Source organism: Pan paniscus, chromosome 20 (assembly GCF_029289425.2).
Source record: "Pan paniscus chromosome 20, NHGRI_mPanPan1-v2.0_pri, whole genome shotgun sequence".
In the NCBI taxonomy this organism is placed as follows: domain Eukaryota; kingdom Metazoa; phylum Chordata; class Mammalia; order Primates; family Hominidae; genus Pan; species Pan paniscus.
In genome coordinates, this window is record NC_073269.2 from 15,872,989 (window position 1) to 16,005,438 (window position 132,450).

A 132,450-nucleotide genomic window follows, 5' to 3' on the forward strand; every position below is an offset into this window, starting at 1 on the left:
GCTGGTCTCACACTCCTGATCTTGTGATCTGTGTGCCTTGGCCTCCCAAAGTGCTGGGACTAGAGGCGTGAGCCACTGCACCCGGCCTACACTTACGATTTTTAAGAGGCTGTTGCTGTCTTCTGTTTTCAGAGAAGTGCATTTCAAGTTTACAAAATTGCCTAGCATGGTGGCTCATACCTTTAATCCCAGCACTTTGGGAGGCTGAGGTGGGAGGATTGCTTGAGCTCAGGAGATCAAGACCAGCCTGGGCAACATGGTGAAACTTCATCTCTACAAAAAATAAAAAAAATTAACCAGGTGTGGAGGTGCGCACCAGTAGCCCCAGCTACTCAGGAGGCTGAGGCGAGAGGATGGCTTGAGCTCTGGAGGTTGATGCTGCAGTGAACCATGATTGTGCTACTGCACTCCAGCCTGGGTGTGACTAAGTGAGACCTTGCCTCAAAAAGTAACTAACTACCTAATTAAATGTTTACAAAGTCATTAGAAGAATTTGTGTGCAGCCCCAGGGAAAAGTAATAGCTGGATAAGCCCAGAACAGCAAAATGCTTTTTCTGAGAGAAGCAGACCTGCTGAGGCCCAGACTCACTCTTCTCAGACTGAGAGCACATCTGCAGGTGATGTTTGGGAAACCCCGGCTTGGCTTGCCTTGGGACACTTCCAGTAGCTCCAGTTCAGGGTTGGAAAACCTGTTCTGCCACTGTCTTGTGGATGCCACTCCCAGGTTTATATATTTATTTATTTTTTGATGGACTTTCACTCAGTCACCCAGGCAGGAGCGCAGTGGCATAATCTCAGTCACTGCAACCTCCGCCTCCCAGGTTGGAGAGATTCTCCTGTCTCAGCCTCCCGAGTAAAACTGGGACCACAGGTGCCTGCCGCCAAGACTTGCTAATTTCTGTGTTTTTAGTAGAGACAGGGTTTTCCCATGTTGGCCAGCCTGGTTTCAAACTCCTGGCCTCAAGTGATCTGCCCTCTTCAGCCTCCCAAAGTGCTAGGATTACAGGAATGAGCCACCACGCCCAGCGCAATCTTAGGTGGATTTTCTCCATTTTACTTGTACTCATTTGTGTGTGTGTGTGTGTGCGTGTGTGCGCGCGCGCGCATGTGTAGTAAATTGTATACAATTTGCTTCCTATGTAGGTTTGCATATTCACGCCCACATTCAAAATACTGATCATGGCTGAGGCGAGTGGGTCACTTGAGGTCAGGAGTTTGAGATCCACCAGGCCAACATGGTAAAACTCAATCCCTACTAGAAATACAAAAATTAGCCGGGCGTGGTGGTGGGCTCCTGCAATCTCGGCTATTTGGGAGGCTGAGGCAGGAGAATTGCTTGAACCCAGGAGGTGGAGGTTGCAGTGAGCCAAGATTGCACCACTATACTCCAGCCTGGGAGACACAGCGAGACTCCATCTCAAAACAAATCAAATCAAAACAAAACAAAAAAATTTAATCAGATAGTATGTAACATTTTTGAGATTGGCTTCCCCCCCCGGCTCCCGCCCAAAGCATAATTCCCTAGAGATTCATTCATCTCGGCTGGGCACGGTGGTTCACGCCTGTAATCCCAGCACTTTGGGAGGCCAAGGCGGGCAGATCACGAGGTCAGGAGATCGAGACCATCCTGGCTAACACAGTGAAACCCCGTCTCTACTAAAAATACAAAAAATTAGCCAGGCGTGGTGGCGGGTGCCTGTAGTCCCAGCTACTCAGGAGGCTGAGGCAGGAGAATGGCGTGAACACAGGAGACAGAGCTTGCAGTGAGCCGAGATCCCGCCACTGCACTCCAGCCTGGGCGACAGAGCAAGACTCCGTCTCAAATAAATAAAAATAAAAAAGAGATTCATTCATCTCATCTGTTGTGCATCTCAATAGTTTATTCCTTTTTATTTATTTTTTTGAGACTGGGTCTTGCTCTGTGGCCCTGGCTGGAGTGCAGTGATGAAATCATGACTCACACAGCCTTGATCTCCTGGCCTCAAGTGATTCTCTCTCCTCAGCCTTCCGAGTAGCTGGGACTATAGGCATGTGCTGCCATGCCTCGCTTATTTTTAAAAGTTTCCTAGAGATACTGTCTCCCTGTGTTGGCCAGGCTGGTCTAAAACTCTTGGGCTCAGGGGATCTTCCTACCTTGGCCTCCCAAAATGCTGGGATTACAGGCATGAGCCACCGCACCCAGTTTGGTGATTACTCTTGGTGGAGATCCAAAGTGCCATAATTCAGAGGCAGAATCTTAGAAGAGCTTAATAAATTCAACTTAAGATAAAACAATATAGCTAAAATAAAACACCTACAAAATTTCTGACAAGTGTGGGCAGTCAGGTTTCCATATGTAGTTGGTAGAAGTGGTATGCTTAGTATAAACATAATGTGAAATGCTCGGTATTTCCTGAATTGTGTTAAAACCACAGCTACTGGCTAAAATAAAGCTATTGCCCTGAGTTTCTGTCTTGGAAGAATTGTTTTCTGCATCATACATCTCACTGCTAGGTTTAGGGAAATCACCTTTTTTTTTTTTTTGAGACAGAGTCTCTCTCTGTCACCAGGCTGTAGTGCAGTGGCATGATCTTGGCTCACTGCAACCTTCGCCTCCTGGGTTCAAGTGATTCTCCTGCCTCAGCCTCCCAAGTAGCTGGGACTACAGGTGCCCACCACCATGCCCAGCTAATTGGAAAATCACCTTCTTTTGAGGCCCAGATTTGAGGGCAATAGGTCATTTTCCCTCCCTCCCTCTCTCCCTCCCCTTCTCTCTCTCTCTCTTTCTGTCTTCGGTTTTTTTTTTTTTTTTTTGAGACAGAGTCTCCCTCTGTCACCAGGCTGGAGTGCAGCGGGGCGATCTTGGCTCACTGCAACCTCACTTCTGCCTCCTGGGTTCAAGCGATTCTCCTGCCTCAGCCTCCCGAGTAGCTGGGATTACAGATGCCCCCCACCACGCCCAGCTAATTTTTCTACTTTTAGTAGAGACGGGGTTTCACCATGGTGGCCAGGATGGTCTCGATCTCTTGACCTCGTGATCTGCCCGCCCCGGCCTCCCAAAGTGCTGGGATTACAGGCCTGAGCCCTGCCAATTCCTTATTTTTTGGAGATACAGTCTTGCTCTGTCGCCCTAGCTGGAGCGCAATGGTGCGATCTCGGCTCACTGCAACCTCTGCCTCTGGGGTTTAAGCGATTCTCCTGCTTCAGCGTTCTGAGAAGCTGGGATTACAGGCATGCGCCACCAAGCCGGCCAATTTTTGTATTTTTTGTAGAGACAGGGTTTCACCATGTTGGTCAGGCTGGCCTTGAACTCCTGACCGTGTGATCTGCCCGCCTTGGCCTCCCAAAGTGCTGAGATTACAAGTGTGAGCCACCGCGCCTGACCTCTTTTTTTTCTCTTTGAGACAGGGTCTCCTCTATCACCAGGTTAGAGAGCCTTCTGGGCTCAGGTGATTCTCCTGCCCCAGCCTCCGGAGTAGCTCTGATTACAGGTGCTCACCACCATGCCATGCTAATTTTTGTATTTTTAGTAGAGATGGGGTCTTGCCATGTTGCCCAGGTTGGTCTTGAACTCCTGGGCTCAAGCAATCTGCCTGTCTCAGACTCCCAAAATACCAGGATTACAGGTGTGAGCCACTGTGCCCAGGCACAAGAGGTCATTTTTGATGAATAAATGCACATTTCGTTAATTAATGAGTGATTTCATATTCCAAGGAAGATCTGGAGATATTACTGAAAAAGTGTTTAACTTGCAGTGGCAACTGAAGTCAATGTATTTTACATTTTCATGTTCTGGACTTGGGTGAGTTGTTATTTCAAGCCCTCATCTTTGAGTAAAAGAGAAGAATCCACCTGTAATCCCAGCCACTCAGGAGGCTGAGGTAGGAGAATCTCTTGAACCTGGGAGGTGGGAGGTGGAGGTTGCAGTGAGCCAAGATTGAGCCACTGCACTCCAGCCTGGGTGACAGGGCAAGACTCCGTCTCAAAAAAAAAAAAAAAAAAGAAGGCCGGGCGCAGTGGCTCATGTCTGTAATCCCAGCACTTTGGGAGGCCAAGGTGGGCGGATCACGAGGTCAGCAGATAGAGACCATCCTGGCTAACACGGTGAAACCCCGTCTCTACTAAAAATACAAAAAATTAGCTTGGCGTGGTGGCGGGCACCTGTAGTCCCAGCTACTCAGGAGGCTGAGGCAGGAGAATGGCGTGAACCTGGGAGGTGGAGCTTGCAGTTAGCCGAGATCGCGCCAAAAAAAAAAAAAAGAAAAAAAAATCCATTCTCCTCTGGGATGATTCCCCTCCCCCACTTCCTGTTCCCTCCTCTCCCCTCCCCTCCCCTGCCCTGCCCTCTCCTCCCCTTCCTTTTTTTTTTTTTTTTTTTGAGATGGAGTCTCTCTCTGTCGCCCAGGCTAGAGTGCAGTGGTGTGATCTTGGCTCACTGCAACCTTCGCCTCCTGGGTTCAAGCAATTCTCCTACCTCAGCCTCCCGAGTAGCTGGGACTACAGGTGCTTGACACCATACCTGGCTAATTTTTGTATTTTAATAGAGACGGGGTCTCTCTCTTTTTTTTTTTTTTTTTTAGAGACAGAGTCTCGCTCTGTCGCCCAGGCTGGAGTGCAGTGGCGGGATCTCAGCTCACTGCAAGCTGTGCCTCCCGGGTTCACGCCATTCTCCTGCCTCAGCCTCCTGAGTAGCTGGGACTACAGGTGCCCGCCACCACGCCCGGCTAATTTTTTTGTATTTTTAGTAGAGACAGGGTTTCACTGTGTTAGCCAGGATGGTCTCGATCTCCTGACCTCATGATCTGCCCGCCTCGGCCTCCCAAAGTGCTGGGATTACAGGTGTGAGCCACTGCGCCCAGCTGAGACGGGGTTTCACCATATTGACCAGGTCTCGAACTCCATATTGACCTTGCGATCCCAGAGAAAGTGCTGGGATTACAGGCGTGAGCCACTGTGCCTGGTTGAGACAGGGTTTCACCATATTGACCTGGTCTCGAACTCCTGACCTTGTGATTTGCCTGCCTCGGCCTCCTAAAGTGCTGGAATTACAGGCGTGAGCCACTGCGCCCAGCCTGTAGATGTTTTTTTTTTAAAGTCTGGAAGCCAAGGGTGTCAATGCAGACATGGGGCCAAGGTCCCGGGGGCAGTTCATTATTAAGAACTGTGCTCTTAATTGAGACACCTGGCAAATTTTGTATTGCTTTGTAGAGATGGGGTTTCACAATGTTACCCAAGCTGGTCTTGAACGCCTGTCCTCAAGTGATCTGCCAGCCTGGGCCTCCCAAAGTACTGCCATTATAGGCATGCATGAGCTACCACAACCGGCCTGTTTTTCTTTTTTGAGACGGAGTTTCGCTCTTGTTGCCCAGGCTGGAGTGCAACGGCATGATCTCAGCTCACCGCAACCTCCGCCCCCTGGGTTCAAGCGATTCTCTTGCCTCAGCCTCCCAAGTAGCTGGGATTACAGGAATGCACCACCACACCCGGCTAATTTTGTATTTTTTTAGTAGAGACAGGGTTTCTCCATGTCGGTCAGGCTAGTCCTGAACTCCTGACCTCAGGTGATCCGCCTGCCTTGGCCTCCCAAGTGCTGGGATTACAGGCGTGAGGCACCGCGCCTGGCCCGGCCTGTTTTTCTTTACACTATTGCATATTAGTGTGATTAGCATAAAAGACAATTAGAGAACAGTCATACCGTCCACTCCATGGGCAGCAACCCTGCCTCCTCCATGCATTGCTGCAGGGTATTCCTAGCTCAATGCTTAGCATTTGGAGAGAGCATAAGAAATACTATTTGGCCGGGCGCCTTGGCTCACGCCTGTAATCCCAGCACTTTGGGAGGCTGAGGTGGGAGGATCACCTGAGCCCAGGAGTTTGAAACCAGCCTGGATGACATAGTGTGACTGTCTCTACAAAAAATTTTAAGAAAATTAGCTGAGTGTGGTGTCCCACACTTGTAGTCCAAGCTACTCGGGAGGCTGAGGCAGGAGGATCGCTTGAGCCCAGGAGGTCGAGGCTACAGTGAGTACTCATCGTGCCACCGCAGTCCAGGCTGGATGACCCAGCCAGCCTGTGTCTCAAAAACAAAAACAAAAAAATAACTACTTGAATGAATGAGGAATCGAGTTCAGATCCCACTTCTACTTGCTCACTTACTGTGCACTATTCAATAACACTAGCTGAGGATCAGAGAGCTAGCAGGTGGGCTACCTGCTGTCATGATTCCTCATAACCAAACAGTGGAAGTGGGAGCCATTATTGTTTCTGGTGGGTTTTTTTTATTTTGTCTTGTTTTGTTTTTGAGACGGAGTCTCCCTCTGTCACCAGGCTGGAGTATAGTGGCACGCTCGACTCACTGCAACCTCCGCCTCCTGGGTTCATGCAATTCTGCCTCAGCCTCCTGAGTAGCTGGCACTACAGGCACGCGCCACCACAGCCAGCTAATTTTTGTATTTTTAGTAGAGATGGTGTTTCACCACATTGGCCAGGATGGTCTCAATCTCTGACCTCATGATCCACCTGCCTCGGCCTCCCAAAGTGTTGGGATTACAGACGTGAGCCACTGGGCCCAGCATTTTTTTTTTTTTGAGATGGAGTTTTACTCTTGTCACCCAGGCTGGAGCGCAATGACATGATCTTGGCTCACTGTAACCTCCACCTCCTGGGTTCAAGAAATTCTCCTGCCTCAGCCTGCCGAGTAGCTGTGATTACAGGCACCTGCCACTATGCCTGGCTAATTAATTTTTTTGTATTTTTAGTAGAAATGGGGTTTCACCATGTTGGCCAGGCTGGTCTCGAACTACTTACCTCAGGTCATCTGCCCACCTTGGCTTCCGAAAGTGCTGGGATTACATATGTCAGCCACCGCACCCAGCCTTATTGTTTGTTTCACAGGTGAAGAAAGTGAGGTGTAGATGGTCTGGTAAACCTGCCTGGTATTACCCATGCATCACCCAGGTAGTAGAAATGGAGTCGTGTTTTAAACCCAGGTCCTTCTGGGGCCTGGCTTGGTGGCTCATGCCTGTAATCCCAGTGCATTGGGAGGCTGAGCCAGGAGGACTGCTTGAGCCCAGTAGTTTGAGACCAGCTTGGGTAACACAGCAGACCTCAGCTCTACAGAACATAACAGACAAAAAAAAAAAAAAAAAAAAAAAAAAAAAAAAGCTGGTGGTGGTGGCATGTACCTGTAGTCACAGCTATTTGGGAGGCTGAGGTGGATCCCTTGAGTCCAGGAGTTTGAGGCTGCACTGAGCTGTGGTTACACCATCGCACTCCAGCGTGGGTTACAGAGCAAGACCCTGTCTCTAATAAAACAAACAATTAAACAAAAACCCACCCAGGTGAGGTGGCTCACGCCTGTAATCCCAACACTTTGGGAGGCTGAGGTGGGCGGATCACTTGAGGTCAGGAGTTAAAAACCAGCCTGGCCAACATGGTGAAACTCTGTCTCAACTAAAAATACAAAAATTAGCCGGGCGTGGTGGCGGACGCCTGTAGTCCCAGTTACTCGGGAGGCTGAGGCAGGAGAATCGCTTGAATCTGGGAGGCAGAAGTTGCAGTGAGCTGAGATCGTGCCACCTCACTCCAGCCTGGGCAACGGAGTAAGACTCCGTCTCAAAACAAACAAACAAACAAACACACAAAAAAGAAAATACACAGAAGAGGCCAAGAGGCTCAGGGCCTTCACTCTCGGAGGAAGGTTTCTCTTTCACCACCAGCCTGTCTGCATTCAAACGTGTTCTTTGCAACGACGACTTCCCTGGCTGCCCTATTTAAAATGTCCATGATCCTCCCAGTGTTCACCTCACACTGTACTATTTATTTTTTTTGAGACGGAATTTCACTCTTGTTGCCCAGGCTGGAGTGCAACAGTACGATCTCGGCTCACTACAATCTCCACCTCCTGGGTTCAAGCGATTCTCCTGCCTCAGCCTCCCGAGTAGCTGTGACTACAGGCGCGTGCCACCACGCCCGGCTAATTTTTTGTATTTTTAGTAAAGACGGGGTTTCACCGTGTTAGCCAGGATAGTCTCATCTCCTGACCTCATGATCCACCAGCCTAGGCCTCCCTAAGTGCTGGGATTACAGGCATGAGCTACCGCGCCCGCCTAATTTTTGTATTTTTAATAGAGACGGGTTTCACCATGTTGGTCAGGCTCGTTTCTAACTCCCGACCTCAGGTGATCCGGCCGCCTCGGCCTCCCAAAGTGCTGGATTACAGGCGTGAGCCACCAAGTCCGGCCTCTCATACTGCACTATTTTGCTTATTAATCTTGCTTCTTGTCCTCCTTCCCCACTAGACCGTGGGCTCCACGGCGGCTGGGACACAGTAGCAGATCAATAAATATTTGCTAAGCTAATTAATGGCACTTGGGAAGTTGTGCAGAGAAGGCGGCCACGGTCGGGCCCCGCCTTGCCTCCCCAAATAGGCCTCGCCGCCCCAGGTCAGGGATCAAGGCGGTTCCCAGGCGCGCCCTTGGCCCGCGGGAAACCACTGCCCGGTCTTGGCCCAGGCGGCCCGTCCTACGGTCCAGGGTTCCTATTTCCGAGCCTCAGGGACCTCCTTTCCCCACGGACCCCACGGCCACCGGGATCCCATTCTCCAGTTGCCCCATCGTCACCGCGGCCGCCGCCACCGCCGCCGCAGTGGCGTCCGCTCTGCGCATGCTCTGGGGCGTCAGGACGCGAGGCGTGCAGAAGGCGAAGCGTGCGCAGGCGCGGGGCCATCGCGGCCCGAGTGGGGCGGTGCATCGGACGCGCGTGCTTCCTCCGGGCCACGCCCACCCCCGTCCGCCCAGGGACGGGCGCGCACGCGCGCCGGGAGCGGAAGGGCGGGCTGGCGCGCGCACGAGGCCGGGCAGGCGGCGGAAGCTGGAGAGGCCGCCGCGGTGCTGAGGGGGAGGGGAGCCGGCGAGCGCGCGCGCAGCGGGGGCGCGGGTGGCGCGCGTGTGTGTGAAGGGGGGGCGGTGGCCGAGGCGGGCGGTCGCGCGCGCGAGGCTTCCCCTCGTTTGGCGGCGGCGGCGGCTTCTTTGTTTCGTGAAGAGAAGCGAGACGCCCATTCTGCCCCCGGCCCCGCGCGGAGGGGCGGGGGAGGCGCCGGGAAGTCGACGGCGCCGGCGGCTCCTGGTAAGGAACGCGGGCCGCGGGGGTAGCGCGGCGCGGGGCCGGGGAGGGCGGTTTGAATGGAGCCGGGGCGCCGAGGGGGGAGGGGGCTGCTGGCGCGCCCTGTGCGGGGCCGGGGTACGGCGGCGCCCGAGGGTCAAGAAGCCCAGCCGGCAGCCGCGCGCGTGGGGAAGGCCACAGTGTCGCGAGGCCGTGGCAGCGGCGGCCCCCGCGGAGCGGCGGGGTGGGTGGGGGGCCCGGGCCGCGTGGAGGCCGCGCGATCCTCTCCGCGCGCGCTCTCGCCGGGGTCGCCGGACAAAGCTCGCCCCCCTCGCCCGGCACCCCTACAGTCGCCCTCCCAGTTACAGCGGCTGCAACAATAGGCAGGCGTTGGGGCTTTTCTGGCTGCGTGGTAACGGGTCCGACCTGAATGTTGCGTTTTTGGCGAAGCTGCGATCGGGGCTCAGCCAAACCTCCAGATATGTCCGGCGTCGGCCGGACACGGGCATTAGCGGTCCCCTTGGGCTAGCCGACCTCAAATTGTCTTAAAAACGCGTCATTCCAGATTTTCAAGGAAAGGTAAAGGACTCCCCCGATGCCTTGCAGTTAGTGACTTCAAAATGTTTGCCCGAATTGGGGTTGGGGATGGGGTCGGCGGCAAGTAGGGGAGCACGGAGGAAATCCTTTGCTGTGTAAAAGCATTGCTTTTCTTTTGCATCCTTTTTTCTCCTTCCCAATTGGTTTTTCAGATTAAGGCTTTTATTTTCAACGTGGACCTTTTGGGCGAGTGTTTTGTCCCGATCTTGAAGATACCAGTCTTGATTTTTTTTTTTTTTTTTTTTTTTTTTTGGTCAGTGACTCCTTGGGGAAAGTAGCAAGGGAATAAGCGGAAAAGCCGCTTCGCAGGAATTTGAAGCAAGTTTTCAGTTTGGATTGATAGGCTGCATTCAAGCTTGATTCCTGGTGCTGTCAGTCACTTAGCACACTGTCACTTTAGGGAAGTGGCTTAACCTCTCTGAACCTCTTAGTTTTCCTCCTTTGTGAAAGCTCCTTTGTGAAAGGGGGTAATCTCCCAAATGGAATTGGTGAAAGCCTGTAAAATGGTTCCTCGCAAGCGGGAAGCACTATTGTAATTGTCTGGTCCAATCTCCCTCATTGTTCAGCAGATAACTTCTTGAGGTCCTACTAAGTGTTGGATGGTCGGGGGTTGGATCCTGGAGCCTCTGCAGTCTTGGAGGGGAGCGGGTGGTAAATGTGGGAACAAACTCTCTTGGCCTATCGTTTATTGCTCTTAACCTGCACTGTGAGAGGGACACAGCGGACAGGCAGGGGATCGGTGGTAGCCAGAGATCACGGGGGCTGCTTGGAAGAGGGGGCCTCAAAATCAGGGAGGGTGTGTAGGATTGTATTTTGTTTTTGAGGCAGAGTCTTGCCTGTCGTCTAGGCTGGAGTTCAGAGTCCCAATCTCCGCTCACTGTAACCTCCGCCTCCTGGGTTCAAGCGATTCTCCTGCCTCAGCCTCCCGAGTAGCTGGGACTACAGGCGCCCGCCACCACGCCTGGCTAATTTTTGTATTTTTAGTAGATATGGGGTTTTACCATGTTGGCCAGGCTGGTCTCAAACTCCTGACTTAAGGTGATCCACCCACCTCGGCCTCCCAAAGTGCTAGGACTACATGTGTGAGCTACCGCGCCAGGATTGTATTTTGACTTTCCCTGGCCACCTCAGACTAGCCATTGTTCCCCTCAGCTACATTCATACATCAACTTGGTCCTTTCCGGTGTAGCTGTCACCCCCAGCACCGTGAGAGCTGGGGTTGTGTCTGCCTGGCTGGCCCCACAGTACCCTGGGCCTGACACATAGTAGGTCTTTAGCGAACTTATGTGGATTGAATGAGGGGGTCCTGTGGAAGATCGCGTGACCATCTGTGTAAAAGGCTTGGTGCAGGGCCAGGTGCAGTGGCTCATACCTGAAATCCCAGCACTTGGGGAGGCTGAGGCGGGAAAATTGCTTGAACCCGGGAGTTTGAGACTAACCTGGGCAACATAGTGAGACCTCATCTCTACAAAAAATACAAAAATTAGCCGAGTGTGGTGGCATGCACCGGTGGTCCCAACTACTCAGGAGGCTGAGGTAGGAGGACTGCTTGAGCCAGAGAGGTGGAGGCTGCAGTGAGCCATTCTTGTGGCCCTGCATTCCAGCCTGTGCACCAGAGTAAGACTGTCTCAAAAAAAAAAAAAAAAAGAAAAGAAAAGAAAAAGAAAGCTTGGTGCAGGACTGGGGATGGATTGTAAGGGATACAGGTTAGTTGTTTGAACAGTTTTTGCACTTTCCAAGCCATTGTTTCCTGAACCTCAGTTGTCCTCCTCTCCCCTACAAAGTGTGGGGTGGTGGTTAGCGTGGGGTGGTGGTAAGGAGTACTCATTCTGGAATCAGACCTCCTGAATTCACACCCAGCTCTCTAAATCGTAGCTTAACCTCAAGCGAGGCACTTAGCAGTAGGGCCCCCCACTTGTGAAACAGGTAGGACAAGGATGCCCGAAACTTCACAGGCTTCTTGTGAGGGTTGAATGAGGTCACATGGGAAGCCGCTAACACACTGCTGCACCTGATGCATAGTGAACACTTGATTTTTTTTTTTTTTTTTTTGAGACGGCGTCTTGCTCTGTCATCCGGGCTGGAGTGCAATGCCCCTGTAGTCCCAAGCTCCTTGAGAGGCTGGGGCAGGAGGTACAGGCTGCAGTGGACCATGATTGAGCCACTGCACTCCAGCCTGGGTGACGAAGCGAGACCCTGTCTAAAAAAAGGAATAAAAATTAATTCATGCATAGTTAGGAAAGTAATAAATGGTTTTGCATGGGCCACCTAAAATCATTTTGTGTCCAGCCCTTTAGGAGACGTAAGTTGATCGTGCAGGCTTTTGAGCAGGGGAGGCGATGTCATCAGAATTGTGATATAGGGCAGTGCAGTGGTCTCTAAACTTCTTGTCAGTGAGGAGCATCCCAACATATGTATATTTATTTACAATTTATTTGTGTACCTTTGCTTCTCCTTGGGAACCCTCAAAACACCAGGAGATAACCTTAGACCATTCCATGTTTTGGCTGTTTGTGGGAGGTGGGAGCATGGGAGGGACTAGGGTTTTGGGCAGATGTCTGGTGGAACTTTCTTTCTTTCTTTCTTTCTTTTTTTTTTGAGACGGAGTCTTACTCTTGTTGCCCAGGCTGGAGTGCAATGGCGCGATCTCGTCTCACTGCAACCTCTGCCTCCCGGGTTCAAGCGATTCTTCTGACTCAGCCTCCTGAGTAGCTGGGATCACAGGCGTGCACCACCACACCTGGCTAAGTTTTGTATTTTTAGTAGAGATGGGATTTCATCATGTTGGCCAAGCTGGTCTTGAACTCCTGACCTCAACTGATCCACCCACCTTGGCCCTTGGCCTCCCAAAGTACTGGGATTACAAGTATGAGCCACCACGCCCGGCCTCTTTTTTTTTTTTTCTTTTGAGACAGAGTCATTCTGTCGCCCAGGCTGGAGTGCAGTGGCTCGATCTTGACTCACTGCAACCTCCGCCTCCTGGTCTCAAGCGATTCTCATGCCTCAGCCTCTGGAGTGGCTGGGACTACAGATGTGCACCACCATGCCCAGCTAATTTTTGTATTTTAGTAGAGACAGGGTTTCACCATGTTGGCCAGAACTCCTGGTCTCGAACTCCTGGCCTCCTGTAATCTGCCCACCTCGGCCTCCCAAAGTGCTGGGATTACAGGCGTGAGCCACCGTGCCCGGCCAGTCTGGTGGAACTTTCTATCAGTAAGGAAACAGGCCTAGGGTTATTTTCTTTCCACAAGGGTTGTCAAGTCAACCACCTGGGTTTGACTCCTGGTTTTGTCTTTCCGTCCCTCGGTCATCAAGGCTGCCATGGCACAGAAGGACCCATTCATGGTGCCTGTAGACAGAACACAATGTGAATGGTGCCCCCTGGAGTTGTGCAAGAAATAACCCAGCCACTCTTCCCCATTTATGTGGCGAACAAGCATGCATTGAGCGCCTGCCATGTGCCAGGCACTGCTGGGGAGCTGGGGATTCCATGGGGAACAGGCAGACAAGGGTCCTGTTCTTAGTAGCTCACACCCCACTCTTGACTTGCAAAGGGGGACAGTACTAGTACCCAGCTTGTAGTATTGCTGCAAGAGCTGAACAACCAGTGACAAATGCGAAGTGCTTAGAATGGTGCCTGGCACATAGTGCTAAACAGTTGTTAGTGCTCATCATTTATTAGGATTCCTGCAACAGCCTGGTGGGATGACACAGATAATATACTTTTTCCTCTAGTCATAAGTTCTGTATGTTTCAAAGTGGTAGCAAAGGAGTCAGCTCCTCCATTTTGTCCTTAATGGCTGCACATTGTTTAACAGCAGGGATGCATTCTGAGGAATGCGTTGTGAGATGATTTTGTGGTTGCGTGAAGATGATAGAGTGTGCTTACACACATCTAGATGGTGGAGCCTAGTCCACATGTAGGCTCTGTGGTATATAGCCTATTGTTCCCAGGCTATACACCTGTACAGCATGTCACTGTACCGATTATTGTAGGCAGTTGTGACCCGATAGTATTTGTGTATCTAAATATATCTAAACAGAAAACGTATGGGAAAAATACAGTATTATGATCTTTAAAAAATTTTTCTAATTAGACAATTCAAGGAGGAAAGTATAATCTTATGGGACTATTGTATATTTGGTCCATCATTGACCAAAATGTTATGTGGTGAAGAAAACCATGCTTTGAAATTTCACCATAAGGCATTGGAAAAGGGAGAGTGTGTTTAGTGGCATGGGTTTTTTTTTTTTTTTTTTTTTGAGGTGAAGTTTCACTCTTGTTGCCCAGGCTGGAGCGCAATGATGCGGTCCTGGCTCACTGCAACATCCGACTGCAGAGTTCAAGCAATTCTCCTGCCTCAGCCTCCCGAGTAGCTGGGATTACAGGTGCCCGCCACCATGCCTGGCTAATTTTTTGTATATTTAGTAGAAACGGGGTTTCACCATGTTAACCAGGCTGGTCTTGAACTTCTGACCTCAGGTGACCCACTTGCCTCAGCCTCCCAAAGTGCTGGGATTACAGACGTGAGCTACCGCGCCCGGCCAGGTTTTTAAAAATATCAAATGTTCAGCCGAGTGTGGTGGCTCATGCCTGTAATTCCCACACTTTGGGAGGCCCAGCAGGGCAAATCACTTGATCCCAGGAATCCAAGACCAGCCTGGGCAGCATGGCAAAACCCCGTCTCTACAGAAAAGTTAAAAAATTAGCCAGGCATGGTGTTGCACACCTGTAGTCCCAGCTACTTGGGAGGTTGAGGTGGGAGGATCAAGCCGAGGAGGTGGAGGCTGCAGTAAGCTGTGATCGCACCACTGCACTCCAACCTGGGTGACACAACAAGACCCTATCTTAAAAAAGCCGGGGGTTGGGCTGGGCGCGGTGGCTCATGCCTGTATTCCTAGCACTTTGGGAGCCGAGGCGGGCGGATCGCCTGAGCTCAGGAGTTCAAGACCAGCCTGGGCAACATTGTGAAACCCCGTCTCTACGAAAATACAAAAGAAATTAGCTGGGCATGGTGGTGTGCGCCTGTAGTCCTAGCTACTTGTGAGACTGAGGCAGGAGAATTGCTTGAACCCGGGAGGCCAAGGTTGCAGGGAGCCGAGATCGTGCCACTGCACTCCAGCCTGGGCGACAGAGCTAGACTCCGTCTCTACAAAAGAAAAAAAAAAAAGCCGGGGGGTGGGAAGGATAACAGCTGCTGGAATACTGGGGGAAGGTATGAGAGGGAACAGGTCAGAATGAAGCCTGAGGCTGAATGGAGCTTCAGGTGCTGCCACCCTCATAGGTGTCAACCCTAAGGAGACACAGCGGACTCATTAGTATGCCCAGTGATTTCTTGATTGAAGTTTTCTGTTAACTGCATCCTAAGGACATTAATCATTAATTTTTCAGGGTGTGGGATTGATGGGCATGTGAATTGTGGCCTCAACTCTTCTTCATATATGGGAAAGGGCCTGGATGGAAGTGCCAGGTGTAGCTGGGTTTGTTGTTACAGGGCAGAGAGAAGGGACACATTGATTTCCCTCCAATTCCCTCAGGGAAGGGGGCTTTCTTGTTTTTATTTTATTTTATTTTATTTTTTGAAATGGAGTCTTGCTCTCTCTCTGTCGCCCAGGCTGGAGTGCAGTGGCACGATCTCGGCTCACTGCAAGCTCCCCCTTCCGGGTTCACGCCATTCTCCTGCCTCAGCCTCCTGAGTAGCTGGGACTACAGGCGCCCACCACCACGCCCAGCTAGTTTTTTTTTTTTTTTTTTTTTTTGTATTTTTAGTAGAGACGGGGTTTCACCATGTTAGCCAGGATGGTCTTGATCTCCTGACCTCGTTATCCGTCTGCCTCAGCCTCCCAAACTGCTGGGATTACAGGCGTGAGCCACTGCGCCCGACTGGAAGGGGGCTTTCTTTAGAAAATAGGTAAATGTTAGTAGGGTGGAAACCAACCCTGGCCCCTTTCAAATGTGTGTTTTTTTTTTTCTTTGGAGACAGAGTTGTACTCTTTTCTCCCAGGCTGGAGTGCAGCGGTGTGATCTCGGCTCACCGCAACCTCTGCCTTCCAGGTTCAAGCAATTCTTCTACCTCAGCCTCCTGAGTAGCTGGGATTACAGGCGTGCGCCACCATGCCTGGCTAATTTTGTATTTTTTTAAAATTTTTATTTATTTATTTATTTTTTTGAGACGGAGTCTTGCTTAGTTGCCCAGGCTGGAGTGCAGTGGCACGATCTTGGCTCACTGCAATCTCCGCCTCCCGGGTTCATGCCATTCTCCTGCCTCAGCCTCCCGAGTAGCTGAGACTACAGGCGCCCGCCACCACGCCCTGCGGGGGTTTCACCATGTTAGCCAGGATGGTCTTGATCTCCTGACCTCATGATCCGCCCGCCTCGGCCTCCCAAAGTGCTGGGATTACAGGCGTGAGCCACTGCGCCTGGCCAGTAATTTTGTATTTTTAGTAGAGACGGGGTTTCTCCGTGTTGGTCAGGCTGGTCTCAAACTTCTGACCTCAGGTGATCCGCCTGCCTTGGCCTTCCAAAGTGCTGAGATTACAGGCATGAGCCACCACTCCTGGCCTCAAATGTTTTTTTAAGTCCCAGACTGGTTTCCAGAGCTTTGCTTTTGGGGACTCTGTTACCTCCCTAAAGGGGCATAGCTTCATTTATGTATGTGGACACTTGTCACTGTGAACCGTTTTGCTCTGTGTGCAGCCAGCTGTGAGTGTGATAGAGTAGCACGGGCCCCGTTTTTAATAGTGATCGACTTTAAAATGGTTCTTTGAGGAGGTGTTTTTTTTTTTTTTTTTTTTTTTCCACTTTTTATTTTTTTAGAGACGGAGACTCGCTGTGTTACTCAGGCTGGTCTTTAACTCCTGGACTCAAGTGATCCTCCAGCCTCCACCTCCTGACTAGCTGTGATTACAGGCGTGATCCACTGTGCTAGCTCTTGGGAGTTTTTTAAGTTTTCTCTTTGCCACTGGCAAGTCACGCCCCAGTGGCTCAGGAAGCAGGTGGCTGATGTGACAGTTGCTGCTCACCTGTTCAGTGGGAGACTTGAGGGGGAGGGTCTGCTGTATGCGACCCAGCTTGCTCCGAAAGTCCCAGTAAAGGGGCATAGTGGATGTCTCATTGTGCCCAGGGAGCTGAAACTGCCCCTGTGATGATCAAATGTGATTCTGGCACAGCCTGGACTGGCTGGGCACCTGAAGGCCTTGCCTGCCTCCTGGAGGCATCTCCTGAGTGCCTGTGGGAGTGACTCTTTACTTGCCCTTCCTCTTGACTCTGCCCTTCCTCGACCTTCAAGGTTCTCATCCTATTTATTCCTTTTGATCCTCGGCCTGAATCAGTTACTCAGGCCCTGGAGTCAAAGAGACTTGAGGCGGGATTCTGTTCCGCATGACTTAACCTCTTTGAACTCAGAATTCCGTTTTCCTCTCAGAATCTCCCTGGCCTCCACCCTCTACCTCAAGAACCAGGGGCTGAACCCCAGCCCTGCCTGTCTTTGCCAAGCCTTGCTCTAGGGCTTGGCCAGCCTCGAGGAAGGGGGGCCTTGTTATGTTTATTTAAAAATTTATGTTTTAGGTTTTACTTTCTTAGAAGTGGAGGTCTTGATGTTATCTCCCAGGCTGGTCTTGAACCCCTTGGCTCAAAGGATCTGCCTACTTCAGCCTCCCAAAGTGCTGGGATTATGGGCGTGAGCCACTACGCCCGGCACCTTTTTATATTTCTTTCTTTTTTTTTTCTTTTTTTGAGACAGAGTTTGTCTCTTGTTGCCCAGGCTGGAGTGCAATGGCGGGGTCTCGGCTCACTGAAACCTCCGCCTCCTGGGTTCAAGTGATTCTCCTGTCTCAGCCTCCCGAGTGGCTGGGATTACAGGCATGCACCACCACACCTGGCTAATTTTGTATTTTTAGTAGAGACGGGGTTTCTCCATGTTGGTCAGGCTGGTCTCAAACTCCTGACCTCAGGTGATCCACCTGCCTCAGCCTCCCGAAGTGCTGGGATTACAGGCGTGAGCCACTGCACCCGGCCCCCTTTTTATGTTTCTAACAGCACGTCCCAGCCGAGGCCCTGGTGTTCACCCTTGCCTCATCTCTTGCCCTCACTTGCACATCCATTCCATCAGCATGTCCAGAGAAATTAAAGTCATTATCAGACTGTGCCACTCCCGTGCCTGGAACATTCTAGCAGCTCCCCACTGCACTGGATGCTCCTGGAGCCCCTTTACTGTGGCCCTCAAGGCCTGTGACTTCTCCCCTATGCCCCACCTGTGGCCACACCCAGTTGCCCTCTGAGGTATGATATGGAATATATTTGGTCTTTGTGCCACATGTCATAGGAGTGATAGGTGTGTCTTTTAAAATTCATAATGAGCCCCTTTTGATCACAGCTGAGTTTATGCTTATGAGGTGATTTAGGATGGGGCTCCTAGATAGCCCAGGATGGGGCTGGTTACCAGAAAGACCAAGTGCTTAGAGGGTGGCATGCACGGAGGGGCCATTGAAGCTGTCTGTATTGCTTCCATCTGGTTGACCCCGAGTCGTATCCGTTATAATAAACCATTAATGGGAAGTGAAATGCCTGCCTTAGTTCTGGGCGCTGCTTTAGCAAATCAATCAAACTGAGGAGGGGGTTGTGGGAATTCCCAATTTATAGGTGGCTGGGCAGAAGTACTGGACCCTGGGATGTGCAAATGGCATTTGTAGTGGGAGCAGTCTTATGGGACAGCTCTTTTTCTTTTAGAGACAGAGTGTCACTCTCACCCAGGCTGGAGTGCAGTGATACAGTCATAGCTCATTGCAGTGTCCAGCTCCTGGGCTCATGTCATGCTCCCGAGTAGCTGGGACTACAGGTGTGCACCACTGCCAGGCTTAGCTAATTTTTAAATTTTTTGTAGAGACAGGGTGCTATACTTCCTAGGCTGGTTTCAAACTCTTGGCCTCAAGCAGTCCTCCCACTTTGGCCTCCCAAAGCGCTGTGCTTAGGTGAGCCCACTGCATCTGGCCGATAAAGTCCTTAACTTGTGGGAGATAGAGTCTGAATTGAGTTAAATTGTAGGACACCCAGCTGGTGTTTGGAGACTTGGAGAATTACTTGGAAAAGACCCACGCATCTGGTCACAGAATTGTTCTCGGTTATGAGAGTATAGTAGAAGCAAACTGGTTTTCTCTGAGTTGGTGTCAAAAGTGCTGTGTGAGAGTGTAGAGAAACGGAGTGTGGGCCAGGCACGGTGGCTCACGCCTGTAATCCCAGCATTTTGGGAGGCTGAGGCGGGTGGATCACCTGAGGTCGGGAGTTCGAGACCAGCCTGACCAACATGGAGAAACCTAGTCTACTAAAAATACAAAATTAGCTGGGCGTGGTGGCGCGTGCCTGTAATCCCAGCTACTTGAGAGGCTGAGGCAGGAGAATCACTTGAACCCAGGAGGCAGAGGTTGCAGTGAGCTGAGATCGCACCATTGCACTCCAGCCTGGGCAACAAGAGTGAAACTTCATCTCAAAGAAAAAAAAAAAAAAGAAATAGAGTGTGTTTTCCCACCTTCCCTGCTCCAGCCACACTGGCTGACTTGCTGTGCCTTGGAATATGCCAAGCACAGTCCAGGGCCTTTGTACTTGCTGTTCCTCTGTGGTAGATAAATAACCACATGGTGCCCATGTCACTACAGATCTCTGCTCAGACATCTTCATCACTGAGGTGTCCCAGGCCACCATAGAAGGAGTGCTTCTCATCTGTTAACCCTGCGAACCCTGCTTGATTAGATTTATAGCACTTCCACCCCCTATGTGACATTGTGTCTTTTTTTTTTTTTTTCTCTTTGAGACAAGGTCTTGGTCTGTCACCCAGCGGGGAGTACAGTGGTGCAATCATAGCTCATGGCAGTCTGGACCCTCCCACCTTGGCCTCCCAAGTAGCTGGGACTACAGCCGCATGCCAGCTAATTTTTGTATTTTTCGTAGAGACGAGGTTTCACCGTGTTGCCCAGGCTGGCCTCAAATTCCTGGACTCAAGTGATCGACCTGCCTCAACCTCCCAAAGTGCTGGAATTACAGGCGTGAGCCACCATGCCCACCCTGAATACTTTTTTTTTTTTTTTTTGGAGGGGGGAGATGGAGTTTTGTTCTTGTCGCCCAGGCTGGAGTGCAATGGTGCGATCTTGGCTCACTCCAACCTCTGCCTCCCGGGTTCAAGCGATTTCAATTTTCCTGCCTCAGCCTCCTGAGTAGCTGGGATTACAGGCGTGCACCACCACGCTCGGCTAATTTTTTTTTTTTTTTTGAGACGGAGTCTCGCTCTGTCACCCAGGCTTGAGTGCAGTGGCGCAGTCTCAGCTCACTGCAACCTCCGCCTCCTGGGTTCAAGCGATTCTCCTGTCCCAGCCCCCACACCGAGTAGCTGGGATTACGGGCGCCTGCCACCATGCCGGCTAATTTTTGTATTTTTAGTAGAGATGAGTTTTAACCATGTTGGCCAGGCTGGTCTCAAACTCCTGACCTCAAGTTATCCACTCGTCTCGGCCTCCCAAAGTGTTGGAATTACAGGCATGAGCCACCAAGCCTGGTCCTGATTTTTTTATTATTAGTAGAGATGGGGTTTCACCATGTTGGTCAGGCTGGTCTCGAACCCCTGACCTCAGGTGATCCACCTGCCTCGGCCTCCCAAAGTGTTGGGATTACAGGCATGAGCCACCACGTCCGGCCCTGAATACTTTTTTTTTTTTTTTTTTTTTTATATAACACTTCCACTTTCTATGTGACATTGTGTCATGTTTGGCTGTTTCTGTCACTCTGCTGTCCACTCCTCCAGGTAGGAATTATGTTGTTCTCTGCCAGATGCCTGGTGTTTGGAACCAGCTTGGTGCATTCAGCGCTGTTAGTATTTGGGGGTAGTCATCAGTAAGTCCTCTGCTGTGGCGGTGGAGAAGGCCTGTCACGAGTGACACTGGGCAGGTATGGATTCTGCATCTCCCTGCCCACTCTTGGCCTTTGCATGCCTCTGTTGTGGGGACTCCTCTTGCCATCTCCACACAGTGTCACTCCTCACGCTCAGTGTTGCGTATATAGCTGATAACACAGCAGACCCGGTGGTGGCGCAGGACATCCATCCAGTGGGCCTCGGCCAGCCGAAAAGAAAGAATAGGGGCCGGGCACAGTGGCTCACGCCTGTAATCCCAGCACTTTGGGAGGCCAAAGTGGACGGATCATCGGCTCAGGAGTTTGAGACTAGCCTGGCCAACATAGTGAAACCCCATCTCTACAAAAAATACGAAAATTAGCTGGGCATGGCGGTGTGCGCCTGTAGTTCCAGCTACTCGGGAGGCTGAGGCAGGAGAATTGCTTGAACCCGGGAGGCCGAGGTTGCGGTGAGCTGAGATTGTGCCACTGCACTCCAGCCTGGGTGACAGAGCCAGACTCCATCTACAAAAAAAAAAAAAAGAATGGGGTTATTGATGTTCCACAGGGAGCGTGGGTCAGGATGGATTTTTAACACTTGATGCAGTTACTCTACGTGTTATGTTTCTGCTGGGTCACATTGTCACATGGAGACATGATCAGAAGAGCTTGAAAAACATCCATCTAATTGATAGCTAGGATAGCATTTGCAGGCTTGCAGTGTAGACACCACACGTCCCTGTGGGGTTAGAGGACACTCCCCTAAGGCAGAGAACTGTCCTGGATGCTTTTAGGTCCTTTGGGTAGGTGCTTTTAAGCGGTTTTCTTTTTTTTTTTTGAGACGGAGTCTCGGTGTCACCCAGGCTAGAGTGCAATGATGCAATCTTGGCTCACTGCAAGCTCCGCCTGCCAGGTTTACACCATTCTCCTGCCTTAGCCTCCCGAGTAGCTGGGACTACAGGCCCCCGCCACCACGCCCAGCTAATTTTTTTTTTGAGACAGAGTCTTGCTCTGTCACCCAGGCTGGAGTGCAGTGGCATGATCTCGGCTCACTGCAAGCTCCGCCTCCCGGGTTCACGCCATTCTCCTGCCTCAGCCTCCCGAGTAGCTGGGACTACAGGCACCTGCCACCACGCCCGGCTAATTTTTTGTATTTTTAGTAGAGACGGGGTTTCACCGTGTTAGCCAGGATGGTCTCGATCTCCTGACCCTCGTGATCCACCCGCCTTGGCCTCCCAAAGTGCTGGGATTACAGGCGTGAGCCACCGCACCCGGCCTGGAGGTTTTCTTATAGACCACCGAGGGGAACATTTTGTTTTGTAGTTCACGCATAGTAAACGGGGCTGGCTCTGCGGAAGCCATCCTGCCCATTGCTGTTGTTCCGCCCAAGCCTCTGCCATAACCTGACTCCCACGTTGGTCTGCTGCTGAAATGTGTCCGTGAACAAATTTCCCCAAGCCCCAAAAAACACAATAGCAGATATCCTGGGGCCAAACTTAAATATAATGCTAGTTTCTCATGCAAGGTGAAAACAACCACCATAATTCCAACAAACAGATTTCCAAGGGATCCGATTGCTGGTTAGCAACCTGCCCTGCCTGGGGCTGGTCACCGCAGTGCTTTAAGACAAAAGCTAGGGGTGGCGTGAAAGAAGAGACCAGACCTCTTCTCTTCCTCAAGCAGTCTCCTTCCACATTTGAACGTCAACAGATGTTTCTATTTTAGATGATAATTTTGATGAAGTTGAAAATAATGAGAACACGGTGGTTCTCACATCCTTTGATCTTTCTCTTTTATTTCCACAAAGACACTTCCTGGGCATTTCTTGTGGGTATTTATTTCATGGGTATTCTGATTTAGGCTTTTTTTTTTTTTCTTGGAAGTTTTTCTTTAAAAATCTGAATATAAAAAGTAATAGATGGCTATTGTAAAAAATAAATAAAAAGCGCCAGACACCTGTGATATGGAAAGGGTAAGTTCCTCATCACATGCCATCAGAGAGAGCTACTGGCTGTGCTGACAGCCGTTTGTGCATGTTTTCTTTGGGGTAATCTCTATGCATGGATTAACATGCATATATATATATATATATATTTTTTTTTTTTTTTTTTTTGAGACAGAGTCTTGCTCTATTGCCCGGGCTAGAGAGCTGTGGTGCGATCTTGGCTCACTGCAACCTCTGGCTGCTGGGTTCAAGTGATTCTCCTGCCTCTGCCTCCCAAGTAGCTGTGATTACAGGTGCCCACCACCACGCCCAGCTAACTTTTGTGTTTTTGTAGAGATGGGGTTTCACCACGTTTGCCAGGCTGGTCTCGATCTCAGGTGATCCGCTCGCCTCAGCTTCCGACAGTGCTGGGATTACAGCTGTGAGACACCATGCCCAGCCATATGCATATATAGTTATTCTTTTTTTTTTTTTTTTTTTGAGACAGAGTCTCTGTCGCTCAGGATGGAGTGCAGTGGCGTGATCTTGGCTCACTGCAACCTCCGTTTCCTGGTTCAACTGATTATCGTGTCTCAGCCTCCTGAGTAGCTGGGACTACAGGCATGCACCATTACGCCTGGCTGACTTTTGTATTTTTACTAGAGATGGGATTCTGCTGTGTTGGCCAGGCTGGTCCCGAACTCTTGGCCTCAGGTGATCTGCCTTCCTCAGCCTCCAAAGTGCTGGGATTATAGGCATTAACACCACACCCAACCTTACTTTTTTTTTTTTTTTGAGTGTTTCTCTGTTGCCAGGCTGGAGTGCAGTGGCGCGATCTTGGCTCACTGCAACCTCCACCTCCCGGGTTCAAGCGATTCTCTTGCCTCAGCTTCCCAAATAGCTGGGACTACAGGCCAGCTCCACCACGCCCAGCTAATTTTTGTATTTTAGTAGAGATGGGGTTTCACCATGTTGGCCAGGGTGGTCTCAAACTCCTGACCTTGTGATCCGCCCACTTGGCCTCGCAAAGTGCTGGAATTATAGGCGTGAGCCACCACGCCCAGCCTCTCAATTCTTTTTTGATGTGCCAAGACTTCTGCAGCGTGGGTTTTGTGGGGGTTCTGATTGCTGGGCAATTGAGGAGCTTCTCAAGAAATTGAGGCAATATGGCCACACCACTTCTAGACCCTTTGGCCCAGGGAACCTCAGAGCTTATTTTCATCTCCTGTCCTCCTGGACTTTTAACTGAGTGTTTTACATTTTAGCGTTTAGATTCTCGTGCCAGAGTAGTTTCACTTCCGGTCATTCCTTCTGGCTGCTGGCCTGGATTCCCAGGCTCTGTTTTCTCCTTGTGGAGGCCCCGGCAGCACCCGATCCAAGGGCCGCACACATCTGGATTTGGCTTCCACACGCTGTACTAACTATTCTTGCCCTTTTGGCCCCTGAATCCCCTTATCCTTTGCTTTTTCCACCTGAGTAGGTGTGGCCTCCTGGTCTGCAATGGATTTCATTGCTGCGTGAATTTCCCCTGCTAGTGACTTATCATTGAGGGCCCCATTGCAGGACTCTAAGCGGCACCGTGTAAGACACCTTAGGGACGACCTTTGGCCACCCCAGGACTTTGCTGAAAATGCCAAATCCTTCATTTCCTGTATAGAAGGGCAGGGATGATTGGTGATGGGGTAAGAAGGGGTAGAGAGAGAGGTGTTCCTTGTCCTTAGACACCTTTCCTGGCCATGCTCGTTTGGCCTTCCCGTGTAGACATCTCGCCGGAGCAAGGTGCACCCAGCCCCACACCCCATCCAGCTTCTACAGGGCTGGCCTCACCCCAGCCCTTCAGGGAGGGTGAGCTGGCCAGGAGGAGGTTGAGGGCTGAGAACAACACCATGCTTATGGCTGTGGGAGCAAGGAGGGATAAGAGATGTTTGTGGGTCAGGCACTGTGGCTTGGGCTAGGTGTGGTGGCTCATGCCTGTAGTCCCAGCACTTTTGGAGGTTGAGGTGGGCGGATCACTTGAGCCCAGGTGTTTGAGACCAGCCTGGGCAACACGGCGAGACCTCATTTCTATAAAGAAATACAAAAATTACCTGGGCATAGTGGCATGAGCCTGTAGTCCCAGCTACTTGGGAAGTTGAGATGGGAGGATCCCTTGAGCCCAGGAGTTCAAGGCTGTGAGCTGTGATGGCGCCACTGCACTCCAGCCTGGGAGACAGAGTGAGACCGTGTCTCAAAAAAAAAAAAAAAAAAGTAGGCCGGGCGTGGTGCCTCTCATCTGTAATCCTAGCACTTTGGGAGGCCGAGGCAGGCGGATTGCCTGAGCTCAGGAGTTCGAGACCAGCCTGGGCAACATGGCAAAAACCCTGTCTCTACTAAAATACAAAAAAATTAGCCAGGTTCGGCAGTGTGCGCCTGTAGTCCCAGCTACTCGGGAGGCTGAGGCAGGAGAATCGCTTGAACCTAGGAGGCGGAGGTTGCAGTGAGCCAAGGTCGCACCACTGTGCTAAGCCTGGGTGACAGAGCGAGACTCTGTCTCCAAAACAAATAAACAAACAAACAACAACAACAAAATTCTTGGCAGCCGCCCAAATCTGTGTGCATTGATTGCCAGGGTGGGCGTGTCGTGGCTGACAGCAGGTCCTGGGTTGCACCTAGGGGTTTGCTGCTCTCCAGCCAGCTGCTTCTACCTGATGCGCGCCCAAGAGGGGAAGCCAGTCTGTTGTTCCTGAGCATTGCGGGGCAGGAGTGTTACCTGCGGTTTGTGCTGGGGGGAGGCTGCATTACGGACTTGAGTTTTTTTTTGTTTTGTTTTTGTTTTTTTTTTGAGACGAACTCTTGCTCTGTCGCCCAGGCTGGTGTGCAGTGGTGTGATCTCGGCTCACTGCAGCCTCTGCCTCTCGGGTTCAATCAATTCTCCTGCCCCAGCCTCCCGAGTAGCTGGCATTACAGGCATGCACCACCATACCCAGCTACTTTTTGTTTTTTTAAGTAGATACGGGGTTTCACCAAGTCAGCCAGGCTGGTGTCGAACTTCTCACCTCAAGTGACCCGCCCGCCTCGGCCTCCCAAAGTGCTGGGATTACAGGCATCGGCCACCATGCCCAGCCCATGACTCAGTTTTCTCATTTCTGTTCAGGGAAAGGAGCCTCTGCTTCACATTTTGATGGGAGCATCTGAGGACCTCATCTGTGTGATGCTCCTAGTGCGATCCCTTTCACGTGCTAAGCAGCTGCTCAGTAAACCTGGGGAGAGATGGGGCACCTTGGTTTCACCAGCTGAGCGGCCGGCACTTCCTGCCTGTGAGTGATGGTTCGATGTTCCAGCCTGTGGAGGAGGAGGTGGAGCCACAGGGAGGTTACCCGTGAGGCAGGTGGCACCGTGGCTTCACAGTCCATGTTCAGAGTGTGGGATGCATGGCAGTGAGTTCCACTGTGGCCTTGGCCTTGTGACCTGAACTCTTCCACTTCCCTGTCTGAGCCTCAGGGAGTCATCTGTCAGCAGGACCACTGTAGTCCCTGTGTGGTGGTGAGGGCCCAGGGTGGTGAGTCTCAGTTGTTACCATCAAGTAGGCTGAGGCCCCTACCTCCTGGCTAGATCTTCCTTCCTTGCCATTTCTTTGTGACTGAGACATCCTCAGCAGTTGTAAATCACAGGGAGGTGAAGGCAAGCCACAGTCCCCCCTGGATTTGCAAATATCCCTTCCCTTCCTCTGTCAGCATGGCCTTACGGTAGACGAGGATTTCTTAAATAGGACCCCAGAAATGTTAAACCTCAAAGACCAAACTTGATGAACTGGCCTTCATTAGAATTAAGAGCTTCTCTCTCTTTTTTTCTGTTTGTTGAGATGGAGGTTTACTCTTGTTGCCCAGGCTGGAGTGCAATGATGTAATCTCGGCTCACTGCAACTTCCACCTACTGGGTTCAAGTGATTCTCCTGCCTCAGCCTCCTAAGTAGCTGGGATTATAGGCATGCACCCACCACACCTGGCTAATTTTTGTATTTTTAGTAGAGATGGGTTTCACCATTTTGGTCAGGCTGGTCTCGAACTCCTGACCTCATGATCTGCTTGCCTCGGCCTCCCAAAGTGCTGGGATTACAGGTATGAGCCATCACGCCTGGCCGATACTTTCTACTTTTTAAAAGTGGATACCGGCCACATATGTGGTGGCTCGCGCCTGTAATCCCAGCACTTCTGGAGACTGATGCAGGTGGATCAGGAGTTCAAGACCAGCCTGGCCAACATGGCGAAACCCCGTCTCTACTAAAAATACAAAATATATATATATATATATATTTTTTTTTAGCCAGGTATAGTGGTGCGTGCCTGTAATCCCAGCTACTCGGGAAGCTGAGGCACGATAATCACTTGAACCTAGGAGGTGGAGGTTGCAGTGAGCCGAGATCATGCCACTGCACTCCAGCTTGGGTGATGGAGCAAGACTCTGTCTCTAAATAAATAGATAGATAGATAGATAGATAGATAGATATCTCAATAGCCAGTAAGCATACGGAAAGGTGCTCCGTGCCATCAGTTGTGAGGGACATGCAAATGAAGACCATAAGAAGATGCGATTGGACATTGGCAAGATTGTTAAAAGTTGTAAGGACTGACAGCAGCAAGTGTTGGGGTTGATGAAGAGCACCTGGAATGCTGTCCCTGTGTGGGAGGTGGGACCGTGTGTGTAGATGATACAACTATTTTGGAAAACTAGCAAAGCTAAGTTTATGCCTCCCTTTATAACCACCAGTTTCATTCTTGGACACCCAAGAAGAACCAATGCATGTGTTCACCAAATGACTCTCATAGCAGCTTGATTTGTGCTGGCCAGAACCTGGTAGAGTACAATGTCTATGAAAATGAGAATGCTCACATAAAAAGAACGGATGACTCTCCCAGACATGGTGACCCTGTGTGATTGTCTTTTTTTTTTTTTTTGAGACAGGGTCTTTCTCTGTTGCCCACGATCATGGCTCACTGCAGCCTTGACCTCCTGGGCTCAAACAGTTCTCCCTACTCAGCCTCCTGAGTATAAGCTAATTTAAAAAAAAAAACTTGTAGAGACAGGGTCTTGCTATGTTGCCTAGGCTGGTCTTGAATTCCTGGACTCAAGCGATCCTTCTGCCTTGGCCTCCCAAAGTGCTGGGATTATAGGTATGACCCACTGCCCCCAACATTATATTATTTATATGTTACATATATTATATGTTATAAGTATATATTATATATGTATTATAGACGTGACCCACCACACCCGTCATTTTATTGGAAGTTCAATAACAGGTGAAAGGAAGCCACAGTGATAGTCAAAATAGTGGTTTCCCTGGGAGAGTGGTATTGACTAGGGGGGGCCCAAGAATGCCTTCTGGAACGTCAGGAGGGATGTCTGACGCAGTGTTCTTCAAGCTGTTCACCTATGATCCTGCGATCAGGGCATGTACAAGTCAGTGAGAGTAAGCAGAATCACACGCTGCTCCCCTCAGTACTGAGCTGAGGACGTGGAGTCGCTCCACGGCTCTCTACTTTGTGCTGCAGGTCGGCCAGTGCTTGTTCAAGTGCAGGCACCAGCAACCTCATCACAGGCTTTGGCATTGGGCGATACTGCTGGGGTTGGCTTTGCATCACTCCCGGGCTGTTTGGATCCCCTTTACTGTCACTCTGCACGTGTCTGAGCTTTCAATCCGGAAATGAATTTGCGGATGCTGGTGGCACCCGCGTTCCTGTTTCACTGCAGCCTGACTCTAGAGGCAGCATTTTCAGGAGGAGAGGCCATTCTAACAAGCCTCTGTGAAACCCCGTGCTTCTAAAAAGCAGACTTGCCTTATTCGGGCACAAAATGGTTTTTTGGGGCAGCATCTTCAGTGTACTCTGTTTTTCCGTTGACAAAGTTAGCGCTGCTTTGAGTTGGAGCCGTTCCTGGAGGCTGTGACGGCATCGCGTGATTTGATGGATGGGAGAGGGGAGAAGTTCTAATGCTCAGTGTAAAGTACGATTAGGTGGGACTACGTCTGTAGTCCCAGCTACTCGGGAGGCTGAGGCATGAGAATCGCTTGAACCCCGGGGACGGAGGTTGCAGTGAGCAGAGATCATGTCACTGCACTCCAGCCTGGGCGACAGAGTGAGACTCTGTCTCAAAAAAAAAAAAAATGTACAATGAGGAGAGCTATAATTTCAGTCACTTCCCAGTGTATGCTCGTTGGCTTGTCCACCTTCAGAGAGGGAAAAGATGGTTTGCCCTCAATGACCTGGATCTTTTTCTCTTTTTCCTCTGAGACAGCGTCTCGCCCTTTTGCCCAGGCTAGAGTGCAGTGGTGCGGTCATGGTTCACTGCAGCCTCAACCTCCTGGACTCAGGTAACCCTCCCACCTCAGCCTCCCGCGTAGCTGGGGCTACAGGCATGTGTCACCAAGCATGGCTAATTTTTGTATTTTTTGTAGAGATGAGGTTTTGCCATGTTGCCCAGGCTGATCTTGAATTTCTGGGTTCAGGCCATCCCCCTGCCTTGGCCTCCCAAAGTGCTGGGATTACAGGCGTGCTGGATTGTATTTTGCTGTCAGTTTCAGTTTATTTGACTTAGAATAAAGACCTTCAAGTGAGGAAGAAGCTATAGGTCCCTGAATATCACAGGATCTATGAAGTATGTGGCAGTCCTGCTGTCCCTTTTCCTACCTCATTGCAACACTCTGTGGACCTGAGAAGACTGTGGGGACAGAAGGCCCAGAGGGGAGCGCCAAGGAGCCAGTGCCTCCCCCCTGCCCTGGCCGTGCCCACATTGCTGGGCTTCCCACCTATGGAGGTAGCTGCAGGCGCATCCTCCCTGCAGACATACCCGTGGACCAGAGGCTTCAGGCTCCAAAATCAGCATCTTAGTAACATAAACGCAAGGTTCAGACTGTTGTCACATGGCAGAGGCGAGGGCGGCATCTCATAATCAGACAGATCCTGTTTCTGTAGCAGAATGTGCGAATATCCACACGGAACAGAATCAGGTCAGATTTTGCCTCCAGATGAATTTCCTTGCAGTAACACATTTAGGTTTGTTTATGTCAGGGGCCATCTTTTCAGGATTGGCTGGAGTGCCAGCCACTGGTTCCTCCCCTGCTGAGTTTCCTGGTCCTCTCTCCTGCTGTTAGCCATGAAAGTGGAATGAGGTCATTTTGAGCCTTTCATCTCTTGTCTAAGAATATATCCCTATGGCTGGGTGCAGTGTCTCACACCTGTAATTCCAGCACTTTGGGAAGTCCAGGCTGGAGGATCCCTTGAGCCAGGATCAACAAGTGTTTGAGACCAGCCTGGGCAACGTAGAGAGACCCCTGTCTCTACAAAAAAATTAAGAAAAATTAGCCAGGCATGGTGATGCACTCCTATGGTCCCAGCTACTCGGGAGGCTGAGGCAGGAGGATGGCTTGAGCCCCCGAGGTCAAGGCTGCAGTGGGCTATGATGGCTCCACTGCACTCCAGCTTGGGTGATAGAGTAAGACTCTGTATACAAAACAAAAACCCCTCCCTTTCAAATTAAAACTTTTTCCGCTAGATCACCTAATACAATGTAATTTTTGGCCAGAAACGGTGGCTCACACCTGTAATCCCAGCACTTCGGGAGGCCAAGGCGGGTGGATCACCTGAAGGTCAGACGTTCGAGACCAGCCTGGCCAATGTGGTGAAACCCCGTCTCTACTAAAAATAAAAAAATTGGCCTGGCGTGGTGGTTCACGCCTGTAATCCCAGCACTTTGGGAGGTCAAGGCGGTTGGGATCACGAGGTCAGGAGTTCAAGACCAGCCTGAATAACATGGTGAAAGCCTGTCTCTATTAAAAATACAAAAATTAGCCGGGCATGGTGGTGTGTGCTTGTAATCCCAACTACTCAGGAGGCTAAGGCAGGAGAATTGCTTGAACCTGGGAGGCGGAGGTTGCCGTGAGCCAAGATCATGCCATTGCACTCCAGCCTGGGCAACAAGAGTGAAACTTCGTCTCAAAAACATAAATAAAACAAAAATAGAACTTTTTTTTTTTTTTGAGACGGAGTCTTGCTCTGTCGCCCAGGCTGGAGTGCGGTGGCACGATCTCGGCTCACTGCAAGCGCCGCCTCCTGGGTTCACGCCATTCTCCTGGCTCAGCCTCCCCAGTAGCTGGGACTACAGGTGCCTGCCACCATGCCCGGCTAAGCTTTTTTTTTGTATTTTTAGTAGAGACAGGGTTTCACCATGTTAGCCAGGATGGTCTCGATCTCCTGACCTTGTGATCTGCCCGCCTTGGCCTCCCAAAGTGCTGGGATTACAGGCGTGAGCCACCGCGCCTGGCCAAAAAATGGAACTTTTTAAATCAATAGAATTAAAAATGTTTCTACACTTCTTACAGAATTTATCCTTAGAACCAGAAATATGCCGGAGAGTTCAGGGGCAAAGAGATTCATTCCAAAAGGCAGCAGAAACAAAAGACAGATTTGCGACATGCTTAACCAGAGAGGGGCTATCAAAAAACCCAGGGTGTCAGAGCCAGGAAGTGCAGTGTAGCTGTTAGAATTTGTGTTTTAAAGACTATTAAATGATAAGAATTGCCATGGGTAAGATTATATGAAAGCCTAGAATGTATTGAGAAATTTTCACTGAGTGTGGGTGCGTCTTCAGCCAGCGAGGGCCTTCAGCCAGCGAGGCGGAGAAGCCTCTTTACAGACACAAGTATCTTTCCTTTCCCATTTGTCCCTGGGTGGTTGGAGGACATCCCCTTATGCATATAAGCATCTAAAGGAAAAGGTGACGTTTCCAAGTGTCAGGGACCAAAAAGTGCAATTATTTGTGTAATACTTTATCCTTTTTAAACTTAAGTTCATTTATTTTAAGGGAAACTTGGTCTTACTACTTTCAATGGAAAACCAGCAGTATTTGCCATAAATATTTGTTTTGGCTGAATTGATGGAATTTCAGTTAGAGGCTTGTTTTTTTTTTTTTTTTTTCTGAGACAGAGTGTCGCTCTATTGCCCAGGCAGGAGTGCAGTGGTGCGATCCGGGCTCACCGCGATCTCCGTCTCCCAAGTTCAAGCGATTCTCCTGCCTCAGCCTCCGGAGTAGCTGGGACCACAGGCGTGTGCCACCATGTCCAGCTGATTTTCGTATTTTTAGTAGAGATGGGGTTCGCCTTGTTGGCCAGACTGGTCTCGAACTCCTGACCTCAAATGATCTGCCCGCATTGGCCTCCCAAAGTTCTGGGATTACAGGTGTGAGCCACTGCACCCGGCCAGTCAGAGGCTATTTGAGCCATAGTCCTGTTCTTTCTGTTAGGAAGATAAGCAAGTGGAGAGCAGTGTGAAGGGTAGACCAGCACCCCCTGAGACACCCTCTGCTGTGATCAGGAATATGGCAGGAGCCCCTGAAGGCCCCTGTGGGGCAGTGCTTGTCTGTGAGTGTGGCCCACCCCTTCCTGGGTAGACTGACTGATCTTGTGTGCCTGAGATGTAGGACTTCCTCTGAGAGCGATCATGGAGAAACGGTTTGGGTGGCTGGTGGGAAAGGTACTGGCTTCCTGTGGGATGTAGATTCTGATGTGACCGTATGATTGTCCCTTGCTATCCCTGTCCTGCCTCGCCCTTGGTCATGAACCCCAGACTGACCGGGACTGTCTTCCAGCAGGAGGCCACTGTCTGCAGCTCCCGTGAAGATGTCCACTCCAGACCCACCCCTGGGCGGAACTCCTCGGCCGGGTCCTTCCCCGGGCCCTGGCCCTTCCCCTGGAGCCATGCTGGGCCCTAGCCCGGGTCCCTCGCCGGGCTCCGCCCACAGCATGATGGGGCCCAGCCCAGGGCCGCCCTCAGCAGGACACCCCATCCCCACCCAGGGGCCTGGAGGGTACCCTCAGGACAACATGCACCAGATGCACAAGGTAGGGATCCCTGCGCCCGCCTCGCACCTGCGGCCTCTGCCCACTAGGGCTGCAGGCAGCCTCTGGACCGAGGGCCTTACTTGGAGGATCGGGGGAAGCCTTCTTGTTGGAGGTGTCCTGCCTTGGCTCAGCCCCCTACACCAGGGCCCACAGCCATGAACAGAAGGTTCAGCTCGTCGGACCCCAGCCTGTGCTGGCGCATGATCTGGGCCCCGCGGGCACCTGCCCCACCGTTTCCCGCTCCCTTGCTTTCTGCATGTGAAATTTGGGAATATCACTGCAGAGTTTTCTTTTGGTAATGAAGAAAAACATCCAAATTCCTAAAAAGGCTTTTAGCCACGTGGTTTCCCCCGTTCTGGCTGTCAGGCTCACCTGTGCAGCTCGCAGAGCCGAGCAGCAGGTTCCCTTTCCTCCAAGGCGTGCCCCTCAGCCACTGTCTTTACCTCACCTGCGCTGAGCAGGGCCTTCAGTCAGCAAGGTGGAGAAGGCTCTTTATGGTCACAAGTCTCTTTTGCATGTCCCTGGATGTGGTTAGAGGACATATTCCCTTATACATACAGCATCTGAAAGGAAAGGTCATATTAGCATCCATGAGAAAAGGTGACATTTCTAAGTGTCACGGGCCACAGGAGGTCCCGGGTGGTTCCACAAGATGAGGATTGCCTGACCACAATCTCCCATATGCTCGTGCTCCACTGGGCGACATTTATTTTGTGTACCTGTCTTGAGGCCTAAGTAGGTGTCAGAACCTTGCCTTGGAGTCATGCTGGGGACTGGGGAGATGCGCGTCATCTTCGGGTGGCTGTTCTCGGTGCCCTCGAGCTTCTCTCGGGCAGCGCATAGCCGCGCCGCCACCTCATGTTCCACATGCTGACCCTGCCTTGCCATGGTCCCTCTCGCAGCCCATGGAGTCCATGCACGAGAAGGGCATGTCGGACGACCCGCGCTACAACCAGATGAAAGGAATGGGGATGCGGTCAGGGGGCCATGCTGGGATGGGGCCCCCGCCCAGCCCCATGGACCAGCACTCCCAAGGTACAGAACTGCGTTCCTTCCTGCCTTGTGTTTGTCATACTCCAGAGTCCTCAGATCATTTTCCTCCCCTGGGTTCCCACAGGATGGATTCAGGGAGTACCTAGGATGATGTAGCCGGGTGGGTGGCCCGCCACAGAGAGCTGTGTGGCATGGCGTGGCTGGTGCTCTGTTCTGGCCACCTCGTCTCGGAGCAGCCCTGGAAGGGGAAACGCTGGTTGGGGGGCAGACCATGTTCAGCATGGGTGATAGAGGAGGGCTGTGCAGGGCAGCAGCCCCGTGCCACCCAGGAACTTACTGGAAATACAGATTCCTGGGGCCTGCGACTCTGCTTTAATGAGCCCAGCAGGTGCCTTTTCTGTACGAGGACAATTGAGAAGTGATATGGTGGGTGACTTTCCAAGGCCTTGCTGTCATCAGGGGTGGGAAGCTCAGGGGCTGCACTGGGAATGGAAGTGTTGGGGGTGGGCCTGGCGAGCCCGAGGATGTGGACCCCGCCTGTGGACAGGCAGGCGGAAGCCTGGAGAGAGCCGTGATTTCATGCACAGGTTCTCAGCATTAACCAGAAGCACCTTACTGAGACGTGGGCCAAACCAAATCCACCAGGTCGGCTGCTGGGCTGAGGTGCCTTCAGCATGTGCCCTCCAGGTGCCCCTGGTTGACTCAAGAGAAGGATGCCATTTGGCTGTGCCCTGTCTCAGAGTAGGAGCTGGTGTAGGGGGAATAGGCTGTAAAAATCACAGACATATGCTGCCGCGTGACCAGTGGGCTGGCCTTTCTCTGCAGGTTACCCCTCGCCCCTGGGTGGCTCTGAGCATGCCTCTAGTCCAGTTCCAGCCAGTGGCCCGTCTTCGGGGCCCCAGATGTCTTCCGGACCAGGAGGTGCCCCGCTGGATGGTGCTGACCCCCAGGCCTTGGGGCAGCAGAACCGGGGCCCAACCCCATTTAACCAGAACCAGCTGCACCAGCTCAGAGCTCAGATCATGGCCTACAAGATGCTGGCCAGGGGGCAGCCCCTCCCCGACCACCTGCAGATGGCGGTGCAGGGCAAGCGGCCAATGCCCGGGATGCAGCAGCAGATGCCAACGCTACCTCCACCCTCGGTGTCCGCAACAGGACCCGGCCCTGGCCCTGGCCCTGGCCCCGGCCCGGGTCCCGGCCCGGCACCTCCAAATTACAGCAGGCCTCATGGTAAGACTGGCTGCCCTGGCCCTCAGGTGTCTCAGAGCGAATGGCTGGGGCGTGAGTGGCGGGGTGGACAGACCGTGCTCTGTTGCCGACTGGGTTCCCCGGTTTGGGATTGCACAGGCCCATACTGCACTTCTGGGTGCTCGGGTGGTGGGGGCAGCTAAATGCTGCTTCCCCAGCTCCCCGCTTCCCCTGGGGCCGCTGGTTAATAGGTATATCTGCTGTGTCCCCTGGAGCCAGGGCTGCCCACGGGGCTGGGCGCAGGCATAAACCTGGGACGCGCTGTTTTCTCTTTTGTTTCTCCCTACATGTAGGTATGGGAGGGCCCAACATGCCTCCCCCAGGACCCTCAGGCGTGCCCCCCGGGATGCCAGGCCAGCCTCCTGGAGGGCCTCCCAAGCCCTGGCCTGAAGGTGAGCTCCCTCTTCTATGGTGGTGCACCCGTGCCCTTACTCCCCGTCTCAAGCTTGGGTCCTTGAGATGAGCTTTGTCAGGGAGAAAGGGCCGAGGGTGGTCAGGCTGAACTGCAGCCTGTACTTTTCTTGTGGTGGTCCCCGGGTCTCCCCTGTAGCCAGTCAGTTCCCAAAGGCTGTCGTTCATCCCTCCTCTGACAGCTTGTGGCCTTCGCCCAGTCCCTGAGCCCTGTATATGTAATTGCTCAGTAAGTGCTGCAGGCTCCCATCTGTTGGGCTCAAAGAGGCAGTGGGACTCATTACCCATCCTCTTGGAGCCTGAGGTTTAGCGATGGGCATTGAGGGGCAAATTGCTTCCACTGGATTTAGTTGGCACTAGGAGGAGATGACAGGAAATGCTGCCATAGAGCCACAGACAGAACAAAAAGGCCTTGGGAGCCTGGGGCTGGCCCCAGTGGAGGGTGTGAAGGACGAGGGTGAGGCTGAGATCTGGAGGAGGTTGGAGCCCAAGGCAGGTGTGAAGGACACCCCTGGGTGAAAGGTGGGAGATGGGCGGGGTCTGCCTGTCCCCAATGCCTCAAGCAGCTCAGCAGCTTTCCATTTCCAGCCTGGGATGGGCCCCAGAGCTCAACATGACGCCCTGGCCCCTTGCCTTCTCCCAGGACCCATGGCGAATGCTGCTGCCCCCACGAGCACCCCTCAGAAGCTGATTCCCCCGCAGCCAACGGGCCGCCCTTCCCCCGCGCCCCCTGCTGTCCCACCCGCCGCCTCGCCCGTGATGCCACCGCAGACCCAGTCCCCCGGGCAGCCGGCCCAGCCCGCGCCCATGGTGCCACTGCACCAGAAGCAGAGCCGCATCACCCCCATCCAGAAGCCGCGGGGCCTCGACCCTGTGGAGATCCTGCAGGAGCGCGAGTACAGGTGAGGGCGGGGCCCAGTTGCCAAGGTCACTGCCCTGTGTCCCCCATGTCCCCCTGGGGAAGCCACTCAACTTTCTCCCCCACTCTAGCAAACAGTGCCCTGTGCCCACCACTGCCACTTGGCCTACACCTCCTTCCTCACCTCCCTGCTCCCACCCTGGCTGCGGTCTGTTTCCCACACAGCAGTTTGAGTTCTCTCTCTTTTTTTTTTTTTGAGACGGAGTTTCACTCTTGTTGCCCACGCTGGAGTGCAATGGCGCAATCTCGGCTCACTGCAACCTCCATCTCCTGGCTTCAAGCGATTCTTCTGCCTCAGCCTCCTGAGTAGCTGGGATTATAGGCATGCGCCACCACACCTGGCTAATTTTGTATTTATTTTAGTAGAGACAGGGTTTCTCCATGTTGGTCAGGCTGGTCTCGAGCTCCTGACCTCAGATGCTCCCAAAGTGCTGGGATTACAGGCATGAGCCACCGCACCTGGCATGAATTCTCTTTTTATGATTGATTGACATCAGATCTACTCCGTGGATTAAAACCTGTCTGTAGCTTCAATTATCTGCCCAATAAGCTTTGCCTTATGTCCACTCCTGCCCAGCATCCTTCCTCACCCATCCCAGTCTCTCTGTTCCTCTTTTCATTTATTTAACAAGTTAGGCTTGTTCCTGCCCCAGGACCTTTGCACAGGCTGTGCATGGCTCCTTCTACTCATTCAGGCCTGATTGCTGGGGTTCCCTCCTCATGGAGGCCCTTCCTGTCACTTCCAGCCACTCTCTGGAATTGCAGTGGATATTTTATTTGTTTTAAATCTCCTTTATGGCCTGTGTTTTCTAATGAGACTGAGAGTTCCTTGCTTTGTTGTTCTTGTTTAGTGCTAAGGCCCTGCACTTAAAATGGTCCCTGGCATACAGTTGGTGCTCAATGAGTATGTGCAGAAAGACTGATTAAGAGAATTAGCCCACATAACCTTCGCATGTAACCTTCGTAACCTTCAGACCAAGCCTCTAGGGTCACTCCGAGGGGTTGCCTCAGTTTTGAGGTGAGAATACTGAGGTGTGCAGTTGAAATAGATTCCCACCGCCCTGCGCCTCATCCATGCCAGAGCTGCATGAAAACCTTGGCCCGCCTGACGCCAGAACCTGGCTCACACCACTGAAAAGGCATGACCTGGGCGCGTCTATCAGGAATCTTGTTTGCTGTCCCCTGAGGCCCGGTCCTGAGGAGTGCCCCGGGCTATCTCCCTCTCTGCTGTGCCCTGCGGCCAGCATCCTCTTCTGAGGCATCTCTTGCCTCATGACTAGTGCCTGCCTCTCTCGAGGGATGGGTCCCCTGCAGCTCCAGCTGTAACTGGGTGCCCTGGCAACCCTCTCACCGCCTTTGCTCCTTGTCTCTGCTCCCAGGCTGCAGGCTCGCATCGCACACCGAATTCAGGAACTTGAAAACCTTCCCGGGTCCCTGGCCGGGGATTTGCGAACCAAAGCGACCATTGAGCTCAAGGCCCTCAGGCTGCTGAACTTCCAGAGGCAGGTGGGTGCTGGCATGGCCGCAGCTTTCTGAAAAGGGCCTTTGTCACCAACACTGCTGCTAAGGCTCCAAGTACGGCTTGCCTGGCTAGTATTACACCTGCCTGGGCTGTGAAAAGCAGCCGTGGCCACCCATGGGCACTCAATGACTGCAGAGCCTTCCTCTTACGGCCTGCGCAGTGCTGGGGACGTGGACCTCACTACCCTAAAGCACTTGCCGCCTCAAAGCAGACTTGTATGGGCTTCTTTCTTCCTTTCCCTTTCCCTTTTTTTTTTTTGGAAACAGTCTTGCTCTATCACCTAGGCTGGAGTGCAGTGGCATAAACTCTGCTCACTGCAACTGACGCCTCCTGGGATCAAGTAATTCTTCTGCTTCAGCCTCCCAAGTAGCTGGGATTACAAGCGTGTGCCACCATGCCTAATTTTTATATTTTTAGTAGAGACAGGTTTCACCATATTGGCCAGGCTGGTCTCAAACTCTTGACCTCAAATGATCGGCCTGCCTTGGCCTCCCAAAGTGCTGGGATTACAGGCATGAGCCACCACGTGCCGTCCTGCATGGGTCTATTTCTGAGGGTACTGTGCTTAGACCCTGGAGTGCAGTGGAGAGATCACTGCTCACTGCAAACTTGGTCTCCCAGGCTCATGTCCTCCTCCCGCTTCAGCCTCCAGAGTAGCTGGGACTATAGGCGTGCACCATTACACCTGGCTATATTTTTCTTTTTTTTGAAACAGGGTCTCACTCTGTCACCCAGGCTGGAGTGCAGTGGTGCCATCTCACCCCACTGCGGCCTCTGCCTCTGTGGTTCAAGTGATTTTCCTGTCTCAGCCACTGAGTAGCTGGGATTACAGGTGTGCACCACCATGCCGGGCTGATTTTTTTTGAAGTGCAGTGGCACAATCTTGGCTCACTGCAACCTCTGCCTTCCAGGTTCAAGTGATTCTCCCACCTCAGCCTCCTGAGTAGCTGGGATTACAGGCATGTGCCCCACGCCTGGCTAATTTTTGTATTTTTAGTAGAGACAGTGTTTCACCATGTTGGCCAGGCTGGTCTTGAACTCCTGACCTCAGGTGATCCTCCTGCCTCGGCCTCCCAAAGTGCTGGGATTACAGGCATGAGCCACCACGCAGGCCTGGTTTTTGTATTTTTAATAGACACAGGGTTTCGCCATGTCGCCCAGGCTAGTCTCGAACTCCTGAGCTCAAGCCATCAACCTGTCTCAGCCTCCCAAAGTGCTGGGATTACAGGCATGAGCCACTGCTCCTGGCCGCCTAGTTAATTTTTCTTTTAGTTTTTGTAGAAGTGAGGTCTCTCCATGTTGCCCAGGTTGGTCTCAAACTCCTGGGCTTGAGCAATCCTCCCACCTTGGCCTCCCAAAGTGTTGGGATTACTGGTGTTAAGCCACCACACCCAGCCAAGAGTGTTATACTTCTGAATGACTCCTAAGACGTGTGTGTGGTAGAGGGGAGGCAAGCTGGAAGTCCGAGAGGACCCCCTGGATAGATGTCCAGAAGTGATCACCTTCTATCCTGTGCTCGCCCTGCCCGGGGGCACCTGCTAGACGTCCCCTGCACACACGGACTGGGTGTGTAAGGCACTTACAATGCTCCTTTAGCGGTGAAGCATGTGACATCACCATACGTGTTTGTCATTGTGGATGCCACAGAGCTGTGCAGTGCGCGGGCTTGTCCTCTTCCCTCCTACAGCTGCGCCAGGAGGTGGTGGTGTGCATGCGGAGGGACACAGCGCTGGAGACAGCCCTCAATGCTAAGGCCTACAAGCGCAGCAAGCGCCAGTCCCTGCGCGAGGCCCGCATCACTGAGAAGCTGGAGAAGCAGCAGAAGATCGAGCAGGAGCGCAAGCGCCGGCAGAAGCACCAGGTACGCCCCGGCGGCCCCAAGGCCCTGCAGCCCGCCCACCTGGCTGCCTGGCTTGTCCAGCGGTTGCCACAGGGCTGTGTTTGCTTTGTTCCTAAACATGCTGCTTGTCTCTCTCTTTTGCTCATTGTAACAGTATTCTAGGCACTGAGAGTGTATTGGTGTAACAACCCAATGGTAGGGAGAAGATAGTGATGAAATCCACGCGTAGCACGTCTGGAAGGTGATAGGGCACAAAGAAAAATCAAGCCAGGATAGAGAGGAAGGAACGGGCTGTTGTAGAACTGATGTTGGGGGAGTTCTTTCTTTTGGAGGTGACATCTGGGCAGACTCCCAAGGAAGGGAGGCACACAGATCTGTGGGAAAGAGCTTTCTGGGAAAAGGAGAAGGTGCAAGGGCCCTGGGGCTGGAATGTGCCTGTGTTTTCTCTGGAAAGCAAGGACCTGCATGAGCCAGAGTAGAGTGAGTGGCGGGGAGAGCTGGAGGAAGGGAGCGCAGGGAGGTGACGAGCAGGTGATGCAGGGCCTTGTGAGCTGCATGGAGGATTTGGGCTTTTGCTCTGAGTAAAGTGGGAGCCATAGAGGGTTCTGGGCAGTGCAGGGACTGATCTGACTCAGGGTTTCCCAAGATGAATCAGTAAGACGGAAATCTTCAAATCTAAAATCAAGTAAGGATTTGGGGATGATTGTGCTGATTTGGTCATTTATAGATTTTCTAGAGATTTTCTATAATATCTTATTGGTGTAGTGTAAAATAATCTAGACAGTCAACACAGCAATCTGTTAACTTTTTTTTTTTTTTGAGATGGAGTCTCGCTGTGTCACTGAGGCTGGAGTGCAGTGGTGCAATCTCGGCTCACTGCAACCTCCATCTCCTGGGTTCAAGCAGTTTTCCTGCCTCAGCCTACCTAGTAGCTGGGATTACAGGCACCTGCCACCATGCCTGGCTAACTTTTTTTTTGTATTTTTAGTAGAGATGGGGTTTCACCATGTTGGTCAGGCTGGTTTCAAATTCCTGACCTCAAGTGATCTGTCCGCCTTGGCCTCTCAAAGTGCTAAGATTGCAGGCGTAATCCCCCGTGCCTGGCCAACATTTTTTTTTTTTTTTGAGATGGAGTTTCACTCTTGTCACCCGGACTGGAGTGCAATGGCACGATCTTGGCTCACTGCAACCTCTGCCTCCTGGGTTCAAGGGATTCTCCTGCCTCAGCCTCCCGAGTAGTTGGGATTACAGATGTGCGCCGCCACACCTGTTTGTTTTTTTCTTTTTTTGAGACAGAGTTTCATTCTTGTTGCCCAGGCCGGAGTGCAGTGGTGCGATCTTGGCTCGACACAACCTCTGCCTCCTGGGTTCAAGCGATTTTCCTGCCTCAGCCTCCCAAGTAGCTGGGACTACAGGCACCTGCCACCATGCCTGGCTAATTTTTTATATTTTTAGTAGAGATGAGGTTTCACTATGTTGGCCAGGCTGCTGGTCTCAAACTGTTGACCTCGTGATCCGCCTGCCTCGGCTTCCCAAAGTGCTGGGATTACAGACGTGAGCCACTGCTCCTGACCACCAACATTTTTATATATATATTATTTCAGCCTTTTTTCTCGTATATTAATACAAGGTTAAATAGCCCTTTTTAAATTTTTTCTAAAACTTTGCTTTTTTTTTTTTTTTTTTTTTTGAGTCAGAATCTCACTCTGTTGCCCAGGCTGGAGTGCAGTGGCACGATCTCCACTCACTGCAGCCTCTGTCTTCTGGGTTCAAGCGATTCTCCTGCCTCAGCCACCTGAGCAGCTGGAATTACAGGTGTGCACCACCACACCTGGCTAATTTTTGTACTTTTAGTAGAGATGGGGATTCACCCTGTTGGCCAGGCTGGTCTTGAACTCCTGACCTCAAGTGATCCGCCTGCCTTGGCCTTCCAAAGTGCTGGAATTACAGGCGTGAGCCGCTGCTCCTGGCCACATCGCTTTGTTTTTAAGTATCACGGAAACATGACTTTTGATGTCTACACTGTATTCCATTTCTATGTGTCCAGGATCTAATCATTTATGTCACCTTTTTCCTGTTTGAGGACATGCAGCATGTTTCAGCTTTTGAAAATGAAAAATCATGCTAGGACCGGAATTCTTGGCTTGAACATTTTGGAGCTGGTCTCTGATATTTCCTTAAAATAAATTTGTAGTGATGGAATAAGTTGGGTGAAGGGTTGGAAGCATTTTTGAGACATTTCACATCCGTGCCACGCTGCCCTGCCAGTCGACTGCACTGTGTGCCTACCTGCTGTGTTCGAGGGCCTTTCCCACCCACAGTTGCCGGTGCTTAGTTTTTTTTTTTTTTGAGACGGAGTCTCGCTCTGTCGCCCAGGCTGGAGTGCAGTGGCGCGATCTCGGCTCACTGCAAGCTCTGTCTCCTGGATTCAAGCGATTCTCCTGCCTTGGCCTCCTGAGTAGCTGGGATTACAGGCATGTGCCACCACACCTGGCTAATATTTTTTGTATTTGTAGTAGAGATGGGGTTTCACTATGTTGGCTGGGCTGGTCTCGAACTCCTGACCTCAGGCATTTTGTCCTCCTCAGCCTCCCAAAGCGATATTCTAGGGTTTTTTTTTTTTTTTTTTTTTTTTTTTTTTTTTGAGACAGAGTCTCACTCTGTTGCCCAGGCTGGAGCACAGTGGCACGATCTCGGCTCACTGCAAGCTCCGCCTCCCGGGTTCATGCCATTCTCCTGCCTCAGCCTCCCGAGTAGCTGGGACTACAGGCGCCCCCTCACCACGCCCGGCTGATTTTTTGAATTTTTTTTTGTTAGTAGAGATGGGGTTTTACCATGGTCTCGATCTCCTGACCTCATGATCCGCCCGCCTCAGCCTCCCAAAGTGCTGGGATTACAGGCATGAAGCCACTGTGCCCAGCCCTAATTTTTTTATTTTTATTTTTAGTAGAGACGGGGTTTCACCGTGTTAGCCAGGATGATCTCGATCTCCTGACCTCGTGATCTGCCCTCCTCTGCCTCCCAAAGTGCTGGGATTACAGGCCAATGTTCTAGGTTTTAAACAAGCCTTGCGGGGAGATGTGTCCACCATGCTGCTGAAGGGTCAGCCTTCTCTTTTGTGCGTTCCTGCAGGAATACCTCAATAGCATTCTCCAGCATGCCAAGGATTTCAAGGAATATCACAGATCCGTCACAGGCAAAATCCAGAAGCTGACCAAGGCAGTGGCCACGTACCACGCCAACACGGAGCGGGAGCAGAAGAAAGAGAACGAGCGGATCGAGAAGGAGCGCATGCGGAGGCTCATGGTATGGTCCTGCCTTCTTGACGTGCGCTCTTCTACACATGTAGCTGGTACTGCGGGCTCCAGGGGTCACTCCCCAGGGTTACGCCAAGGCATTTCACAGCTCAGAGTTCGAGGTGGGACAGAGGGAAAAGAGCAGGCGCGGGCTTGGGAGTCAGTCCTGGGCTTGGATATTTGCTGATCTCTCTGATCATCAGAATGACTGTGTGACCTCAGGCCACTTAGCCGGCTCCTCTGCCTTCTCTGGAAAATGGAGGTGGTGCCCCCTTCCCTCGTTCTGTGAGAGCCAGGTGGTGTGATCCAGACCCCCGACCCCTAGCATAAACATCTCTGACCATTTATTTGTGACTGAGTCGCTGGTTGGGCAGATATTGGCAGCGTGTTCTGGGCCAGGTGCTGCTCTGTGTACGGGGACATGGCCCCTGCCCTTGTGGGGGCTCCTGGTTGTGCTTGAGGGGCAGATACGCAAATGAAGCAAACAGAGTAGTGGATGGTGACCGCTACAGTGAGGAGGGGGAAGTGGAGTGGAAGGGGAGGGACAGGGTAGTAAGTAAAAGCCTTGAAACAGAGGCCCAAAGGGTGGCCCTGATGCACAAACGCAGAGACCCAGGGAAGGAGCCCCAGGCAGTGCGGACAAAGGTTGAGGTGGCAGGCAGCCATGTGCCAGGGCAGCCGGTAGCCCTGGGCTCCCAGAACAGCGTCGTGTGGGGCAGGAGGTGAGGTCAGAGCTTACAGGGGCAGGTGGGAGGTGGGACCTTTCAGACCATTGGGAGGACTCTGGGTTGAGTTCTGATCATGAAGGGGAGCCTCACCCGGGAGGGTTTTGGCAGTGGGGTGATGTGATCTGATGTATTCTTAGAAAGGTGGGGGGCTGCTGTAGGAGGTGGTGGGAGGGATGCACCTTGGACTTGGTGGAGAGAAGGCTTTGGGTTTGGGGTGTATTTCGTGGACAGAGTGGGTAGGACAGGACTGGCTCATGGCCTCTGTAAATGGCTCCTGGCGGGACTGTCTGCCTAGCAGGTGCCCTTGGAACCTAGCCCTTGGTAGGTTTTGAGGAAATGATTCCTGAATGAGGAGTCGATTGCCGTGTGAAGGGCTGGTGGCACGGCACCCGCGTGAGCCACGCGCGCCCTCAGTGCGCTTCTGGATTGACTGGCCGTGGGTGCTCACAGACATGCACATTGTGCCACCACATTGCAGTAACCCCCATGCTTTTGTAGGCTGAAGATGAGGAGGGGTACCGCAAGCTCATCGACCAGAAGAAGGACAAGCGCCTGGCCTACCTCTTGCAGCAGACAGACGAGTACGTGGCTAACCTCACGGAGCTGGTGCGGCAGCACAAGGCTGCCCAGGTCGCCAAGGAGAAAAAGAAGAAAAAGAAAAAGAAGGTGTGCTGGGCCTGGCATGGTGCCCGCCGCGGGTGGGATGGGAGCAGCCGTCTTCACGTGTGTGGCCTCAGCCTTGCGGGTCAGGGCCTGATGGTGTCTCTCTCTATTTCCAGAAGGCAGAAAATGCAGAAGGACAGACGCCTGCCATCGGACCGGATGGCGAGGTGAGGAAGCAGGGTTTCTTGTGGAAGTATCAAGCTAGCCCTAAGGCGTTGGTCTGTTTCAGACTTTAAAACCTGTGTTCTTTTAAAATTACGAACAATGACATATGATGATGGTGAGAACCCCAGGGTGTCCTCTGACGCCCATCCCACCCGACCCCACATCCCACATGTTGTGTTTTCTTCCAGACCTTTTTCTATGCATGTGCCACAGGATTCATCTTTCAGGTTTTACTTTGTTGTAACGTCCGACTTACAGGAGAGGTGCAAGAACCGTCCAGAGATGTCCTGTGTGTTCTTCACCCAGAGTCTCCATTTTCACGTTTTGTGTTTTGTTTTGTTTCTTTGAGACAGGGTCTCTCTGTCACCCAGGCTGGATTGCAGTGGCGGATGGCTCACTGCAGCCTTGACCTCCTGGGCTCAAGTGATCCTACCCTTCGAGTAGCTGGGATTACGGTTATGCCCCACCACACCCAGCTAAGTTGTTTTTTTTTTTTGAGATGGAGTTTTGCTCTTTTGCCCAGGCTAGAGTAAAGTGGTGCAGTCTTGGCTCATTGCAGCCTCCGCCCCGCGAGTTCAATCAATTCTCCTGCCTCAGCCTCCTGAGTAGCTGGGATTATAGGCATCCACCACCACGCCCAATTAATTTTATTTTTATTTATTTATTTATTTATTTTAGACGGAGTCTCGTTCTGTCACACAGGCTGGAGTGCAATGGCACAATCTCGGCTCACTGCAAGCTCCGCCTCCTGGGTTCACGCCATTCTCCTGCCTCAGCCTCCCGAGTAGCTGGGACTACAGGCACCTGCTACCACGCCCGGCTAATTTTTTGTGTTTTTAGTAGAGATGGGATTTCACCGTGTTAGCTAGGATGGTTTCAATCTCCTGACCTCGTGAACATTGGCCTCCCAAAATGCTGGGATTACAGGCTTGATCCACTATGGCCAGCCAGTTTTTGTATTTTTAGTAGAGACGGGGTTTCACCATGTTGGCCAGGCTGGTCTTGAACTCCTGATCTCAAGTGATCCACCCGCCTTGGCCTCCCAAAGTGCCAGGATTACAGGCATAAGCCACCACGCCTGGCCTAATTTTTTAAAATTTATTTTCTATAGAGACGGGGGTTCCATATGTTTTTCAGGCTGGTCTCCAATTCCTGGGCTCAGGCATCCTCCTGCCTCAGCCTCCCAAAGTGTTAGGATTATAGGCATGAGCCCCCGCACCTGGCCTTCACCTGTGTTTTTTCCTAAACTCTTTGAGAGTCAAATGCAGACGTGACAGCGCCTTACCTCCATGTAATTCATTATCTACTTCATAAAGACAAGGTTGTTTCTGCACACTGTACCGAGGTGACGGACACAGGAGGTGAACATTGGTACAGCACTGTTATCCAATCTATAGGCCTTCGTATGAGGTTTGGCCAGTTTTTCCAGTTATCTTCACAGCAGCAGAGAATCCCGGGTCACATTTAGTGGAGGTCCCTTTAGTCAGCTTCAGTCTTAAAGAGCTCCGTGTGTGTGTGTGTGTGTGTGTGTGTGTGTGTGTGTTTTTGCAGAGATGGGGTCTCATGTTGCCCAGGCTGGTCTTGAACTCCTGGACTCAAGTGATCCTCCCACCTCGGCCTTCCAAAGGCTGTGATTATAGGCGTGAGCCACCACGCTTGGCTTCAGGCCAGCTATGTCATCCAGTGGCCCCGGACTTTGGTTTGTCTGATGTTCCTTGTGGTTGGAGTTGGGTTATGTGTCTCTGGCAGGCAGACCCAACATGGCCCTGGGTCCCTCTCAGGGTGTCATATCGAGAGTGCATGGCGGAGGTTAGCAAATAAGGTCACTGGTGATGCTGACTTGGAACCCCTGCCAAGGGATCTCCACTGTCCAGTTACTGTTTTTTTCTTTTGTAATCAGTAAGTACCCTGTAGGGAGATACTTGAGACTCTGTAACTATGTTGTAACTCCTCAGAATTCCAGCTACTCCTTTTAGTATCTTTTTTTTTTTTTTTTTTTTTTTGCCTGTATCAGTTTTTGCTGTGATGGCTACAGGATGGTGACTTTTATTTCCATCGTTCTTTCTGCATTGATTTGTTTGTTTTTCTATAGTAGGAAAAGCTTTCTCTTCGGTCCTGTTAGTCCTGTGGCCGTGGTCTGCCAACCCCTGGTGTAGACTTATGGATTCTTGTTTAGTTGAATGAATGGATTCCGATCCTTTAAAATGATTTCTTTTGGTCATTTAGCTTTAGCCAGCAGGAGCCCCTTGCCATTGGCTCCTGTTTGCTTTTGGTACGTGCCCACCATTCCTGGAGCACTTCCCTCCTCATCAGACTTTTCTTCTGCTTTCCCTGCCTGAGCTCTCTGGAGCCAGCTCTTTCTCCAGGGAGTCCTGGTTCCTTTTTTTTTTTTTTTTTTTTTTTTGTCTGTCAAGACGGGGTCTCCCTGTGTCACCCAGGCCGGAGTGTGTGGTGGTGCAATCATGGCTCCCTGTAGTCTCAACCTCCTGGACTGAAGCGATCCTCCCACCTCAGCCTCCTGAGTACCTGGGGCTACAGGCACACGCCACCATGCTTGGTTAAGTGTTCTGTATTTTTTTGTAGAGACAGGGTTTCACCATGTTGCCCAGGCTGGTCTCGAACTCCTGAGCTCAAGCAATCTACCTGCCTTGGCCTCCCAAAGTGCTAGGATTACAGACATGAGCCACTATGCCTGGCTATATTTTGTATTATTACAGAAGAATATTTACATGCCAAGATCTGACTTTGGGGGTGCTTCCTGCTAGTGGGCCATCACTGCTTCTAGGCCCTCTGAGCAGCCGGATCTGGGAAATAGATGTATGTACACATACTCATCTGCATTGCTGTTTGTATATATTAAAACTTGTGGCTGGGCATGGTGGCTCATGCCTGTATTCCCAGTACTTTGGGAGGCCAATATGGGAGGACTACTTGAGCCCAGGAGTTCGAGACCAGTGTGGGCAATATGGCAAAACCTTGTCTTTATAAAAAATTTTAAAAATTAGTTGGGTGTAGTGGCATGCACCTGTGGTCCCAGCTACTTGAGAGGCTGAGGTGGGAGGATCACTTGAGTCCAAGAGTTTGAGGCTGTAGTGAGCTGTAATCTCACCATTGCACTCCAGCCTGGTCAAGACAGTGAGACCCTATCTCACACGCAAAAAGAATCTTGAGGTTATACTGACACCTCCAATTCTAATCCAACAGCACAGGGTTAATTTTTATCCTTTCCGCCTTTCCATAATTCTAAAATCAGCAACCTGATTTCCCTTAGCAATAATAGGCTTACTTACCTGCTCCATTTTAGAATACATAGAAAGTACGTTCCAAAGTGCTAATGGACACCTCTATGCAGAAGTCTCCTAGTTAGAGTTCAGTATTTATAGAGTTCCTCTACCTCAGGATATGTGTTCCAAATACTGTGTCCAGAAGTTACTGGGGCCAGGTGCGGTGGCTCATGCCTGTAATCCCAGCACTTTGGGAGGCCAAGGTGGGCGGATCACCTAAGGTCAAGAGTTCAAGACCAGCCTGACCAACATAGTGAAACCTCGTCTCTGCTAAAAATACAAAAAATTAGCCAGGTGTGGGGGCACACGCCTGTAGTCCCAGCTACTTGGGAGGCTGAGGCAAGAGAATCGGTTGAACCTGAGAGGTGGAGGTTGCAGTGAGCCAGGTTCATGGCCATTCCACTCCAGCCTGGGTGACAGAGTGAGATTCTGTCTCAAAAAAAAAAAAAAAAGAAGTTACTTTGGACCAGGTGTGGTGGCTCATGCCTATAACCCCAGCAGTTTGGGATGCTAAGGTGGGTGGATCGCTTGAGCCCAGGAGTTCGAAACCAGCCTGAGCAACATGGTGAAACCTCATCTCTACAAAAAATTAACCAGGCTTGGTGCGCACGCCTGTAGTCCCACCTACTCGAGAGGCTGAGGTGGGGGGATAACTTAGCCCAGGAGGTCCAGGCTGCAGTGCACTGTGTTTGTACCACTGCATTCCAGCCTGGGGAGCTTTTTATTACTTGAGACAGGGTCTCTCTCTGTCAGCCAGTTCTGGCTCACAGTTCTGAAGCCATCTGGAGGACTCAAGAAAAAAGTAATGGGCCAGGTGCGGTGGCTCAAATCTGTAATCCCAGCACTTTGGGAGGCCGAGGCAGGCAGATCATGAGGTCAGGAGTTCGAGACCAGTCTGGCCAGTATGGTGAAACCCAGTCTCTACTAAAAATACAAACATTAGCCAGGCGTGGTGGCTTCTGTAGTCCCAGCTACTAGGAGGCTGAGGCAGGAGAATCGCTTAAACCCGGGAGGCGGATCACACCACTGCACTCCAGCCTGGGCGACAGAGTGAGACTCTGTCTCAAAAAAAAAAAAAAAAAAAAAGTCATGAAGTGGGAAAGTGCATGAAGTGGGAGCTTGTGCTCAGTCCTGCTGTGGCTGCCTGTCCTGTGGAGTGTTGAGAACAGGCACCGGCACTTGCTGCTGCTTGTGGGTTTTCCTTGTTCTCGGACAGTGGTACTCAGCCTCTGTTGTGTGTTCTAGTCACCTGGGGAGCTCTCTATTATTATTACTACTATTATTTGAGACAAGGTCTCTCTATTGTCCAGGCTGGAGTCCAGTGATGAGATCATGGCTCACCGCAGCCTTGACGTCCTGGGCTCAAGTGATCCTCCGGGGACCTTTTTCTAAGTAGTAGCTGAGCATGAAGGCATGTGCCTGTCGTTGCAGCTGCTCAGGAGGCTGAGGTGGGAGGATTGCTTTAGTCCAGGAGTTCAAGACCAACCTGGGCAACATAGGGAGACTCTGTCTCTCCAAAAAATAAAATAATTACCTGGGCATGGTGGTGTGCACTTGTGGTCCCAGCTGCTTGGGAGCCAGAGGTAGGCGGATCACTTGAGCCCAGGGCTTTGAGGCTGTGATCACACCTGTGAATAACCATGGTACTGAGCCCGTCTCCAAAAAATAAAAAGTAAATTAAAAATTTAAAAAAGCGAGGATGCCCAAGCCTCACTCCAGAGGAGTTCAATCAGAATTTTGGGTGTAGGGGAGGCATGCAGCAATCGGCATCTTTGACTGCTCCTCCCAGTGATCCCAGAGAGGATGTGGAGTTGAAAGTCCCTGACTGAGGCAGCCTGCAGAGCCCATTGTTGGGGTAAGAGGTTGCTGTGACTCTCTATGGTGGCCGCTCTGTGGGTGAGCTTTTAGCGCGTAGAGACTGATATCCCTCCGCTGTGTGGACGGTATTGACACTGTGAGCGCAGCAGTTTTGCAGGTAGTTATAAATTCCTGGAAGATGAAAACCAAAATTTAAACCAAGAACTTTTTCTCCATCCTGGAAGTTTTTTCTAGGAAATATACAAGAATTGATGAGGGAGAAAATGTTTATCCATTGAATCTCAACAGGAGGAGTTTCATATTTGTTGCTAAGAGGAATTATTTTTGAAATATTTCAATTAGCTTTTTAACAAAAAAGAATGAGGACCCTTGATGAAATCTACAAATAGAGTATAAGTGGGGGAAAAAATCAAGGTCCAAAGAATGTAAATTATATAACCATTAGTGTAAAAAAGAGGGAGAAAGTGGAAACGTCTAAGTCCTTGTTTCTTATCCATGGAATTGATCTGGAAGGATGGACAGGAAACTGATACCAGTGGAAAACTGTGAAGAGAAAAACTTAGGCTGGAGCACAGAAGAATGGGGAGAGCCCACATGATGCTCTTCAGTTTTCGTTAAAAAAAAAAAAAATGGGCCTTGGGAGGCCGAGGTGGGCAGATCATGAGGTCAGGAGATCGAGACCGTCCTGGCTAACACAGTGAAACCCCGTCTCCACTAAAAATACTAAAAATTAGCTGGGCATGGTGATGGGCACCTGTAGTCCCAGCTACTCTGGAGGCTGAGGCAGGAGAATGGCATGAACCTGGGAGGTGGAGCTTGCAGTGAGCCGATACCGCACCACTGCACTCCAGCCTGGGCGACAGAGTGAGACTCCGTCTCAAAAAAATAAATAAATAAAAATAAAAAATAAATAAAAATGGGCCGAGCATAGTGGGTCACGCCTGGAATCCCAGCACTTTGGGAGGCCAAGGCGGGTGGATCACATGAGGCCAGGAGTTTGAGACCAGCCCGGCCTGAATTTTCAGCTATGAGTGTCTGGACTATTTGAAAATTACAATGTATATGCCAGTTACCTTAAAGAAACAGGTGTTGGGAGACTGAGGCAGAGAATTGCTTGAACCCAGGAGGCAGAGGTTGTAGTGAGCCGAGAGCCGAGATCACGCCACTGCACTCTAGCCTGGGTGACAGAGCGAGACTCCGTCTCAAAAAAAAAAAAAAAAAGAAGAAACAAGTGTCAGCCAAGATTGATGGGTTATATATTTTTACTGGATTACTGAGTATACAGTTTACGCATTTTCCCACCACTGGCCATGTTTGCCTGCCATTTTCTGTGCAGACAGTTGAGTGGGTGCTTCCCACCTTGGCCTCTGTAAGCCTTTGTTCTGGAGGCCCTGCAACCTCAGTGTCACACGAATGACTCTTTTTCAGCCTCTGGACGAGACCAGCCAGATGAGCGACCTCCCGGTGAAGGTGATCCACGTGGAGAGTGGGAAGATCCTCACAGGCACAGATGCCCCCAAAGCCGGGCAGCTGGAGGCCTGGCTCGAGATGAACCCGGGGTGAGTTGGGCCTTGCATTCCAGATGCAGTGGGGATCCAAGTCCTCGGTGGGCCTTGTTCCAGGGAGGTGGCAGCCAGGAGCAATTTTACTTCTGTTTGAATTCCCGGCAGGTTTGGTAGGGAAAGTGAATTCTGCTGGCTCTGAGCAGATTTGTATGAAAGCCCTTATATTTTTTCTAGGTATGAAGTAGCTCCGAGGTCTGATAGTGAAGAAAGTGGCTCAGAAGAAGAGGAAGAGGTAAGAGTGCATTTCCTGGCTTTCAAGGCTCTCAGTGCCCACTGGCAGTGACTTCCACCCTGTGTGTTGTGACCGTCTCCTGCCCTGGCTGGGCATCTTGTGGGGCAGGGAACAGCAGGGCCCAGGCCTGCCTGAAGTCGGTGCTTTAGAGCTGTCCTATCCAATAGGGCAGCTTCTGGCGACATGTGACCATTTCCATTTTAAATTAAATCAGTCACATTACATAAAATTTAAGACTCATTTTCTTTTTCACACTGGCTGCATTTCAGGTGCTTGGCATCCCTTATCTGGGAATGGTCTGCCTCATTTGCCCATTTTTTTTTTTTTTTTTGAAACGGAGTCTCACTCTGTCACCCAGGCTGGAGTGCACTGGTGCAATCTCAGCTCATTGCAACCTCCACCTCCCGGGTTCAAGCAATTCTCCTGCCTCAGCCTCCCAAGTAGCTGGGACTACAGGCGCCTGCCACCACGTCCAGCTAATTTTTTTATGTTTAGTAGAGATGGAGTTTCATCATATTGGCCAGGCTGGTCTCAAACTCCCGACCTGAAGTGATCCACCTGCCTCAGCCTCCCAAAGTGCTGGGATTACAGACATGAACCTCCACGTCTGACTTATGATTTTTTTGTTGTTGTTTTGAAATGGAGACTTGTTGTGTTGCCCAGGCTGGAGTGCAGTGGCGCGATGTTGGCTCACTGCAGCCTCCACCTCCCGTGTTCAAGCGATTCTCCTGCCTCAGCCTCCCTAGTAGCTGGGACTTCAGGCACCTGCCACCATGCCTGGCTAATTTTTGTATTTTTAGTAGAGACAGGGTTACACCATGTTGGCCAGTCTGGTCTTGAACTCTTGACCGGTGATTTTTTTTTTTTTTTGAGACAGAGTCTCACTCTATAGCCCAGGATGGAGTGCAGTGGCGCGATCTCGCTCACTGCAACCTCCGCCTCCCGGGTTCAAGTGATTCTCCTGCCTCAGCCTCCTGAGTAGCTGGGATTACAGGCGCCCGCCACCATGCCAGCTAATTTTTAAAATATTTTTAGTAGAGATGGGGTTCCACCATGTTGGCCAGGCTGGTCTCGAACTGCTGACCTTAAGCGATCCACCCACCTGGGCCTCCCAAAGTATTGGGATTACAGGCACGAACCAGTGCGTCAAAGTCTGTTCTGTGTTAGTCACTCTAACCCTCTTATGATTATTGTTCACATGGTACATCTTTTTCCCTTCCTTTACTTTCAACCTGAATCTACAACAGCATATGGGTTTTGCATTTTCAGCTAGTATGACAGTGACTGCTTTTTGACTGAGTTTTTAAGACCATTTATATTTACTGTAATTTCTGATATGATTGGGCTTACATTTGCTATTTCTTTTCTATGCCTCCTGTTTTTGTTCCTCCTTTACTGCCTTTTGTGTTTAATGTTTTTTTTTCCCTAGATTTTTATTTTTATAGTGCCTTTTTTTTTTTGAGACAGAGTCTCGCTCTGTCACCCAGGCTGGAGTGCAGTGGAGCAATCTCGGCTCACTGCAATCTCTGCCTCCCAGGTTCAAGTGATTCTCCTGCCTCAGCCTCCCGGGACTACAGGTGCATGCCACCAAACCCGGCTAATTTTTTTTTGTATTTTTAGTAGAGACAGGGTTTCGCCATGTTGGTCAGGCTGGTCTCGAACTCCTGACCTCAGGTGATCCGCCTGCCTTGGCCTCCCAAAGTGTTGGGATTACAGGCGTGAGCCACCACGCCTGGCCTCTCCTATTTTTTTGCTTACCTCTTCATGTTTAGTTGAAGCGTACTTTAGCTACCCTGGAGTCTGACTTTTAAAACTCTGGGAGGTTGTGGTGGCATCTAGTCTATTTAGTAATTTCCTGGGGCTAAGTCTGTGAAATCTGGTTCCTGCATAGTGTGTATAGCCTCTGCTGTATTTCCTCAATTCTTTTAAACATTTTTTGGTTTTATCTTATTCGTGATTTTTTTCCTGGTTCATTAGGGGCAGGCAGTGTTTCTTTGTCAGTTAGTGGTCATCCAAAGATTGGCCACAGTTTGTGCTCAGACACACGCCTTCTTTCTCCTGCTGATGGTTCAGTTGTATGAGGAGATGCATTCCACATTTGGGCCATTGTCGGGTTCTCCCTGACACTTATGCTTTGCTGAGTCCTTTGGTGTCTCTTTGCATATGCACAGACTCAGCCTCAGCCAGTGATACGGTTTTCCCTACCGTGGCTGATCTCACTTCCATTAGCAGTGCCACTGGCTGTGGGCATTGCTTCCTTCTACAAGTGACTGAGCCCCTTCCACCTCCCTGCCAAGCCTCATGGCCTGCAGCTCTCCAGCTGTAAGACGTTCATGTGTCCAGAGCTGAGGCAGAAGAAGTGAAAGTGGCCCACAGTAAAAGTGCTACAAACTCCCACTCTTCCCACCTGAAGTTCAGTTTTTTAAGGTTCAGTGATTCTAGTAGACCTTTGGTCAACTCGCTGAGCTCTGAAATGCTCACTCTGTCAATTTGTCCGGCTTTATAGTTGCTTTTGGGGAGGAAATTTGCCCACCTCCTCATTTGGGTTTAGCCAGAAGTCTCACTCCTATTTTAATTCCAGCATGTCTGTACCAGCTCTGATTTTGTTGCCTAAAATGTCGGTGTTATTACCACCTGTTTATTCCAAGTGATCTGTAAAATCATTTTTTGTGACCTAAGGGAAATCCTACTGGCTTTTCACTGGAATTACTTAACAGATTAATTGCAGATCATATTTTTAAAGCCTTGTAGCAGTTCCATTATAGATGAGGGAACAATCAACTGTGTTGTATTTGTAGGATTTAAATGGCAATACAAGAATAGTTTAAGATAAGGAAATGCATTCTTGTCTATGTTATCAATATGTGTTATGCAAAATCGCAGTAAAGGCTGGAAAGCCATTAAATGATGCAACATGAATGATTAAACAAGTTCGTAGATAACTTGCAGTAAACTGAGATGCCTCTTGTCGCCAGTGTTATCAGACATATTGTAGATGGTTGAGACTTGTCAGTAAAGCTGGAAGTAAATTACAAGCAATAAATATTGAAAGTTGGTTCTAAGATATTTAAAGCCAGGCACGGTGTCTCACGCCTGTAATCCCAGCATTTTGGGAGGGCAAGTTGGGTGGATGATCCAAGGTCAGGAGTTCGAGACCAGCCTGGCCAACATGATGAAACCCCGTCTCTACTAAAAAATACAAAAATTAGCCGGGGTGATGGTGGGCTCTAAGATATTTAATACCTAGGAAATCCAAAAGAATCAACTGATAAACTGCTTTAGTAGGTCAGCAGAGAATAGACGTGTAATGTTCATTGTATAACAGGGGTAGGAGAGATATGGAGTCTACTTCTAATTAGTAACGAAAGTCCACAATACCCTGAGATAGCCTTAAAAGAAGTGTCGGGGCCGTGTGCAGTGGCTCATACCTGTAATCCCAGCACTTTGGGAGGCTGAGGCAGGCAGATTCTTGAGCTCAGGAGTTTGATACCAGCCTGGGCAACATAGCGAGTCCCTGTCTCTACCAAAAATGCAAAACAATTAGCCAAGTGTCGTAGTGCACGCCTGTGGTCCCAGCTACTCGAGAGGCTGAGGTGGGAGGATCGCTTAAGTCCAGTGGGTGAAGGTAGCAGCGAGCTGAGATAGCACCACTGCCCTCCAGCCAGAGTGACAGAGCAAGACCCCATCTCAACAATAACAAAAAAAAGGAAGTGTCGGGAATCTGTGGTGGGGAAACCAAAAACGGTTTACTGGGCTGGGTGCAGTGGTTCACGCCTGTAATCCCAGCACTTTGGGAAGCCAAGGCAGGCGGATCACGAGGTCAGGAGTTCAAGACCAGCCTGGCCAACATAGTGAAACCCCGTCTCTACTAAAAATACAAAAATTAGCCAGGCATGGTGGCACATGCCTGTAATCCCAGCTACTTGGGAGGTTGAGGCAGGAGAATCGCTTGAACCTGGGAGCTGGAGGTTGCACTGCGCCGAGATCACGCCATTGCACTCCAGCTTGGGCAACAGAGTGACACTTCGTCTCAAAAAAAAAAAAAAAAAAAGATGTAGCCAGTTTGGTGGCATTTGCCTGTAGTCCCAGCTACTTGGGAGGCTGAGGCGAGAGGATTGCTTGAGCCCAGGAGTTTGAGACCAGCCCGGGGAATGTCACGAGACTACATATCTACAAAAATTCAAAACATTTGAGCTGGGTGTGGTGGTGCATAGCTGTAGTTCTAGCTGCTGGGGAGGCTGAGGCAGGATGATCGCTTGAGCTGAGGAGTTCAAAGCCATCTGGGCAACATCTTGAGACTCCCATATATTAAAAAAAATAATAATAAATACATAATTTTAAAACAAAGATGTAAATAATAAACATCACACATTCCAGGATAGGTAGAGGGGGTGAGGGCTGTAAGAAGATCACTTGCTTCTAAAACTGTGTTCTCCCCATGGGAGTCCCGTCCCCCCTCTCTGGGGGATGAACTGAGGTGACATGGGCTTGTCTCTTGGTAGGAGGAGGAGGAAGAGCAGCCGCAGGCAGCGCAGCCTCCCACCCTGCCCGTGGAGGAGAAGAAGAAGATTCCAGATCCAGACAGCGATGACGTCTCTGAGGTGGACGCGCGGCACATCATTGAGTAAGGGGTCCCGACACACATTGTTCTGTGCCAGCTTCCTGTGAGGTGGCGCTGGTGGGAGTGGCTAGAATCCCAGCCATCCCTAGCTGACATTCAGCACTGTCCAGCCAGCTGCTACTGTGGAACCACAGAGACCAAATTTATTTACTTCACATTTCATGTATTTTATAGGGATTTAATAGAGCAAATGCATTCGCATGGTTCACCATATGCTTACGAGGTACAGTCAGGTGTGCGGGAGAAGCCCTCCTCACCCTGTTCTCTGCTCCCCGGCTCCCTCCCTTTCCACTACCCTCCCTGGGGAAACTTTCCAGCCTCGTGTGTCATCTTCCAGAGATGCTGTCTGCATTAGCAAGCAAAATGTGCATATTTTTGTCTTCATTTGCATACATATCTCCAGTGTACATTGGTGTGCACCTTGTTATTTTCACTGAACCTTCCCTCTTGGAGGTCATCCTGTGTCCGTGCAGAGTGCTTCCAGTCTGGTCCTCAGCGTGCAGTGTCATACTGCGTCACGTTATATTCTCATTTTCGTAGCCTGTCCTTTGGTGACAAGCATTTAGGTTATATTTCTCATCTTTTGCTCCTGTAACACATCACAGTTAACACACTAATCTCTTCATTGCTTATGGTAAGGAATTAATAGATCCTGTTAAAAAGCAAGTGAGGGCTGGGCGTGGTGGCTCAGGCCTGTAATCCCAGCACTTTGGGAGGCCAAGGCAGGTGGATCACTTGAGGTCAGGAGTTCAAGACCAGCCTGGCCAACTTGGTGAAACCGCATCTCTACTAAAAATACAAAAATTAGCTGGGCGTGGTGGCGTGCACCTGGAGTCCCAGCTACTTGGGAGGCTGAGACAGGAGAATCACTTGAAATGGGGAGGAGGAGGCTGCAGTGGGCTGAGATAGCGCCACTGCACTCCAGCCTGGGCAACAGAGGGAGACTCCATCTCAAAAAAAAAAAAATGTAGGTGGATAAAAGTCACTTTTTTTTTTTTTTTTTTGAGATAGAGTCTCGCTCTTCACCAGGCTGGAGTACAGTGGTGCGATCTCGGCTCACTGCAACCTCCACCTCCTGGGTTCGAGTGATTCTCTTGCCTCAGCCTCCTGAGTAGCTGGCACAACAGGCGCGGGCCACCACGTCCAGCTAATTTTTGTGTTTTTAGTAGAGATGGGGTTTCACCATGTTGGCCAGGATGGTCTTGATCTCTTGACCTCATGATCTACCCACTTTGAGCTCCCAAAGTGCTGGGATTACAGGCGTGAGCCACCGCACCTGGCCAGAGTTACTTTTTAAAAGAAAAACATTCAGATTAGATTACAAATTGCCTAAGTTTTAACAGTTCTGGTTTTGTATGAACCTGTTCAGTCTGTGTTTCTTTTCACCTTTAGGCTCATGAATTGTTCTTAGAAAGGGTGGGTTCTATGATGATCAGCGTCTGGCTAGGTGCAGAGTGTCTTTCTGTGCTGTGGCAAGTGACAGCATTCTATTTGTTGTTTTGAGACAGTCTTGCTCAGTCGCCCAGGCTGGAGTGCAGTGGCTCGATCTCTTGACTCACTGCAGCCTCTGCCTCCGGGCTTAAGTGTTTCTTTTACCTCAGCCTCCTGAGTAGCTGGGGTTACAGGCATGCACCACCACGCCCGGCTAACTTTTTTTTTTTTTTTTTTTTGAGACAGAGTCTGGCTCTGTCGCCCAGGCTAGAGTGCAGTGGCACGATCTCGGCTCTCTGCAAGCTCCACCTCCCAGGTTCATGCCATTCTCCTGCCTCAGCCTCCCAAGTAGCTGGGACTACAGGCGCCTGCCACCACGCCCGGCTAATTTTTGTATTTTTAGTAGAGACGGGGTTTCACCATGTTGGCCAGGCTGGTCTAGAACTCCTGACCTCAGGTGATCCACATGCCTTGGCCTCCCAAAGTGCTGGGATTACAGGTGTAAGCCACTGTGCCCAGCCTAATTTTTGTTTTTTGTAGTAGAGATGGGGTTTCACCATGTTGGCCAGGCTGGTCTTGATCTCCTGGCCTCAAGTGATCCACCTGCTTCAGCCTCCCAAAGTGTTGAAATTACAGGCGTGAGCCACCACGCCCATCAGAGTGACAGAATTCTTGTACTGTGGTGGTGCAATCAGGACCCAGAGCTCCCAGGAGTCCAGTCTGGACCCCTCAGGCTTAGTGCGGGCTGCCCTGCCTGGCCTCACACTGTCCGGCTGCACCTCTGTGTGTCTTACAGTGCTGGCCACAGGTCATTCAGCAGAAAGGGCCACTCCGCAGAGCTTGTGTCAGGAGCCAGTACATTGTCACAGATACGAATGTGTGTCCTTACCCGGCACCTCCATCTCACTCCCAGGAATGCCAAGCAAGATGTCGATGATGAATATGGCGTGTCCCAGGCCCTTGCACGTGGCCTGCAGTCCTACTATGCCGTGGCCCATGCTGTCACTGAGAGAGTGGACAAGCAGTCAGCGCTTATGGTCAATGGTGTCCTCAAACAGTACCAGGTGAGGTAGGGGGTGGGGAGGCCACCGCCACGTAGCTGCCTCGGTCCAGGTGTTCCCAGGTGGTGCGGGCTTCAGACCTCAGGCAGACCTGAGTTCACCTTTTGCTCTTTGTGGGCAATGCACTCTTCCCCTCTGAGCCTCGGTTTCCCCATGTGTAAAGCAGAGATGTGGTCTGGTAGGTTAGCTGCCAGGAGGACGTGCAACAGCAGAAAGTCAGTGTCTACTGGGTGCCTGATGTGCCAGGCAGAGTGGGAGCGATTTGCACTCCAGTGGCCTCACAGAGGAGACGGGGCCACCTGAGGAGCAGAGAGGTGCAGCACCTCCTCAGCATTGCACCATGTGTAGGACTGAACCAGGGCCGGAGCTCAGATCTGGGCATCTGCATGCTCAGGACAGGTTACCTGAGCTCTGTGTGGTGTGAAACGGCGAGCGTCAGGAGCTTAGATCTAGGAGCCGGCCACCCTGGACTCCGCTCTTTCTTCTGGGGATGAGGTAGCAGGTCCTGTGTGAGGGTGAAAACTTGGTGGCTCTGAAGCTCTTCACCTGGGCCTGACTTGGGACAGTCATGAAACAGAGCTGCTCATGCTCTTAATGCGGCCTGCCATCCCGAGCTCATTACAAGGCCCCGCAAGACAACCAGTACAACTCCAACCAAAGAACAGCTCTCTCTGGTTTTCAATTTGGTTGTTTCTTTTCTTTTCTTTTTTTTTGAAACGGAGCCTCTCTGTTGCCCAGGCTGGAGTGCAATGGCACGATCTCAGCTCACTGCAACCTCTGCCTCCCGGGTTCAAGTGATTCTCCTGCCTCAGACTCCTGAGTAGCTGGGACTACAAGTGCGTGCCATCACGCCCGGCTAGTTTTTGTATTTTTAGTAGAGACAGAGTTTCACCATGTCGGCCAAGCTGGTCTCAAACTCCTGACCTCAGGTGATCCGCCCACCTTGGCCTCCCAAAGTGCTGGGATTACAGATGTAAGCCAGTGCACCCAGCCCCAACTTTCTTTAAGACAACTCTTAAACCTTTTGTGCTAGTATCAACATTCAAAGCTGCACATGCACCTATAGTCCCAGCTACTTAAGAGGCTGAGATGGGAGGATCGCATGAGCCCAGCAGTTGAAAGTGGGCCTGGGCAACATAGTGAGACACTGCCTCTACAAAAATATTTTAAAAATTAGCTGGGGGTGGTAGCACACATCTGTAGTCCCAGATAGTTGGGCGGCTTAGGTGGGAGGAGAGCCCGAGCCCAGGACTTCTGAGCTGTAGCGCCCTATGTCAATCAGGTGTCTGTACTAAGTTCAGCATGAATATGATGACCTTCCAGGAGTGGGGCACCACCAGGTGGCCTAAGGAGGAGCGAATCTGCCCAGGTCAGAAATGGAGCAGGTCAAAACTGATGTGCTGATCCGTAGTGAGATAGTCCCTGTGAAGAGCCACTGCACTCCAGCCTGGGTAGCATAGCGAGACCCCATCTCTATAAAACAATAATGAAACAAAGGCAAAGCTCATGGTTAGTGGAATTTTCCAAGAGTCCCATGCAATTAAAATAATTAGAACTTGGCTAGGCGCAGTGGCTCATGGTTGTGATTCCAGCACTTTGGGAGACCAAGGCGGGTGGATCACCTGAGGTCAGGAGTTTGAGACCAGGCTGGCCAACATGATGAGACCCTGTCTGTACCGAAAATACAAAAAATTAGCTGGGCATGGTGTTGCATGCCTGTAATCCCAGCTACTTGGGAGGCTGAGGCAGGAGAATTGCTTGAACCTGGGAGGCAGAGGTTGCAGTGAGCCAAGATCGGGCCACTGCACTCCAGCTTGGGTGAGAGTGAGACTCGGTCTCAAAAAAAAAAAAAAAAAAAGAATTAGAACTTGGCCAGAACTTACTTCCTCAATCCATTATGAAAATTTCCAAATTTTCCTTCATAACGTTATCTTCAGTTTGCAAATAGTCTTCTGTTTAAGGCCTGTATTTCAGAAAGCTCCCAGGCTTTGGAAATCCCTCTCTTTATCTTGAAATGATGTTCAGGCAGTGAATTCCTCACGAAGTCGCCCTGAAGCCCTCGTGGTTTCCTGAGTGCAAGTGTCCCGTGGTGTGGGCAGGTTTTTCCTGTGTGCTGTGTGGGGCATGGACAGGCAGACAGTGTAACAGTTGGGAATGAGCTGTTGAGATGTGTATTAGAAGTGTTACACGTGTCCATCGTTAGCACAGTCATCCTGCAGCTTCACAGACGTTATTGCTAAGGATGAGGCTAAGCGATAAAGAATCAGTTTGGTTCAGAGGAAAAATCCGTGGTAAAGGCGGTGGGATGTGGCTTAGGCAGAACTCGTGGCTGGCGGTGTCTGACTCTCTGAAGTGGGAGGACCCTCTGGTGTCCGACCCGGCCTTCAGTCCTGGCGTGGCCGCGTCTGTCCTTGCAGATCAAAGGTTTGGAGTGGCTGGTGTCCCTGTACAACAACAACCTGAACGGCATCCTGGCCGACGAGATGGGCCTGGGGAAGACCATCCAGACCATTGCTCTCATCACGTACCTCATGGAGCACAAACGCATCAATGGGCCCTTCCTCATCATCGTGCCTCTCTCGTGAGTACCTGCTGCCAGAAACATCCCGCACGCCGCTCACATGCTCCTGTGTTTGTTTCCTAAGTTTGCCGCAGTAGAATACCACAAACGAGGTGGCTTAATGACAGAAATTTGTTTTCCTGGAGGCCAGAAGTCCAAGGTCAAGGTGTAGCAGGTTGCTTCCTCCTGAGGCCTCTCTTCCTGCTTGCAGGGATACGTGCTTACATGTATCTCACTGTGTCTTCACATGGTCCTTCCTCCATGCGTGTCTGTGTCCTCATCTCTTCTTCTTAGAAGGACATGGGTCAGGTTGGATGAGGGTGCATCCTAATGGCCTGCTTTAACTTCATTGCCTCTGTATTGGCCCTGTCTCCAGGTACAGTCGCATCCTGAGCTGCTGGGGGTCAGGACTGCTCCACCAGCCTCGGGGCTGTGCACAGCTCCACCCGTCACAGCCTCTGCCTCTGGGTCCCGGATCAAGTAGGGGCATGACTGCGCATCCCCTCCACCCCTGGGGAGGCCTGGGGTCCCTCTCCCGGGATGTCCTTGGTGTCCTTTTCAAGTCCCACAACCAGCAAAGTCCATGCAGGGGAGTCGCAGGAGACAAGAACCTCCCACTAGAAAAGTAGGGTGAGGCCATTGAGGCTCCATTGAACAGTCTCTACTTCCTCACTGTGCAGTGCCCTGCAAGGGCCACCAGAGCCCTCAGGCACATCCCAGCATGGCCCAGGTCCTTGGGCATGGTGGGATCCGGACACCCTGAGAGGCTCTGACTTGCCACTGCCTGGCTCCACCGGCCTTTTTCTCCTTGCAAACAGAGTCCGCCCCCCTGCCCACCTCTCTCGACATCTCTCTACCCAGCTCAGCCCCTGCACTAAAGGGGGACCTGCCTAGGGTTTTCCCAGAAAGCCCCAGGGCCGGCTCTTACTGGTCCAGTTCAAGTCACATGTCCAGCATGCAGACAGTCACCAGCCTGGGGGTTAGTCTGGTCTGATTGGGCAAACTTCAGCATAGCATTTGGTCTGGCCCTAGAGCACAACCCCTAACTCCAACCAGCCACTCACTGGGACCACTACAGCCACGAGTCAGCAGCGGACCCCCAACTCCTGGCAGGCTGGGGAGCGGCATGCCCATGCTCCAACCCCATGGGAAAATGCCCTTCTGCCTATAAGACAGCCAGGCCCCATGGGTCACACACCCATAGGGTGGGCCTGACGTCCTGACTTGCAGGGAGGACTGGAGGAAAGGTGAGGACCCCAGAACCCTCCCAGGTTTACTGTGGAACTGTTTCTTTCTTCTGTCTCCCTGCTTCCTACGTGGCGGGTAGAACAGACTGCTCTGAAGGAGCAGGGCGTCCTTGTGCACAGCGCTGCAGGTAGCTGCGCCTCCCCTCGTGGTCAGACCCAGATTGCTACAGCGATCCTGCTGCACCTGCCTGAGCTCTGTCCCCCGTCTGTGTCTGGAGGCTGTTCCTTCCGGCTCTGCCCACCTCCTGGCTCCCCTCTGCCCTTCTTCCCCTGGAGGCTGATGGGTGCGGTGGCAGTCGCCCTCTGCAGTTCCCGATTTTCCCTCCTTTCACTTACAGACTTCTCAGATCACCATCTCTGCTGGAACGCCGCTCTCCGGGGTGCTGTTGTTTTGCAGCCTTGGTTCTTAGTTGTTAATTTTTTGCTTTAAAAAATTTTTTTAAACTTTTCATTTTGAAATGATCTCATTTATTTTTATTTATTTTTATTTTTTGAGGAGTCTCGCACTGTTGACCAGCCTGGAGTGCAGTGGTGCCATCTTGGTTCACTGCAACCTCTGCCTCCTGGGTTCAAGCGATTCTCCTGCCTCAGCCTCCCGAGTAGCTGGGATGAGAGGCACGCGCCACCATGTCCGGCTAACTTTTTTGCATTTTTAGTAGAGACAGGGTTTCTCCATGTTGGCCAGGCTGGTCTTGAACTCCTGACCCCATGATCTGCCCGCCTTGGCCTCCCAAAGTGCTGGGATTACAGGAGTGAGCCACTGTGCCTGGCGACCTCATTCTTAGAAAACATTGTAGAGTTAGTGTAAAGAATTGCTATGCACCCTTCACCCATCTTCCCCATTCTTTCATAACCCCAAGACAATTATGAAAACCAGGAAGATAACATGGACATAGGACTAATAGCAAACCAGAGGCCTTATTTACCAATCTTGTCAGTTTTCCCACAAGTGGCCTTGTTCTGGTCCAGGATCCCACACTGTCACGTCTGTGTGGCATGCCTGTGGCAGTTCCTCATTTCGTCTTTGTCCTTGTCGAGCTTGACGCTGTTGAATCCTGATCGGACCTTTGGTAGACTCTCCTTCAATTTGGGTTTGTCCGATGTGATCGCGTGGAGCAACGCCACGCCCTGCTTGATGTGCCTTAGCGGGGAAGGCATGAGATGTTGAGGCCTTGGTGTCTCGGGCAAGGTGCCTGCTGGGTTTCCCACTGTAAACCTAGGAGTTACACTTTCCGTTAATAACTGTCTCGTGGGAACGTACTTCGACACTTGTGAATATCTCATTTCTCTTCCTACTTTCCTCAATAATTTCAGCATCTCTTCTACTCCATTTCATGTTGCCATAAAGGGATACCTGAGACTAGGTGATAAAGAAAAGAGGTTTAGCTGGGCGCGGTGGCTCACTCCTGTAATCCCAGCACTTTGGGAGGCCGAGGCAGGCGGATCACCTGAGGTCAGGAGTTCCAGACCAGCCTGACCAACATGGTGAAACCCTGTCTCTACCAAAAATACAAAAAAAAATTAGCCAGGCATGGTGGCACATGCCTGTAATCCCAGCCACTCAGGAGGCTGAGACAGGAGAATCACTTGAACCTGGGAGACGGGGGTTGCAGTGAGCCAATATCGCGCCATTGCATTCCAGCCTGGGCAACAAGAATGAAACGCCTTCTCAAAAAAAAAAAGAGGTTTATTCGGCTCATGATTCTGCTGGCTGGAAGACTGGGCACCTGGTGAGGGCTTCAGGCGGATTCCACTCCTGGCGGAAGGCAAAGGGGAGCCAGTGTGTAGAGATCCCATGGGGAGGGAGGAGGCGAGGGAGGCGGGGGTGCCGGGCTCCTTTTAACAATAGCTCCCATGAGAGTTCAGAGAGCAGGAACTCACTCATCCCCCATCCCCAGTACAGTACAGGCCGTTCACGAGGGTTCACGAGGCCGTTCACGAGGGAGGCCCCCATGACACAGATGCCTCCCACCAGGCCCCACCTCCAACATTGGAAATCAGACTTCAGCATGAGGTTTGGAGGTGCCAGATACCCAAACTATAGCAGCAAACGTCAGATAAGTCTTGCCTGAAAAAATAATTACACGAGAGTTGCCAAATACATGGTTACCTGTTTCTGTCCGCTCTTCTCTACAAATTAATTGGAATTCCACCGTTAGGAAGAGCTTTCCCTTCTCCCCCGTGTGCTTGTTTGGGTAATTATTATATCAGTGTGGGCTCATGTGAACAAATATTATTTATTTTGTTGCTTCAGTTTTTTTCAGATTTGGCCTGGGAGAATTCTCCCTGGAAGAATTGTGTCTTCTCTATGTATTCAGTCATTTGTTAATATGAGTATGGACCCACGGATATTTATTTAGTACTCCAGGCTACGCACCAGTGGCTGGGTTTTTTTTGTTTCGTGGCTCAAATCCATCCAGCTTTGGCCACTGGGAGTGCTTTCAGTTGGCTCTTCTGTCCTTTGACACGCCCCCAGCATCAGGTGAATTTTGAGGACTTTCTTGCTTTTTGGCACCAAGAGATGCTGCAGGCTCATGTAGTCTATTTCCCGCCCACTCCCTCGAATCAGCCATTTCTCCAAGGAGCCCTGGTTTCCCTTCTTACAGAATGGTTTTGGGAACCAAGACCTGGGTCCTGGATGGGCCTGTTGCTTCTGAGGTGTCATTGCTCCTGGGGCCCTCTCAGTGGTCAGTGCTAGGAGATTCATGTGCGCGTGCTGATGCTTTGTGCACGTATCGTCTAAAAGGCCTTCTCTGCCTCGGCATCTGTTTCTGTGTTAAGCTGAACGTGAGTTCATACCACTGTCTACGGCTCTGAGTGAGGACCACAGGTTCCTTCTCACACTTCCACCCTGTGTGTGCGCCCATTCTCAGCTTCCGTGGACAACAGTTTCAGAGTAGTGAGCCGGTACCTCCGGGAAGCATCTTGAGCCACTAGAGCACAGGCCTTGGGGCCAGTTCCTTGTGTGTTCAGGCCTCCAGATTACAGTCAGATTCCATTTCCAGGGTGATAGAGGTCACCTCCTTCCCCTACTTCATTGAGGTTGTGAGGTGGGTGCTCCTGCAGTCTTTCCCACTGCGCCCCACCTGGGCAAGTGTCCATGCTCCTGCAGGCCAGAAGAGGGCCCGCGCGCTAGGGAATGTTTACGGCGTATGGGCATCCGGCTGTGCCGGCCCTCTCACTGGGAATTGCTGCCTCCTGCCATGAGCTGCTTGTCCTGCCTCCGTTTGGACCTCTGTCTCTGGGACCTGTCCCCTCAGTCCCCTCCTGACCCTTGCTCCTGGCTCTTCTCCCTCCCAGTGCAGATGCTCCCCACACCTCCAGCTTCTCCCTTGGTGCGCTGACTGTCCCCATCACTCCAGGGAGGTTTCACTGTTCCTGAGTCAGCGGAAGCACAGGGTCAGGCCCTACGGGCCAGGTCCAGTGGCTCCAAGATGCCATCAGGGACCCAGCCTCCCCCAGGTTTCTGCCCAGTCATTCTTGGGTGACTCCAACCCTCAGGCTCCTTACCTCATGGTTGCAGGACGGCTGCACTGCCTCCCTCGCCTCATCCAGGAGAGTGGGCAAGAGAGAGGTTCCAGGAGAGTGGGCAGGGCAAAAGGCAGCAGAAGCGCAAGGCTGCTGAGCCCCTGCTCCCCACGCTTCTTCAGGAACTCTCCCCAGCCTTCACCACAGCCATGCGTCCTTCTGTCTATTGGCTGTGCCACCTGGTTGGCTGTGGCTTCCAGGGGGGCTGGAGATGGGTTCATGGTGGACACAGCACCTCCCTCGTGGAGCTGCTTGGGGGTAAACCACGAGCAGTCCCTGGGACTCCAGCTTCGAGCCCTGTCTTTACGGACCACCCCGTCTAGACTTTCTGAGTGGCTTCCCTCCCCCACTGAAAACTCCCTGCCCCAGACTTCCTCCCAGAGCCCACCCCCTCTGGGACTCAGCTTTATTACCGCCTCCACCCTCTCCTCAGTCTCTAGGCTGTCGGTCTCAGGTGACTCACCCCTCCCTACTGCATTCTGCCTGCCCCTACGTCCTCCCTCATTCCAGCCCTGGTCATCCCACAGGGGAGCAGCCGCGAGTTGCCGCTCCCTCCCATCCCTGTCCTCCCGCCTGCCACCTGAGCCAGGCCCCGCCTCGCCCCTCACTGTCCTCGTTCTCTCTCACAGTCAGGAACCTTCCATGGCTGGAGGGTGGCAGAAAGACTGTTTGGTGTCTCCCATATCCTCAGGTCTCCACAGCACTGTTGCTAGCCTGGCTCTGGGCGTGAAGCCTGTGCTCTGAAGCTGCATTTTCCCGTCAGCAGGTCCAGGCTTCCCCAGCCCTGGCAGCATTGTTTCTGTCCCCCATCACATCTCTGTGTCCCTACTTCTCACTCTAAAGGGCCTTGCCCTCTTTTCCCAGTGGCCTCCCTTGTGTCCTCTGAGGCAGAGCCCTTTACGTCCTCGCCAGTCTCTCTTCCTCCCTCCCTCCCTCAGCTGCCCTAAACACAGTTTCTCTGCCCACTCCGAGGGCTGTGGCCATGTTGGCCTCGCCCCTGGCAGCCGGTGGCTGTGGGTTTGCACAGTGAGCCATTGATGAGAGACCGGCACTTGACTCTCATTTCCTTGTTCCATCAGAACGCTGTCCAACTGGGCGTACGAGTTTGACAAGTGGGCCCCCTCCGTGGTGAAGGTGTCTTACAAGGTAGGTCACAGCCATTGAGGTTTTCTTTCTTGCTACGGAGGTGCAGGCGGTGGCGGGCAGGACGTCCACACATACCTCTGGACAGTGAACCTGAGAATGCTGGGTCTCCAGTCGCATGGAGTCTCCAGGACAGCCTGGAACTCCAGTCACATGGGTCCGGGAGTTTGGACTGGGCAGGGACAGGGCAGATTAGCTCACTGGGGAGGAGACAGGAGTGAGCATGGTGGCCAGCACTCAGAGGCCAGCTCAGGCGCCTGAGATGGGGACCCAGGAAGAGAGGAGCCTGTCAGCCACCAGGAATGTGCAGATGGCGGTGCAGGCTGTGTGGTTCCCTCAGGCCCCGGCCGCCGCTGGCCCGCACTGCTTCCTCTTCCCCCTGCAGCGCGTGTTCTGCATGGTGAGGTCTGGGGACACGCCAGCGGCCCTGCCAGCCCCTTTCCCCACTACCCCTGTGAGGACGAGCCCTCCCGCCGTGTCACTGGGCAGCTGCAGGGGGTGCCTGTGCCCCTCCTGCCACCTGGCCACCCAGCTCCAAAAGCCGAGCTGTGCATCCTGCTTCCCTTGCAGGGATCCCCAGCAGCAAGACGGGCCTTTGTCCCCCAGCTCCGGAGTGGGAAGTTCAACGTCTTGCTGACGACGTACGAGTACATCATCAAAGACAAGCACATCCTCGCCAAGGTAACGTGTCCCTGTGGGAAATGCCAGGCCATGGGCCGAGTGCTCACACGTGGGTCACGCTGCCCGTCTCCTCCAAAGCCCCTACAAGTTTCTTCCCGGAGTCCCACCTGCATGTGCGTGAAGACAGCTGCCCTGTGTAGGCGAAAGGCCTAGGTGGGGGCGACCTCAGGTTTACCTCCCTAACTGTCTCCAGGCAGGCCCTGAGTCAGGCCCAGAAGCTGGGGCCATCTACACAGCATGCGCTCTGCCTCCTCTCGGGCCTTCTGCCCAGAGAGCCTCAGCACCAAGGCGTCTCCTGACCCGCCTACAGGGTCCCCATGGGGCCTTGGCCAGACCAGTCTTGTCCTCCTGTCTCATTGCCTTGGCCGTCCCTCCCTGGGGCCCTGGCTTCTCACCACAGGCCATGGGCTGAGATTCAGCATGTGGGGGAGAGCTCGAGGGCCAAATACCATGACTGCCTGCTGGCCTTGGGCAGCTGGTTCGGGCTGTTCTGTGAGGGTCCTACTGTCCTGGAAGCCTCTTCTGGGACGAAACTGTGAAGGGAGTCCCAGCGTGGCCATCGGTCATGACTGAGAATACGGCCCAGATAGAAAACAGACATAGCCCTCTGCCTCCAAAAACTCATGTTCCTCATTTGAGGAGGGGTCGCAGGTAAAGATGTACCTGGTCTCACCCCTAAACATCCAGCTGAGTGCGTGTTGAACAGTAGAGAGTTTTTTGCGTTTTGGTTTTTTTTTTTTTTTGAGACCGAGTCTCGCTCTGTTGCCCATGCTGGAGTGCAGTGATGTGATCACAGCTCACTGCAGGCCTGACCTCCTGGCCTCAAGCGATCCTCCCACCTCACCCTCCTGAGTAGCTGGGACTACAGGTGTGCGCCACCACTCCCAGCTAACTTTTTTAAATTTATTTTTTATGGAGATGGGGTCTTGCTGTACTGCCCAGGCTGGTCTCAAACTCCTGGCCTCAAGGAATCCTCTCGCCTTGGCCTCACAAAGCACTGGGCAACTGTGTCTGGCCTAACAGTAGAGTTCTTGACCCAGGTATGGGGGGATGGAGGAGCTGTTTATGGGTGGCCCCGCCTCTCAGTGCATGGCTGGAGTGACAGTACTGGAATACTGGGGCTGTGAACTGGGTGTTTTCTTTTCTTTTTTTCTTCTTTTTTTTTTTTTATTGAGACAGAGTCTCACAGCTGTCACCCAGGCTGGAGTGCAGTGGAGCGATCTCAGCTCACTGCAACAACCTCTGCCTCCTGGGTTCAAGTGATTTTCCTGCCTCAGCCTTCTGAGGACTGGGTGCTTTATCCCAGAGCCAACAAGGGAGGAAACTGAGGCCCAGGGAGCTGGGTATCCCACGTGCAGGCTCTTACCTCAGGTCCATGCTTCAGGTGCCTCCTTTGTGGCTCACCCCTGCTGACTCCTTACAAAGCCAGGCCGTTGGCAGGCACAGGAACCAGGCTTTGAAACCCCGTGCTCCCCTGCCAGTGGCTCAGTTGATGTAATCACCCTGCAGTGGGAGTGCTCTTTGAGTGCGGCCACTGCGCCCCCTCCTGACCCGCATGGCCCTGTATGTAATGCCGCCGGCCCCTACCCCATGGGGCACACATTCTGAATCACAGGCTGCTCATTAGAAATGTACCGTCACCAACCCAGTTCCCCTGAGACCCTCCACACCAGCAGGACAAATCCCCCAGTCAGCAAGATGTGTCTTCTGCCAGAATGTGCTCGGCATTTTTCTGTGCTGTAGATTCATATGTGTGATTTTGCAGGGAAGCCAGATTACTTTTTTGCAATTTGCTTTGTTCACCTGCCAATAGTCATGGGGTCACGGGCCTGTCTCTGCCCAAGGCTTGCAAGAGGCTACGTTGTGTGGCTCCAACTCGGTGACTCAGCCCCGGGGCAGGACGTCAGGCCTGTGCTCTCCACCCAGCTGCGCTCTTCCACCTGGAGCCTTCCTGGCTGCTGGGCGCAGAGTGGGAGATTCTCCCCATGTGCCGGGCCACCTGCTGCCCCCTGCCCTGATTGCCCATTCTGGGGCCCGCAGATCCGTTGGAAGTACATGATTGTGGACGAAGGTCACCGCATGAAGAACCACCACTGCAAGCTGACGCAGGTGCTCAACACGCACTATGTGGCACCCCGCCGCCTGCTGCTGACGGGCACACCGCTGCAGAACAAGCTTCCCGAGCTCTGGGCGCTGCTCAACTTCCTGCTGCCCACCATCTTCAAGAGCTGCAGCACCTTCGAGCAGTGGTTTAATGCACCCTTTGCCATGACCGGGGAAAAGGTGGGTTTGCCCAGCTGTGCCCATGCTGACGGTTCCAGGTGCGGCTGGCTTTGCTGGTTGGAGCGTGTTGAGCACCAGCTACAGCTGGCTGGGCCTGTGCTGGGTGCCTGGTGAGAGTCTGCATCTGCATGGAGCAGGGGAGCCCTGGAACCCAAGGCTGGGGCAGCCACAAGGGCCCCAGGGGAGCAGGGCAGAGGTCATGGTGGTGAATCTCGGAATGCTCGGGGCGTCTCTGACCCTATGCTCCAGGTGCAGAGTGGATGGTGAGGAAGATGGCCCTGAGGCAGCTGTGGGACCGCAAGCGTGTGGAGAGCACAGCTAGAGGCTGTAGCGTGCTGTAGGCCCCTTTAGGTGCCCTCAGAACTCACCCTCAGGGCAGTGGGAAGGAAACTTGGAAGATTCCAGTTAGCGGGGCCACATGGTCAGGTTCTGTCTTACGTTGTTTTCGAAAAGCGCAGTGGCCAGTGTGTCTCAATGTCTGGGTGGCACCATCAGCCAGACTGTGGCATGGCAGCAGCATCATTGATGAGTGGTCCCACACCAGCACTGATCCCTGAGCCTAGAGCTCCTTGCTGTTGGAGGTTGAAACTGTGGGACAGACTGCGTTTCCTGCTGAGGGGTTTAAGTAGCCAGATGCTGAAGTGTGGGCAGAACTACAGAGGTTACCTCGAAGTGCCCTGCCCAGCACGGCTGGGCCCACCCCCTTCTTCTCACCTTAGACAGATCCAGGGCAGCTGGGGCCTTCCTGGCCTCATGCGTGAGTTCCCTGCCCTCTCGGCTGCCGGTCAAGGCAGAGACTCTTCTGACGGCGAAACCGAGGCATTCCCCAAAGCCTCGTGATAAAGGAGTCCCCAATTTTTAGACTCCCGGGACCCCCACACTAAGGGCCAGGATCTGATGCTATAGTTTTGTCACTTTCTGAGCCGAGCAAAAGCTCTGCCAAAGGATTGCCAGGGAAGCAATAGAAGAAAAGTTTTGGCGTTGTCTCATTTTCCTTTAACTTTTTAAATTAAAACATATTAAAAGTTAATTATTAGTAGAGGAGTAGGCGCCGTGGGACGTCAGGGTTTCTTTCACCCGGTTCCACCCAGGCTGAATGAGAGTCCCTTGGGGCTCCCGGTGGCAGAGCCCTCCCTGAGAATCACCCGCTATAAGCCCCATGTGGTCAGCCTGGCCCCTGCAGCGCTCCTGGCATGAGCTTGGCATGGGGTGGGTCTGTGGACACTCCAGTTTGTGTTACTCGTGGAGAAGCAGCATGCCCGCTGCCGGGGGTCTTTCTGGTGAGGCACAGGGAGCAGAGTGCTCTGGGTACTGCGGTTCCATGTCCCAGGAATTACATGGAGGGAACCAGATCCTCACAGTTTCCTAAGGAAGAGGGTGCCCTGCCTGGCTCCCAGAAAGCATAAAGCAGGCTGAAAAGCCACGTGCCAAGGGCAAGATCACCCCAGGGGACCCCGTCCGCCCTGTCCCCACATCCGCACCTTCTAGTGAGACCTCCGTCGCCCTCCTTTGGAGGTAACGCTTGCTTCTCCTGTCTTGGGGGCTTCCAGGTGGACCTGAATGAGGAGGAAACCATTCTCATCATCCGGCGTCTCCACAAAGTGCTGCGGCCCTTCTTGCTCCGACGACTCAAGAAGGAAGTCGAGGCCCAGTTGCCCGAAAAGGTGACGGAGTTTTGAGGGGAGCCACTGGTGAAGCAGCCTCACGTGGGGGCTTTCTCCAGGGCTGGGGGTGCTCAGGGCCTCTCCCCACAGTCCCAGGCCTGCCCTGGTCAATCCAGCCTGGGGGTGGCGATGACGCCACTGGGTCTGTGAAGCCCTGCGCTGCTGTTGTAGGGATTGAAAAGCACTCACAGGCTCACATAGCTCACAATAGGTTAGAGCACAAAATCCCACTTCCTGTCAGGGGCCCAGGTGCCTGTGCGGGCTCTCCTGGCCACATCAGGAGGGGCCGTGGGCTTGGGGTTGCCCCCCGGCCCCCCATCATGGCTCTGGGTTTTCAAGGCCTGCTGCAGCCACACCCCTGGGCCCAGTTCCCACAGCAAGACCCATGGACTCGGGGTCCCCAGCTGCAGTTGTCCCTCTTGGCTCTTTGTTTCCTGGCTGGCTGTAGAGAGGCCCCCAGAAGATGGCTGGGGGGCCCTTTCTGGCCCAGTAACCCTCTGGTATCTCTGCCTGGTGCTTCCTCTCATTGCCCAGGTCTCCCCTCTTCTCCCCAGCTGTGAGGGTCTCCTCACCCACACGCCAGTGTGCCCTGGTCAAGAGCTCGTATGACAGGGCCGAGGGGGTCAGAGCTGGGTTCGGATGGGGGGAGTCAGGCCTCAAGCCACCTTGGGCCCTCGTGAGCATTATGTGTCTCCTGCAGGTGGAGTACGTCATCAAGTGCGACATGTCTGCGCTGCAGCGAGTGCTCTACCGCCACATGCAGGCCAAGGGCGTGCTGCTGACTGATGGCTCCGAGAAGGACAAGAAGGTGGGCCCCAGAGTCCCCCAACTGCTTTCCCCACTGGGTGTCCAAGGCCGGCAGCGTGGCAGGCAGAGCAGAGCGTGCTCTGACCATCGGGTCATGATCTGGTCATGATCCCCAGGGCATCTGGCCAGCCCTGGTTATGATGGCTGGTGGCTTGTGTCAGGACACACTGACTCAGCTGCCAGTGGCTTCTCCTTTGCCTATGAAACACTGGCTCCTTCTGCAATTGGCAGCCTGGGCCCAGCACTAACCCCAGCAGGGTTAGAGTGTTCTAGAATGCCCCCCTTCTGTGTTATTAAGTGAAAGGAAGGGAGCGGGCTGTCTCCTTCAGGGGCTGCTCTGAGAATCCCAGGCCCCAGGCCCCACCTGTCTGGCTCTGCTCACCAGCAGTGAAATTATCCTCCCAGGAAATGCACCAGACCCCTTGATTCTGCCCCCAAGGCCTTGACCTCGGCCTGGCTTCCCCGAGACGTTGTGTCTGTGCCCCTTCTCCCCTGAGCTGAGCAGCAGTGTGTTCCTAGTCCATTCCCAGCCCAGAGCACGCACCCCCCGCCCCCGCCCCCACCTCCTTCCTCATCCTGGAGCCCAGGGAGCCCTGAGTCATGGCTCACCCGGCTGAGGCCCTCTTGCCCGGCTGAGACCCTCTAGGGACCCCCACAGTAACAGTGCCCAGAACAAAGCTGGCATCACAAAGCATCGGGGACTCTGCCTCAGCCCTTTGCCAGTCTTGTTTCCGTCCCGTCCTGCTGGCCCTGTCCCTGCCATCTGCCCTCTGCTGTGCCAGGCAGTCATGTGTTTCCCAGGGCTTGTTGGGGGCCTCCAGGCCTCCAGCCTGCCATCTCCTCACTCCCAATTGCTGTGCCAAAAGCCACTCTTCCCCACTAGAGCGTCCCCATGGCCCTTCTCCCAACACCCACCCATCCACCAAGCCCACCCCACCCCAGGAGGGCAAGACCCCATTTGGGTTCCTCTCATCTGCCCTCCAGGGCAAAGGCGGCACCAAGACCCTGATGAACACCATCATGCAGCTGCGGAAGATCTGCAACCACCCCTACATGTTCCAGCACATCGAGGTGAGCCCGCCGCGGCTGGGACGGCTCAGGGCCTGCTGTCCGCTGAGCTCCTAGGCAGAGCTGGCTTGCTTCTCCTCGACAGCTCTTTAAAAACAGACTCGAATATTTTCATTAGGTAATGCCTGTACATCTGTTTCTCGTTTGGTCTTCGCTTCACCAGTGCTTACGGGAAGAATCCCAGCAGTTAGGGCGCAACGTGCGATAGGAATATAGGGCCCTGAAAGCTTGCCCTCAGAGAGCAGGAGCGTTTGGAGACTTCTCTGGGGATGTGTCCCCCCACAGTGGGGTCCTGCTGCGTCTCTTTGGCTCACTGGCTTTTCTCACGTTGCGGGGCGTCAAGAGTCACCACCGTCTTCAGTGAAGTGTCGGGGAGTCAGAACCCTTTTTGGTCATGGTGGCTTTGAGAATCTGGGTTCTTAGAAGCATGCATATGTTCGTGTTTCTTGGTGTAAAGTGTCAGGGTCGTTGGAGACCCCCTGCTGCCCCGAGAGCCCCTGGGGCTGTCTCAGCACCCTGAGCGTGGCTGTGGCCCCATGACGTCCTCGTGCACTCAGGGTGTGAAGAGTGCTGTATGGGATGTCCTTTCCTTCGTTGGAGGAGTGTGAGGGAAAGGATGTCAGTGGACTAAGAAAGATGGTTTTGGCATCTGTGTCTGGTCTCAGAGCCGCCGTGGGCCCGTGCCGAGCACACAGTGTGGGGGCTTTGTCCTCTGAGCACGAGCGGTGTGTGCGGACCGCAGCGGGGCCCGGTGGCCTGCTCCTGCCTGTCACTGACCCCTCTCTCCTTGCCTTGCAGGAGTCCTTTTCTGAGCACTTGGGGTTCACTGGCGGCATTGTCCAAGGGTGAGAAGCTTCCCAACTGGATGGGGTGGGCAGGTGGTCCACCCAGAGGTTTTCTGTCGTTTTGTTGGCTTTATTGCTGCTGTTATGTTGTCCAATTTCAAAGGCAGAAAATTAGAAAATACAGAAGAATCCAAAGCAAATAATACAAATCTTTTTTTTTTTTTTTTTTTTGAGGTGGAGTTTTGCTCTTGTTGCCCAGGCTGGAGTGCAGTGACGCAATCTCGGCTCACTGCAACCTCTGCCTCCTGGGTTCAAATGATTCTCCTGCCTCAGCCTCCGGAGTAGCTGGGATTACCGGCACCTGCCACCACCCAGCTAATTTTTTGTATTTTTAGTAGAGATGGGGTTTAACCATGTTGACCAGGCTGATCTTGAACTCCTGACCTCAAGTGATCCACCCGCCTTGGCCTCCCAAAGTGCTGGAATTACAGGTGTGAGCCACCGCGCCCGGCCCCATTATACAAATCTTTAGTGCTTGGAGAGCTGACCACTATTAACCCCAAGAGACAGGATTCCTGAGGCAGACCTGGCTTACAGATCCCACTCTGCCGCCTCCAAGCTCTGTGACTCTAGACAGCTTTCTTAACCTCTCTGAGCCTAAACTCTGCTCACTAGTATAGAGGCACTCTTTACATCATGTGGGTGTTTTCTATAGCACCCTTTGTAAGGGGCAGCCCAGACTCCTTTAAGCCCCTAATGGATGTGGATGCTGTGTCTAGATTTTCACCATTGCAAAGAACCTTGCTAAAAGCATTCTTCCAGCTAAAGCCTCCATTCAATTCCCCTGGGGTAGTAAGCCATTTGCAAGAAGAGAGGCGCCTAATGAAAACATCACAAATTCTTTTTGATGTGTTTTTTTATACTGAGTTGTGGAACAGGGTCCTATACACCTGGCTCAAGGCCGGGAGGCCTGGCTTGGACATGTGGTCAGCCATATCACGTCGTCCCCCTGCCAGCCTCAGTGTCCACATCTACAACACTTGGGGTTTGGCTGGAGAGAACATGAGAAGCCGAGGTGGCCCTTCCTTCTGGGTCTAGCAGAGCATGGGTGTCTCCAATGTGGCACTTGCTCCTGGGGCTTCTTTATCGGGCAAGGGGACAAGGTCTGGCTTCCCGGAGCATCCCTGTTCCAGCCCCGTGTTTTCCCGGCCATGTGACTCACAGCTCCTCTCATTCTCATGAGTGTCTGGGTTTGACGAGAAATACACGTGCCACCCTGGTGATAACGCCTCCCCAACGAGGGTGTCCGGGCTTATTTCAGTTGGGGGAAATGGCTTTGCTAAAGCTTTGGGTGGGTGACGTCTGCTTAGGACGCATGTCTGTGCCCTTGAACCCGGCGCCTGGCCTGGAGGTGGGCGATGCACCTCCTGCCTTACCTGCCTGCAGGGTTCCAGGTTTAACATCCTTTGCCTTCTCTCCTGCCTCCTCCACACTCCAGGCTGGACCTGTACCGAGCCTCGGGTAAATTTGAGCTTCTTGATAGAATTCTTCCCAAACTCCGAGCAACCAACCACAAAGTGCTGCTGTTCTGCCAAATGACCTCCCTCATGACCATCATGGAAGATTACTTTGCGTATCGCGGCTTTAAATACCTCAGGCTTGATGGTGAGTATGAGCCAGTGAGGCGTTTCTTACAGGGTTTTGTCGTTGTGGCTGCCACAGAAGCTCCTCACTGGCATTCCCTCCTGTGAGGCAGGGTGAGGCCCAGGCGCTCTGGGTCCAGTGGCCAGAGTGGGCCTAGCCACAGGCTGAGCATCTTGGGCACTCGGCACTGGGACAGGCCGTGGATTGGACGCCGGGTGTCCTGACTCCTAGGCTGACAGTCTTTCCACGACAATGCTGGGCGCACTGGGGAAGGGGTGCCCTGTGCACTTTTAGCTGGAAGTGACAGAATTCCATACCATGTGGACACAGGAAAGAAAGCACCAATAGGCTTACATAGCTCTAACCCCAGGAGGTTAAACATGCTTCAGGCACAGCTGGATCCAGGCATGCAGGTGATATTGGAGAGACTTTTCTCCAGCTCTTTGCTCTGCCTTCTTCCATCTTGGCTTCCTTTCCACCTGCTCAGTGTCCCCAACAAAGGCAGGTCCCAGGCTGGCTCTCATTTAGCTGCTGTGAGCCGCATGCCCATCCCTGGGCCATTCGTAGCAGCCCAGTGACTGCCACCTTGCCACAGGTCAGGCCTGGACCTGGAATCAGACTCTGTGGTGAGCGCGGAGGGAGGGAAGCAAGCACTGCCAGGCAGGAGCAGCAGCTGCCGTAGAGAGGCTCTCAGCCCAACCCCCTGCCCTGTGGTCCCTGATGGGAAAGGTCACCGCCTGTGTTTCTGCGCCTGCCTGCCCCAGCACACGGGAGCTGAGGGAGGAGAGACTGTGAGATGCCGACAGGGCACGTGAGACATGTCTGTCAGTCCCAGTGGGTCAGGGAGCCCTGGAGTGAGTTCTTCGTGGGAGTTACTAGAACGGGGCTTACGAGAAACACGAGCATGAGCTGCTGAGACAGACACGGCTCAGCCAGTTCGTTGTTCCCTACACGACCTCCCAGAGCCTTTGTTGAAGCTCCCGTGCAAGGTCTGTCTCACGGCAGGACACCCCAGACCTCCATACCCCTTTTCCCGTTGATCACTTGGACCTGCGTTTGCTGGGCCAACCTGCCCAGGTGCCACCCGGAGTGTGCCCTGTGTGTCCCTCCAACCCACAGGTCCTCCCCGGGGTTCTGTCCAGGACCACTCTACAGACACGAGTCTGTTGCAGGGGTCTCCCCGGCTTGCCTTCTTCCTTGGGGGCTTCCCACTGCTTTGAGGCTGAAAACCAAAATCCTTCAGGGTCCTCATGGCCGGGCCACCCCCCACCCTTTCCTCTCCTACGGTCTCTCCAGCGGCTTCTCCCGTCCTCGAGAGGGCCAAGGCTTCCTGAGGGCCATCCCGTCTGTGTCGTGTCCCTGACTCCCCCAGGAGAGAGCCCGGTTCCCACCCATCCCAGTGCCCTTCTGGCTACTCCATAAGGACAAGGACTTTGGTCAGTTGAACTACAGATGTGTCCTCTGCATGTGATGTGGTCATGGCCACAGGGCCAGAGAATCCATTGCGAGTAGAGGAAGGGCAGGAGCTCAGTGAAGTCTCCTGAGACTGCATCTCCCATGGGTGGGCTGGCATCTGGGAGCCGGGTGGCCCCTCACCTCAGCCCCTCCTCCGAGCTGGAGTAGCAGGGGCACATCTGGTGCCTGAGAGAGGGTGGGACGGCAGGTGGATGGCCAGGCTACTGTGGGCTTCTGCACCGTGCCTGGGCATGTGTAGGCTGGTGGCAGGAAATGGCCAGTTTTTATTTCTTTTTCTTTTTTTTTTGAGACGGAGTTTCACCCTTGTTGCCCAGGCTGGAGTGCAGTGGCATGATCTCAGCTCACTGCAACCTCCGCCGCCTGGGTTCAAGTGATTCTCCTGCCTCATCCTCCCTGGTATCTGGGATTACAGGCGCCCGCCACTATGCCCAGCTAATTTTCTTGTATTTTTAGTAGAGACGGGGTTTCACCATGTTGGCCAGGCTGGTCTCGAACTCCTGTCCTCAGGCGATCCATCCACCTCAGCCTCCCAAAGTGTTGGGATTACAGGCATGAGCCACCGCGCCCGGCCTGCCAGTTTTTATTTCATCACCAAAATGACTTCAGTGTTCAGGGGCACCTCCGTCCGAACTCCCAGCAGCGCAGGGAGTGTTGACATTGCCTTAATGCCCACAACGCTGAGGGCATCGTGGGTTGTCACCCAGGAGACCTGCTCTGGCTCCTTGACTTGGGTTTTCTGGGGCATGGGGACACTGATCCTGCCAGAAAGGACACGAGCCCCCTTTATAAGGTCCCCATGCTCTTACCGTAGAAGATTCTCTTTGTGAACCACAAAACTTTTTGAGACAGGGCTGAAGGCAGGTGAACCCACAGTCACTGTCCACCCACCCCCAGGTCCCTTGTGTTGCGAGCGGCGGTGTTGCCGGCATTGGCCGCTGTGTCTTCCGCTCCCCATGGAATGGCACAGGGTAGAGTAGGGGAGAGAGTCCAGGGCTGTGGTGGTGGTGGCTGTGCTGACGCTGTGGCCTAGCTGTGGGCTGAGTGCTGGACTCTGTGCTCCAGGCCCGCCTCCTCTAGTTCTCCCAACGGGGCCTGTTTTCATCTCTGGGATGTGTGGAGAGACGTTTTGTGGTGAAACACTGGAAATCCGGTTACTCGCCAGTGGCCCACAGGCCCGTGTGGAGAGTGCGGAGCCAGGGATCTGGGGATGCTGGCAGGTGCTGATCCTGCTCCTGCTCTCAGAAGCAGGTGTTCCCTGGTGTCCCCACTCTACCCCTGAGGTCACCCCGCTGACCCTGTTCTCCTCTGTGCCCGTCAGGAACCACGAAGGCGGAGGACCGGGGCATGCTGCTGAAAACCTTCAACGAGCCCGGCTCCGAGTACTTCATCTTCCTGCTCAGCACCCGGGCTGGGGGGCTCGGCCTGAACCTCCAGTCTGCAGACACTGTGATCATTTTCGACAGCGACTGGAATCCTCACCAGGTAAAAGCGGGCTGCGCCCCAGGTCGAGGAGAAGGAAGGGGGTGCCTGCAAAACCTCGAGGAGACACTGGCCCTGGCTTGAGGGTCCTCCAGCCTCCTCCACATTGTCCTGGACCCCAGGAGCCGGGAGGAGCTGCACCCATATCTCCGTAGGTCATCAGGGAGAAAAGAGGCGGGGTCCTCCAGTTTCCCAAAATACGAACAGCCTTTCCCTCTGATTGGGAAAGCAGTGTATAAGCCATCCGTCGGTTTGGTTTTTCTTAAATCTTGGAATGGCACCCATGAGGAGGTGGAAAGTATCCTGATCAATCTGTGCCGTCACTGTGGGGCGGCCCCTGCAGCGTGCCCTGTGAGCACACACACTGGCGCTTGTTCAGACACAACTGGGGGTAAACTCCATGCCACTTTGTTTACTTCCTCCTCTTGTTCCATAACCATGTACCCCTCAGGGGCCTCGGCATCGGTGGATACCAGGTCATGCTGTTACATTGCTACAAGAATTTGAAAATGAGTTAAACTTTTCTCTGTGTTTCATTATAAGACTGATAAGTTCTTATTGTTTTTAACATGTAAACACCAGTGACAGTCAGGAGTCCCTTTTCCCTTCCTCTCCAACCGTGCTCTGTTCTGAGCCTCTGCCAGCCCATCTGCCTTCGCACATGTGTGTACTGAGATTAACACAGATGCTGCGTGGCCTAGCATGTGCCTCTTCCACCAAGCAGTGGGTGTCAACCGCCGAGTGCACATCGGAAGCTACCCAGCCATCTAATCGGCCACCAGGCGTCCCGGCAGATGGCCACCCCTGGACGTCTGCTCTCAAACTCTGGTTGGCAGGCATCCGGCTTTTCTGTTGATCAGCCTGGTCACCAACCCAGCAGGGTCCCTCTTTCTCTCAGCGTGCTTGTGCAGACACCCTAGGTCTGCTCAGCCCTCAGACATGGGGTCGCTCCACCCCAGACATTGTCCTCTTCATGTTCTGGTTGCTTCTGCCAAAGTGGTTTCGCTCCTACCGCTGGGGTGTGAATGTGCCCTGCTCTTCCCTGCAGCGTGAGGGCAGCAGTGTTCTCAGTGTGTAAATTGTCGCCCGTCTGATGGGTGAATGCCGTGGTGGTCACTGGTGGCCCCTTTTACGATCAGGCTGGGGTGTAGCTTCTGCCCAGACCCTGGTGACCAGCCAGTTTCTTAGGAGGTGGTTGAGTTGTGTGTCCCCGTTGGCAGGCCAGCAGCAGGCGGAAGCTGCACCTCAGGGCTGGGGGCGCGTTGGGGAGGGCTGGCCCTGCCAGGAAGTGTGCTGACAGGGCAGGAGGGCTGAGCGGCAGACACAAGGCACTCCTGGTCCCCACCAGGTGTGGCCTCTGCCACCCCATGGGTGCCAGTCTTAAGTTTCAGAGCATCACTGGTACTCACCCTGGTCCTGCAGCTCCTGGGCCGAGACAGGATTTCGTGTTAGCCTCCTCGTACTGTGCTGGGGTGATGATAAAACTAACAACCCAGGCTGGGCGCGGTGGCTCACACCCATAATCCCAACATTTTGGGAGGCCGAGGTGGGTGGATCAACTGAGGTCAGGAGTTCGAGACCAGCCTGGCCAACATGGTGAAACCCTGTCTCTACTAAAAATACAAAAATTAGCCAGGCATGGTGGTGCATGCCTGTAGCCCCAGCTACTCAGGAAGCTGAGGCAGAAAAATCGCTTGAACTTCGGGAGGCAGCGGTTGCAGTGAGCTGAGATCACACCACTGCACTCCAGCCTGGGCGACAGAGCGAGACTTTGTCTCAAAAAAAAAAAAAAGAAAAAAAGCCCATCCACGGCACCTGCATTGTTGGGAGCTGACTGCACCAGTCACTGGGCCACACTCCTGGTGCTTATTCACTCATTCGAGGTATGCAGTAGCCACAGGTTGGGCCCCATGTAGGCTGAGGGAGTTTTGAGGCTCACAGAGGTGAGACCTGGTTCCAGTTCTGTGTGCATTGTGAGAGTGGCAGGGCCCACAGCCAAACCAAGCACTGCCACAACACGGCCGAGCTTCGGCCCCCTGTTGTAATTGGTGCTCGACTGTGCAGGTCCACACTGTGGGGAGCTGTGCCGCTGCCACGGGAGCTGCTTGAGAATATAATCCCCTGGGGGGTTGGTACTTTCTTCCCAAATATCTGTGGGGTCCCAGTAAGGTAGAAGGTGGCACTTCTGGAGGAACGTGATGAGAGTGCCCTTCCCCCCAGGGACACATGGCGGCCCAGGCTCCACCAGCTCTGTTTTCGTGCGGCGGCAGGTCAGGCTGGGCAGAATTGTCAGGCCGAGGGTGGCACGCACACCACACCTCTCCAGCTAGTGTCAGAGGCCACCTTCCCTTTTATGACCTCCTGGGCTCCTTTGGGACTGACTGGCACCTCTTCCCCCAGGACCTGCAAGCGCAGGACCGAGCCCACCGCATCGGGCAGCAGAACGAGGTGCGTGTGCTCCGCCTCTGCACCGTCAACAGCGTGGAGGAGAAGATCCTAGCTGCAGCCAAGTACAAGCTCAACGTGGACCAGAAGGTGATCCAGGCCGGCATGTTCGACCAGAAGTCCTCCAGCCACGAGCGGCGCGCCTTCCTGCAGGCCATCCTGGAGCACGAGGAGCAGGACGAGGTGAGCCCAGCACCGGCCCCGACCCCTCCCCAGCGTGAATGGTGGACGCATGAGCGGCTTTCATTTTTGTTTTTTTACCTTTTTTGCACTCTTATTTTTTTTGCATCCCTTTGGAGTAAAGGGAGTGTGGGCTGAACGGAAAGAGGATGAGTACTTGCTTTTTCTTTGAAGTGGTTTTTTTTTCTAAACTGCTGGTGAAAGACGCCGGATTGACAGCCCTGGAGACTGAAGTCCTCTATTTATCCACAGAGCAGACACTGCAGCACGGGCAGCGGCAGTGCCAGCTTCGCCCACACTGCCCCTCCGCCAGCGGGCGTCAACCCCGACTTGGAGGAGCCACCTCTAAAGGTGAGAGGGGTAGTTCAGTCTCCATGCCCATTCAATCCTCGGCTTCTCGGCTGAGACGGCCAGCAAGGGCCCTGGTCCCACGGAGCGTGCGTGTGCGTGTGCGTGTGTGTGCCTTTCGCTGCCGTGTGGGTCCCCATCCACCGCAGCCGTGCCGGGACCACCAGCTCATTCCCACGGACGCCGCCGCTCGCCTCTGAGCTCGGCCGCCACCCACCCCGGCCCCTGCGCAGCGGCACTGACAGTTTGCAATCTTATAGGAGGAAGACGAGGTGCCCGACGACGAGACCGTCAACCAGATGATCGCCCGGCACGAGGAGGAGTTTGATCTGTTCATGGTAAGCGCTGCAGACTGGATGGGGCAGTTCAGGCATCCCACTCTGCTGCCACCAGGAGCAAAGCAGACGTCCTAGTGCCCATGGTGGTGTCCCTAGCAGGTCAGGGAGCCAGGGACAGCTCACAGTGCAGCCCACTCCCGCCTCCGTACTGACCCGTCTTCCACCCCCAGTCTCCTGAGGATGTCATCGGAGGGCGAGATGCACACCCAGCCATTCTGCATGTGACCCGAGACCTGCCCCACCAGCTCTGTTTTCTAACGGGCTCTCCAGGGCTTCATGCACTCCCTTTCAGAGGGAGTTCGCCCTATCCAAGGCCAAGGGACTGACCAGGCCTTCAGTCGCAGAGCCCCATTGCCCCTGGGTGGGAAACAGGAAATAAGCCACCCAAGCAGGGGCCCCTTGGCCCGCAGGCCTCATGCCTCCACCAATGCTGGGCCACGCAGCTGCTGCCCCCCTGCTGGGGTCTGCAGCCCTCCTGTGCAACCTTCCATCTTTTCAAGTTTCCTCTGCCTCCCGAGGCAGAGCCTCTAGTCAGGGTCTGACGTAGCCAGGCCAGGTCAGCCACCGAAAAATCGAGAGCTACTGTTTAACTCTCGCAGCAGCGTGGGGCCTCACGGGCAGAGAAAGGCCCTTCTGAACCCTCGGTGTTCTGGCTCTAGCGTTCCCCTGGTGCCTGCATGCTGATGCCTCTCCCTTTGCCTCCCCGCCCACCAGCGCATGGACCTGGACCGCAGGCGCGAGGAGGCCCGCAACCCCAAGCGCAAGCCGCGCCTCATGGAGGAGGACGAGCTCCCCTCGTGGATCATCAAGGACGACGCGGAGGTGGAGCGGCTGACCTGTGAGGAGGAGGAGGAGAAGATGTTCGGCCGTGGCTCCCGCCACCGCAAGGAGGTGGACTACAGCGACTCACTGACGGAGAAGCAGTGGCTCAAGGTACATGCCGGAGAGGCCCGGCAGCTGCCGCAGGCCGGCGCCAGGCAGGGCTGGGGAGACAGAGGGCCCACCGCCAGGACTCAGGCCTGGGTCCAAAATGCTTCCCTTGGGCCACTCCTGGCCAGGCTCCGCAGGCAGCCGAGAGCCTTCCGATGTGGGCCAGGGATGGTCAGGTCCTTCTGGCTCTGCCTTGGAATGCAAGAAGGACCCACGGTTCCTGAGCAGCTCAAAACCTGCTGCTCGTTATGGTTGGTCTTTCAAGTAAAAGGGTTTACCTCTTCCCGAGGTTAAAAATCATGTTGCTGATCTCAGTGGACTGCTGGCTTTCCCAGTACCTGCCAGGAGGGAGGCACAAGGGTGAATCATGGACTATTGAGGCGCCCTGCAAAGCGTTGCACTGCTGGCTGCAGGCAGCCTCACTTTGGGCAAGTCCCCCCCCCATGAGCTGGGGAGACTCAGTCATGGGGAGGGAGGAGAGGGCAAGCCCCCAAGGGCCTCTGAACCTGGCAGGTGCTGCACGGGGCTGGCAGCTGCTTGTGGAGCTGACATGAGGGCCCGTTCTCAGCAGATGGCACCTGGCCCTGCAACAGCAGCTGCAGATGTCTTTGAGTCAGTCGTGCGGTGCTCCTGGGGCTTCACCCGACCCAACTTTCCCAGCCCAAGGCACACTGTGACAGATGCCTGGCACTGACGTCCTTACTGGGGTTACGGTGACAGATCAGACCCCTTGCCAGCTCAGGGGCTCTGAGTTATAGAGACGATGATTCAGAATCCATCCCTGAAGTTGTGTCATAAAAATGTCCTGAAGCAATAATTCCGAGAAGGCAGGTGGCAGCTTTTGGCTATGCCATGCAAAGTGCCACACCCAGGAAAGAGCCATGTGGCCTAGCCCATGTGGCCAAACAGCCCCGGTTCCCTCCTGGGACCTCAGCAGCCCAGACTCATGAGCTTGCCTGCCAAGCTGTGCACCAGAGGGCGCTGTTGAAACACACCAGGAGCCCAGGTGACAGACAGGCCATCCTGTTCCCCAGCCAGCCTCCCAAGCAGAGCGCTCCAGGACCCAGAAGAGAAACCCTGAAAAGACAGTGTGAGCCCTGTCACAGACCTGTGTGACAGCAGAGCTGTTTGGCTGCTGTATGAGTGTCACCGGCCCTGCATTTTTTTCTTTTTTAATAAAGACAAAGTCTTGCTGTGTTACCCAGGCTGGCCTCCAGTTCCTGGGGGGCTCAAGTGATCCTCACACCTCAGCCTCCTGAGTAGCTGGGACTACAGGTACACACCAACACGCCTGGCTAATTTTAAATTTTTTGTAAAGTGGGGGTCTCACTGTGTCACTCAGGCTGGTCTCAAACTCCTGGGCTCAAACAATCCACCCGCCTCGGCCTCCAGCGTAGCTGGGATTACGGGCATGAGCCATGGTGCCCAGCTCAGCCCTGCATATTTGAGGCAGTGAGTACCTTTTAAATTTAAGATCAGTTCATACGTGGCTGCTCTATGTACATTTTTTTCTAGGTGTAATTTACATACCATACAGTTCACCCTTTTGGGGTATATGATACAGTCATCTTCAGTGTATCCAAGAGTTGTGCATCTCTCACCACAGTCCATTTTAGAACATTCTCATCGCCCCCAAAAGAAGCCCTGCCCCGATTTGCCGTTCCTGTTAATTCATGGATTCTCCCCAGCCCCAGGCAACCACTGATGTACTTTCTGTCCATATAGTTTTACCTGTTCTGGGCGTTTCCTGTCAGTGGAGTCCTACAGCGTGGGATGCTTTGGTGTCAGGCTTTTTTCACGCAATGTAACATACCCATGATGCAGCAGGTGTGTTGCATTCTTTGATGGTGAAATAATCCTGCCTCGTACAGATTTGTCACATTTGGGTTTTCTGTCCATTCTTGATGGACACTTGGGTTGTATCCACTTACGGGCTATTACAAACAATACTACCGTGAACATTCACATACACGTTTTTGTGTGCACGCGTTTCTCTTTAATATGCGATTTCTCTTTAATATCTGATTTCTCTTTAATATGTGCCTAGGCGTAGAGTTGCCGGAACAATGTTAGTTCTCTATTTAACCTTTTGAGGAACCCCAGCCTGGTTTCCTTGGTGGCTACGCCAGTTCACAGTTCCACCAGCTGTGTATGAGAATTCCTCTTTCTCTATATCCTCAGCAACCCTTGCTGTTCCCTCGCCCGCTGATTCTAGCCATCCCAGCAGGTATGAAGTGCCATCTGAGTGTGGTTTGGATTTGCATTTCCCTGATGGCTAATGGTGTGGAGTATCTGTTCATGTGCTTGTTGGCCCTTTGTGTATCCTCTAGAAAGAGATGTCTAGTCACATCATCCTTTACCCAAATTTAAAATATATTTATCTTAATATTGAATTGTAAGTTATTTACAAGTGCCTTATCAGATATCATTTGTAAATATTTTGTTCCATTCTGCACATTCTCTTTTCACTTCCGTGATATCCGTTGAAGCACAGAAGTGTTTCATTGTACTTACAGTGGATTTTTCTTTTTCACCTGTGCCTTGGTGTTGTATCTGAGAAACCATCGCCTATCCAAGGTCATGAAGACTTGCCCCTGTCTTTTCTCCTAGGAGGGTTATAGTTTGATCTCTTCCATGTAGATCCATGTAAGATCCATTTTGAGTTAAATTTTATACATGATGTGAGGTAGGGGTCCATCTTCATCCATCCAACTGGAAATCCAGTTGTCCCAGCAGCATTTGTTGAAGAGACTATTTTTTCCCATTGAGCCCATCTTATTACACAGTATATTCAAATTCACAGTTGTGAAAAATATTATACAAAACACTGTCTCCCCACTACTGGTGGCTGTGGAATTGGCACCACTTTTCTGGCAGCCATCTGTTGCCAAGTGAACTCAAAGCCTTCAAAATGCTCCTATGGCCACCATCGGACATGGCCATGACTGTGGCAGCCTAAAGCAACAGAACTATTTTCTCTGCATTCTGGGCCAGAAGTCTGAATCCACGGTGTGGACAGGGCTGTGTTCCCTTCGAGGCCCCAGGAGAGGACCCTTCCTTGGCTTTTCCAGCTTCTGATAGTTCCAGAAGCCTCCTGGCTTGGGGCAGCGTCACCCCATCTCTGCCTCTGTCTTCATGGGGACTTCTCCTCTGTGTCCCCTTCTGTGTCTTTTAAGAACAATTTTTAAAACTTAATCCCAAAAGTAAAGACCTCATTTGCAAAGAAGGTCCCATTCCGAGGTTCCAGGTAGACATGAGTCTGGGGGGCACCCGCTGCTCCGCCCCGGGTCTGCAGGGGGCCTTCTCCTGGTGCCTCCTGCCTGCTGTGCCCTCCATGCTGCTTCTTTGACCCGGTTGCCTTCCATCCTCCTGGGCCCCTCAGGCTCTCAGCTTCCCATCTTCTCTAAGACATGTCTGCTCCATCATTCTGGTGTCTCTCTCTTCCCTCCTTCCTGGCACCTGACACGTTTGTTACCCCACTTGTGGGGTGTTGCTGTCTGATCACCATCTTCCTTCCAAGGGTAGGGGAAAGGGCCCTGGCTGGTTCAAGTCACAGCTCTGTCCTCAGCGCCAGGCACAGTGCGCGACTCACTGGCACAGCCTCAGATTCCCTGGACACCTGGCTCCCCGGCTGCATTTTTTACCATTGGGATAAGTTATTAGTACCATTGAAAATTAATACCTGGGGATTCTCTTAATATTGTTCATATTCATGTTCTTCTCAGCAGTTTTACCATGAGGAATCTGTCTTAAACAATGTCAGTTGTCAATAGCATTATTTAAAATAGCAACAACAATAAAAAAAGGTGGTCAGAACAAGCACAGAACAAGGCACAGTGCTTGTGCCTGTAATCCCAGCACTTGGAGAAGCCAAAGTGGGAGGATCATTTCAGCTCAGGAGTTTGAGACCAGTCTGGCCAAAATAGCAAGACCTTTGTCTCTATTTAAAAAAAAAATGCCAGGCACAGTGACACATGCCTGTAATCCCAAGCACTTTGGGAGGCCGAGGTGGGCAGATCACCTGAGGTCAGGAGCTCAAGACCAGCCTGGCCAACATGGCAAAAACCCGTTTCTACTAAAAATACAAAAATTAGCCGGGCATGGTGGTGGGCACCTGTCATCCCAGCTACTCGGGAGGCTGAGTCAGGAGAATCACTGGAACCTAGGAGTTAGAGTTTGTAGTGAGCCAAGATCACGCCACTGCACTCCAGCCTGGGCTACAGAATGAGACCCTGTCTCTGAAAAAAAGGAAAATGACCTAAATGCCCAAGAACAAGGGGAGGCTAAATTAGGGCACGTTGTGCACTGAAACACTAAACAGACATTAAAACATTTTGTTGTAGAAAATTACAGGAAAAGATATCCATGACACAGCCAGCAGTGTGGCACGTGGGCTACAATTCCAGCGTGGCCTTCAGTTCTGCACACGTGCGTCAAAGGTGGGGAGAGTTCTGGAGGTGGGTGGCGCTGAGGGCTGCACAACACTGGGGACGTGCCTAATGCCCCTGAACTGTGTACTAAAACATGGCTGCTTTGGTAAATTTTATGTTATATATGATTTATAATATATTTTTTTAAATGCCCAGCTACTCAGGAGGCTAAGATGGGAAGATCACTTGAGCCCAGGAGTTCAAGTCCAACCAGGGCAATGTAGCAAGACCACATGTCTAAGAAAATTTAAAAATCGGCTGGGCGCGGTGGCTCACGCCTGTAATCCCAGCACTTTGAGAGGCCGAGGTGGGTGGATCACGAGGTTAAGAGATTAAGACCATCCTGGCCAACATGGTAAAACCCTGTCTCTACTAAAAATACCAAAATTAGCTGGACGTGGTGGTGGGCGCCTGTAGTCCCAGCTACTCAGGAGGGTGAGGGAGGAGAATCGCTTGAGCCAGGAAAGCGGAGGTTGCAGTGAGCTGAGATTGCACCACTGCACTCCAGCCTGGTGACAGAGCGAGACTGCGTCTCAACAACAACAAAAAAGAAAATTTAAAAATAATTTTTCATACAAAAATTAGCCAGGTGTGGTGGCACGTACCTGTAATCCCAGGTACTTGGGAGGCTGAAGCAGGAGAATCGCTTGAACCCAGGAGGCGGAGGTTGCAGTGAGCCGAGATTGCACCACTGCACTCCAACCTTGGTGACAAGAGCGAAACTCCGTCTCAAAAATATAAAAATAATTTTTAAAATGTCTTAAAAAGGCCGGGTGTGGTGGCTCACACCTGTAATCCCAGCACTTTGGGAGGCCGAGGCGGGCAGATCACAAGGTCAAGAGTTTGAGACCATCCTGACCAACATGGTGAAACCCTGTCTCTACTAAAAATACAAAAATTAGCTAGGCGTGGTAGTTTGCGCCTGTAATCCCAGCTACTCAGGAGGCTGAGGCAGGAGAGTTGCTTGAACCCAGGAGGCGGAGGTTGCAGTGAGCCAAGATCATGCCACTGCACTCCAGCCTGGTGACAGAGTGAGACTCCGTCTCCAAAAAAAAAAAAAATCTTAAAAAGAAGAAATAGATGGAGGCCAGGCCCAGTGGCTTACATCTGTAATCCTAGCACTTTGGGAGGCTAAGATGGGAGCACTGCTTGAGACCAGGAGTTCAAGACCAGCCTGGGCAATATTATGAGACCCCGTATCTACAAAAAATTTTTTTAATTAGCTGAGTGTGGTGACATGTGCCTGTAGTCCCAGCTACTTAGGAGGCTGAGGTGGGAGGATCTCTTGAGCCCTGGGAGTTCAAGACTGCAGTGAGCTATGATGGTGCCACTGCACTCCAGCCTGGGCAACAGATCGAGACCCTGTCTCTAAAAATAAATAAGTAAATAAAAGAAATAGATGGGGAGAGTGTGGAACAGAGGTGTCAACATCACCTCCGGGTGAAGGGATTTCAGGAGCACGTTCTTTTCTGTACAGAGAAGATAGTTCTTTTTTTTCGGTCAAGAAATTCAACCATTAGTTTTTTAAAGACAAGCTTGGGTGGGGTGCCTGCTGGGGGCAGTGCTGGTCTTTCACTGCAGCCCAGGCACCCCTTGAGAGTCCCAGTGTGTGTTATGCCCCGAGCCAGTCAAGCTGAAGGGAGAGCGGGTGCGGGGGCCCTCCTCCGTGTCCCAGCCCGGCCCCTGGGATTGCGTCGCGGCCTCTGCTTGTCGACCTGGGTGCTGGCTGTCCTATTTTACTACTATTGACCCTGAAGGCCATCGAGGAGGGCACGCTGGAGGAGATCGAAGAGGAGGTCCGGCAGAAGAAATCATCACGGAAGCGCAAGCGAGACAGCGACGCCGGCTCCTCCACCCCGACCACCAGCACCCGCAGCCGCGACAAGGATGACGAGAGCAAGAAGCAGAAGAAGCGCGGGCGGCCGCCTGCCGAGAAACTCTCCCCTAACCCACCCAACCTCACCAAGAAGATGAAGAAGATTGTGGATGCCGTGATCAAGTACAAGGACAGGTAAGCGAGGAGGCGGGGAGGGCGGGGGCTGCAGGGGTCCCCGTGGGAGCAGGCCTGGCATCTGCACTCTGACTCTGCACACTTTGGCTTGGGCCGCTCACTCTTTCACTCATCCACAAACACTGACTGAATCTCTGTGTCTTTGAGCCTGGCCCTGAGGAACATGCTTTCTGGAACAGGGAAGCACATATGTATCTGCGGTGATGAGAGGGAATGTCACATGTGGTCGAGAGGAGAGGCAGGGGTGCGGGTCTCGGGGAAGGGGACATTGCAGCAGAGCCTTGAGAGAGGGGAGGTTGGGGAGAGTGCACCAGCAGAGGCCACAGCAGGCGGAGAGGCTCTGCCAAAGTTGTGGCCTGGTGGCCTCAAGGGATGAGGTGGGATGAGGGGTTATATGGCAGTAATGGGTGCTGCCCGTGTGGCCAGGAGGACGGGAACAAGAGGCTGGCATGTCTGGAGCAGAGAAAGTGGCAGCCCTCTCCTGTCCTTTCACCCTCTCAGGCTACCTGTGCCATCTCTGTGTTGGTGAGATGGTGGCCACACTCCTGCTCTCTGCCAGGCCCTGCTCCAAGCCTGGAGATCGCTGTCCTCACAGACATGTCCTATATACGAGGCAGCATGCAGTTCCAGCTGTGGCCACGGCCCAGCGGTGGATCATAACGTGTTGGTGGATCATGAGTGCCATTTATATGTTTTTCATTTACTAATATCCTTTTCCGTGAGCGACTCTGTATGGGTACCATTTAAATAAGAAGAAAGGAATGTTCTCAGCAACTCCCCAGGGAGGCATGTGCACCTTCTGCCAGCCCAGGGCAGGTCACAGAGCTGGGCAGGAGCCAGCAAAGGTGTAAGGCCCATGCCTGGCCCAGGACTCACCCAGTCTTCCACTCTCCAAGGTCTTATTTCACTTCCTGGTACACACTGGCCAGTACGGCTGTCCCCGTAATGGGAGGGTTGTACTGTTTGATTTTAAATAACAGTTTGCTGTTAGTCATGAAGCAGAGCGTGGGGGAATTGTATCTGTTGGAGGGGAAAGTGAAGGGAGCCCACATGCATGGTTTGGAGAGAATCTTACCAAGTGTGAAGTTTTAGAGGATGGTAACAATTGGAGTGCCTAAATTAATGGGTCAAAATTACCACGCAAGGCCAGCTGTGGTGGTCCACACCTGTCAACCCAGCACTTTGAGAGGCTGAGGTGGGAGGATCACTTGAGGTCAGGAGTTTGAGACCAGCATGGACAACATGGTGAAAACCCATCTTTACTGAAAATACGAAAACAATTACCTGGGCTTGGTGGCACGCTTTTTGGGAGGCTGAGACAGGAGAATCACTTGAACCCAGGAAGTGGAGGTTGCTGTGGACCAAGATTGCACCACTGCACTCCAGCCTTGGGTGACAGAGCAAGACGCCCACTCCAAAAACAAAATACTGCTTAAAAAGTTTCTTTTAGCCGGGCGCGGTGGCTCATGCCTGTAATCCCAGCACTTTAGGAGGCTAAGGCGGGCGGATCACTTGAGGTCAGGAGTTTGAAACCAGCATGGCCAATATGGCGAAAACCCCTCTCTACTAAAACTACAAAAATTAGCCAAGCGTAGTGGTGCATGCCTGTAATCCCAGCTACTCAGGAGGCTGAGGTAGGAGAATCTCGAAGCTGGGAGGCGGAGGTTGCAGTGACCCAAGATCACATCAGTGCACTCCAGCCTGGGGGACAGAGCGAGACTCCGTCTCAAAAAAAGAAAAAAGAAAGGTTCTTTTATTATTGGAAGAGAAACAGATGATGAAGGAAAGGAGACATATTCAAGTTCAATGCCAGATCTGAAAATGTCATGTGTTGTCAGTATTGAGAAAAAAATATATAGACTCTAATTCACAAACCTAACTCCAAGGCTAAGTCCTCAAAGAGGAAAGCAAGTGGAGGACTTAAGTTACTTAAAGTGCGGGATACAGCTGCGGGCAGTAGCACATGCCTGGGGTCCCCGCTACTTGGGAGGCTGAGGTGGGAGGATCACTTGAGCACAGCAGGTCCAGGCTACAGTGAGCCATGATCACACAGCTGCACTCCATCCTGGGTGATGGAATGAGACCCTGTATCTTAAAAAAATGAAATAAATACAGAATACTTATTTAAAATATGGGCCAGGTATGGTGGCTCGTGTAATCCCAGCACTTTGGGAGGCTGAGGTGGGCGGATCACTTGAAGTTAGGAGTTTGAGACCAGTCTGGCCAACATGGCAAAACCCCATCTCTACAAAAAATACAAAAATAGAAATTAAACTGGCATGGTGATGCGTGCTTGAGCTCCCAGCTCGGGAGGCTGGGCACGAGAATCGCTTGAACCCAGAAGGCAGAGGGTGCAGTGAGCCAAGATTGCACCACTGCACTCCAGCCTGGGTGACAGAGTGAGACAATACCTGAAAAACAAAAACAAAAAAAGGGAATTTGCAGAAATCTAATGACAATGACAGACCCTCCCCATGTTTTATTTCTAATGATATTCTTGTGAGGGAAACTTAACATTACCAACCTAAAGAAGACCCTTGAAGCGCAGTGGGGAAAGCACGGGTGTCTCCATCACACTGGTCTCCTGGGTATCCACGTAGAGAGGATGAGCCCCGACCACCCCCACACACGCGCACACCATGCACTTGGATCCACGTGACATGGACTGTGGATGTAAGAACGTGAAAGGTAAAACAAAGTTCTAGAAGAAAGCACGGGAGAAAATCTTCATGAGTAGGCATCGATTTCTTCCACGGGAGCCAAAAGCCACTAATCACAAACAATTGAGAAATTAGACCTCACTGAAATTAATAACATCTGTTTATTAATGGACACGCTGATGGAGACAGTGAAAACTCCTCATAGATTAGGAAAAGACAACACAATTTAAAGCTGGGCAAGAGCCGGGAACAGACGCCTCCTTACACAGGACATCCCAGGACTAATCAGTGTGGGGAAAGGTGCTCACATCATTGCATTAGCATCACAACTTCAAGAAAATGCTCGTTAAAACCAGAGTGACTTGCGCCAGCACCCGCCCCAGAACGGCCGAATGCCCATCAGTGCTGGCAAGTCTGAAGCAGTCTGGCCTCACACCCTGCGTGTAGGAGTATGCAGCTCTTTGGCAATCTCTTCTGTTTTGCTTTGTTTTTAACCATCGAACTGCAGAAGACAATATTTTCTGAGGCTCAGCCTGTATATACCCTCTGACCCAGCAGCCTGCAGCCCTCGTTCTACCCAGGAGAGCTGAGTGCATCTGTCCACACCGACAGACGTGTCCATAGCCACTTTGGTCATAATCTCCCGAAACGGGAATCCACCCAGTGTCCATCTACAGGGGCATGGATCAGTGGAGGCCTAATCGTACAGGGCCCCAAACAGCTGTGAAAACAGACATAGTACTGCTACCTGGAAGAAGCTTACATTTTGTTGAGTGAAAGAAGCCAGACACTGAAAAGGGCATACTGGCTGGGCACGGTGGCTCACGCCTGTAATCCCAGCACTTTGGGAGGCCGAGGCGGGCGGATCACGAGGTCAGGAGATTGAGACCATCCTGGCTAACATGGTGAAACACCGTCTCTACTAAAAATACAAAAAATTAGCCGGGTGTGGTGGTGGGCGCCTGTAAGCTACTCGGGAGGCTGAGGCGGGAGAATGGCATGAACCCAGGAGGCGGAGCTTGCAGTGAGCCGAGACCGCGCCACTGCACTCCAGCCTGGGCGACAGAGCGGGACTCCGTCTCAAAAAAAAAAAGAGGGCCTACTGTGTGCCTCCAGTTCTGTGAGGGTCAGAAGCTGATCCACAGTAATGGCTGCCAAGCAGTGCTTACCTTGAGAGAGGGATAGCAGGAAAGCCACACGACGAGCCTTCTAGGATACTGGGGATATTCTCTCTATAGATCTGGATGTGTGTATGATGTGTACACTCACCAAGGTGTACACATGAGATATGTACGCTTCTTTGTATTCCATTACACCTTGGTTTTTGAAAAGACAGAAACAGCATGCTCAACTTATTAAGAACCTGAATATTTTCAGACAAAAAGTATGTCTAATGTTAGTCCACTTTTTTTTTTTTTTAGTTTTAGACTCACAGAGCCCTCTTAGGGTCATATTTAGTTGTATATCATCTGACAAAAGAGGGAATGGCTCACCCAGCTGCTACAGTCAGTCTTGTAGCCTTTGTAAGATTTGATGATAAATCATACAATAAATTAAAACTTTCGGCTGGGCACAGTGGCTCACGCCCGTAATCCCAGCACTTTGGGAGGCCGAGGCGGAGGATCACTTGAGCCCAGGAGTTCAGATGAGCCTGGCCAACATAGTGAGACTCTGTCTCTATTAAAAAAAAAAGAAGAAAAAAAAGGCTGGGTGTGGTGGCTCACGCCTGTAATCCCAGCACTTTGGGAGGCTGAGGCGAGCGGATCACAAGGCCAGGAGATCAAGACCATGCTGGCTAACACGGTGAAACCCCGTCTCTACTAAAAATACAAAAAATTAGCCAGGCGTGGTGGCGGGCGCCTGTAGTCCCAGATACTCGAGAGGCTGAGGCAGGAGAATGGCGTGAACCCGGGAGGCAGAGCTTGCAGTGAGCCGAGATTGTGCCACTGCACTCCAGCCTGGGCGACAGAGCGAGACTCCGTCTCAAAAAAAAAAAAAAAAAACCCCCAAATCTTAACTCTTATTGCTAAGTGACTGCTTTATCGAAACTGTTCTGTTTCGGGACATTTGATTCTGGTAGAGATTTTGAGACCTGCTTTGAAGAGAACACCAACATTTCAGTCACACAGCAATGCTCCTGTCTTACCTGGGATCCATGTGGGAGGATGCCTCAGTGGGGGATTTGATCTGTGTTTTCAATTTAACCTCACATCTTACTGGAATGGATGGATTCACAGACCTGGGGGTCGCCCATTGGACTGGGAGTAACTACGTTGGAATTACAAGTAGGACAACAAAGATGACTATTAAAGAAAGCCTCCTGAGTGCTGGAAGCACAGCAGGCGTGGGTCTGTCCACTCACTGTAATGTGATTTGCACAGGAAAACATCACATAGGGCACATCAACTCAGGAAAGATAGTCGTTGAAAAGCTACCTCAGCTGGGCGTAGTGGTCACGCCTGTAATCCCAGAACTTTGTAAGGCTGTGAGGCTTGTGGATCCCTTGAGACCAGGAGTACGAGACCAACCTGAGCAAAACAGGGAGACCCCGCCTCTGCAAAAAATACAAAAATTAGCCAGGCATGGTGGTGCACTCCTGTTGTCTCAGCTATTCAGGAAGCTGAGGCAGAAGGACCACAAGAAGTCAAGGCCGCAGTGGGGTATAATCACATCACTGCACTCCACCATGGGTGACAGAGGTGAGACCCTGTTGCAAAAAAAAAAAAAAAAAAAAAAAGCAAAAGAAAAGCTGCCTCCATTTAGCAATAATTTCAAACATGATGTTTGGGTACAAAATTGGTGTACTTAATGGATATTTCTGATATTCTTAACTAAATTTGAAGCTGTGAGGGAAGACAAACTCAGGGTCCACAGGGTGGGAAAAGCCCTCAAGTGCCGTCATTCTCTAGGACCCCGAGAGCCCTAGCAGCTGTTACGCTTGCAGTTATGATTTATTATAGTGCAAGGCTACAGATTAAAATCAACCAAGGCAAGAGATGTATGGGGCCTCTTGGGGGCCAAGGTGGGCGGATCACTTGAGGTGATCTGGACGGTTCCAGACACAAGGCTTTCCTTTGTCTCCTCCCTGTGGAGTTGAAGACAGCGCTGATGTTCCTGGTGACGTTGACACAGAGCATTGCCAACCAGAGAAGCCTCCGTGTCCAGAGGTTGTTTTTTTTTTTTTGGAGATGCAGTCTCACTCTGTCACTCAGGCTGGAGTGCAGTGGCACTATCTTGGCTCACTGTAACCTCTGCCTCCTGGGTTGAAGTGATTCTTCTGCCTCAGCCTCCTGAGCAACTGGGATTACAGGCTTGCGCCACCACGCCTGGCTAATTTTTGTATTTTTAGTAGAGATGGGGTTTCACCATGTTGGCCAGGCTGGTCTCGAACTCCCGACCTTAAGTGATCCGCCCGCCTCAGCCTCCCGAAGTGTTGGGATTACAGGCATGAGCCACCGTACCCACCCTGTGTCCAGCATTTTTACTGGGACTTGGTCACAAAGACACAGCTGGCTACCCACGTGGCCGACCTCCATCTCCAGCCCCTCTGCAGGTGAGCAGAAACTACATAGCCCAAATCCTCAACCTAGGACTGGTCCCAGACCCCACGTAAACAAAGACAGCCATTAGGTGTGACATTCTAAGGACTCAGAGATCACCTCCCAGGAGCCCCAGGCAAAAGCCAGACCTCATTTGGGGCGAAGTTACATTCTTTTTTATTATTATTATTATTTGCCCATCATTGTCTAGAAGTTACATTCTGTATGACACATCTGTCAGATCCCTGGAAGCTTCCTCGCCACCGACTGCATGGCAGGTGGTGCTCATGTCACTCGGCCCTTCCTTGGCCCCACACAGCTGCACCAGGCTGAGAAGAGCTTGAATGGAATAAAGTCAGACACAGCTAACAGCTCACTTTTTTGTCTCCAACTTTCAATTGCTCCTTTCCAAGAAAAGAAAAAAAACTTCTTTTTGTTTAATTGGATTTTTATTTTTTTTTATTTTTTGAGGCAGAGTCTCACTCTGTCACCCAGGCTGGAGTGCCGTGGCACAATCTCGGCTCCCTGCAACCTCCACCTTCCAGGTTGAAGTGATTCTCCTGCCTCAGCCTCCCAAGTAGCTGGGATTACAGGTGCACACCACCATCATGCCTGGCCAGAATTTTTGTTTTTTAGTTTGCTTTCCAGAACCCTCTAAGTAGTTCAGCTCTGCAATTGAGTTAAATGTGAAGCCTGAAAAGAGACTGGCATCTGTGTAGACCTGAGTTCTAACAATTCAAAGAGTGAACACGGGACATTGTCCTCTGGATTCGGTGTCAGGAGCCTGCCTCGCCGAGCTGGAGAGTGTGCCCATGACTGCAGGTGGGAGCCACATGGTCCGTCTAGGTGGCAACACCTGAGGACAGAAGTGGTTTAGCTGGGCACCCGCTGCTGTGTTGGCGCCAGACCCTTTTGGAGAGGCAGGGACGCCCTTCCTGTCAGGTGGAATCTTTTCAAATATTGCTTTTGATCATTGGAGATACTTGCAGCCCCCTAGTTCGTGTTTTATTCCGGCAGAATTGTGTTTGACGTGACCTCTGTGTTGACCTCATCATACGTGTACGGTTGTCTTGCCTGGGAATCTTATACTCTGTTCTTCTGCACTCAGATTCACAGCCATGAGGCCACTCCTCCCAAGGCCCTGGAGTGTGGCACTGCCAGCTGTCACAGCCACGGTCCTTTATGTTGTGTACACAGAGTGCAGTGACATGCCCCTCCTGCTCAGGGGCCACAGTAGGAACAGGCTGGAGTGTTCTGTGGTACCATGCCGGCAGTGCTGGCTTCAGCTGTCCAGGGGCTTGTGGTGGCTCCAGTGGGAAGGGCCACGTGAGCAGAACAGGAAGTGTGAGCAGTGTCCACTGGGAGGAGAGGGACAAGTGTCCCAGGCAGAGAGGACACAGTGCATGCAGAGGCTGGAGGGAGGCTAGGGGCTTGAGTGGGGCTGCGCCAGCACCAGGGGCCTCACAGGGGCCCTGGGCCACACACCTGCCCTTAGCCAAGGGCGTTTCTCCTTGGTGGTTTGAAATCTCAAACCACATTGAGGAACCTGCCAGAAATCGAAACCAGAATTAAGAAATTAAGTTACATGTAGGAGGTTTTACTTTAAAATCAGAACATGCAGAAACGTTCTCTGTGGCTTCGGGTCAGGTTCGGGCTTGTGGGGCTGTACACTGCCAGTTGATACCTTCTTCCCTGGGTTCTGCTTTTTTTTTTTTTTTTTTTTTTTTTTTTTGAGACAGAGTCTTGCTCTGTAGCCCAGGCTGGAGTGCAGTGGCACAGTCTTGGCTCACTGCAACCTCTGCCTCCCTCCCTGGGTTCTTTATAGCAGTCAGCAGCTGGTGGCTGAGGCATTTGGGGCACTGTGTCCAAGTGTCAAGGCCACATGTGTGTCAGGGGGCACACGCTTGGTGTGCTTGGTAAGGGCTCAGAGAAGGGCATCTGCTGGTCCATGTGGGCTCAGCCAGCAGCCTGCTAAAGACCACCCCGCCAGCCACCAGCTTGCCTGCGACAGTGATAGGGCAGAGATGCTGCTACAATAAAGACCATGCGGGCCAGGTGCAGGTGCTCACATCTGTAATCCCAGCACTTTGGGAGGCCAAGCCGGGCTGATCACTTGAGCTCAGAAGTTTGAGAACAGCTTGGCCAACGTGGCAAAAACCCCGTCTCTATTAAAATACAAAAATTAGCCAGGCATGGTGGCACTCGCCTGTAATCCCAGCTACTTGGGAGGCTGAGGCAGGAGAATCGCTTGAACCCGGGAGGAGGTTTCGGTGAGCCAAGATTGCACCACTGCACTCCAGCCTGGGTGACAGTGAGACTACGTCTCAAAAAAAAAAAAAAAAAAAAGACTGTGGTAGACGGTGGTGTTGAACTTGAACTTGATGCTTGTGCTGAGGTCAGGAGACACGTGCACAGCTTCAGGGCTAGAGGGGCACAATGGCTGCAGACTATGCTCGGGCAGCTCGGAAAGACGGTGACGGGTCCAGGCTGCCGCAGCTAAGCCTCACAAGAGCTCTGGCCCAACCAGGCGGGCCCTCTGGGTTCCATTCCCACTCCTCACTGCCTGGAGGCAGCAGCCCTGTGGTTACTGTAGGAGGGACCTGAATGCAGTGAAGATCTGCACTCCACACCTGTCTCTGTGCCTCAGTCTCCACGTCTGCAGCACAGGGGCCTGACTGAAATAACGTGGCCAGGCACACAGCCCAGACGCCAGCACTGTGTGCACTGTGGGAGGGGACGATGGTCCCTAGCCCAGGGCCTGAGCTGCTGCCTTGCCAATTCGTGGTGACAGCTTTGGCCTGGGTCTGGCAGGGGCTGGCTGCTACTGCTGAAGGCCTGTCTGCACTGTTTCCCTGCCTTTCCACAAGCACTGTCCCTCCTGGCTCTTCAGAGTTGAGTGGTTGTACCTTGTGCAAGAAAAACAATGAAACAGATTGTCTGAATGTTTCAGACCTGCCTGAAACATTCTGCAGGAGAGGTCATCCCAAGGCTTGAAAGTGTTTGTCACACTCCTTCAAGCCCCCAGGGCAGGGCCCCTGAGGGAAGGGTGCAGGTGGAGGGTGGGCAGGAGTGGGAGCCATTCCTTGGGGACAGGGGTGCTCCTCAGGGCTGTCTGGCCCTTGGCCTGTGGTTCCAGGTCTATGGTCTGCTTGGCACATAGCCTGGACCCTGGTGCTGTGCAGGCACTGGCTGGATGAGGGCACCGAGCAGATGAGCCCCAGGCATGCCCACTTATGGGCATAGGCTGGGTGCAGGGCACTGGGTCCAACATAACCATGGCAGAGGGCTCAGGGGGCCCAAAAGTCATGGATGGAGTTGCCCACGCAGCCTGCGGTCAGGTTCCCTGTGGAGCCGCGCTGGGGTTCTGTGCCTGCCCCCAGGATTTGCTGGAAGAAGCTCCCCCTCCTCTGTTTGTGAGTCAGGCCCTACCCCCAGGTCTCCCCCTCAGTGATAGAGACCTTTACATAACACAAATAAACAAGGCAACTGGTTTAGAAGAATGAGTCTGAAAACTAGAATGGCGTGTTTAAGGAAAGCTTAGGACAGGACAATTAGAGATAGAGGTGCAGGTGTGTGGAGTTGGCAGCAGGAGGCCTGGGGGAGCCGCTGGTGCCTTTCCCTCCTGCCCTGGCCTCCCTTGGAACTCGGAGCAGCCCCCTGCCTTGAGGAGGCCCTTCCTTTCAGTGAGCCTGTGCCGCAGTCGTCCGAGGGAACACAGTGGGGACATATTTCCTTTTTTTTTTTTTTTTGAGACAGAGTCTCACTCTGTCGCCAGGCTGGAGTGCAGTAGCCTGATCTCAGCTCACTGCAAATTCTGCCTCCTGGGTTCAAGCAATTCTCCTGTTTCAGCCTCCCGAGTAGCTGGGACTACAGGCATGCACCATCACGCCCAGCTAATTTTTGTATTTTTAGTAGAGATGGGGTTTAACCACGTTGGCTAGGATGGTCTCGATCTCTTGACCTCATGATCCGCCCGCCTCGGCCTCCCAAAGTGCTGGGATTACAGGCGTGAGCCACCATGTCCGGCCGGAAATGTTTATTAAAATAGCAGATGAGGCCGGGTGCTGTGACTCAGGCCTGTAATCCCAGCACTTTGGGAGGCTGAGGCGGGTGGATCACGAGGTCAGGAGTTCAAGACCAGCCTGACCAAGATGGTGAAACCCATCTCTACTAAAAGTACAAAAATTAGCGGAGCGTAGTGAGACTTGCCTATAATCCCAGTTACGAGGGAGGCTGAGGCAGGAGAATCGCTTGAACCCGGGAGGCAGAGGTTGCGGTGAGCCGAGATTGTGCCACTGCACTCCAGCCTGGGCAACAGAGCGAGACTCCGTCTCGAAAATAAATAAATAAAAATAGATGATCATAGACAGGAGGGATGAAGTAGAAGATTCAAAGCAGCTTAAAAAAAAGGAAGTAAAAAAGAAATAAGGTCAGGAGACAAGATTGAGTGACTGTGAAACATCAACAATAGGCAGATTTAAAATAAAGTCAGGAAATAGCTAGATCAAAGAATAGAAAGGTGAACCAGGTGTGATATCCACCTGTAGTCCCAGCTACTTGGGAGGCCAACGCGGGAAAATCACGTGAGCCCAGGAGTTGGGGGCACCGCTGCACTCAAGCCTGGGTGACACAGTGAGACCCTGTCTCAAAAAGCAGCAGGAAGAGAGGCTGGCATGTGGGGCTCCAGGGGGTGTGAAGGAGGGTCCGCACCGTCCTTCCTCCACCTGGCCATACTGAGCAGCACATTCTCTGAGCCAACGGCCCCTACAAACACCCACCCTTTCCTCCTGGTAGCCCAGAGGGCGCCCCTGCCTGCTCACTTCCCAATGTCGGGATCCTGTGATTTCTGCCTCTTCAGAAAGGACTTGAGGCATTTTCTGACTCAGAGCCACTCAGGATTCCAGGACCTCCTGTAGTGACAACAGGGACACCAGTAGTGATGAATTCAGAAAAGAGCGAACGCCCCTCAAGCTGCCCTCCCCCAGCCCTGCAGACAGTGGCCATGGGCCTCCCCGCACTCAGGACCGACTGCACCTGCCTGCGGCGTAGGGGAGCTGGGGCTGGCCTTTCCTTTTCATCTTCCCCTGGCACTGGGAAATGCTCTGGGTGGTGCCATGTATAACACCTTTTGTCACAGTGCTCTCATTTCGTCGTGTAAAAGGCCAGTCCCCGCCTTGCAGTGTTGGGGCAACCAGCACAGGCACGTGAGACAGGAGCCACACCTGGGTTCTCATCTGGCGTCTGCCTCTTGCCATGCTCAGGTTCTTGCCTCCAGATATAGGGCATCAAACTAAGTGGTTTCCAAACTTGGGTTCTTGGTGGGGAGTGAGATCAGGGTTTCTTAAAAACTGAACTTGGAGGCCGGGCGCGGTGGCTCACGCCTGTAATCCCAGCACTTTGGGAGGCCGAGGTGGGCAGATCACCTGAGGTCAGGAGTTACAAAAAACGGAACCTAGGCTCACGCCTATAATCCCAGCACTTTGGGAGGCCAAGGCTGGCGGATTGCTGGAACTTAAGAGTTCCAGACCAGCCTGGCCAACGTGGCGAAACCCTGTTTCTACTCAAAATACATAAGTTAGCCGGGCATGGTGGTGGGTGCCTGTAATCCCAGCTACTCGGGAGGTGGAGGTTGCAGTGAGCCAAGATTGCACCACTGCACTCCAGCCTGGGTGACAGAGTGAGACTCCGTCTCAAAAAAAAAAAAAAAAAAGAAAGAAATTCAAATCTCAGTGTCGATAAATGAAGTTTTGTTGGAATGCAGCCAAAGCCCACCGATTTCTGCGTTGTCTGTGGTTCCCTTCATGGAACAGGGGCAGAACTGAGCAGTTGCAACAGAGGCAGGCCCAGCAAGCCTCAAATATTTACACTGAGCTGAGCGCAGTGACTCACACCTGTAATTCCAGTGCTTTGGGAGGCTGATGTGGGAGGATCCCTTGAGCCCAGGAGTTTGAGACCAGCCTGGGCAACCTAGTGAGACCCCATCTCTACAAAATATTTTTTAAATTAGCCAGGTGTTGTGGCGTGTGCCTGTAGTCCTAGCTACTTGGGAGGCTGAAGCAGTAGGATCTCATGAGCCCAGGAGTTGGAGGCTACAGTGAGCTAGGATGGCACCACTGCACTCCAGCCTGGGCAACAGAACAAGATCGTGTCTGTAAAAAGAGAGAAAAGAAACAGACAATTCCTAGACTGCAGCAGGTGTTTGCAGTAGTGCATCCAGCAAAGGACTCCCCAGGGAAGGAAATGGGCCAAAGATGGGAACAAGCGCTGCTTGGAAGAGCCTGTGAAACAGTGCTTGGCTTCTCTGCACAACAAGGAAACGTGTTTAGGGCCACATTGTAGAATGGCTGCAAGGACAAGCACCACTCACGCTGGCTCAGTATCTCCCAAGTAGAGCATTTCCCCACCCTGTGACCTAGAGTATCTTCTCCCAGATAAATTGCTAGGAGAACTGCAAACTAAACACTTGTTCCTGAGTGTCCACAGACACTTGCTTCCTGGTGTCCAACCCTGAGCGCACAGCCCAGATGCCCAGCAGCGGGAACTGGGCATGGCTGGTGTGTGCCCACCTCGGGACCTGCTGCTGCACTCGGCAACAGGGACAGCAAGGAGGCAGGAGGCCAGGCCAGGTTTGGGGGCTCCCCTGTGTGTTTCTGCATCATCAACTTGAAGAAGCAGCCAACCTCGGCCCAGGATCATCCCTGGGGGAAGGACTGACAGGAGCGCATCTTTAGCCTCATGCTTAAGATCTGTGCATTGGGCCAGGTGCGGTGGCTCAGCCTGTGATCCCAGCACTTTTGGGAGGCCAAGGTGGGTGGATCAGGAGGTCAGGAGTTCGAGACCAGCCTGACCAACATGGTGAAACCCGTCTCTACTAACAATACAAAAATTAGCTAGGTGTGGTGGTGCACCTGTAATGCCTGCTACTTGGAGGCTGAGGCAGGAGAATCGCTTGAACCCGGGAGGCAGAGGTTGCAGTGAGCCGAGATCACACCACTGCATGATGTATGCATTGGTGTTAAGTCAGCTATTAAGAGGTGTGGGCTGGGTGTGTGTGGGGGTCAGAGGAGGTGATGTTTGCCCTGAGATGAGGTCAGAGCCCACATTCCCATGGGGGTGGACTCCCCTTTGTAGGCCTTGACACAAGCATGGGAGCGGAGCTAGGGGCACTGACATCAAAGGTGGTGGCGCCTATCCAGAGGACTCCGGGTTTCATTCCAAGTGAGGGGAGGCTGCAGCATGTCCCTCTTTAACATAGAGGTGAGGGAGGCTCTCAGCACCCTGCCTGCTGCAGCGAAGCCTGAGGACAGGACCTCCGGGGAACTCTGCACCAGAGCGGAATCCTCAGACCGGCAACTGGGTGGTCTTGATTCATCCAGAACGTAATTCTCCTAGAGGTCTGGAAAGGGGTGCTCTTGTACCTTGGTTTTGTGTTTTGTTTTTGTTTGTTTTTTGAGACAGAGTCTCACTCTGTCGCCCAGGCTAGAATGCAGTGGTGCGATCTCGGCTCACTGCAACCTCTGCCACCCAGGTTCAGGTGATTCTCCTGCCTCAGCCTCCCAAGTAGCTGGGATTGCAGGTGCCTGCCACCATGCCTGGCTAATTTTTGTATTTTTAGTAGAGATGGGGTATCACTGTCTTGGCCAGGCTGGTCTTGAACTCCGGACTTCGTGATCCACCCACCTCAGCCTCCCAAAGTTCTGGGATTACAGGCGTGAGCCACTGCGCCCAGCCGCACCTTGTTTTTTTTTGCTGCCTGTAGCTGTTTCTCATTAGCCTGATGGAGGTGGGTGTTGGGGTGGTGGGGTGCTTATTATAAAGCCTTCTGCTGTCACAGCCCTGGGGTCTCACTTCCTGGGCTCCCTGCATAGGGAGCCGCCCTCCAGGGCAAGGGCCACAGTGTGCAGCAAGCCCCCTATGGCCACAGGGCAGGGCGTTTCAAGCCAAGAGTCTGCACTGTTTGCTGGCCACTAAGGGCATTGAATGGATCACAAAACTGGCTTTTTTTTCCCCCAATCAAATAGAAATGGGGTTTTGCCATGTTGCCCAGGCTGATCTCAAACTCCTGGGCTCAAGCAATCCTCCCACTTTGGCCTCCCAAAGTGCTGGGATTACAGGCACGAGCCACTATATCTTTAAAAATGTAATAGAATGGAAAATGGCAAAGCGCGCTGCTTTTCATAGAAGAGACTATCGCATTGGGGTTCTTCTGTTGCCCCTGCCTGTGCTGCACGTCCTCCTTCACAGTGTAAAGCGCAACTCTTGCTGTGCCTTATTGTAACAGGTATAGGGTGGATGCTGCCATCATGAAGAGAGAGGAGAGCTCTTTGCTTATAAAATTCCATAGAGTGGAGAACAGGATGTGCCGGCTTAGGAGAGGGAAGAGGTACAGGCCCGAGCTGCAGATGGGACACACATTTCCCGACTCAGAGGGGAGTCGTGTCTTTCTCCAGGGTCACTGAGCAGCAAGCGCATCTACTGTGTGTTCTTATTTTCTGAGCCTGTGGACTGGGTTTACCAACAGTTGCCTGTGGCAGAGCCGGCCACCAGCCCGCTCATAGGAAAAAGGAAGCCTGTGCCTCCAGGGAGGGCCCACGATGGGAATGCAGTCTGAGAAGGGTATGTGCTCCCATGTTGGACCGGCTGGTCCCACACCCGGGACCAAAAACCCCTCCTGGCAGGAGATGGGGAGATGTACTTCATGAGCACACGTGGGGGAAGGACACTCCTGGAAGGCAGAGGCTCAAGGTGGGCTGTGTCCAGGCCAGGAAATTCACTCCCACCTCAATTTCCTCCTCAGCACGGCTGGCCTGGCACTGGTGCCTGCTTCAGAGTTTAGTGTGTGTAAAGTGTGGCTGGCCCAGCAAGCATGGGATGATGGCGGTTGTCAAGGCCAGGGGAGGTGCAGGGACAGGATTCTGGCTCCCGTGTGTAACGTCTGCATCTCAGGAGGCTCTCGTGTTAGAGGCTGAGTCAGGGGCTTCGTGATGCACACAAACACCAAACAAGCAGGAGGCCTCCCGGGATCCTGCCCACGAGCAGCTTCCTGGAGAAAGGCCTGGCCCGTCTGCCCCTTGGTGACATCAGGACCCCAGCAACAGAAACAGGGAAGCCACCATGTTGTCACTGCCATTTTCCAGCATGGTAAACAGAAACAAGACAAGGCGCGCTCAGGACACCCAGACAGACGGTGGGGCCAGCCAGTGGCATGGGCGGGCTGCCCTGCCCTCTGGAATTTTCTGGAAAAGAACATAAGGAAAGAAGCGGTGCTGATGAGGCAGCTGGAGTTAACAGGACCCAAGCTCAGCTCCTCCTTCCCATCAGGCCCCGTTGGCCGCTTTTAGGCTTTGTCCGCCTGGTGGCTCCCTGCTTGGGGCCGTTCCCTGGCTAGGCCCTTCCTCCGGGCCAAAGCAGAGAGGAGAGCGCGTTTGCCATGTGTTCTTATTTTCCCAGCCTGCGGGCTGGGTTCTGTCAGAGCAAGGTCAGCTCTCAGAGCTTCTGTCCCCACCCACCCTGTCCTCCTGAGCCAGGCTCAGGTATGGGTAAGAGCTGGGAGCGCTGTGCACGAGGCCTGGCAGCATCTCATCACCACTGCTGTGCCAAGTGCACGAGGGCGCTTCCTGTGGTGTTCAGGGGGTTAGATCAGTCCCCAGTGAGGACAGAGCAGAGATCCAGATGCATCCCAGGCCGGGTGCAGTGGCTTCTGCCTCTAATCCCAGCACTTCGGGAGGCCAAGGCAGGCAGATCATGAGGTCAAGAGATCGAGACCATCCTGGCCAACATGGTGAAACCCTGTCTCTACTAAAAATACAAAAATTAGCCGGGTGTGGTGGCTGGCATCTGTAATCCCAGCTACTCGGGAGGCTGAGGCAGGAGAATTGCTTGAGCCCAGGAGGCAGAGGTTGCAGTGAGCCGAGATCATTCCATTGCACTCCAGTCTGGCGACAGAACAAGACTCTGTCTCAAAAAAAAACAAAAAACAAAACAAAAAAATGTATCACAGGCCTGTTTGTGTGGTTGTCTCTGGGAAATGTTCCAGAAGCTACAAGAAAGCACATGTGCAGGCCAGGCATGGTGGCTCACACCTGTAATCCCAGCACTTTGGGATGCTGAGGCGGGCTGATCACCTGAGGTCGGGAGTTTGAGACCAGTCTGACCAACATGGAGAAACCCTGTCTCTACTAAAAATACAAAATTAGCCTGGCATGATGGTGCACGACTGTAAAAAATCCCAGTGACTCCAAAGGCTGAGGCAGGAGAATCTCCTCAACCTGGGAGGTGGAGGTTGCAGTGAGCCGAGATCGCACCATTGCACTCCAGCCTGGGCAGCAAGAGCGAAACTCCGTCTCAAAAAAAAAAAAAGCACGTGTGCAAGAAATAGCTCCTGAGCTGAGTTGGAATTTCTCATCCTCAAACAATGTGGGAACCTGCTGAGGTGGGGTGGGGGCTCCCGGGTGGGCGGGCTGGGGGGTGGTAGCTGCCGGTTCTGCCTTGCAGCAGCAGTGGACGTCAGCTCAGCGAGGTCTTCATCCAGCTGCCCTCACGAAAGGAGCTGCCCGAGTACTACGAGCTCATCCGCAAGCCCGTGGACTTCAAGAAGATAAAGGTAACCCTGACGTTGTGCCTGCGCCCCGCATGTGCCCGGAGGGGAGTCTGACCCAGGGGCACCCCCATCTGAGAGCTGTGGTGTGTGGGCAGAATGACCGGAAACCACCTGGGTGGTGCCTTGGGCTACCTGGTTAGGGACCTGGTCGTGGGCTTTTGGGGTTCCTTGTAAGGGTTGGGGGTGTCCTGAGGGATGTCAGTGGGCAGTCGGTGTTGGGTGTTCCTTCAAGGTCCCACTCACTTAGTGCTGGGCCTCAGTCATGCAGTTCCCATGCCTAGTGAGCCAGGTTACCGAGGCTGGCGCTTCGGCCACATCCTCATAGGCACGAGGAATCCTAGCCCGTGGGGTCCCCAGCACACAGCCAGGCCTGCGGGCAGGCGAGGCGGGGTCCTGAGGTAAGACCTGCTCCTCCCGTCCACTGCAGGAGCGCATTCGCAACCACAAGTACCGCAGCCTCAACGACCTAGAGAAGGACGTCATGCTCCTGTGCCAGAACGCACAGACCTTCAACCTGGAGGGCTCCCTGGTGAGGGCACCGCTGGGGGTTGGGGATGGGCCACTCCCACAGCTGGGCTTTGAACCAACCCGCCCCTCCTTCCCTTCTGAATTGATGGGTTAAAAACAAGTCCCGCTAGCTGTGGTGGTTCGTGCCTGTAATCCCAGCACTTTGGGAGGCCAAGGCGGGAGGATCCCTTGGGGCCAGGAGTTCAAGACCAGCCTGGGCAACATAACAAGACCCTGTCTTTAAAAAAAAAAAAAAAAAAAAATTAAAAATTTCCAACTTGGGATATTTTAGCAATTACAAAAGCAGTATGTATTTACCGAAGAAAATAAAGACAGGCACAACAGAAGAAATAGACTCAGAGTCCTCTGTCTGTTGGAATTTTATTTTAAATTCCCTGGGGCACACTCTCTTCAAAGGAATCCTGTGGGTTTGTTCTTTCCTGTGATAGAATTGACACATACACAGCCTCAGCTTGGCAAACTTTCTTAAGTGTGTTTGGGATTGATTCCTCTCAGAAAAAAGACTTGCCTTTGATGAGTTTGGGAAAGACGCTGGCTCCAACAAGGGGCATGTATTTCCAATGTTATTGCAGACCTCAGAGATTGTGCAGAAGGAGGGAGGCACCTGCAGCTATTCCCAAACCAGTGTGCCTGACCTTTCACCCTGGAGCATTTCAGAAGTCTGATGCTCGGGCCCCTATGGAGGAAGATTATGGAGAGGGCCTTCCACCCTGGGTGGGCTGAAGCCCCGACCCACTGAGGCTCGCATTGGCCACTGATCAGCTGTCCAGGGGCAACACAGGGCTGGGGCTGGGGCTGGGGCCAGGGCCGGGCAGGCAGCCCTCCAGTCGGGCCCATCCACTCAAGCCCCTGGTGTCTCTGCCCAGATCTATGAAGACTCCATCGTCTTGCAGTCGGTCTTCACCAGCGTGCGGCAGAAAATCGAGAAGGAGGATGACAGTGAAGGCGAGGAGAGTGAGGAGGAGGAAGAGGGCGAGGAGGAAGGCTCCGAATCCGAATGTGAGTCCCGGGGGGGTTCAGGACGCCGGGGTTCACGCTGGCCTGAGAGCCCCCAAGGCCCCAGCTTTTCACAGCCCTCCCGGCTCCCAGACGCCCCTTGCTGTGGGGGTGCTGCATTCCCAGAGCTCAAGGCTGTCTTTCCCTCCCGGTCCCCTCCAGCTCGGTCCGTCAAAGTGAAGATCAAGCTTGGCCGGAAGGAGAAGGCACAGGACCGGCTGAAGGGCGGCCGGCGGCGGCCGAGCCGAGGGTCCCGAGCCAAGCCGGTCGTGAGTGATGACGACAGTGAGGAGGAACAAGAGGAGGTGAGGCCGGGCCCCCGAGCAGGCAGGGCTGGCATGTGGCAGGAGGCATCCCAGGGCCCTGATGGGACAGCCCTGTGGGGCGGTGCTCCCACTCCCCCACGCTGCAGGTGGGAAAGCTGAGGCTTGACCTGCCATGGTTGACCCCGGGTCACACAGCCAGTATGTGGCAGGGCTGCCACTCAAAGCCAAGCCTGTGTGACCCCAGAACCAGCTCTCAGTACCCGTGGGTGTCTGGGGACTGGGGGACACGTGAGGTCTCAGGACAGGCAGCAGGCGGTCCCAGGGCACCAGGGCTCCTGGGCTGAGGCCGGGCAGGCCAGGGCTTGATTAGGGTTGGGTAGGAGGTGCTAGGATTGGGGACCCACCAGACAGTGCCCCGTCTCCTCAGTGGCATAGAGAATGGGCAGAAACGCCAAGCCCACAGTGGATAGTTTTTGGGGGGCAGTGGGGCGCCGGAGAAGATCCACTTGCTGGCTTTAAATAATCTCGCCTCTGTCTCTGCCCCTTCCTGGCTGTGGGACCTGGCAGGTCACTTTGCTTCTCAAGCTTCAGTTTCCTCTTATGCAAAGCAAGGAGGCTGCATGGATTAGGGGGCTGCCCCCACCGAAGGGCCTGGCTCCCGCTGAAGCCCAGCGAATGCCATTTTGTCATCACAGAAGCAGCAAATTTCAGTGCCTGGGAATTAGTCTGACGAAAGACGCACGTGACCTTTCAGGACATTCATGAAGTCCTCATGGGGAGGGGAGGCCCCTGTGTCAGGCAGGAGGGTCTGGGCTGTGATGCTGTCTCTCTTGCCTAATCCAGAGCAGGGTGCTTTATGGCCCATGCCAGGCTGTTTAAAAAGGTTTTATGAGGCCAGGTCCAGTGGCTCACAACTGTAATCCCAGCACTTTGGGAAACTGAGGCAGGAGGCTCACTTGAGCCTGGGAGGTCGAGGCTGCAGTGAGCCGTGATAGCACCACTGCACTCCAGCCTGGGCAACAGAGCAAGACCCTGTCTTTAAAAAAAAAAAAAAATATATATATATATATGAAAGAGCAAAGATCTTTCACAGTCAGGAAGAACCAAGATGGTTTGGAAGCTGTAGGTCAGGGGCCAAGGGCCATGCAGGTGACATGGGACAGAGCAGGGATGCACATGGAGCCTCGAAGGTCCTGAGAGGGCCGAGTGTGGTCACAGGGACTCGTCCTGTAGAGAAACATGGAGTTTGGGCATGGCCATGGTGCCATCTCGGCTCACTGCAAGCTCTGCCCCCCGGGATCGTGCCATTCTCCTGCCTCAGCCTCCCAAGTAGCTGGGACTACAGGCGCCCGCCACCACGCCCGGCTAACTTTTTGTATTTTTTAGTAGAGACGGGGTTTCACCGTGTTAGCTAGGATGGTCTCGATCTCCTGACCTCGTGATCCGCCCGCCTCGGCCTCCCAAAGTGCTGGGATTACAGGCGTGAGCCACCGTGCCCGGCCCGCATCAGTGTTTTCTTGAGCAAGTTTATTTAGAGCTTGGCAGGTCCCTGGCAAGGTGCCCTGGCAGGGGTGGCCAACGCACACTCTCTCCTCCTGTCCCCTCTCCAGGACCGCTCAGGAAGTGGCAGCGAAGAAGACTGAGCCCCGACATTCCAGTCTCGACCCCGAGCCCCTCGTTCCAGAGCCGAGACGGCATAGGCCTTAGCAGTAACGGGTAGCAGCAGACGTAGTTTCAGACTTGGAGTAAAACTGTATAAACAAAAGAATCTTCCATATTTATACAGCAGAGAAGCTGTAGGACTGTTTGTGACTGGCCCTGTCCTGGCATCAGTAGCATCTGTAACAGCATTAACTGTCTTAAAGAGAGAGAGAGAGAATTCCGAATTGGGGAACACACGATACCTGTTTTTCTTTTCCGTTGCTGGCAGTACTGTTGCGCCGCAGTTTGGAGTCACTGTAGTTAAGTGTGGATGCATGTGCGTCACCGTCCACTCCTCGTACTGTATTTTATTGGACAGGTCAGACTCGCCGGGGGCCCGGCGAGGGTATGTCAGTGTCACTGGATGTCAAACAGTAATAAATTAAACCAACAACAAAATGCACAGCCTTGCCTGCAGGTGGACTTGTGCCTGGCTCCCACCGTTTCTGCCCGCAGGAGTGGCGGGGGCCACCTCATGTCCAGGTTCCTGTCCTTCTCCTGGCACCAGAACCCATGGGGCCCGTTTCACAGAGGAGGATACTGAGGCCCCGGCAGGGGAAGAGGACTTGTCTGGTCACACATGTGGCCTTTGCCACTGCAGGTCTCCAGCGTTTGTTCAGCTGAGACCTACAGTGCAGGGAGCAGGCAGCTCCATCCGTTCCCTGCCCGTGGCCAAGCCTGGGTTGGGGAGACCATCACAGAAATGGGCAGATGCCACATAGAGCTCTCAGGGCCATGATGCAGGAAGCTCAGGGCATAATGGGAGCCCAGGTGGTCAGTGAGGGAAGGGACGGAGCCGCCTGCTCCCTTTCAAATCCAGAACATAATTTGAGTTTTTGTTTTTTTGTTTTGTTTTGTTTTGTTTTTGAGACGAAGTCTCTGTCACCCAGGCTGGAGTGCAGTGGCATGATCTCGGCTCACTGCAACCTCAGCCTCCCGGGTTCCAGTGATTCTGCTGCCTCAGCCTCCTGAGTAGCTGGGATTACAGGGGTGCGCCACCATGCCCAGGTAATTTTTGTTTTTGTTTTTGTTTTTGGCGGAGACAGGGTTTTGTAATGTTGCCCAGGCTGGTGTCAAGCTCCTGGGTTCAAGCAGTCCACCCGCCTCAGCCTTTCAAAGTGCTGAGATTACAGACGTGAGCCACTGTGCCTAACCAATTTGAATTCTTATCATTTTTGTCTGTTCATTAAGAGCCATTATTAGTGGGTCACTGTCATCATACTTGGCTTTAATTCTTGAGATGTGGTTTCTTCTAGCTCTTTGAACCTTTTTTTTGTTTGTTTTTAATTGAGACAAGGTCTTGCTCTGTCACCCAAGCTAGAGTGCAGTAGTGTCATCACAGTTCACAACAGCCTTGACCTCCTGGGCTCAAGTGATCCTCCTGCCTCAGCCCCCTGAGTAGCTGGGACCACAGGTGCACACCAGCACACTTGGCTAATTATTATTATTATTATTTTTTTTTTTTTTGTAGAGATAATGTTTCGCTTTGTTGCCCAGGCTGGTGGTCTGAACTCCTGAGCTCAAGTGATCCTCCTGCCTCAGCCGCTCTATTTTTTTTTTTAATCGAGACATGGTATTGCTCTGTTGCCCAGGCTGGAGTGCAGTGGTGGGATCGTAGCTCAACTTCCAGAGCTCAGATGATCCTCCCTCTTCAGCCTCCAGTGTGTCTGGGACCACAGACGTGCACCACCCAGCCCAGCTTGAACCTATTTTTAGTAGCTGCTTTGAAGGCTTTAGGTCCAACATCCGGATCCATTCCTCCACAGAAAGGTTCTGTTGACTCCTTTTTGTCCTCAGCGTAGGTCATACTTTCCTGTTTCTTCACATGTCTGGCAAGATTTTGTTGTCAGAAAGTAGACATTGTATTTTTATTTATTTGTTTTTAATTTTGTTATGTTTTTGAGATGGAGTCTCTCACTGTCACCCAGGCTGGAGTGCAGTGGTGCGATCTTGGCTGACTGCAGCCTCCGCCTCCCGGGTTCAAGCGATTCCCCTGCCTCAGCCTCTGGAGTAGCTGGGATTACAGGCGCCCGGCTAATTTTTGTATTTTTAGTAAAGACGGGGTTTTACCATGCTGGCCAGGCTGGTCTCGAACTCCTGACCTCAGGTGATCTGCCCACCTTGTCCTCCCAAAGTGCTGGGATTACAGGCGTGAGCCACCGCGCCTGGCCTTGTTTTGTTCTTAATTGTTGTTTTTCTTTTCTTTCTTTCATGTTTCCCCTCGGAGACAAGGTCTTGCGCTGTCACTGATGCTGGACTGCAGTGGTGCAGCTCACTACAGCCTCCCGGGCTCAAGCCATCCTCCCACCTCAGCCTCCCGAGTAGCCAGAACTACAGGCTTGTGCCACCACACCCAGCTAATTTTTTTTTTTTTTTTTTTTGTAGAGACAGGGTTTCTCCATGTTGCCCACGGTGGTCTTTAACACCTGGGCTCAAGTGATCTGCCCGCCTCTGCCTCCCAAAATGCTGGGATTACAGGCGTGAGCCACCGCGCCTGGCCCAATTCTCATTTTTATTTAGAAGGAGTCACCCCTGGGTCAGCCAAGCTGAGACGTCAGTTGGTGGTTGGTCAGAACTTGTGCCCAAATATGCTGAGTCAGCGGCTCTGCCCGGGCCCAAATGCTGAGTCAGCACCTCTGCCTGGGCAGTCTGCAGGCTGGCCCTACCTTTGCTTTCTGCCTGTGGTTCCTATCAGGGCACGCACTTCAGCTCTGTTGGGCAGGGAGACGTGCATCAGGCTCTCTCCAGGGCATATGTGCTGTCTCGCGCTTGTGTGTGGCCTCCCAAACCCCTAGGGATACCTGGGGCCAGCTGGGGCAGTCTCTGTCTCCTTTTCCATTTCTGGCTAGTTTACCAATCTGTTTCATCCTTAGGCCAGCTGATGACCTTGGCCCTCTCCTCCCGAGATCCCTGCAGCTTCCAACAGTGAGGCCCTCCAGCAGTGAGGCTGCTGATTTTCATGGCCTGGCTGGAGCTGGGGGCCCAGGCCAGGAGCAGCCCCAGGCAAAAATCACCTCCCGCTGCTCTTCTCTGCCACTCAGTACTTTTTCTGGAATAAACATTTCCTCACTGGCTGAACGCCTTTGACCAGATCTTCACAGTCCTGGGATGGTTGCTTTGGACAATTCTGTTTAGCTTTATTGTTGCTTTTAGGGAGAGGATTTGCCAAGATCCTCACTCCACCATTTGGGAAAATCCACATTTCATTTGTTGCAATAGCTTTGGCTTTATTTTAATAGATTATAATTTATTTATTTTTTATTTATTTATTTTTGAGACAGGGTCTTGCTCTGTCACCCAGGCTGGAGTATAGTGACATGATCTCTGCTCACTGCAATCTCCGCCTCCTGGGCTCAAGCAATTCTGCCACCTCAGCCTTTTGAGTAGCTGGGATTACAGGTGTACACCATCATATCCGGCTAATTTTTTTGTATTTTTAGTAGAGACAGGATTTTGCCATGTTGCCCAGGCTGGTCTCAAACCCCTGGGCTCAAGCAATCTGTCCACGTTGGCCTCCCACAGTGCTGGGATTACAGATGTGAGCCACCACTCCCAGCCAGAATTTATTTTAACGTTTATGGAAAACCAACTCACCAAACCTATGATTTCATGGTTTTCAGGATGAGGCCAATTTAAAAATAAGTGCCTTAGTCTGGGCGTGTTGGCCCATATCCATAATCCCAGCACTTTGGGAGGCTAAGGCAGGAAGATCGTGAAGATTGCTTGAGGCCAGGAGTTTGAGACCATCCTAGACGACATAGAGACCCCCCATCTCAACAAAAATAAAAAAATTAAATTAGCCAGGCACAGTGGTACACATCTGTAGTCGTAGCTACTTGGGAGGCTGAGGCAGGAGGATCACTTGAGCCCAGGAGTTCAAGGCTGCAGTGAGCTGTGATCCCACCACCGCACCCTGTCTCAAAAAAAAAATTTTTTTTAAGGAAAATTTTTTAAGAAAAAAAATGAGGGGAGCCTACAGAAATAACTTTGAGCGTCCACCTGTGCAAAACCCATGTCATGGGGACACGGGGACATGTTAGCTGTGGTGCAGATGAGTGATCCGGGCTGCAGGCCTGTCTGACTCAGGTCTCAGACATCGGCTTTGGCCTGAGGGCCTGGAACCAGCTTGGTCCCCATATGGCAGTGGCCCCAAGCCAGGGGCCTTCACCCGTGTGACCTGGTGACAGCTGCTGGCTGGCTGCTGCCCTTCCTGACCTTTGCTCTCCACACCTGCCCCTCTCGCAGGCCTTTCCTCTGTCTCTCAGTCCCGCTGGCCAGTGCCCTTCTCCCAACAACCCCAAGGGCTGGGGGACTTCATTCCTGTTTCCCAGATGACACAAGTGGAGCTCGGGGAGGTTGAGCCAGTGGCCTAAGGCTACACAGATCTGAGCTCGGGTTTGGGGGACATGAGACTCCTCAGGGGCTGCCACCTGCTCTGGGGTCTGGAGCAAGGACCCTGAGACCTGAAAGTTGAAATGGCGCCTGGAACCAGGTGGTGGACTAAGCAATGGCGGGCAGGTCAGTGTGTCCCCAGGAGTCAGGAGAGGCTGCCACAAGACAGGAGTGAGCAGGACCTTAAAGCTGAAATGTTGGCTGGTCAGGGCATGATGGGACCTGACACGGCCTGGACTAGGAGGGGGTGGGAAGAATAATATCGGACATCATATGTGGCAGGGGGTCACGCGCTTTCCCATCCAGCCATCTAGGCTGGCTCTCCTAGATTCTTTTTGTTTTGTTTTGAGACAGAGTCTCGCCCTGTTGCGCAGCTGGAGTACAGTGGCACCATAGCCTCCCGAGTAGCTGGGACGACAGGCGCGCACCCACGCCCAGATAATTTTTGTATTTTCAGTAGAGACGTGGTTTTGCCATGTTGGCCAGGCTGGTGTCAAACTCCTGACCTCAGGTGATCCGCCTGCCCCATCCTCCCAAAGTGCTGGGATTACAGGCGTGAGCCACCATGCCCGGCCTCTCCTAGAGTCTTGCTTCCATCAAGTCATGGAGTCTCCTTTTCCTTCCCTGGAGTTTGAGTGTACTTGGGACTCACTGGTAACCAACAGAGTTCAATGGAAGTGACATCATGTAACTACTAAGAGTAGGTCACAGAAAGCACAGCTTCCACCTTGCTTGCTCACTCACTCTTGAATCACCAGCTGCCATGTAACAGCCTGACTTCCTGGAGCCTGCCATTTTGTGAGGAGGCCCAACCAAGCCCATGCTATAAGGCCACCAAGACCACGGGAAGAGAAAGTAATGGCTGCCCCAGCCCTCAGCTGTCACCAGCTGCATCAGAGACCCTGAGCCCGTACCGCCGAGCTGAGCCCTTCCCACATTCCTGACCCATAGAAACCACAAGAGCTAATAAACACATTGTTTTAAGCCACTAAGCTGTTAGGCAGCAACAGTACTGGAACATCATAAAATAATTTTTTAAATGACAGGGATCTAATTAAACATGGAAGGATCTTGAGAACATTGTTGAGGATAGAACAGCAGGCTGCAGAGTGAAGCAAATGTCCAGCAAGATGGACACACACTGGATCCTGGATATGTGTTCTGGACCATGTCACTTGTACATCACATCTAGAGAAAGCTGTGTCAGGACCCACCCCAAACACAAAACAGCCTGAACTGCTACTGTTACCCTTGGCAGTGGGGGAGGGAAGGGTGGCGTTAAGAGATTCCCCAAGATGGTGAGGTCACCTGGCCATTTTATTTTTTATTTTTATTTTTTATTTTTGTATATATATATATATATTTTTTGAGACAGAGTTTTGCTCTTTTGCCCAGGCTGGAATGAAGTGACGCAATCTCAGCTCACTGCAACTTTCCCCCCAGGATCAAGTGATTCTCCTGCCTCAGCCTCCCAAGTAGTTGGGATTATAGGCACCCGCCACCACGCCCAGCTAATTTTTGTATTTTTAGTAGAGGCAGGGCTTTGCCATGTTGGCCAGGCTGGTCTCAAACTCCTGACCTCGTGCCACCCACCTCGGCTTCCCAAAGTGCTGGGATTACAGGCATGAGCCACTGCGCCCGGCCTCTTATTTCTTTAGAGGCCCCAAAAAAGAACTGCAAAGAAGAAACACGAGTGCATCAGAAAAACTGTTCAGGCTGGGCACAGTGGCTCACACCTGTAATCAGTTTCAGAGGCCATGGCGGGAGGATCGCTTCAGGTCAGGAGTTTGAGACCCCCTTGGGGAACATAGTGAGAGTCCTGTCTTTATTTATTTATTTATTTTCTTGAGACGGAGTCTCACTCTGTCACCCGGGCTGGAGTTCAGTGGTGCAATCTCGACTCACTGCAAGCTCCACCTGCCGGGTTCACGCCATTCTCCTGCCTCAGCCTCCTGAGTAGCTGGGATTACAGGCGCCCACCACCATGCCTGGCTAATTTTTTTGTGATTTTGTAGAGACGGGGTTTCACCGTGTTAGCCAGGATGGTCTCGATCTCCTGATCTCATGATCCGCCCGTCTCAGCCTCCCAAAGTGCTGTGATTACAGGCGTGAGCCACTGCGCCCAGCCTCCTGTCTTTATTTTTAAAAGAAGGGCGCAGTGGTTCAAGCCTGTAACCCCAGCACTTTGGGAGGCCAGGGCGGGCGGATCACGAGGTCAAGAGATCAAGACCATCCTGGCCAACATGGTGAAACTCCATCTCTACTAAAAATACAAAAATTAGCCAGGCATGGTGGCAGGCTACTGTAATCCCACTTACTTGGGAGGCTGAGGCAGGAGAATTGCTTGAACCTGGGAGGCAGAGGTTGCAGTGAGCCAAGATTGCGCCTCTGCACTCCAGCCTGGGGACAGAGCAAGACTCCATCTCAGAAAAAAAAAAAAGAAGAAGAAGAAAGGGGGAAAAAAAAGCCGGGTGTGGTGGCTCAAACCTGTAATCCCAGCACATTGGGAGGCTGAGCAAGAAGGATTACCTGAGCCCAGGAGTTTGAGACCAGCCTGAGCAATAAAATGAGACCTTACCTTTACAAAAGAAATTCACAACTTAGGTGGTCATGGTGGCACACACCTGTAATCCCAGCTATTCGGGAGGCTGAGGCAGAAGAATTGCTTGAACCCAAGAGGCAGAGGTTGCAGTGAGCCAAGATTGCGCCACTGCACTCCAGCCTGGGCGACAGAACAAGACTCTGTTTCAGGAAAAAAAAAAAAAAAAAAAAAAAAAAAAAGATGCTGTCCTATTTATTAGCATACTGTTCACAATAGCCAAAATATGGAATCAACCTAAGTGCCCATCAATGTTTGAATGAATAAAGAAAATGTGGTGTATATACACAATGTAGTACTACACTGCCATTAAAAAGACTGAAATTTTGGCCAGGCTCAGTGGCTCACGCCTGTAATTCCAACACTTTGGGAGGCCAAGGCAGGTGGATCACCTGAGGTCAGGAGATCGAGACCATCCTGGCTAACACAGTGAAACCCTGTCTCTACTAAAAATACAAAAATTAGCCAGGTGTGGTGGCAGGCACCTGTAGTCTCAGCTACTTAGGAGGCTGAGGCAGGAGAATCGCTTGAATCTGGGAGGCGGAGGTTGCAGTGAGATGAGATTGCGCCATCCAGCCTGGGCAACAAGAGCTAAATCCGTCTCAAAAACAAAACAAAACAAACGAACAAAAAAACACCAGCATCACTGAAATGGATCATAAACTATGTTCTTTTATTGAACAGACCACAAGAAACCTACTTTAACCTTTAAAAAAGAAAAAGGAAAGCCAGGTGCGGTGGCTCACATCTGGAATCCCAGCACATTGAGAGGCCAAGGCGGGCAGATCATGAGGTCGGGAGTTCGAGAATAGCCTGGCCAACAGTGAAACCCCGTCTCTACTAAAAATACAAAAATTACCAGGGCATGGTGGTGAGCACCTGTAGTCCCAGCTATTCAGGAGGATGAGGCAGGAGAATCCCTTGAACCTGGGAGGTGGAAGTTGTGGTGAGCCGAGATCGAGAGCCACTGCACTCCAACCTGGCAACAGAGCGAGACTCCATCTCAAAAAAAAAAAAAAAGAAAAGAAAAATAACTTGCCCAAGGTCACACAGTAAAAGACAGAGGTAGGGTTTCTGCTCATTGTGATTCTAAACGGCTGTCCACAAAATCAAAGTTAAGGTAAAATACTCTCTCAGAAGGCCCCGTAAGGGCAGGTGGCACTTTTTCCTTGAAGCCTGTATGTCAGAATTGCAATCAGTTACACCAACCCACTTAAATCAGTAGGATTGCCCGGGGGTGGTGAGTGGTGGCTCACACCTGTAATCCCAACACTTTGGGTGGCCACAGAGGGCGGATCACTTGAGGTCAGGAGTTTGAGACCAGCCTGGCCAACAGGCGAAACCCCATCTCTACTAAAAATACAAAAATAGGCCGGGCGCGGTGGCTCACGCCTGTAATTCCAGCACTTGGGGAGGCCGAGGCGGGCGGATCACGAGGTCAGGAGATTGAGAGCATCCTAACACGGTGAAACCCCATCTCTACTAAAAATACAAAAATAGGCCGGGCGCGGTGGCTCACGCCTGTAATTCCAGCACTTGGGGAGGCCGAGGCGGGCGGATCACGAGGTCAGGAGATTGAGAGCATCCTAACACGGTGAAACCCCATCTCTACTAAAAATACAAAAAATTAGTCGGGCGTGTGGCGGGCGCCTGTAGTCCCAGCTACTCAGGAGGCTGAGGCAGGAGAATGACGTGAACCCGGAAGGCAGAGCTTGCAGTGAGCCGAGACCGCGCCACTGCACTCCAGCCTGGGTGACAGAGTGGGACTCCATTTCAAAAACAAAAAACTAAAAACTGTATGGTGGTTCCCCCTCCAGCAAATAAGTGGAATTACCATAGCACCCAAGCAGTTCCCCTTTTGGGTATATCACCAAAATAATTGAAAGCAGGATGGTCAGGCGCAGTACCTAACGCCTATAATGGCAGCATTTGGGGAGGCCGAGGCAGGCAGATCACTTGAGGCCAGGAGTAGTTCAAGTCCAGCCTGGCCAACATGGTGAAACCCTGTCTCTACTAAAAATACAAAAATTAGCTGGGAGTTGTGGCACACACCTGTAGTCCCAGCTACTGAGGCTGAGGCAGGAGAATCGCTTGAACCCCGGGAGGCGGAGGTTGCAGTGAGTGGAAATCACGCGACTGAACTCCAGCCTGGGCAACAGAAAGAAACTCCGTCTCAGAAAAAAAAAAAAAGCAGGAGCTCAAAGAGATTATTTGCATGTCCATGTTCATAGCAGCGTTATTCATCACAGCCAAAAGGTTGAATCAACCCAAGAGTCCGTGGATGGAAGAACAGGTAAACAAAAGATGGTGTATCCATTCAATGGAACATTATTTGGCTTTTAAAAGGAAGGAAATTCTCGCTGAGCATAGTGGCTTATGCCTGTAATCCCAGCACTTTGGGAGGCTGAGGCGGGGTGGGGGCGGGGGTTCACCTGAGGTCAGGAGTTCAAGACCAGCCTGGCCAACATGGTGAAATCCCGTCTCCACTAAAAATACAAAAAAATTAGCCGAGTGTGGTGGCACACGCCTGTAAGCCAGGTTACACGGGAGACTGAGGCAGGAGAATCGCTGGAACCCGGGAGGCAGAGGCTGCAGAGAGCCAAGATTGCGTCACTGCACTCCAGCCTGGGTGACAGAGCGAGACTCTTGTCTTAAAAAAAAAAAAAAAAAAAAGAAGGAAGGAAGGAAGTTCTGACACAGGCTCCAACACAGATGTTATGCTCAGTGAAATAAGCCAGACACGAAAGGACAAATACTGCCTGATCTCATTCATAAGAGGTCCCTAGAATTGTAGAATGGTGTGTGCCACGGGCTGGGAGGGGGTGTGGCCAGAGTTTCAGTTTGGGAAGTTGAGAATGTTCTGGAGATGGATGGTGGTAGTGGTGGTTGCACAACTGTGTGAATGCGCTTAATGCCTCTGAACTGTGCAGTTACAAGTGGTTAGGATGGGCCGGGCGCGGTGGCTCACACCTGTAATCCCAGCACTTTGGGAGGCCGAAGCAGGTGGATCATGAGATCAGGAGATCGAGACCATCCTGGCTAACACAGTGAAACCCCATCTCTACTAAAAAATACAAAAAATTAGCCAGGCGTGGTGGCAGGCACCTGTAGTCCCAGCTACTTGGGAGGCGGAGGCAGGAGAATGGCGTGAACACGGGAGGCAGAGCTTGCAGTGAGCTGAGATCATGCCACTGCACTCCAGCCTGGGCGACAGAGTGAGACTCCGTCTAAAAAAAAAAAAAAAGTGGTTAAGATGGGCCGGGCAGGGGGGATCACGCTTGCAATCCCAACACTTTGGGAGGCTGAGGTGGCTGATCACGAGGTCAGGAGTTCGAGACCAGCCTGACCACCATGGTGAAACCCCATCTCTACTAAAAGTACAAAATTAGCCAGGTGTCGTGGCACACTTCTGTAATCCCAGCTACTGGGGAGGCTGAGTTGGGAGGATCACCTGAGCCCAGGGAGGTCCAGGCTGCAGCGAGCCATGATTGCACCACTGCACTCCAGCCTGGGTGAGAGAGTGAGACCCTGTCTCCAAACACACATGAAAAACAGATTTTTTTGCCAGGTGCGGTGGCTCACGCCTGTAATCCCAGCATTTTGGGAGGCCGAGGCGGGTGGATCACGAGGTCAGGTGATTGAGAGCATCCTGGCTAACACGGTGAAACCCTGGCTCTACTAAAAATACAAAAATTTAGCCAGGCATGGTGGTGGGCACCTGTAGTCCCAGCTACTCGGGAGGCTGAGGCAGGAGAATGGCATGAACCTGGGAGGCGGAGCTTGCAGTGAGCTGAGATCACACCACTGCACTCTAGCCTGGGGGACACAGCAAAACTGTCTCAAAAAAAAAAAAGGTTTTTTTAATTTAAAAAGGAAAGAAAAGGAGAGTGATCGTGTGGCAGGCTCCTAGCCCTGTCCAGCGCACGTTGAGACAGGGATGATGTCTCCTCCTTGACCTAAGACCACAAGTTCTAACCAATTCAACCGAGGACAGAGCCCCAATTCCAGGCAGGGCGATGGGGTCGCCTTGTGAACTAAGATGCAGATGGAGAAGAGCAGACACAGACGCAGGTCTTGGGGCCCCTGCAGGGGTTTCTCACCGGCTTTTTCTCCCTGGATTCCTATGGGTTCTGGGGAACAGAGTTAGGTCGGCTGGCAAGACAGATGCATGAGGCTGTGGCGCCCTTGACATTGAGCCGGAGGGCCAGAGTTCGTCATTGCTGACGCAGAGAAGCTGGGAGCCAAGGTTAGCCAGATGGTTTGGAGGGGTTTTAAACAATCTTTTCTTTTCTTTCTCTTTCCATCTGTCTGTCCTTCTTTCCTCCCTTCCTGCCCCCTTTCTTTTCTCCTTTCTTTCCTTCCTCTCTCCTTCCTCCCTTTCTTTCTTTTTTTTTGGTTTTCTTTTTGTATTAGTATTATTATTTTTTAGACAGGGTCTTGCTCTGTTGCCCAGGCTGGAGGGCAGTGGCACGATCACAGCTCAGTACACCCTCAACCTTCTGGGTTCAAGCAATCCTCCTGCCTTGGCCTCCCAGGTAGCTGGGACTACAGGCGTGTGCCACCACACCTGGTTAATTTTTTTTTTTTTTTTGAGACGGAGTCTTGCTCTGTCACCCAGGCGGCAGTGGCGTGATCTCGGCTCACTGCAACCTCCACCTCCCGGGTTCAAGCGATCCTCCTGCCTCAGCCTCCCGAGTATCTGGGATTACAGGTGCCCGCCACCAAGCCCAGCTAATTTTTTTATTTTTAGTAGAGACAGAGTTTCACCACGTTGGCCAGGCTGGTCTCAAACTCCTGACTTAGTGATCCACCCACCTCGGCCTCTCAAAGTGCTGGGATTAGAGGCGTGAGCCACCATGCGCAGCCAATTTTTGTATTTTTAGTAGAGATGGGGTTTCACCATGTTGGTCAGGCTGGTCTCGAACTCCTGACCTCAAGTGATCCACCTGCCTCAGCCTCCCAAAGTGCTGGAATTACAGGCATGAGCCACCGTGCCCGGCCCTCTTAACCATTTTTAAGTGCACAGTTCAGCAGCATTAAGCACATTCACGTTGTTGTGCAACCATCAGCCCCCGTCCATCTCCAGCTTTCTCTTTTTGTTTGTTTTGAGACAGGGTCTTACTCTCTCACCCAGACTAGAGTGCAGTGGTGCGATCTTGGCTCACTGCAACCTCTGCCTTCCAGGTTCGAGCTATTCTCCTGCCTCAGTCTCCCCAGTAGCTGGGATTACAGACACACATCACCATGCCCTGCTAATTATTTCGCATTTTTAGTAGAGACGGTGTTTCACCATATTGGCCAGGCTGATCTTGAACTCCTGGCCTCAAGTGGTCTGCTCCAAACTGCTGAGATTACAGCCGTGAGCCACTGCGCCCAGCCATCTGCACCTTTCTCATCTTCCCAAATGTAACTATGTCCCTGTGAAACACTCACTCCCCATTCCACCTCCCCAGCCCCTGGCACCCCCCATTTTATTCTGGCGCTAGGGGAATTTCAAACCAGGCAAGTCTCAACACATGCTCGAGTGTAAGAGCCAGCCCACAGCCCCATTCCCTAATCACGGTCAAACCAGAATTCTACTCCAGGTTCTACTCTGTGAATCTGCTTTCTGTGAATCTGTTACTCTGGGGACCGCCTATAAGTCGAATCCTACAGTGTCTCCACTTCAGTGACTGGCTTATTTCACTTTTCTCCTCTTTATTTATTTATGAGACAAAATTTCGCTCTTGTTGCTCAGGCTGGAGTGCAATGGCGTGATCTCGGCTAATTTTTTTGTATTTTTAGTAGAGGCGGGGTTTCACCATGTTGCCCAGGCTGGTCTCGAACTCCTGACCTCAAATGATCCACTTTGGCCTTCCAAAGTGCTGGGATTACAGGCGCGGCCCACCTTTCTCCTCTTAATCACACAGGTAATCCATACATATGACATTCTTATTTTTTTTGACACGGAGTCTTACTCTGTCACCTAGGCTGGAGTGCAGTGGCGCAATCTTGGCTCACTGCAACCTCTGCCTCCCAGGATCAAGCAATTCTCCTGCCTCAGCCTCCTGAGTAGCTGGGATTACAGGTAACCATCACCACACCTGGCTAAATTTTGTATTTTTAGTAGAGACGGGGTTTCACCACGTTGGCCAGGCTGGTATTGAACTCCTGGCTTCAAGTGATCTTCCTGTCTCGGTCTCCCGAAGTGCTGGGATTACAGGAATGAGCCACTGTGCCCGGCCAATACGACATCCGTGCAATGAAGTGCAACATATAAGACACCCTTCCCCCACCCACTGCCCCCACCACCGCCCCCACGCCCCCACTCCCATCTCCAGATCAGAACCTGGGGCTGTGCAATTTTAAACGTTGTAGCCACTTGCTACTTGGGTAGTTGAAGTTCAGTCTCAGCCAGGTTGGAGTCCTGGACTCTGGCCCCTCTTTTATTTTTTTATTTTTTTATTTTTTGAGACAGAGTCTCGCTCTGTCGCCCAGACTGGAACCCAGTGGTGCGATCTCGGCTCACTGCAAGCTCTGCCTCCTGAGTTCACGCCATTCCCCCGCCTCAGCCTCCCGAGCAGCTGGGACTACAGGCGCCCGCCACCACACCCGGCTAATTTCTTGTATTTTTTAGTAGAGATGGGGTTTCACCCTGTTAGCCAGGATGGTCTAGATCTCCTGACCTTGTGATCCGCCTGCCTCGGCCTCCCAAAGTGCTGGGATTACAGGCGTGAGCCACCGCGCCCGGCCTCTTTTTTTTTTTTTTTTTTTTTTTTTTGAGACAGAGTCTCTGTCACCCAGGCTAGAGTGCGATGGTGCGATCTCGGCTCACTGCAACCTCCACCTTCCGGGTTCAAGCGATTCTCCTGCCTCAGCCTCCTGAGTATCCGGGATTACAGGTGCCTGTGACCACGGGCTGATTTTTGTATTTTTAGTAGAGACGGGGTTTCACCACATTGGTCAGGCTAGCCTCAAACTCCTGACCCCGTGATCCTTCCGCCTCAGCCTCCCAAAGTGCTGGGATTACAGGACTCTGGCCCATCTTGGCTGCTGCCAATGTCCTTCCTTCTATCTTGGTTCTTCCACAGTTACGCACATGCCAGATAATGGCGAGTCTGTTCCCCAGCAACTGCAACGGATCTGCCCACCACTGGGAAATGGAAGACCTTGCAGCCCAGGCCTTTGTAGACCAAGATTAGATTGTGGTCAACAAACACCTGACCTTGGCCTTTGGAACCATCAGGGTATGTCAGCTAAAATAAAAGCAGAATCTGGCTGGGCGCAGTGGCTCACGCCTGTAATCCCAGCACTTGGGGGGCTGAGGTGGGCAGACCACCTGAGGTCCGGCGTTCTAGACCAGCCTGACCAATATGATGAAACCCTGTCTCTACTAAAAACACAAAAATTAGCTGGGCATGGTGGCGGGCACCTGTAATCCCATCTACTCGGGAGGCTGAGGAAGGAGAATTGCTTGAACCCTGGAGGCAGAGGTTGCAGTGAGCCGAGATTGCGCCACTGCACTCTAGCCTGGACTGCAGAACAAGACTCTGTCCCAAAAGCAGATAAATAAAAATAAATAAAAATAAAAATATGGCCGGGCATGGTGGCTCACACCTGTAATCCCAACACTGGGAAGATGAGGCGGGCAGATCACGAGGTCAGGGATTCGAGACCAGCCTGGCCAACATGGTGAAACCCCGTCTCTACTAAAAATACAAAAATTAGCCGGGCATGATGCTGCATGCCTGTAATCCCAGCTACTCTGGAGGCTGAGGCAGGAGAATCGCTTCAACCCGGGAGGTGGAGCTTGCAGTGAGCTGAGATCGCGCCACTGCACTCTAGCCTGGGCAACAGAGTGAGACTCCATCGCAAGAAAAAAAAAAAAAGCTGCAAGCTCTGCCTCCCGGGTTCAAGTGATTCTCCTGCCTCAGCCTTCTAAGTAGCTAGGATTATACGCGCCCGCCACCACACCTGGCTAATTTTTGTATTTTTAGTAGAGATGCGGTTTCACCATGTTGGCCAGGCTGGTCTCAAACTCCTGACCTCACGTTATCCACCTGCCTCGGCCTCCCAGAGTGCTGGGATTACAGGTGTGAACCCCTGCGCCTGGCCAAGAAAAGTTGCTTGAATGAAGAGTAAATAGAAGACCCAGAAAGAAATGATTCGTCTGAGGAAGGTCACAGAAGCAACGTAATCAAGATGGAAATCTGACTCTTCCTAATTTTGGCCAGACTTCCCATCCCTCCAAAGCTTTCCAGACTCTTCCAGATCGTTCTAGATATTTCCAGAAATCATTCGTGAAATCTAACTAGGAGTAGTCTGTGAACAATGTGTTTCACACAGATACAATTCATAAACGATGAGAAGACAAGGACACTTCATGAATGAAATTTTTACGGCCGGGTATGTTGGCTCACGCCTATAATCCCAGGACTTTGGAACACCCAGGCAGGAGGATTGCTTGAATCCAGGAGTTCAAGACCAGTCTGGGCCACATAGTGAGACCCTGTCTCTACAAAAAATTTAAAAATTAGGTAGATATGGTGGTGTATGCCTCTAGTTTTAGCTTTTTTGGAGGCTGAAGCAGGAGGATCTCTTGAGCCCAGGAGGTTGAGGCTGCAATGAGCTACGATTGAACTACTACACTCCAGCCTGGGTGACAGAGAAAGAGGCTGCCTCAAAAAAATAATAATAAAAAAAAAAAGGCCGGATTCAGTGGCTCATGCCTGTAATCCCAGCACTTTGGGAGGCCGGGGTGGGCAGACCACGAGGTCAGGAGATCGAGGCCATCCTGGCCAACATGATGAAACCCCGTCTCTACTGAAAACACAAAAATTAGCTGGGCGTGGTGGCGTATACCTGTAATCCCAGCTACTCCGGAGGCTGAGGCAGGAGAATCACTTGAACCAGGGAGTCAGAGGTTGCAGTGAGCGGAGATTGTGCCACTGCACTCCAGCCTGGCAACAGAGCAAGACTCCGTCTCAAAAAAAAAAACAACAACAACAGCAACAACAACAAAAAAAAACATTAAAAAATTCGGGCACAGTGGCTCACGCCTGTAATCCCAGCACTTTGGGAGGCCGAGGTGGGTAGATCACTTGAGGTCAGGAGTTCAAGACCAGCCTGGCCAACAAACATGGTGAAACCCCGTCTCTACTAAAAATACAAAAAGCAGCCAGGTGTAGTCCCAGCTACTCGGAAGGCTGAGGCAGGAGAATCGCTTCAACCTGGGAGATGGAAGTTGCAGTGAACTGAGATTGCGCCACTGGGTGACAGAGTAAGACTCTTGTCTCAAAAAAAAAAAAAAAAGAAAGAAAGTTTAATTTAATGATTCAAATAATGACCTGCTCGAGAGATAAATATAAAGTCTAACGTAAGAGGTGTATACTTTTTCCTCTGTACTGCTGTCCTCGCCCCACCTCACCCCAAGTCCCAACCTGATTGATCAGTCTCTTTTCCCTCTGGTAGCCCCACTCCCATGACCAAACCGAGAAGTCATGCACCCGCATAAGAACTCTAATTTTTTTTTTTAAAGTCTTCTCACTGCCCCAAAAATAGTTTCTTTCATTCCCAGGGGATGTGAAAGTGTCTCTCCCAATTTTATTTCAACCTCCCAGCGTTCCACACATATGCCTTGCCTCAGTCAGCTTTCACTGATCTGCCATTTCCACCTCGGCGCTGCGGAAATCCTGTCCATCCATAGTCTGATTTCTGTTGTTCCAGAACATTCTTTTTTTTTCCCCCCCGGAACATTCTTTAAGATACCTCAATAAATGAAACCAGAGGGTATAGAGCAGTATGAATGGGTACTACAATGTACAGGGGGAAATGGAGGGGAATATGATATACTCTCCTCCTTGTATATGCTTAGAATGTTCTAGAAGGATATGCTTAAAAGGTTAGCAGTCCTGGCCAGGCGTGGTGGCTCACGCCTGTAATCCCAGCACTTTGGGATGCCAATGCGGACGGATCACAAGGTCAGGATTCTAGATCAGCCTGACCAATATAGTGAAACCTCATCTTTACTAAAAATACAAAAATTAACCGGGTACGGTGGCATGCGCCTGTAGTCCCAGCTACTTTGGAACCTGAGGCAGGAGAATCGCTTGAACTCGGGAGGCAGAGGTTGCAGTGAGCCGAGACTGTGCCATTGCACTCCAGCCTGGGTGACAGAACAGGACTCCGTCTCAAAAAAAAAACAAAAAAGGTCAGCAGTCTTAATTGTCAGAGGGCAGGGGACCTGTGTGGGATGGAGGTTTTTCCATGTGTCCACCTTTTGAGCCCTTTTGCTTTTTTTTTTTTTTAAATCTTTTTATTGTAGCAAAATAGATGTAAAATTTACCCTTTTTTTTTTGAGACAGGGTCTCACTCTGTTGCACAGGTTGGAGTGCAGTGGCATGATCTTGGCTCACTGCAGCCTCTGCCTCCTGGGTTCAAGCGATTTTCCTGCCTCAGCCTCCAGAGTAGCTACAGGCGCTTGCCACCATACCCGGCTAATTTTGTATTTTTAGTAGAGACGGGGTTACGCCAAGTTGGCCAAGGTGGTCGCAAACTCCTGACCTCAAGTGATCCGCCCCCCTCGGCCTCCCAAAGTGCTGGGATTACAGGTAGGAGCCACCACGCTCAGCCCTAAAATTTACCATATTAACCATTTTCAAGTTCAGAGGCATTAAAGTATACTCACATTGTTGTTCAACTGTCACCACTACTCACCTGCAGAAGTTTTTCATCTTGCAAAGTGAAAACCCCATACCCAATTTCCCGTTCTTCCTCTCAGCCCCTGGTAATCACTATTCTACTTTTTTCTACTTTTTGTATGAATTTGCCTATTCTAGGACCTAATAGAAGTGGAGTCAAACCTGTTTGTCCTTTTGTGGCTGGCTTATGTCACCCAGCCTTATATCCTCAAGGTTTATCCATGTTGGAGGATGCCTGAATTTCCTTGTTTTTAAGGCTAAATTTTATTCTATTATATTAATATGTCATATTTTGTTTATCCTGATGGACACTTGGGTTGATTCCACCTTTGGCCATTTTGAAGAAGCTTCTATGAACGTGGTATACACATATATCTTTGGGTCTCTGCTTTCAATGCTTTTGGGGATATTTCAGATGTAGAATTTCTGGATTATAAGGCAATTTTCTTTTTTGAGACAGACTCTCGCTCTTGTCGCCCAGGCTAGAATGTGGTGGTGTGATCTATTTTTTTTTTTTTTTGAGATGGAGTCTCACTCTGTCGCCCAGGCTGGAGTGCAGTGTCACGATCTTGGCTCACTGCAAGCTCCGCCTCCCAGGTTCGCGCCATTCTCCTGCCTCAGCCTCCCAAGTAGCTGGGACCACAGGCGCCCACCACCTCGCCCGGCTAATTTTTGTATTTTTAGTAGAGACAGGGTTTCACTCTGTTGGCCAGGATGGTCTCGATCTCCTGACCTCGTGATCCGCCTGCCTCGGCCTCCCAAAGTGCTGGGATTACAGGCGTGAGCCACTGCACCCGGCTGGTGTGATCTTGGCTCACTGCAACCTCTGCCTCCCGGGTTCAAGCGATTCTTGTGCCTCAGCCTCTCCGCAGCTGGGACTACAGGTGTGCGCCACTGTGCCCAGCTACTTTTTAAAAATATATGTGTATTTATTATACTTTTAAGTTCTGGGATACATGTACAGAACGTGCAGGTTTGTTACATAGGTATACATGTGCCATGGTGGTTTGCTGCACCCATCAACCGGTCATCTACATTAGGTATTTCTCCTAATGCTATCCCTCCCCTAGCCCTCCACTCTCCCGGTTTTTTGTTTTGTTTTGTTTTGTTGTTTTGTTTTTAGTAGAGACAGGGTCTCACCATGTTGCCCAGGCTAGTCTTGAACTCCTGACCTCAAGTGATCCGCCCACCTCAGCCTCCCAAAGTGCTGGGATTACAGGTGTGACCCACTACACTCGGCCTTATTTTCACTTATTTATTCAACTTTCACTATTGCTATATTCTAGGAGGCACTGTGGAGTTCCCCTGTGGAATTTTAATATTGCTGTATTTCAGCAAGCAATGAGGTCTGTCAGCACACGGCTTTGGGCATTTTGTGAAGATAACTGATGCCAGCTGAGCCAAGGCAGGTTCCTGATTCCACCCACTGGCAGGCACCGAGGTCTCTGCTGTTACTGATGGTTTCTCTGTGGACTGATGGGCTTAAGGCCAGACCACAGCTGCAATGGCTCACCTCTGCCAAAGGCCAGGCTCGTTGGGGCAGAGACCTATTCCGGTCTGAGCCTCCTGGTGAATTAGAGAGGTAGAAAATGGGAGGACGGGGGCAGGTGGGCTGTTACAGCGAGGAAAATGCCCACCCTGAGTTGTATTAGATAACTTTGGGAGTTCAGGAACTTTCCAATAAAGTGGGTTCCACAGCAGGATTACTTACTGACTCCCTAATAGAAAGAAGGCAGGCACAGGCCGGGCGTGGTGGCTCATGTCTGTAATCCCAGCACTTTGGGAGGCTGAGGCGGGTGGATCACAAGGTCAGGAGATCCAGACCATCCTGGCTAACAAAGTGAAACCCCGTCTCTACTAAAAATACAAAAAATTAGGCCGGGCGTGGTGGCTCATGGCTGTAATCCCAGCACTTTGGGAGGCTGAGGCGGGCGGATCACGAGGTCAGGAGATCGAGACCATCCTGGCTAACACGGTGAAACCCCATCTCTACTAAACATACAAAAAAAAACTAGCCGGGTGTGGTGGTGGGCGCCTGTAGTCCCAGCTACTCAGGAGGCTGAGGCAGGAGAGTGGTGTGAACCCGGGAGGCGGAGCTTGCAGTGAGCCGAGACTGCGCCACTGCACTCCAGCCTGGGCAACAGACAGAGACTCCGTCTCAAAAAAAAAAAACAAAAAAACAAAAAATTAGCCAGGAGTGGTGGCACGTGCACGTGACTGTAGTCCCAGCTACTTGGGAGGCTGAGGCAGGAGAATTGTTTGAACCCGGGAGACGGAAGTTGCAGTGAGCCAAGATCGCGCCACTGCACTCCAGCCTGGGTGACAGAGCTAGACTCCGTCAAAAAAAAAACAAAAAAACGGCAGGAACTGGCAGGTCTTCCCTGAAGAGATAAAAAAAAAAAATGCAGTTGCAACACAAAAGCAGCCACAGAGAAAAGCAAACCCATATATGGTATTTATTACGCACCGAGTGTGGCTCTAATCACTTTTTTTTTTTTTTAATTGAGAGACAGCCTGGCTCTGTTGATTGGGCTGGAGTGCAGTGGCGCGACCGTAGCTCATTGCAGCCTCAACCTCCTTTGCTCAAGCAATCCTCCTACCTCAGCCTCCTGAGTAGCTGGGACCACAGGTATGAGCCACCACGCCTGGCTAATTGTTTTTTTTTTTTGTAGAGACAGGGTCTCACTATGTGACCCAGGCTGGTTTCCAACTCCTGGGTTCAAGTGATCCTCCCGCCTCTGCCTCCCAAAGTGCTGGGGATTACAGGCATGAGCCACCTCGCCTGGCCTCTAGTCGCTTTATATATTTTAACCTAATCCTTACAAGAGCCCTGTGAGCTAGTTACAGGAGCACAAATGGAAACCAAGAAACAGAAAAATTTATCAGCATGACTCAGTCCTCAGAGCCATGTATGACCGTGTCCGTGCATGGCAGGCAGGTCAGGGGCCTGGGGAATGCTGTTCTGGAAACCTTGGCCAGGCCTTGGCACCCCAGGAATGTGCTTTTCAGAGTTTTTGTGGCTCTTTTCCAGACCTGCCCTGACCTCTAGCTCTGGGAACTATGTAAGCCAAGTGCCTTCCGGGAAGGGAGTCCCTCTCCTGGTAACTCTTTCTGGGTAACCAGATGTGGACTCATGACACACACTGAGCCTACGTCTTATAATTTTTTGTTTTTGTTTTTGAGACAGTTTCGGTCTTCTTGCCCAGGCTGGAGTGCAATGGTGCGATCTCGGCTCACTGCAACCTCTGCCTCCCAGGTTCTAGCGATTCTCCTGCCTCAGCCTCCCTAGTAGCTGGAATTGCAGGCATGCGCCACCACTCCTGGCTAATTTTTTGTTTTTTTGTTTTTTTTTTTTTTAGTAGAAACGGGGTTTCACCTTGTTAGCCAGGCTGGTCATGAACTCCTGACCTCAGGTGATCCGCCCACCTCTGCCTCCCAAAGTGCTGGGATTACAGGTGTGAGACAGCTGTGAGCCACCACGCCCGGCGTATTTTTTTTTCCTTTTTTTTCAGAGGGAGTGTCCCTCTGTCACCCAGGCTGAAGTGTAGTGGCGTGATCTCGGCCCACTGTAACCTCTACCTCCCAGGTTCAAGTGATTCTCCTGACTCAGCCTCCCAAGTAGCTGGGACTACAGGCGCCTGCTACCATGCCTGGCTAATTTTTGTAGTTTTAGTAGAAACAGGGTTTCGCCATGTTGGCCAGGCTGGTCTCAAACTCTTGACTTCAGGTGATCCACCTGCCTTGGCCTTCTGAAGTGCTGGGATTATAGGGTATGAGCCACTGTGCCTGGCCATCTTAAATTTTTTTTTTTTTTTTTTTTTTTTTTTTTTTTTTGAGACAGGGTTTCACTCTGTAGCCCAGGCTGGAGTGCAGAGGCGCGATCTTGGTTCACTGCAAGGTCCGCCTCCTGGGTTCATGCCATTCTCCTGCCTCAGCCTCCTGAGTAGCTGAGACTACAGGCGCCCACCACCACGCCCGGCTAATTTTTTTGTATTTTTTTAGTAGAGATGGGGTTTCACCTTGTTAGCCAGGATGGTCTCGATCTCCTGACCTCGTGATCCACCCGTCTCGGCCTCCCAAAATGCTGGCATTACAGGCGTGAGCCACCGCACCCAGCCTTAAATTTTTTTTTAAGGGAAATCAAACCCAGTGATATTGGGCCAGCGCAGTGGCTCACACCTGTAATTCCACCACTTTGGGAGGCTGAGGCAGGTGAATCACCTGAGGTCAGGAGTTTGAGACCAGCCCGGCAAACATGGCGAAACCCCGTCTCTACTAAAAATAAGAAAATTAGCCAGGCGTAGTGGCATGCACCTGTAATCTCAGCTACTCGGGAACCTGAGGCATGAGAATCGCTTGAACCTGGGAGCAGGATGTTGCAGTGAACCGATATCACACCACTGCACTCCAGCCTGGGTGACAGAGCAAGACTCTTGTCTCCAAAAAAAAAAAGAAAAAAAAATCCAGTGATACTTACTTTTTAAATTTTTATTTACTTATTTTTTGCTGTAAGTTGAATCTTTAAACTTATCTTTATTTTTGAGACACAGTCTCACTCTGTCGCCCAGGCTGGAGTGCAGTGGCTCAACCACAGCTCAGTGCAGCGTTGACCTCCTGGGCTCAAGCCATCCTCCCGCCTCAGCCTCCCGAGTAGCTGGGACTACAGGCGCACACAACCATGTCCAGCTTATTTTTGTATTTTTTGTAGAGACAGGGTCCCACTGTGTTGCCCTGGCTTGTTCTGAACTCCTAGGCTCAAGTGATCCCCCCGCCTCACCCTCCCAAAGTGCTGGGATTACAGGCATGAGCCACCGCACCCAGACTTCACTTTTTTGTTTAATGTCGCAAATGGCATAAGGAATGGGATTCAATGGGGACACATTTATAAATGTTGCAGCAGCTCCTAGAACTTGCCTATCCTTGTAAACTTCTCTAGGTGATTGCTAATTACTTCTTCTTTTTTTTTTTTTTTTTTGAGACGGAGTCTCACTCTGTCGCCCAGGCTGGAGTACAGTGGCGCTATCTCGTCTCACTGCAAACTCCACCTCCCGGGTTCATGCCATTCTCCTGCCTCAGCCTCCCGAGTAGCTGGGACTACAGGCACCCACCACCACGCCCGGCTAATTTTTTGTATTTTTTTAGTAGAGGTGGGGTTTCACTGTGTTATCCAGGATGGTCTTGATCTCCTGACCTCGTGATCCACCTGCCTCAGCTTCCCAAAGTGCTGGGATTACAGGCGTGAGCCACCATGCCCAGCCCGCTAATTATTTCAATTTGACCTTGACACTGAGCCT

At 52.2% G+C, this 132,450-nt stretch overlaps 1 protein-coding gene across 19 annotated transcripts; it reads left to right on the forward strand.

Annotated features, from left to right (window-relative positions):
* The first annotated feature begins 8,896 nt into the window (after positions 1-8,896).
* SMARCA4 (SWI/SNF related, matrix associated, actin dependent regulator of chromatin, subfamily a, member 4) lies at positions 8,897-109,885 on the forward strand. 19 transcript variants are annotated; one of them, XM_063599874.1, is made up of 38 exons: positions 8,926-9,105; positions 25,612-25,774; positions 28,752-28,827; positions 32,100-32,352; positions 33,255-33,387; positions 34,171-34,575; positions 34,887-34,985; positions 35,648-35,906; positions 37,303-37,429; positions 39,133-39,306; positions 42,418-42,591; positions 43,808-43,975; positions 44,089-44,139; positions 50,668-50,798; positions 50,979-51,036; positions 55,539-55,660; positions 58,002-58,152; positions 60,567-60,730; positions 66,564-66,630; positions 67,198-67,308; positions 69,349-69,591; positions 71,142-71,255; positions 71,956-72,063; positions 73,047-73,133; positions 73,929-73,975; positions 75,414-75,580; positions 78,354-78,517; positions 80,915-81,142; positions 81,392-81,490; positions 81,748-81,825; positions 82,540-82,758; positions 87,099-87,194; positions 88,943-89,196; positions 105,890-105,998; positions 106,423-106,524; positions 107,390-107,522; positions 107,682-107,824; positions 109,396-109,885. In XM_063599874.1, exons 2-38 carry the CDS (start codon positions 25,639-25,641, stop codon positions 109,426-109,428), a joined length of 5,283 nt encoding a protein of 1,760 aa, XP_063455944.1. In that variant the 5' UTR covers positions 8,926-9,105; positions 25,612-25,638; the 3' UTR covers positions 109,429-109,885. The 19 variants fall into 19 exon arrangements, with proteins under 19 accessions (XP_034801679.1, XP_054960250.1, XP_057156700.1 ...); XM_034945780.3 differs by having other exon boundaries at positions 105,893-105,998; XM_063599875.1 differs by having other exon boundaries at positions 32,103-32,352.
* Positions 109,886-132,450: the final 22,565 nt, after the last annotated feature.

Excerpts from the sequence above, each read along its gene's own strand:
- SMARCA4 (XM_063599874.1), top strand. The coding sequence starts at position 25,639 with ATGGGAGCATCTGAGGACCTCATCTGTGTGATGCTCCTAGTGCGATCC. Across the intron at positions 32,353-33,254 it reads ACATGCACCAGATGCACAAG|CCCATGGAGTCCATGCACGA; the intron begins GTAGGGATCCCT and ends TCCCTCTCGCAG. Across the intron at positions 75,581-78,353 it reads TAAATACCTCAGGCTTGATG|GAACCACGAAGGCGGAGGAC; the intron begins GTGAGTATGAGC and ends TGTGCCCGTCAG.